This window comes from Nilaparvata lugens, chromosome 1, assembly GCF_014356525.2.
Source record: "Nilaparvata lugens isolate BPH chromosome 1, ASM1435652v1, whole genome shotgun sequence".
In the NCBI taxonomy this organism is placed as follows: Eukaryota; Metazoa; Arthropoda; class Insecta; order Hemiptera; family Delphacidae; genus Nilaparvata; species Nilaparvata lugens.
In genome coordinates this window covers 4,895,069-5,033,254 of record NC_052504.1, presented here as the reverse complement: position 1 = coordinate 5,033,254, position 138,186 = coordinate 4,895,069, and the positions used below count along the sequence as shown (strand labels likewise).

General features: G+C 35.2%; 3 protein-coding genes across 3 annotated transcripts in view; all 3 read right to left on the bottom strand.

The window, feature by feature from the left end:
* Positions 1-19,879: 19,879 nt before the first annotated feature.
* On the bottom strand, positions 19,880-79,813 carry LOC111045848 (protein bowel). The gene is made up of 3 exons (XM_039428566.1): positions 79,612-79,813; positions 66,542-67,217; positions 19,880-22,897 (listed from the first exon to the last, which is right to left on the bottom strand). Exons 2-3 carry the CDS (start codon positions 67,213-67,215, stop codon positions 21,691-21,693), a joined length of 1,881 nt encoding a protein of 626 aa, XP_039284500.1. The 5' UTR covers positions 67,216-67,217; positions 79,612-79,813; the 3' UTR covers positions 19,880-21,690.
* Positions 79,814-116,671: 36,858 nt separating this feature from the next.
* LOC111050207 (gastrula zinc finger protein XlCGF57.1) lies at positions 116,672-134,301 on the bottom strand. Its single transcript, XM_039428582.1, has 5 exons — positions 134,198-134,301; positions 126,981-129,266; positions 123,713-123,840; positions 120,074-120,319; positions 116,672-117,065 (listed from the first exon to the last, which is right to left on the bottom strand). Exon 2 carries the CDS (start codon positions 129,181-129,183, stop codon positions 127,600-127,602), a length of 1,584 nt encoding a protein of 527 aa, XP_039284516.1. The 5' UTR covers positions 129,184-129,266; positions 134,198-134,301; the 3' UTR covers positions 116,672-117,065; positions 120,074-120,319; positions 123,713-123,840; positions 126,981-127,599.
* A 3,191-nt stretch (positions 134,302-137,492) lies between these two features.
* LOC111050202 (biotin--protein ligase) overlaps positions 137,493-138,186 on the bottom strand; it is a 12,258-nt gene continuing 11,564 nt past the window's right edge. The window contains exon 6 of the mRNA XM_022336480.2: positions 137,493-138,186. This exon is cut by the window's right edge and continues 735 nt beyond it. The gene's annotated coding sequence lies outside the window, so the exon portion shown is untranslated.

Here is a 138,186-nt window from a genome sequence, read left to right as displayed (position 1 = left end):
GGTGTGTGTAACACTACTGCACGTATTTGCATTTGAATCATCAAATTAATAGTCGCCCACATTAAACTGACCAACAAAACAGCACAACTACATATCCAATCCGACTTTAAAAGACACTTCCAGTCGTGAATTTGAATAAATATTCAATCGTACTCAACTCCTGAGTGGATTCTTTACTTTGGAATGGTATGAATGTGCCAATGCAAATGGAGATCTGACATACAGAGCTGTTTATTTACAAACCACTGGGGGAAAGACAAGTTCTTGCTTAAAATCAAAATACTTTAACTGTTCTTCCTTGAAGTGTACGCTATCTTGATCACCAGCAAATCCAATTGCGTTTCAACGTTTCATTATAAATGTCTATCACTCATTGAATCAACATGTCAAAATTCTATAAAGTTTAATATTGAATGTGAAAATTGAATAACATTTTACATCTAATCCCGTTAAGAGCGTAATGCGCGACTTTGTCGCTCGCGCAAAACAGTTATCATGCGACGCGAAGCGGAGCGTGATAATTTTGCAAGAGTGATAAAGAAGCATTACGCGCGAATTACATACAAAATTTTTTCTACAACTGCCCAAACCTGTTAAATTACTTATATAGGCGGAGTTACAATTACCGACTTTTTAGGTTAAGATCTGACTTTTTGGCGAGCTGCTTACAATCAGCTTATTAGGGAGCGTAAAGAAACTCTTCTGCGCATGCGCGAATGATTTGGGAGCGTAAAGTAAATCTACTGCGCATGCGTGGATGGTTAGCGAACAAAAAAGTAGATTTTCCTCAGAAATAAGCTGTTTTACGAGGAGAATTGAGTGTGTAAATTCTTTCTTTACGCGCAGTTGTAGAAAAAAATCATTCTTACTATTTTGAATCAATATTAAAGCGAATTTATTATAGCAAATGGAATCTAATGCTGAATATTGATAATGTACAGGTAACAGCAAAGGCTTTAGTAAGACCCCTTTGATATCGAAATGACGGATGTGTCTCACTTCCGAAATCATAACTTCGAGAAAAGTCGCATTGGAATATTTCCAAATAGCCTTTTATCACAGATTTAAGCCTATGTTTATCTACTCTTTGGTATTATGCACATTCTTGTTCATTGGAATATGCAAAGAATGTATATGAAGTATTATTGAAGTGTATATAAAGAATTATCACAGATTTAAGCCTATGTTTTTTAACTCTTTGGTATTAAACATTTCATATACAGTACGGTAGTACATTAAATTAGAAGAAAATTTATTAATTCGAAATCATACAATCATCGGGGGAATCGAACTTGTTACGGAATTCGCGCTAAAGAAAGGATTGGTTTTTGATGATAAATTAAGTTATAAAACTCCACAAAATCAATTCCTATTCCTTTTATTGCTTGGTTCATTGATTGACAGCTACTTCACATTCAGTCTAGAGCTTGAAGGGATTAATGGACACATCAAAAAGAAACAGAGGAGAAGAGCAGTTAAATAAGTATCGAGTGAACGTTTATTTAAAGAAAGCAAACTTTTAGGTCCGACTATTTGAACCCATGCTTCGAATTGATTTGAAATTATCACAATACTGCTAAAATGTCATTCACCTGGATACTTCAATTATCTGAACTGTATGCTCATCTATTTTATGCTTCTCCGTTTCTGAATCACTCATAGAAATAGTGTGAGCCAAAAAGTAGGCTCTCTCAAATTAAATTCTAATGAACATGCAGCAGATGTGTGATTTCAACTTGTGCTTGAATGATATATTGTGTGCACTGAAGATTTATGGTTGGACATGCATTATGCTCAAAAGAGAGAGAGAGAGAGAGATGAATAGACATGAGTGAAATTGTAGTTGGAAATAGAAGCAATAGAAGTGTAGAATGAGAAATAGAGTAAAAGTGAGAGAAAGAAACAAGATGGAGAGAGAAAAGTATAGAAGTTGGTGCTTAGTAAAGAGTGTCAGAGAGACTGCAGTTAAATTTGAAGAGGTAGTGAGAGAGATCTACTTTCAGAGAGATCTCTGTTCAAAGTTGTCTTGAATAGAAGATGTACCGACCGATAGTCAATTAGTTAATGCTTGGGGCTATGAGAATTAATTTTTCCTCGGCTCTGTTTCAGTTGAAACCATCTGAACCAATACTATTTCAGTTAGTTCAGTTTGAGAATTGGAGATAGATGAAAGATAATATTGTAGATTTTTACTGATAGAACATTCAACATTTAAATAATTCTGAATACAAAAATATAGTTTAGTAAAAAGTACTAGTTTCATCAATAAATAAAGAAGTATATCGTAGAATGCTGAATGCCCTTTCTTCATCCGCTAATTGTCAACAGTTGAAACCTTCTGAACCAATCCTATTTCAGTTAGTTCAGTTTAAGAATTGAAGATAGATGAAAGATAATATTGTAGATTTTTACTGATAGATCATTCAAAATTTAAATAATTCTGAATACAAAAATATAGTTTAGTAAAAAGTAATAGTTTCATCAATAAATAAAGAAGTATATCGTAGAATGTTGAATGCTCTTTCTTCATCCGCTAATTGTCAAAATATTTCTCATTCATATTCAAAGGTGCTCCTTTTAGTTTGTGAGCAAATTTTTCTAGCTGAGTCTACAATAAAACCAAGATAAACTATGCCTCCAAGGTTAACTGCTTCGTTTAAACTTGGTTTTCGCCTCAAATTCACATACATCTGAAGCCCAAAGATTATTTGTGAGCTCAGAGGACTAATGATTCAAAGATTTCAAGATTACCGCCTTCAAAAATTTCAATGGCAATTCAAATGTGAAGTGCTCCTTGAGAAGTGTACCTCTATCCTCTATGAAATATCTCATGAATTGAATATGAAAATCTTGGAGATTCTAGAAACGTCATCAACTGTGAACTCTGCTTACTGTGAACCTTTGTTGATTAGTTGGAAATATTCTTTGTTGATTTGACAACAATTGTATTTTTTTATATTATTGGTCAGAAAGGATGGAATATTGATTATGTTTATTCAAATCAATCTAAAAACAAAGAAGAAAAACAATTATGATTCATCTATATTTCACTATCCATGACTAACTGATCGTTAATAATTAGTTTTTGAACTATTTTTGATTACACTACAGTCTTCAGTGTTGAAAATAGATTTAGAAATCCGAATGCGCTCCACATGTGAGTACTAACTTTTAATAACTATTATTCCAAAAATCAGATTGAAGTGTCGTCAAACATAGTTCAAAACCGAATTATATATTCCTATAGATATCCATTACATATTCCCATCGTCAATTGAATAGGAAGGAATATAGCTGGATGAAAATTAATAGGGAGAGATAAGGAAATCAACAATAATCTCCAGGTCTAATCTATAAATCTACGAATTTCGGGAGATCACACAGACATAACTTGAGAAGTTCACCCATAATCTCTAAATGATCCAATTATTATTCTACTCTATAATGATCCAATTATACTCTATTATTTATTCTGAATAGTAGAATAATAATATTGATTATTCTATTATTTTATCATTTAATTGATGATGAATGATAATCCTAAACTGCTCATGAACTCAACAGAGTACTACATAGTTCCACTGGGAGCATCATCCCATTCAATATACAATACTGAATCAAATCCTCCAATATAATACTGTATTTATCAATCTTCAGGCACCAAGATCCAAGACTTGAGACGGTATATTATTTATTTATTGATTTACCCAACTATTCAGTATTGCACAACTTATGAAAAAGTATCACAGGCTTAAGAAAGAATTGAAACGATTTCAATGCATAGATCGCATCAATGTAATAGCATATCCAATACTGAATACTGAATAGAATACTTGATATATTCTTTAATATTTTCCAAGCGTCAAGTCCCAAGTTTTGGGAAGGTGTACTACAGTGAGCTCCATGTAATCATGTAATGAGGCATGTATGAGGTCCATACTGTGACGGCAGTATTTTGATGAACATTGGTGTTGCTATCCTTGTCTATCATTCGACAAAACAGATTGCGCTTTTTTTCTATAGCTCCGCAACTTTACCAAATTTGTTTTTAACATTGTGGAAATATAACTTATCAAGGCAGAAAATCGGCAACGCTGTTCGCCCATCTTTATCTACTGCCATTACAACGTGAACCTCACTATAGTCAAATCACATCGATATTTATTTTTTTTCCGTCCTTATAGATTCTATTCAAATTCAAATTTATTGATTCTCAAAAAAATATACAACACTTTCAAGACAAAAAAAAAAAATATATATATAAGAATCTACACCTGCAAAGAAACCCTGTGCGCAGGTGTGAGTTGCAATATAAATGTTTTTCAAAAATATTTAACAAAAATGATCCAAAACAAATCTCTTGAAAAAAAATACAGAATAAAAACTAGTACTTAATAATAAAGAGGATACTAAAAATAAAGGAACGGAAGGAGAAAAGACGGAAAAGGCCAAGAAGATAGAAGAAGACGAAGAATGAAGAAGAAGAGAAAGGTAAGAGGTAGGTAAGTCAACTGCAACCATGGAGTAGACGAAAATTAGTTTATTTAAAACAATTTTTCCTCGATTTTATATGCTATTATCCATCTATGTCTGATCTAACCTAAGCCTTCGGTTTATGTTTGGATATAGTATTGGCATATCCAATATTGAATCAAATACTCAATATATTCTGCAATATTTTCCATGCAAGTCCCAAGATTTGAGGTGTGCTACTCAGATCGCATCGATGTGATAATGGCATATCCAGTATTGAATCAAATACTCCAATATTTTCCAGGCGCCAAGACCCAAGACTTACTACTCAAGAAAGCATATACTTCTCAGATCGAATCGATGCAACAGCAGCACAAAAACACCCACAAATTTATTCATGAAAACAGCGATGCACTTGATTAAAAGCGAGGAGACCTGAAATGCAAAAAGTGTAACTCTTTGCTGTTCAACAACACTGCAGCTTTTATGCATGTACTGGGTGTATGCAGTGTATTCCTGCAACAAGCATGATCTTGTATGTCTCACAAGATCACGTATAATCGTGATTGGCTGAGACTGCACACACAGGTTACAGGTAGAGCAAGTTGGCTTTGCTTGACATAGGTAGGTACAGAGTGGCAGAGTGGCAGAGTGGCTTTTTGTGGAGTGGTCTGAGAGCTGAGCTCTTGAGAAGACAACGCAAGAGGTTTTCTTAGATCCAACTTTATACTGTCAGAATTGGTTGAATGGGCAGCATTGTTGTTGTATCATATGAAATGAATGCAACTAGTACGATGGAGATGATGTTGACTATGACGATTATGGTGTATGGAGTGGCGGGGGAAGGGAGCTTCAGATCGAATCTTGGCTTTAATTAAGCAGAGCCTGATTCAAGCCGTAAATCAGGACAAGTCGGTTAATTAACTTTTCAAGCATACAACAGGTTTCTTCTCGCTCACTCCATATCTCTCACTCTTACTCCACAACTGAAACACCCCCTTTTTTGTCCCTCAATATTTCTCTCTCTCTTTCCCTCGCTTGCCCGTCGTCTTATCTTCTTTTCAACTTAACCACCACTGATTCCTCACTCCCTCTCCTTCTTCCTCTTTCAATCTACCTCCTACTCCTTCTCTAATCCTCAACATAATATCTCTCATCTCTCTCACATGACCAGCTCCGATCACATAAGCCTTTTCCCTGCAGCTAATAGCCCGATTTCTGTCTTCTTGCATGGAACTCGCTCATCTTTGAACTCCGTCCATGAAGACCTGGAAAATTAATATTCTCTTTTTATATGCTCTACACACACAATGCAGGTCCGATGCTTTGAGTTGCTCTCGGGAAGGAACTAGCATCGCAGCAACGGATTAACTTAATGGTTGATGCTATGAACAATCTAAGCAACTGTTGAGATTTTATCGAAGCTTATGTGAACTTGAATTTTGTTATTGTGGTCAGTTTACTAGAACTTTCCAAATTATATATTTATTGTAAGTTGACTCGAATCATACGAATCCACAGAGATCTATTACTGCCACATAAGAGAATGCACGATTTTTTGCTCTTTTCAAATGGCATCAATTTATTGTTTATAGACTTCATCGTATTGGAATTCTATTCGAAATTGACTTGGCTTTATTTTGTGAGGAGAAGAAGTAGGGGGAAGAGTAGAAGAAGAAGAAGAAGAAGAAGAAGAAGAAGAAGAAGAAGAAGAGAAGAAGAGAAGAAGAAGAAGAAGAAGAGAAGAAGAAGAAGAAGAAGAAGAAGAAGAAGAAGAAGAAGAAGAAGAGAAGAAGAAGAAGAAGAAGAGAAGAAGAAGAAGAAGAAGAAGAAGAAGAAGAAGAAGAAGAAGAAGAAGAAGAAGAAGAGAAGAAGAAGAAGAAGAAGAAAGAAGAAGAGAAGAAGAAGAAGAAGAAGAAGAAGAAGAAGAGAAGAAGAGAAGAAGAAGAAGAAGAGAGAAGAAGAAGAAGAAGAAGAAGAAGAAGAAGAAGAAGAAGAAGAAGAAGAAGAAGAAGAAGAAGAAGAAGAAGAAGAAGAAGAAGAAGAAGAGAAGAAGAAGAAGAAGGATAAATAAGAGGAGGAGAGCGGAAAGAAGAAGATGTAAAAGAAAGGAGCGGATGATTGACAGATGGTTCCAATTTACTTAGAATACATTCTAGGTTGTGTAAAGTTACCTAGAATACATCCTAGGTATCTTGAATGGTTCTATCAAGATTTGCCATAGAGAATAGATAGCATAATATATTCCATATAAGATATCCCATGGCATAGGGCGTTTATGTCCCAAATTTCACTGTTAACTCACGCCGATAGTCCTAGTATTTTTACTAAAGCTATATGTGACGCCAGTAGTCTCTCATACTGTGCCGTTATTATACTCTCACATGGCCAAAACAGTAATAATAGTCAGTAGTCGACTGGAATCTGGTTGAGTTGACAAAAATCATCAGCTTGAAATTTAGAAAATAAAAGACCTACAGCATGAAATATAGTCTTATGCTATCTTTCATCCATGACATTTCTTACATTGATCTGGAATTGTTCCTTTTCTTCGGCTGCAACCACGCAATGAGAAGTTATATTTGCAAACTTCTTTTGTCATCCGCACGAAAGTAGTCTGATGGAAATTGGAACAGATGAGTTTCCCCTCAACCCTCGCACAAATAGAATCGCCAATTTGTTGGGTATATTAAAAAAATACACCAATCGCCAATTTGTCAGGTGTATTAAAAAACTATTAATCAATTCTCATTTATGACCAGCTGTAGACAACGTTGATCAACTTTTATTTGGCAACGTTGCACTCATCTGTTCCAATTTCAATCACATTATTTTCGTGTGATTGACTACAAGACCCCTTCAAAAAAGCTTATAAGATCCTTGAAATGTACTGATTTCGAGATCTGAATCCTGTCAAGTATTTTCTATATCTTTGTATTGTTTGCGTTGATCCAATGGAAAAGGACAGTCGTGAACTACTACTAGACCGAATTAACTTGGTCTATACAGTTGAACAGAGATAGAATTAGCATGGTATATGCAGTTGAACAAAGACCGACTCAACATTTAGCTATTCAGCCAAAGAGAGACAGAATTAGCTTGATCTATGCAGTTAAACAGAGACCGTTGAGTGATTCGTGAGAAGGCTCGTCAGCTACCTGCCTCATAGAAGCTTATCATTAAGCAGATTTGGTAGCATTACAGGAGACCTTCTCCTACTTGAAGGGATGATTCTGAAGTCACGACTTTGCCCTATCGCTTCCGCCCTCGTCTGGTTAGCCCTTTTTCTACCGAACTGAAAACAGATTCTTGGTTATTAATTTCAATCAGTAGGCCCAGATGGTATGAAGAAAGCTAGTGGTTGCAGGTTCTGGAGCAGCCTGTATGGATATTTTGTATTGTATGAAGAAAATCTATTGTGAAAATTGTCATGAATGACTGAGTACTTTTGTGAAAGTGAGAAAAAAGTTGCTCTTTCATTTTGTGTTGTAAGAAGTGGAATTAGTAGTCAAAATTGTTATGAATAATTGTGTACTTTTGTAAAAGTAAAAAATAACTTTTGTTCTTTCAACAATGTATGTGCTGATGTATATCATTACAATTGTGTGTACTGTATGGAAAATACATAGTCTAAGAGTATCCTGTGGATTGCGTGTTGTGTTGAATAGGAGGTTTCACATTTTTATATTCCTATTATATTAAGCGAGCAATTTCTGTATTTATATAACTGGTTATTTTTACACTGATTATTTTTATATCTGGTTATTTATGTTTAACGGATCTCGAAAACGGCTGTAGCGATTTTCACGAAATTTGGAACATAGTAGGTTTATGATATATAAAGATTCGATTGCACTAGGTCTCATCCTTGGGAAAACTCGTTGAGTGACATTAAAAGGATAATTCATCCTTGGCTGAAACAGCTCTGTGGATAGTAAAAAAGTGAGTGAGCGAGTATGTGAAAAATCAAAATATCGCATCCCCGAAATTCATAAGATGACATATAGCCAGCTGTGAAATATGAACACGATCATTTTAGAGAATTGTGTTCTGTTTATCAATAAATAAAAATAACGAGCGAAGCTCGGTGCCCCAATTTTGTTTATTTATTCATTCTCACGCAATAATACGCAATTAGTTCAATTGATTGGGAAAGGGTAATCAGGCTCAGCCCAAAACTGTCTCTCTCTCCCAAATCTTGATATAAATAGTTCCAAAATATAGATAAATTTAGTTCAATTTCCCTCGTAGTAGATTGTGCTCAATAGGCTACATGTTTCCTCTGTCTACTTGTAACGATTGACTATTGAACCAACAATAATTTTTTTTTGTAATTTACATGATATTATGTAAATGTATATCAGCTCAATTTCTATTATATTTCCAATGTCAGGGGTTTTAGATAATTCGATGTTTTTTTATTACATATAGCCTACTGTTGAATGAAAATTGGATAAGAAATAGGTCTTGATTTATCAATGAAAAGGCATCAGTACTTTTCAGCCCAGATAATAGAAATAAGTATTAACTTTTAGTATAATAGATTTTAATGAATTTTTCTGACACAATAAAGGAATAATGTAGGAAAATGCCGTTTTTTGTTTGATTACTCAAATAATACCAAATTTATGGAATTATGAGGATCGAAAACAAATATTGAGATGCTGTTTTATTAGTAATGAGTTATTGTCAATCTTGAAATGATAGATGAGATACAGAAAATGTTACAGGATTTACTAAAAACCTTATGACAAAATGTAAACCTTAAACAAAACCTTACGACAAAGCCTTAAGTCAAAATGTGGAGTTGCGACTAAATGACTCCGTTAGTGCAGAAGGATACCGTAAAACGTAAATTCATTTTAAAAGTTTCCTCTAAAGATACTGTAAAGTGTGAAGAAAGGCATTGAGTGGAGGGGCAGGACAAAGGTATGAGTGGAACTTGAAGAACAGGCGATAACGAAATTATCTAAAACGGAGAACACGTCAGAGATTTAACATTCTTTTAGGAGAAAATAAGACGAAATGAAGCTCGTCAAAGTGGTAGAGTGAGAGAGAAAAATATGTTCCATTTCCAGCACACTAAATACCATGGCAAGCGCTCACAAAATGTGACTGAGACAGAATATAGAGTAGAAGAGTGTCTGCTACATTTTTATCAATATGTGGAGTGAGAAAGAGCCGAAAAATTGAGAAAGAAAGCTGAAACGAGATGAAAGGATAGCAACAACCTGTTTTTCAACCTGTTCAATTTGAATGCCCCAAGCTCCGGTTGCTCATTTTATGGAAATGTCAGTTTTATATAGCGACTCCAAGTTTTATATCAGTCATTAGACAGTAGTCTAATAGCCACCTACATAACTCCGACAAAATTTAATATGCACGATTTAAATATAAATTGAATTTATGCATCATTGCAAAATATTCACTGCATGTCATCTTGAAACATTTTATATCATTCTTGTGCACTTCTGTTTGGCTATGTTCTAGATTTAGAATACTAAAGGTTTAAGTGTACTTAGATCCGTAGCACTTGAAGTACACCAGTGATAAATGCGCCGTAATAAAACTCTTGATGATTGAAGTTGATCTCCGTTTGATCTCACCGAAATGAATTACTCATTTTCTAAATCAATACATATTAAGTAGATGTACTCTGATTCACAACAATTGAACGGATAATACAGTTCGATAGATTATTTGGGTAACGTCAATATTGGGACCAAAAATTATTTTAAGTTTGATAAATTAATATTTTGATTATCTATTTAGTTTTTCATTTGAAATCAGCTTCATAATCATTAATGCTGATACATTAATTCATCCGTTTATTAATACAACTAGCTGGTAAAACGTACTCCACAAGGCTCTAACATAGAGAAACAATAGCGTAAGTAGATATCCCCTGGGTTAGGGAATTTATGTCGCAACTTTTACTGTTATCTCAAGCCGATTACTGTCGATTATTGTCAATTTTTACTGTTTTGTTGGGGTGATTTGAGAGACTAACAGCGTCACACAGCTGCATAGGAAAGAACTACGTGAACTATCGGCTTGGGATAACAGTAACAGTTGCGACATAAACGCCCTATACCATGGGATATCTACTTATGCTATCGTTTCTCTATGGCTCTAATTAGGAACTTGATAAACTGAAAACTTGTATAAAGCTACATTTACACCAAAGTTAATAACAAAATGTTGATAACTTAATCCTTATAGATTCTATTAGATTGACGTCAAATTTAGAACAAATTACATCTTTTTCAGAAGAGATAAAATATAAGATGATTATATATTCATAAATTATATCTTCTCTCTGATATAACTATGTTTCAATAAATCTCCAGAAAAATGTCAAATTTATAACAAGAGAGTTTCAACTCAGTAGATGCTGCCATCTATAGGCAGAATTAGGAGATACATCGTTGACCAATCAGAAGAGAGTACAGAGTAGGCGGAGCTTGGAGTTGTGTGCAAATAATAGCAAAACAGAATAAAAGCATCTCAATAAAAGGATCTGCTACATTATCATGAACAAGTATTCAATTTTTTGAAATATTGATATTCAGAGTCTGAATCTTTCTAATCAACTTGGCAAAAATAAAAAAAAGTTCACCATGAAGATGATCAGTAATTATATCCAAAATAATTCTCATGATTGCAATCTTGTGGCAGAATGTGAGACCATCACTAATAACACTAATTCCTTTTATCAAATATTTATTTATTTCATACTCCATGCGTCTCAATTGGATCTCCAGCATCACTCCCTTTTTACTTTCCTTGCCCTATTATCATAGGCAAGGAAAGTGTTGCTTTCCAAAAAAAATTAAGGTACCCAAATTTCTAAATTTCTATAAGTTTCAAGGTCCCCTGAGTCCAAAAAAGTGGTTTTTGTCTGTATGTGTGTGTGTGTGTGTCTGTATGAGTTTATGTGTGTCTGTGTACACGATATCTCATCTCCCAATTAACGGAATGACTTGAAATTTGGAACTTAAGGTCCTTACACTATAAGGATCCGACACTAAGAATTTCGATCAAATGCGATTCAATATGGCGGCTAAAATGGCGAAAATGTTGTCTAAAACAGGGTATTTCGCGAATTTCTCAAAAACGGCGTTAACGATTTCGATCAAATTCATACCTAGAATAGTCATTGATAAGCTCTATCAACTACCAGAGTCCCATATCTGTAAAAATTCCAGGAGCTCCGTCCCATCTATGCAAAGTTTGATTTTAGGTTCTTAATTATCAGGCTTCCGATACAATTCAAAAAAAATATTTCTAAAGACTGAGCATGAAAATCTCTACAATTAATGTCCAGTAACATTTTCACCTAAAATTGAAAATAAGCTCAAAATTCGAGAAAATGTGATTATTCAATAATTGCAAACTGTTGGCAACTGTTGATTCTATTAAATCATTCACTATGAAGAGATAGCAGACCTCGTGTTTCTCCAGCGTTATTGTCCTGTCAACAGGTGGCTGAGATCTTTGAATGCTTTGAAGCTCTTGAGATGCGCGTGAACACTAGCGTCAGGTGATCAATTATCATAACGGCAAGGAAAGTTATGAGAGTGCGTCAAACAAAATTTTTTTTTTGTTTCTTTAATCGCTAATTAGATTTTCAAGTGAGCTACTGCATATATTTATTTCAAATAGAACAGTCTACTCCATAAATTGAAATTGATTGAGAAGTTGACAATAATAAAGATCACAAAACCAACATTTTTCTAACGGAATCGGATCAGCTGGTGGTTTAAACTCGAAACCCTGAATGTAACAAAGTCCTCCAATGCTCGTATTCTCAATAGCTGTTCAACCCAAGTGTAACATTATTCAGGATTAAACCTATTGCAATTATGGCCGCATTTACTAACTTGTAAAATTCAGATTTTCGAGTTTAAACCACTAGCTTATCCAATTCCACTTTGATGGAACACGGCCCTTAATCAATGTTTGTGGAATTGGCAACTTCCCTATTCATTTCAAATTATGAAGATGCTTCACAAATCACATCTCTAAGGAATCAATCATTCTTCTAGATAGAATGCGTGAAACCTATCAATCACATTCAGCATTCTACAGCTTCTGCTGTTGATTCAGTTGAAGCAGTTCGACACTGAAAATATGGAGGGAACTTACGTGGCAACCGCTCGTACTTTTTCCACGTAACAGTTATTCCTGAAAAATGTAGCAGGTTGGCTCTTGCCTGTCGTTCCAATTTTATTTATCCGTTCCGACGTTCCAAAGTTATTTATCGTGTGGGAACAGGCGATTTGCTATAGTGAGGTCCACGTTATGATGGCAGTATTTGATCAACATTGCAGTTACTATCCTTGTCTATCATTCGACAAAGCAGATAGCGATATCCTTTTCTAGCTCAGCAACGGTGTCAAATCATTAATTAAAACTGTAGAAAAATAAAGTTTTTATCTCAATTTTTATGAAAATTGATTAGTGAATCATTAAAAAATACATATTTTCACGAATGATATGAATTTGATCATTTTTAACAAGCATGAACAGTAAATATCACATCAGGTACACCGACATTAGCTATCTTCTATAGAAGTCAGTGGCAAGGCAGGGAATTGGCAACGCTGTACTCCTATCTTTTCCCACTGCCATTATAACGTGAACCTTACTACAGTTGGTCAGGGGGGGGGGTGAGTGCATCGTGTGCTGCCATCCCTTTGCAAATCATCGGTGAAGAGTCTGCAGACAGTCTGCTCACCGCGAGAGAAGCCGCCAGTAACGTCGGCAGATCTTTGAAGATGATCGCATGCTGCGGGTGCAGGGAACTAAGGGCTTCCAGTGAGGATGCTCTTCGTCATGGGAGGGGGCCTCAGTTCATCACAGTTTCATTTCATCACGACATAACCTGAAAGGTTCTGTCAGAGAAAACTAAGGCTCAACTCACACCTACGCGACTCAGGTCGAGAAGAGACTCGACTCTAGTCGAGAGCATGTGTTTTCAAATGGTGACAATCGCGGAGACTAGAATCGACTGATCTGAGTGTCACCATTTGGAAACACATGCTCTCGACTAGAGTCGAGTCTCTTCTCGACCTAAGTCGCGTAAGTGTGAGTTGAGCCTTATACTTTTAGTTTAATAAAGTTTGTTTTATTGTATGGTTCTGTTTCATCAAAGTCTATAGAAATCTTTAAAGGTCTTCTTCAAGGATCTTGTTGTTCAATTATGTTTCAAAAGTAAAAGGGTAGGTTAGGGGTTAGGTATTTGCTTCTGAATATGATGGAAGTACAGTATTAGAATAATATAGTATCATAGATATAATTTGTGATGAACCAAATAGACTATATATTACGAATCAACTGAAATCCATGATGAAGTGAATGTCTTCCACCATCATTAGCTTATCGGGTCTGGCAGGTTGCAACCAGGAATATCTATTGAGTAGTTGTCATTTTCACAATGAAGACTGTCATGCACAGTCCAACGAATCTGGCTCACATTGTAAGTAACAGGCTGCTTGCTACAATTTTAGCGCATCTCAAATTTTTACTATTTTGATGCTTTATATCATAGAGAAAAGATAGCATAAGATACACAAGATATCTTATGCTATATTTTCTCTATGATTATATTCAGTGAATACATGAATCGCTAATGCCGTACATGTATAATTTCTGATGAGGGTACACATTTTGACCCTGTTGCGCAAAAGCCGATTAAATTTTAACCGTGTTTAATTCCACTAGAACCAATCAGAGAAGGCTTTTTTGAAAAAACGGCTTCTCTGATTGGTTCTAGTGGAATTAATAACGAATAAAATTTAACCGGGTTTTGTGCAACTGGTAAATTCCCAGTATGAGCCACTAATTGGCAACGGACTCTTGCAGCATTTTAATTTCGCACTACTCAAAATTGTGATATCATGATGCATTAATATTCAATATTTATTGAATTGTAATGTAAATGTTTTATTGTTGATGGAAATAAATTGAATTGAATTATTTTCAGTGTATAATGCAGTAGCCTATATGTATATTCCTCATGAGGGTAGCTTGTCATATCCAGTATAAACCTCAAGTGTAGAACCCTCAAGTATGCTCATAAGTGTGGCATGGACCACACTTATCATGCAGCGTTCCGATCATACTCATGTCCGATATTTCTGATATTTTTCTGTTTGGTGGAGGAGGGGTGGTGGTGTTGCAGATCACATGACAGACATTCAAGTTCTGTATTGCTTCTGTATTGAACCATGAAGTTAAATTATGATTATTTAATCAACAGAACTCTAATTATTCTTCCTCTTATTAAATTATAGTTTTAGTTTTGATGATTGAATAATCATAATTGAACGTATTGGTGAACTATATGGAAGCATACAGAACTAGAATTGAATTAATAGCGTGAATTGTACGTCTGTTGTCCATTTATAATACTTATTTCAATATTAGATCTTTGCAACAGACTCACTAAGAATATAATTATTTCCTAATGCGTTTTATACACTTTCGAAGATGAAGAAATTCGTTATTTGTATTGGAGTGTGATCCTTTATTGTGCCAAAAATAGAATTATTCGATTATATTTGAAACCCATCCAAATGAACATATTATTTATTTATTTAGGAATAGTATTATTTCCTAATGCGTTATATACAATTTCTACATTTTCGGAGATGAAGAAATTCGTTATTTGTATTGGATTGTGATCCTTTATTGTGCCAAAAATAGAATTATTCGATTATATTTGAAACCCATCCAAATGAACATATAATTTCTTTATTCATTCATACATTGGTAGTTACGATATCATTCTCAACTATGAATGATTGGGAAAGGAGCAACAGGCTTAAAGCCCAAAACTGTTCCTTTCCCAAATTTAGATAGAAATTGTCCAAAAATAGGTTATATTTATCACTTTATAATACAATACTAATCGGTATATTGAAACTCAATCTTCATCTATACACAATGACTATAAAGATTCATATAATTTTGAATGGTTTCGTCCTACGAAATGGAGTCTATATTATGATAAATTTTGGTCTTCAGCCAATGGGAGCCCAGAAGGCGTGGACTTCTACTATGCCTGAAACGTACTCGCATGTGATTGGTCGGCGGTCTGTCTCAGTGTAGGTGTCAACAGGCAATGCATTTACCAATAGGATTTGAAAGGTCGCCTCGTGAATAAGGTCTTCAATTATTATTACCTAGAATACTTGTATTATTTTATCCGAAATCCGATATGCTCCAAGGATATAAAAACCTCAAAACAGTTTTATAAATTTAAGTTTATTTCTACTAACAATGTATATCTTTACTATGTCAGGCACAGTAAGGCTGGTCACACACCGATTAGTCAAGACAAGACTAGTCACGTTTAGTCACAATACTTCACATAGTTGCTTATGGAGTCATGTCTAATTGCAATGACTAATCAGTGTGTATTGCGGCATAAGCAGCAATGTGAAGTATTGTGACTAAACGTGACTAGCCTTGTCTTGACTAATCGGTGTGTGACCAGCCTAACTGAGAGACATTTACCGCCATTAAAAACTTTCATTTCTCAATTTGGTTCTGTGATTTTGTCAGAATATTGAAAATTTTATTCAGCTGTCTAAAAACAGTAAAAAAAATTGATTACGAAGGAACCTTCAATGTATCTTTTGTGCAACTCAGTGAATCTAATTCCATATATTTTGATTAAAACCATTAAGGTTGAGCATTCACATGATGATTATCATTCGAGATACAGAGAGACTATCTTCAGTTGTTACGCCATTATAAATCTCAAATAAACACTACAGTATTCTTGTGCGAGTGAGTTTTGTTTCATATAAAACAAGATTCTAATATCTATATCTAGGAATGGCAGGTTGAGTCAAATAAATACTTGTTTCTATAATTGAAATTTATTGATCCATTTTAAACAAATTGTACATTGGATAAAAATTGCAAACAATATTTCATTCGTATCATAAAAACACAATAATATACTTTCTCATTCATACAACAAGTAATACAAAATTCGATTTGAACATCTTCAACACAATATTATAACAATTTCATAGTACATAGCTAAAGATTCAAGATATCAGCTATCTGAGTATTCTACATTAAACATTACAAAAATAATCTCAAGCACTCAGAAACATTTAAAATTTATAAAAATTGAAATTTACAATTAAAAATAGATAAACTATACAGACAAAGTTTCTAAATGATATTCAGTTTGAATCTTCTTATTTGTATTTTCAACGTAACAATCGTTATCAAACTCAATTGAAGATTATATTCTATTGGAAAGCACAATATTGATACTTATTCGAATTTCTATGAGTAAATTATGTATTGTCATACATTATATTTTTAAATACATGAGAAATTTACAGTCTTTAAAAATGAATAAGATACTGAGCGATTTAGATATATAAATATATTATAAAAATCATGTAATTCATAGTTACTAATAACATATTTCATATCTGGACCCTAGTGAGATTGGACTCTCTTACATTTTTACAAAAATATTGTAATAAGATACTGAGCGATTTGGGTATATAAATATATTATAAAAATCACGTAATTCACAGTTACTAACATATTGCATATCTGGACCCTAGTGAGATTGAACTCTTACATTTTTACAAAAATATTGTTCACTTTATGAGATTTATTTTCATTTTTTTTGCGCTAGAAGATCAGAGATCCAAGTATCTCAAAACAATATTGGAGAATATACAAGATTAGGCCTATTATGGATTTCCAATCTCCATAGGTGGAGTCCATAATGAAGTGAATAACAATAATGACATGAGAAAATATCTAGTCGTATTCATTTGAGGCCAAATTTACCTGTACATAGTACATACTAATATAAATATAATATTTTAAAGAGCAGGTATTATTTACAAAATGACAATAAAAACGTGGAGAGTTGATGATATAGGTGATAAAATATAAGCTACAAGTCATAACCATAGTAAATTATGAAATTTACGCAATTTAAAGTTTCAGAACAAACTCTACTACCGGCAAAGATAAATTGAAACAAAACGTGACTCCAGATGGTATTTTGTTACTCTCATTTCAGAACAGTATGATAATTTTGTTTCTAATTGATGATATCCTCAATTTTTCACAAAAAAACACTCCACTCACATGGGCTACTTTACAAATTGATAAAAACAAAATAAAAATCTTGAAGTATTTTTTTAAAAACTTCAAAATAGTTCAACAACTAGTTTCGACCCCAACTTAGGTCATTTTCAGTTGAAAATTATAATAGTTCAACAACTAGTTTGAAAATGACCTAAGTTAGGGTCGAAACTAACATATTTTCAGTTGAAAATTAAAATAGTTACACAACTAGTTTGAAAATGACCTAAGTTAGGGTCGAAACTAGTTGTTGAACTATTTTAAAGTTTTTAAAAAAATAAAGGGTACTTCAAGATTTTTATTTTGTTTTTTTTTTCAATTCACAAAAAACTATGCATATTAAACAGTTGCTGGAGATCGATATTTTCGCAAAATAGAGCGTAAAAGTATATGTGAAGCATTCAGAACTGGTTTGTTTACACGAAAGACTCCAGTGAGAATTGAAGTGGCTGGGTAGTCAGACTGACAGAAATGGCAAAGCTTTCACTGCCTCAAGCTACAAAATAATATGTAATAGTCTAGCACTTTGTTCTGTTCCAGTGTACTGATACCATACTTGGTAGACTTTGAGCGTTCAACTTTTCAATATAGCTACAAGAAGTGATAAGTCAAAATACATTTCACTTCAAAGAATAACATATTGATCCATAAATTGAAATTGTTTCTCTGGAGTAGTGAATTATCGCATAAACATGAAATTGGTTGGAAATGTAGTGAGTATGTTTTGTTACTCTCATTTCAGAACAGTATGATAATTTTGTTTCTAATTCATGATATCCTCAATATTTCACAAAAAAAACACTTCACTCATATATGAGCTACTTTACAAATTAATATGATACGTAGAAACAAAATAAAAATCTTGTAGTACCCTTTATTTTTTAAAAACTTTAGATTTAGTGACAGATACATGGTTTGGCGGTGGTGGTAATGCATAAGTTGAACGCGAATTTTCACTTCCAAGTGACTGATTTGCAGCCGGATAGCCAGATACATGGTTTGGCGGTGGTGGTAAGGCATAAGTCGAACGCGAAATCGCACTTCCAAGTGACTGATTTGCAGCTGGATAGCCGATAACTTGGTTTGGCGGTGGTGGTAAGGCATAAGTCGAACGCGAAATCGCACTTCCAAGTGACTGATTTGCAGCTGGATAGCCGATAACTTGGTTTGGCGGTGGTGGTAAGGCATAAGTCGAACGCGAAATCGCACTTCCAAGTGACTGATTTGCAGCTGGATAGCCGATAACTTGGTTTGGCGGTGGTGGTAAGGCATAAGTCGAACGCGAAATCGCACTTCCAAGTGACTGATTTGCAGCTGGATAGCCGATAACTTGGTTTGGCGGTGGTGGTAAGGCATAAGTCGAACGCGAAATCGCACTTCCAAGTGACTGATTTGCAGCTGGATAGCCGAATCTAAAATTGAAGAGTATTCTTACATTTTGAGTACTATTACAAACGATAATAATATTATTACTCACTTCATCTACTATCAGTAACTAAGACTGTATCGACTTTATCCACAGTATTTATTTTATTGATCTATTTAAGATGGAAAAGTGATAGAAATGTAAAGACACATTCAATCAAAAAATAGATGTACAACTATAAATTGCAATACATGTTCCATACAAATAAAACTAACAAACAGAAATATTGTGAATTGTTTTTGCAGGCGTACTAGTGGAGACACAGGGCTTGCAGTCACTATGCAAATCAGTCACTTGGAAGTGCGATTTCGCGTTCGACTTATGCCTTACCACCACCGCCAAACCAAGTTATCGGCTATCCAGCTGCAAATCAGTCACTTGGAAGTGCGATTTCGCGTTCGACTTATGCCTTACCACCACCACCAAACCAAGTTATCGGCTATCCAGCTGCAAATCAGTCACTTGGAAGTGCGATTTCGCGTTCGACTTATGCCTTACCACCACCGCCAAACCAAGTTATCGACTATCCAGCTGCAAATCAGTCACTTGGAAGTGCGATTTCGCATTCGACTTATGCCTTACCACCACCGCCAAACCAAGTTATTGGCTATCTAGCTGCAAATCAGTCACTTGGAAGTGCGATTTCGCGTTCGACTTATGCCTTACCACCACCGCCAAACCAAGTTATTGGCTATCCAGCTGCAAATCAGTCACTTGGAAGTGCGATTTCGCGTTCGACTTATGCCTTAACACCACCGCCAAACCATGTATCTGGCTATCCGGCTGCAAATCAGTCACTTGGAAGTGAAAATTCGCGTTCAACTTATGCCTTACCACCACCAGATTACTCCCATATTCTAGAATATTCGCAAGTGTTTGTTAGTTGTGATTTAATTAACAAATGAGCGTTGAAGTTTTTTCACCCTGATTAATCTCATATCTTTCTCCTTGTCTGACTCCAACATTCACATTCATCATACGGCCCTATTTCATTCTTCGGTTACATTAGACTCTGTTAGGTTTTGAGACTGGAGAAATTTCTATCTTATTCATGTAATGCTTCTTTCTTCTAATGGTTAACATAACAAAGGCCTATTCATTCGGCCTAGGAGCAGTAACCTCACCACAGGAATACTTCAGTTCCGTCTGAGATAAAATCTGAGCTCTATAGTATGCCTTACAAGACACTTGTCTTTGTGCTTATTCATCTGCTTACATGAACATTTTTATCTTTCGAATAATTGAAAACAATTTGAACAACAGAATATCAATTTATCTATAGTAATACAATTTGTGAATTAGGGGAGCCTATGAACATATGAAATATGAAATTGATGTTTCAGACAAGACAATCCAACATAGATTTACAGATAGAGAATTGTTTAATTATCATGACGATTTGGCAGTACTAGAGTTTGTTCAGAAAACTTCCATTTTTTCCAAAATAAAGACCATGGTCCAACACCATATAATCCAACACGGATTATATAATATGGTCCAACAGATAATAGTTATGATTGGTATACATAGAAAATTTATAATATTAATACTATTTGATTGTAATTTAGAGCATACACTCATCAATCACGACCAATACAAGAATAGAGTTCCACATTGCTCAATTTACATATCATCTACAACTAGACTTTACAAATTCAGAGTTCAAAGATATCAATCAAACTTTATAAATACAACTGCACAAATCTACAATACACTCAAGTTATAAACACTCACAAAACTCTCAGATCCATTCAAGAAACACTGACCAGCTTTTTAGTTTAAGATTAAAGCACTTGAAAAGTTGATCATATTGCAGTCAGAAATAGATCCGCTCTAAAAGTTGACTAAAACTAGAGTACTGTTCTCTCAACTAGGTGATCGCACCAAGGTTTTAAATTATTTAAATAATGATAGCGCTATCTTCATAATAAATAATTAGAAGCTAAGGAACTATCAGGTGGTCAGACAATTACGTGAGGTTTTCAGTTTCATAACTTATATAATAACTCAGTGAGCTATCATTATCGTATTCAATATAATACCAAGATCAACAATGATATTAAACAGGCTCCAATGATGCTTATAAAATTAATTTTGTTCAGAACTTGAAAACTGCATCCAAACATTTCGTCCACAAGAATACCGATGATTTTCGAAGACATTGTTAAAAGTTAAACAAATTTGGAAATCGAGAATTCTCGTTCTTCCTCATGTATTGCACAAAATCTACAATGATTGATTTATGAACATGAAGTATATTTAATGATGAACACACGATCATTGACTCAAGTTATCAAGTAAACAAGTATTTGGATGTTACACTTTTGAAATCTCAATCAAGGAGGAAATAGGGACGATGCAAGCACAGGTAGGAAATAAAATGCTATATGAGATCCGATGCACTATCTATCACAATAATCACTGGGATCACATCATATTGTGGATATGAGGGAAGAAAAGGTCGATAAATAGTTGCTCACTGTTTTTCCACTCTAATAGTACATAATAAATGGGAGCATCCAAACGAGTCTGAGGATGAATTATTCTACTCGTTGAATGTTGATTTTTTTCTCACTAAAAAATCACATATTATATAAAGGAAGCTCTTATTCATTCCTTGATGAATGAAATTCGTGAACATGATTGTATTGTTATTAACGACGCATGATCTCCTCTATACTGAATCCTTGCTTTTTGACAGGAGGGGGTTGAGGGGGCTGGACGGGAGGAACTGCAGGGGGAGGGGCAACAGGGGGTGGAACAGAGGACTGCTGCGAAGTTGACGGCGACTGGAGAGGTGTAGCAGGCTTCGGAGGTAAAGTTGTTTTCGTGATCGTCAGCGTCGAAGAGAATCTTCTAGGGGAGGACGATCGCAAAATGTCGGGAGGTTCCGGCAGACGGCGCCGGAATACACCAAGACCGAGAGCGGCTGCTTCCTGGTTGAGATGAGAGCCACTGGTTACGGTTGCCGAAGGCACGTGGAGGTCCCTGCGGACCTGGATCTGTGGAGGGTTGGAGGGCCGCATCGTATAGGAGGAGCTGGTGGAGGCGTCCTGGTGGTGACAGTGTGTCTTGTGGTTGGATGAGGGCGAAGGAGAGCGTTTCCGTTCCCGACTGGGGGATGACTGTCGTCGCACCATGGAGACGGGGGACGGAGAGTGCCTCCTGAACATCGGAATGGGAGACTGAGATTGACGTCTGAAGATGGGCACAGGGGAGATGGTTTGGCGGCGGTAGAGAGGGAGCGGCGAGGGAGACTGTCGCCGACTGTGGCCGGGTTGCGGGGAGGTTTCGCGTCTGTGGGGTGACGGGTGGTTACGGAAAAGGGAGACAGGTGACGGGGAGTGAGTCGTTCGACTTGGGGAGCGATGCGTCAGGGATCGACCCCTCGAGTGCACAGACCCTGGACTGGGTGACCTCCTCCTGAACGGGTTCGGGAACCCGGAATGCTCACTCCGTTCCAAAGAAGCCGCCCTGGAGTTGTTCTCATCGGACGACCTGCTCCCTGAGGGTGACGTCCCCGACATGTGCAGGTTCTCCGGCGCGTTGCCGATCGGCGACGAATCCGACAGCACGTCAGGCGGAACATCGCCGACCGCGTGCGTCAACGCATGACGACGCAGGTCGCAGTTGCGACGGAACACCTTGCCGCAACTGTTGCATTCGTAGGGCTTGTGGTCGGTGTGTGTGAGAAGATGCGTCTTCAGGTTGGATCGCTGATTGAAGCTGCGACTGCAGACGGGACATTTGTGCGGTGACTCCTCCAGGTGAAGGATCTTGTGGACTGCTAGCGTCCGAGATTGGCAGAATCCCTTGCCGCATTCTCCGCATTTGAACGGCTTCTCCTTTGAATGGATGTACCTGCAACAAGGCGAAAGAAAAACATTAGCAAACACAATTAATTTTGGAGAAAGAAATTGATTTTTCAACAAAATTTGAAAATAGAACATTGTAGAAGTTTGAAACGAACCCATCAACGAATTTTCCAGGATTAAATTGAGTTTTAATAAAATTGGGAGAAGATGTTTGGAATAAACGGATCCTTTCGGTAACTGCTCATATCCATTCTGATAACTACTCATTCCAACAAATTTTCTTGCGATTCAGATATGTAATAGATTCTTCCAGAACGAAGTAATAATTCATTTATTTATCTCTCAATGATACAGTACGATGGAGAATACAATATGTAACAATACAGAGAAAAAAATAATATTCCATACAAAATTCAAGTTTCAATATTCACGGGAACATAACAAACAACTGTCGATAAATGTCGGTCGAGAGAATCCCCATGCTAATCTGTCAGTCACCTACTAAACGAATTAGAAATCTTAGATTATTTCGAATCCCGTTCAGTGTCTAGATGCTACATCGAATATATTATTATTCTGAAGAATGACGAGCTGTTTAAGAACTGAATGATTACTCGAAGATAAAATTAGTTACTGCACAGTATTGAACAGCACTGCTTAGTACTACAGTACTGTTCAATAAAAACACTACGTCCAGTAGATTCACTATTTGACAATAATAATAACCTTGTTATTATAATTTTCAGGCGTTTTTCACTTCCCTGCAATCCGTAACATATACTTTTAAAGTAATTTGATGTAGTAGTGAACAACTAAAATCCTCACAAGCTATCAGAAGCGCTAGGGTACGGAAAACAGAGATTAGCGTTTCCGAAGCGGAGGAGAACAGTCAGGTCATGAGAAAACTCTTTGTATCCGTTTGCATCCCCTCAAAAGGTCAGCCATTGTTTGGCACTGCTAATATGGCACTTACGACCGTGTAAATCGACTATGAGAACGGGTGAACTATTATTTGGCCCTGAGTAATTGTATGTGCTTCCAATTTCTAGTTGCTTCACTCATGAAAACAGTGGAATCATCTAGTAGGCTGTGAAGAATAGCACAGTGCAGTTTGACTCTTGTTTCGCTTCTCAAAGGAAACAGTTCCATGTTGAATTATATCTAGTAGGCTGTGAAGAATAGCACAGTGCAGTTTGACGCTTGTCTCGCTTCTGGTAACATTTCCGCCGTGGATTTTTCACAACATGTTGCCTCTTGTTACCATTTACCCACGCGCTTGTTAAGTCGCTGTGTGCCGAAACACGGCACATCCTACCACTCAACGCCGGCTTATCGGAAACACTTGCAATAAACATAAGTAGCCAATTAGAGCTGCCAGCAGTGATGATAACAACTTATTTCTTGCACAATAACTCATTCAAAAATGCATAATATATTACTGAAGGTACTATACGAGTATTGGGATATTAGTTAATAGCACTAAAGCTATATCTGTGATCCTTTTTAGATGAGTATGTGAATATGAGGAAGCTTTTGAGAGATCAGTTCATAAGTAACAAATTATAGGGTCAGTTGTACGAAATGAATTCGACCTCCATAGAATGATTTAATTTCATCGATGTCAAATTCCTTCAATGATTCTCGATAAATTGGTTCCGATAGATGATAATATCGAGGACCGAGCTTTGCTCTGGAGTACAAAAACATAAAAAATTTATTACGAAAGAAGAAATTATAATAATATTTATAGTTCATACAGAAATGTTCTATCTAATCACAGTGGATTGAGATTAATTCCCAGAGGAATGCAAAAATTTCCCTCACAAAAGCTGGTTAAATTTTAATTTCACGTGAACCAAATCAGAGAAGACCATTTCAAAGAGATGGTTCCACAAGAACTAATCAGGATTAAAAATAGCCCGGCTTTTTTGCAACCGGCACTAAGTACCTGATTGAATAATTACAAAAGTTCAACAGCTGAGTCATAATTTTGACACAGTCCCACACACATGAACTCGCTCACTCACTTCTATCATCGACAGACGACGAAATAATTATTATCATCTGTTTTTCCAAGGATGGATAATAATTATCCTTTTAATGTCCTTCAGCGAGGATTCCCAGGGATGAGACCAGGGAAATCGAATTTTTATATTATAAACCCACTATGTTCTGAATTTCGTGAGAATCGTTAGAGCCGTTTTCGAGATCCGGTGAAATACAGACATATAAAGATCTAAACATGTAAACAGAAATTGCTCGTTCAATAGTAAAGGATAACTTCTCGGCCGTTGAATTTTTATTGGACTAAAAGGCTACAGGCAATGCAATAAGTTTTTTCATGCAATTCAAATTCATCAACGGGTTCGAATCCCGGCCTGGACAATATATTTTTATCGGGACACTCCCGTGTTTCGGATGAGCATGTTAAATCGTAGGTCTTGGCTGCCTGAAATCAATCGTTAGGTCACCTCAGAAGCCTTGAAATTGATCAGGCGTGACCTGAAAACTCTTGACATCAGACCTAAGCCAGTCAGGAATATTTACTGTCAATGACAGATATAACTTATTGGAAGTAACATGGATTGATAATGAAATACATACAGGGGTTTCCAATACCTTGAAGAAATTGTGAAGTTCTCTGCTCTTGACCCTTTTAGTGACACTCAAATATCAATGAACCGTTTAACACTAATTTAAAACTAATTTTTCAGTTAAAAAAAACACGGTTCTATATTGAAATACAGAGTGTAGGATTCCCAAGGATCTAGGAGCCGGAACTGCATTCAACTTTCCGCTACTTATCACATCTACGCCAGAATATTTCTATTGTTCTTGAGAAGTGGTGCAGAAACGCCGTTTCACCCTCTTCCACATGAAATTCTAACTTCTAAGTACTTTCAAAATAATAAACTCTCATAAATTATTTATCAATCGTTTACAAAACAAGACAATCAAATCAATTCTCTATACTCTCAAGTCTCAACTCAATTCAAATCCACATGAAATTGTAGCTTCTAAGTTCTATCAAAATGATATACTCTCACACGTTTACAAAAAATGTCAATCAAATCAATACTCTATACTCTCAAGTCTCATCTCAAATCAAATCCACATGGAATTGTAGCTTCTAAGTTCTATCAAAATGATATACTCTCACACGTTTACAAATTATTTATCAATCGTTTACAAAATAAGTCAATCAAATCAATACTCTAAAATCTCAAGTCTCAACTCAAATCAAATCTATAGATAAAAATTAACTCTCTATGTACAACAATTTTTCTAAGATTCAACTATGACTTCTAATTTATAGCTTCTAAATTAATTAGTCTCTTATTGGACTATTCTTACTTCATTAAAATGTTGTATCCCTCCACATAGCATCGATAATGATGCTCTCCAGATCTCCAGTCTGAGAGAAAAACTGATAAAGTGTTTTTGCAGCTTTGTAGAGCGAATTTTTATCAGTACTGAAGATTCTGTTTCAGTAATACGAGCCAATTTGCGTGTCGTGTATTTCAGCTGTCTTTTTAATGAGTCTCTCAATGTAGTGTAGCAAGAAGTGACGGCGGCCGGGTGGTTGGGGGGGGGAGAATTCATGCTATTGACGATGTTCCTATTTTATTTGCTTTTATTCTGCCAACCTCCAAAGCCGGTATCCTGAGGCAAGTCCTCGTCGTAACCACTATGAGAGCGATAGAGAGTGAGAGAGGGATTGCAGAGATGGCGAACCAGATAAAGAGAGCACACGATGTGGCGCCGAGAGCGCTCCCTGGAGAGTGAGAGCGAATCTAGAAGAGAACCTAGCAGAAGCATGGTCACGCAATGTCGGCAGGACATATTCAATTCCTTGGAATTATTCAATCCAACACACAGAGTGAGACCACCACATCACATTCAGAAAAGTTTTTCGTTCTAAAAAAACTAAAACCTTTCAAGGATTTTGATTTGAAGTATTTTTTCTAGATTGATTTACATAAATTACAAAATATTGTACAAATATTTCGTTCTTTGAAAGATTCAATGGATGTAATTATTAGGTTTTTCAACTAGGAGGAAGGAAAGCAGTTATAGATTAATGTAGCTAGACGAATCAAGTAAACGGATTAGTGGGAAGGTTATTCTTTGTTCCGGTTGATACAGCGAGAGATTGATTCTACTCGTATATGGTTCGGATGATCGTAATAGAGAGGTTTCATAGAGTTTTCGTTAGTTGTAGCACTATTCACAAATTACTCTTTTCGTTTCAGAAGAGTCATCGCTTGAGATATTCAAAGAACCAGTCAATAATGACTTTTCTAATAGTATTGATAGGCTATAGATTCTCGCAAAACCAAACTCCACTAAAAAAGACTCTTCGAGTTTGAGAAGATTCGTTTGAATTATTCAATAGGAGTTATGTCAGAATATTGTGAGCAGCGGAATAAGATTAATCTGTTGCGAAATTAACACATTTCGTTGTAATGGGGAAGAAAGTAAGATGTTTGCTTCAGACCTACAGGCAAGTTTCTAGTACAGATCTAACTGTTCAGTTAGTCTTTGGTTTGTTGATGGCTGAAATATAGGTGTAAGCTATCAATATGAATGTTTTGTGGAGTGATTAAATCAATGAACCATTGGTTGTTCCACTCATACTTATATTCTTGGATGACGTGGAATGATTAGCTTAGAACTGAAGAGAGAAGAGTTGAAATCTTAGCTCTTGTAATAAAAAAATAATACATTTATAACATGACATGATGACTTCATTTTTTGACGATAATGAAAACATTTGAGGAGTAGGTTATGTGTTATAACGCATAATTTTTTAAACAAAGAAGAGTTACTGTTTTTCAATTGAGTATATAATAATTCCATCCAAATGCAGGATTATTTCAGAAATTCAGTGAGCCAATCCGAAATAGATTAGAAGTTGGGGCTTCCTAATTGAGAACAATTGAAATTATCAAAAATAGATGTTCATACTCCAGTTTTGTTCATGAGTAACAATTAATTATATGTGTAAGGTGTAAGATATTCTGATTAATACAAAATCAATTATCTTTATTCATATATTTAAAGAATTTCCTCACAATCATTTTAATAATCTCTCTCTATCTATCTCTCACTCTCTCTCTCTCGTTATTTAAATTGACTAACATGTCATTTCTATAGAATTGGCACTCAATTCAAGTACAGAATCTGAGAAGAATTGGGAGCCAGGATTATACGTGTGTGGCGGTTGGTGACAGGCCAGGCTGGTAGAGGCAGAGGCAAAGGCCTTCAACCTCTTCAGCGCAGGCAAGACAGAAAGAGTTCTCGTTCTCGGTCTCGGCAGCCGCCGGCTTCATTTCTCCGCCACCTCCGCTCCACCTTCTGCTTCCCCTGGGTTTCAATTTCCCGGTCCGCCAGGAGCCAGACCGGTTTTCAGATGCGACGTTGCCAGGTTGACCGCCGCGAACGAGTTCCGTGGCGCGTCGCTCTCCTCCAGATCAAGGAGCAAAAAAGATGCAGCAGCGTCCAAGGACCGCGGAGGCTTCCTTGCCGCAACGGGTGCGCTGCTGAGTTATGGCCGACTAGCGACTCCTTGGTAACAGGTCTGTATCACTACGCCACCACTCCGAACGCGTGGGCTTCATACATGCCGCATATATCAACACACAATGCTAACACAATGCTAACCTGGCTCATTCTGTATACACAATCACAATACTACGAGAAGTTGCCTTCAAATGAAGTATCCCATAAACTTTCTGGAAATAGAGCGTCAGACTTCATTTACATCACTCTACGATACGGTACTTTTTAGCGTATGAAAATGAAAAATAAAATGGAAATACTCTCTATTAGGTGGAGTTAAGTCTTTCTTCTCCACCACTCAACCTTGACAGCCAAAAGACAAAGATAACGATAACTTATGACATGAAGAAAACAGAAACAGAACACATCACACATAATAAAAAAGTAAAAATTGAACAACCAATTCTCACGCACATATCACAGTCCAAAGATGAGATTATTATAACTGCAAATGTATATCTAAATCGGCAAGCCTCTCAAAATACTGGATGTGGATTGTATTTCAACGTTGTTCTTATTGAGATTCATATACTCGTTGCTATAAGGCACATGTGTTCATCTATAAATCAATAAAATAAAAACAAATCTAGATTATTCTGTACACAATTCAACAAAGTTTCATCTGATTTTACTTGAAAAGAACTGCCCATAATTTCTTTCTTGGGAAAGAGCGTCAGAATTCATTCACAGTTCTTCTACAGTGCTGGGTTGTCTGTTACGTTGTCTTGGTTGAGAATCCTCAACCATATTTGACCTTTCCAGGTACATCTACTAATGTTTGATGATTATAAAATGGGAAATACCATTCATACGTTTCAGTTGAACGCAAAGAAACCTAGCTGATACTGAACTCATTGACAATACTACGAAAACCTTCCTTCAAATGAACTGTCGTTAGACTTTCTTTAAATAAATCATTAAACTCATATTCATATCACCGTCATTTACAGAATTCGAAGTAGCCCTACAATGAGAGCGACAGTTCTGTACATATCGGCTATGACGTATACTAAATATATAGAACAAGTTCATACACATTGTTGATATTGGTGACAAGTGACAACGCATGAAGGGGCAGGTTAGACTTCACGCCACACCGCATTGAAGCTTGAAAGGAAGCCTACTGACTCTCTCATACCTTGTATTATTCCGTAGCCTATATCTTACTGGTACAGAGTACTTCTTCTTCTTATATATGCCGGCTCCGCGACGGAGATTGGCGATCATCAATGCAATTTGAATTCTATTGACTGCAGCTCGGAACAAAGATGTTGAGTCAATGTTGAACCACTCTCTCAGGTTCTTTAACCAGGATGTTTTCCTTCTTCCAGGCCGGCGTCTTCCTTCAATCTTGCCCTCCATTATCAACTGCAGGAATCTGTACTTCTCATTGCTCTTAATACAGTAAAGAACCTCCACTGTAGTCCCAATTCGTTCTAATACCTCAGAGTACTTACGTTGCACAAAACAAGGAAAGTATCAAGTATAATTTATATTATGAGTGAGTACAAGAATTAATTCATATTGAGCTCAGTTGTTTAGGACTAATGATTTATGAGATAATTGATGTATAATTTGAACTTCACAACTTTGAACATACACAATAATTGTAATTATTACGCTCCACATACGTTTATATTTTTTTCATGTACTCATCTTATGATTGAGAAAATCATTTCATAATGCCCGTCTAAAACAAGCAACATTCAGAGTCTCAATACTAGAGCGATTATTACTGACATATTGAACTTTTGATGATACTTCGATCAATAATCCTACAAGGATGTCATCCAGAGCAATAAATTGTGATGAAAGCCAACTTAGAGGATTTTATAGCCAACTTCTCATCAGGCATTATGTGCCTGTGTGTGTTATAGCCTACTTGCTAAATAAATACACACTATACAGGCATTGTATAGGTACACTTGTACTATACAGGTACAGTTTTGTTATAAAACAGAGAGTATTGCAAGGTTTTATTGTAGAGAAGACTTAACTACGCCTAATAAAGAGTAAAGTATTCTCTTTTCATTTTAGTTATTTTATAATAGGTTATTAGCTTTAATATTAAAAAAATGATTTGATGTACTAAAAAATAGGAGATTGTCATGATAATGGAAAATGAATAAACGAATTCATCCATAACAACACACAAAACATATTATTCGAAAATACACAATACCTTGAGACTCATATTTTTTATTCAATTAATTTCAAACCAATGGACAAACGACTTGGTTATGAACCTCTTGGTTCATAGAAATATGACTTGGTAAAGAAAATAACAGAACAAAAGTATCAATTACAGGGAATAAAATATAAGTGGTCCATGTGAGTTATTGTAGCGTTATCGAAGATTGATGCCTTTCAAAGCCTGCCCACGATCTGTATTCATACGTCTTCAGGAATTTGATTTTGTTTGTGTGTGGATGTTATTCTTTGACCACGGGAGGGTTGTTTTGAAAAGAGAAGGTTGCTGTGTTATTCGAAGGGTGAAGTCGAGACAGATTTATTCGGATTAGGGTAGGCCGGTGGGTGGGAGGGGGAGACTCAAGGGGGAAAAAGTGGGAAGCAGGTAGCTACCACGCCACGGACCAGAGTGGAATAATCTCAGCAACAGGTAAAGGATAATGAAGACCATTATTTAACAATGGGCAACAAAGTGGCTGTGAAAAAATTGTGAGGAAGATGAACACTATCATCCAGGCCAATAGGCACCACAACAACCCAGCTCCAAGCCACTGAAATGCTGCGTTTTTTGCTAGACCTTCTTCACTATCTCACCCATCACTGTCAGAATCATCATCGTCATCTGATGGTTTTCCTTCTCACAAAGCCATCCACTACTGTAGAGCTACCTCCCATTCTGTGAAAACTACTAGATATAACCAGTGCGTGAAGAATGGAAAGCAACAAAAAACTGTTTTTTCAATTAATACGGAATAATTCGAACTGAAGTGATAAAAACTTGGGAGTGTCCTTTTACTACGTAGATTGAAATAATTATAAAAAATGAAAGTATCAATGTCAGTTAAAATATGAAGAGTAGAGTAAAGAGTCAGTTTAGGGCTTTCGAGGAGGACAATCAATAGCTATGGTATGAGACTGTTGAATTGAAATCAATTCATTTATTCATTTATTCATTTATTACATTCCTTAATCACAACATCAAATTAATGATTGGGAGAGAATCAACAGGATAAACCCAAAACTGTTCCTCTCCCCAATTTTGATAAAAATAGTCCAAATGAGGTTGTGAAAACACTTTTATAAAGATCACAAAAATTTACAGTCCAAATATAAATTATACTAAAAAACTCACTAATTTTGATAAAAATAGTCCAAATGAGGTTATGAAAACACTTTTATAAAGATCACTAAAATTTACAGTCCAAATATACATTAAATTAAAACTTGTTTGTGTTCAACTAACCTTGCTGTAAATGTTAGTTGAGATATGAAGTGTATAGTTGTAGAGTATAGAGTAAGAGTCAGTTGAATTATGTCAGTTGTTTTGGGAGGCAATAAATAGGAGACTGTTGAATTGAAATCAATTAAAATGTTCTGTGCTCAATTAACCTCACATACTTTAGTATAAAATATTGAATTTCACAACTTTAAACCAAAATTCTCTCTTGATAACTACATCACTACTATTTAGATTAGACTCTTTCGCGGGAAAGATAATAGATTATATTATGAATTCTCTCCACAAGTGGGAAAGAGAGTACAGAGTAGAGGTTATGTTGGATCCATAATCACCCTCAATTCAATTATATCTTGATAAGTCATCTTATTTTCCTCTATTAATCCTCATTTCCCTCTAAATAAAGATACATAACTTCATTGACTGAGTACAGAGTATACTGTTACAATAAGCAACGTCTCCAACAAGGCTCTACATCATTATCAATTTACAATCAACGAATCAATTAAAAATCACAGCCGATGTCGATAATGTGCGATTTGAATACATAAGTGTCACCCACTTTTGAGGCAGAGTGAGAGAGAGACGACTTACAGTACAATTACACCTAATTATGAAGTACAGCAAGTGAGTGTGGAGGGCGTACTCATTGCAGTATACATTGGAACGTTATGTTCTACAATTACTAAAGTATGTGCTTGCTGGTAGATTGAGAGATAGCGGAGCTGGAGAGATTGTTGATGTGTGAGAGAGACAGAAACAGACGCTGTACGGTAGAAGTAAGAGGCCAATACATCGACAGTTCTTGCATTCAATGTAAATGAAGTCTGGTGAACAATGGACTGCTTCTGAAGTGAGAAGGTATCGCTGATGGTGGGTGAAGAGAGATAGAGAGTGAAAGGGAGAGAGAGAAAGAGAGAAAGAGTGAGAGAGTGGAAGCGCCAACTATCAGAAATGGTCCTGACTGCGTGTCACCGCCGACTGAATATATAATAGCGTCTAATGAGGCTTTCTTCGGCTTTGAAAGTCAATTGGAATGGGCGCAATATTTGAGCATTACAGATGAATTGCGATGGTATTTGGTTGGGATTTCAGCAGATTTTAACAGCGATTGTGGGAAGAGAGGATGATAAAATTCGGGAAACTGAGAATAAAATTTTTGTAGTGAGGGAGAGGAGATTTCTGGAAATCACAAGTAGGTGTAGCGAAAGGTAGATTTCTACAAATCACAGTTAGTTCTATAGTGAGGTCCACGTTATAATGGTAGTACAGAAAGATAGAATAACAGCGTTGCCGATTCTTAGCCTTGTCACCACTGCCTTTTATAGAAGGCATCAGATACGACATAACTGTTCATTCTTGGTTAATCAATTAATATCGGTGCACCAAACTTTGCTCGTTATTTATTTATTAATAAACAGAACACAATTCTTCAAAATGGTTGGGGAATGACTAACAGGCACAGCCCAAAACTTTTTCTTCCCCGAATTTTAATTTATACACTATAAATTGTCCAAAAATTAGATTAAGTTCCTTACACTTAAATTCGGTCCAATTTTCAGTCCAAATATTTGAAAAAAGAAAAGTTCTAATTTAGATTGTTTACAAACCAAATTGAATAACAAAATAACACTCACTAATCACTTAAATCTGTAAAATAATGATTAATTTTGAATATTATGATATACCATGTCATGTCAACAAATCAGATTATTTTGATTGAGTCTATTAAAATTTCTAGATTTCTCTCGAGATACGGTAAGCTGATTGATTACACAGCTTCTGTTATCGACAGACGACGAAATTATCATCCGTTTCTCCAAGAATGAATAATTATTATCCTTTTCATGTCCTTCAGCGAGTTTTCCCAAGGATGATTCCTAGTGCAATCGAATTTTTATATCATAAACCTACTATGTTCCAAATTTTGTGAGAATCGTTAGAGCCGTTTTCGAGATCCATTGGACATAAATAGCCAGATATAAAAATATATACAGAGTTTGCTCGCTTAATATAATAGGATATTTTATTCCTTGAAAAGATATATTTTGAATGTTACAATAATAAATTTAAAAAATTGAGATTGGATATTGTGTCGATTAACTATATTTCTACATTGTTTTAAAACGATCTGGCAACGTTGCAAAGGTGGAAATGGGTAGGGCTATCTGCTTTGTAGAATCATAGACAAGGATAGAAACATCAATGTTTAATATTAGCGTGGAATTCACTATAATGAGGAAGAGGTTTCTAGAAATCTAGTGATTTTGTTGATTGATAATGGAATTTCATCTTCTTGCAAATTGATTAGCATACAATATCTTATCGATGTGTGGGGAATAACCAACAACGAGAACTAGATAAACCGGATTTGAAAGTAAATGGGCTTTGCAAACATCAAGCCGCGTCCACACTATGTCGATCGACTCTGTCGACCCGGTCGATCGACAAAGTCGCTCGACACCTTCGACTGTGTCGATCGACAAAATTGCCTCAGTACATGTGGACGAGTCGATCGACAACCATCATAAATGTTCATACATAATCGAGTGTTTTAAGTGTTTTAGTGTTTTAAGTGTTTTAGTGTTTAGTGTTTTATCAAACATTAAACATTATCAAACATTAAACATTATCAAACGGTACATTTCAATAAAATTAGACGTTTGGGTATCACTCCAATTCATTTTCAATAAAAATCTAAGCACTTGAACAACAGTATATTCACTATTCACTAACTAGTATATTCACTAACAGTATATTCACAACAGTATATTCACTAATTCACAACAGTATATTCACTAATTCACAACAGTATATCACTATTCTATTTTTTTAAAACGGCAGTGACAAGATCGACACGTCCACACTGGTGCGTTCGACTCGACTTTCTTTGATCCGGACCGACCTGAATCGGGTTGCGTTCGACTCGACTCGACAGCGCTCAACAATGTCGAGCGACACGTCCACACTTGTTCGACATTGTCGATCGACTTTGTCGATCGGTGTCGATCGACATAGTGTGGACGCGGCTTCATGTTCGTTGGAAGCTTCAACTGTAGATGGATTTAGAATGTAGAAACGCCATTCATTTATTCAAACGAATTCATTTATTTGCACAAACAAAAATGGAAACGATGATTAAAAGAGAAACAGCTGATAAACCCGAAACTGTTTCTTGAATTGAATATTGAAATTATGTCTATGAATGCATTGATCTACTAATGATGAATTTTAAGGAAAGCAATACAGTATTGAATTCTACCACCTCAAGCTGACCAATAATAAAGTAATAGTTATGTTGTCATGGCGTCAACCTATAGGAGTTAACAAACCAGAATTCAACTGTATCAAATCTCAAGCTGTCCAATCACAGAGCAGCGATTTCTTCGTCATAGCAACAGCCAATAGGAGTTGATCAAGACACAACTCAACCAATCACAAGCTAACCAATGGGAAAGTAGCAATTTCGACGTCAAGCAATCAATTTGAGAATAATAGAGTTTAGTTCGTTCTTGGAGTTAGGGGAGTGATGCTATTTTAAATGTATCATGTGCGTGTACACTAATCATATGAAACTTTCTGATGATAAAATGTGACACAACTTCAGGAATTACTGCATAAGAGCAACTGAAAACTAATTGGAATCTTTTGATAGTTACACATTGACATTTACACTACAGAAAATGAGAAGACTTAATAATACCATAGATATCGAGGAAATGTTGGACACGTTCTCTCATTTGACAATTCGGAATCTAGATACTGAGAGGGATTTGTTATTTTTTCAGTAAGTTCAATAGCCTACTTTATTCCCCAGAGAATAAGTGGATAACTACGAGTGAATAAATCGTATTTTCGAAGAAAATCTAAACGATTCTAAAAAAAAAACAATAATATTGTATTATAGATTGAGGTTTCGAACCAAAGTGTAGAATCGATGCATTTCTTCTCTCATGGGAGGAATTAGTTGCGTGGAAATGTTTCTTGTGTGTGTATTAAAGAGAACAGGATGAAGGTAAAAAACTAGAATGAAGTCAAGTGGAAGTAGAAATCTTCAAAGGGAGATTACCTCTTCATAGCAAGGATTTGTTCTCAACTGAAATTATACTTTCAGGACTGAGTCCATACAATTCCCACAATTCAATGGCTTTCATAAGCAAAGAATGTCAAGGCACGGACCATAAATTAGAATTACACTCTAAAATATATGAAAGAACCGTACAAGGAATACTTGAATGCACTATATCAGACTATTAGCCGCATATGTAAAGACGGAATCAAAGCTACCTGCTCATTTGCATGTTTTATTCATATTTCAAGCTCTCTAATCCCACTTCTAACATTTTGATCCATGAATAAATTTTAGAAAATCTTTATTTACGGCTGGCTCAGCACTGCAAACTCACTTCCAATCCAGATAGGCTAGTAGAATGAATTATATTTAAATGCTGAGAAATTTCACGATCAAAACTTCGAAATTTGGTTTTTGCTAATCTCTAAGTAGTTTTGTTTGTATTCACTGCATATGAGGATAAAATTCAACCTCAAGATTCAATCCTATATACAGGGTGTCCCACGAAAGGTGTAGCAGTCGAAGACCATGGATTCTACATTGAATTTGCTACAAAAAATTTCCAGTAAAATTTTCTTATATCGACCTTAGTTTTCGAGATATATCGATTTTTCGATATTTTTGAAAAGTTTAGAAAACTATTGGTCAAAATCTAATTCCAATGACATAGTTGGAAAGAGGAGGAAATTTCCAATAAGATTCATATAATTTGTTCCTTTATTTCTCGTTTTTGAACCTCTTATGAGAATTCTAACTGTTCGAAATTTGGCTTTGAACTCGATGAATGTACTTTTTTCAACTTTAAATGCTCATAAAAAGTTCAAAAACGTGAAATAAAGGAACAAATTTTATGAATCTTATTGGAAATTTCATCCTCTTTCCAACCATGTCATTGGAATTCGATTTTGACCAATAGTTTTCTAGTTATTAACTTTTTCAAAAATATCGAAAAATCGATATATCTCGAAAACTAAGGTCGATATAAGAAAATTTTACTGGAGATTTTTTGTAGCAAATTCAATGTAAAATCCATGGTCTTCGGCTGTTACACCTTTCGTGGGACACCCTGTATACTTAATTCATTAAGTATTTAAATCATTTACTTAATTCATTATCATGGATTAATCTATTTCACTCTGTTTCGTAGAACCTGGGAACCTGAAGTGTGACAGTCTTCTCCAGCATGGGAAAGATGACAACTCCTTATTTTGATCAAGCGAGAAGCATTTTACTGTTAATATGATTGTGTTATTCTGTGACTTTAGAATTAGTTCTCACCATATCCCCCTAGAATTCTATAGTGAGGTGCACGTTATATCATAGTTCTCACCATATCCCCCTAGTGAGGTGCACGTTATAATGTCAGTGGAGCAAGATAAAAGAACAACGTTGCCGATTCTCTGTCTTGTCAATGCCTTCTATGGAAGGTAACTGATTCCGGCTTATTAATGTAATATTAACTGTTCATTCTCGTTTAAAATAATCAATTATATTTTAACAAGCAATAAATTATATTTTTCAATGCATGTATTTTTATAATCGAGATTAAATAATATTTTTTCAATTAACTATATTTCTACATTATTAAAAACCGATCTGGCAACAGAGGAAAGCGAGAAAGAGTTAGCGCTATCCGCTTTGTTGAATGATAGACAAGGACATAATTCATAATTCATTTATTGTATAAAATACTATAATCATAATACAATTATGACATTGGAGGAAAAACTAGGCTGAGCCTGTACTGTATTATTTCTCTCCAAAGATTTTGATAAAATGTTAATGTTGTCCAAAAGGTAAGGTTACGTAATCACACACTGCTTCGTTACTTGATTTTCGGTCAATATGATTTAAAATTTTGAATTTTGAAGGTTGATTTTATACTCTAAATGAATCACAGAATGTATCACAATAAATTAAAAACTTTAGAAATATTGCACTTATTTAAGAAAATTTAATACAAAATCAAAAACCTACTCGAGGAATACCATTACTAATACTAATACTAATTAGCAATACCATTGCTAATCAAACACTTCCATTATGACGTGGACCTCACTATAGTAAAGCGAAGATCTTGAACTTCCATCCTTCAGATCTCAGTAGTAATGTGATAATCCTCATTTATAGCTTTCGATTCTAATTGATCACTCAAGTCTAGGAATCCAGAGTGATATTTACTACAGATAACTACGCACATAGTCCAAATCCCAGACAAAACCCTCCTATGAGCTCGAGTAAACAAATGAAACATCTCTATTCTCTCGCGCTAAGCATTCACAAGTCATTGCGGTGTTAGCGCATTGTCAAGTAATTCATACTTCTGTTGAACGAAACTTAGTCATGGAGTTAGGCGCTTGAAACAATACTTCGTTTAAATATTTAGCATATGAATGTGTTCGCTCGCCTTGGCGCGACCACTCCTAATTTATGTTATTGTCTATAACTGCTTGTAGTTTTCCTGAAGCGGATTCCGTCATTTCGGAATCCGTATTCATGTTCAGATGTGTATTACTGATTCTACTGCGTTTTCCGAGATGACGGAATCCGAATTCATGTTGAGATGTGTATTACTGTCGAACCAACTGGCTGCGTGGTAGCCGGACTATGACAAACAATCACATTAATTGTGAGGATTCACAAGAAGGGAGAGAGGAGGTGAGGAGGACTAGTATGCTAATGCGGCTTCGGCTTCATGACGACGGGGGGTCTCTTGTCAGGTGTCCCAACGTTCAACGGGACACCAACTATTCAAGTCTTTTCAACTTCTCAACTGCTTTCCACATGAGCTGAGATATAATTCTCTCCAGAGACGAGATGTCAATGATAACTCGTCCTTAGCAGACTCCTCAATTACTGCTGCCACCTTCTTGTTCGTCACATTCAAGAAAAGAACGGATAAGCCTTGGTGGGCGAGTGTATCAAGTCTGGATTCGTCCCTCTCTCATATCACTCTGTTTCTCCTTTTTTCGCTCTCTTACCTTCTCTATTCCTCTTCCTCTAATCATTTTTTTGAAATCTATTTCTTGCTCTCCTTTTTTCTCTATTTCTCTTCCTCTAAAACTTCTCTCTCACTCTCTCTGGTAGAGAGTTAGTGGGGAGGATATTTTTAGTATTCTTTCCGAAGAATGGACATTGATATGTTCCAAAGCTCCGCCAATTTATGTAGATGCATAACAATATAATTATCTATAGTTATTATATTACAAATTACTTCTTCATATCATATACAGTTCAATAATTATCTTCTTAGTCTATATTATGTAAATTCATCTACAATTTTGCTGTATTGTAAGCTATTGTATATAAGTGTATAAGTCAGTATATATTGTAATCTACATAAATGAAGTACTCAATCAATCAATCAATCAATCTCTTGTATTGTCTTTCTTTGTTCTACTGATTGGTTTTCAGATAGCTGTGATATTCTATTGAAGAGTGCTTTTCCTTTCTATTGCAATTATTGACCGAACGTAGTGGGGTCTACGTTTCATCTCGGATTTTCTTTTGTCTATATGTATGTAACGCATTTACGGCCAAACGCGTAGATAGAATTCTATGAGATTTGGAAGGAATATTCCTTTTTCAACTGCGCGCCAATGTATACACAAGGTTTTTTGAAATTTTGCATTTGAAGTATAATAATGAAAAGAAACGGAATCCCTCCATACTCTGATATCACTATATTATATCATCTACTCTGAATATAGGATTAATTAGACTATAAAATTATTCATAATCAATCAGCTGGCAAGTGGATTATTCATTGCATGCATTACACAGATGTCTGGAAAACCCGTATCTATTTCTATATGGTTTCAATATTTTGTTTTATAGTCATGGTATTAATATGCGTGTCTAAGGTTTAACACTCGAGTAAAAATCATGTAAATTTGGAAAAAATTGTTAATCAAGTTAAAACTAAACCTATAAAGTTGGTTGAAATAGTGCTTTATTGGAGCCAAAATTTAAGCATTCTAGCTTGGAAAAAATTGTTTATCAAGTTAAAACTAAACCTATAAAGTTGGTTGAAATAGTGCTTTATTGGAGCCAAAATTTAAGCATTCTAGCTTGTTATCAGAATAATAATGAGTTGGCCTTCTACAAAATCACTATTTTTTTAAAACAATTGAATGACTAATAAAATTCTACTCCATTCCATTCTATTTGTTATTTTATCAAAAACCCATAGGCCTATGAAATATTCAAGGGAAAATCGAAATAATAAGTGGCCTACTGATCACCAAAAAAATTTGAATGGAATGTTTGTTTTCAAGTGGAAATTGCACCAAATTGAAGGTAAATTCTCAAAATTTTCCGGGGGAGAGCCCGGACTCCCCTTTGGTAGAGGGCCTTCACCCCACACCCCCTGGTGTCTCCCTCAAAGTTTAGGTGCTTTCTACTTCAATGTTATGATCCCCCCCGGAATTTTTTTCTGGCTTCACTGAGTAATATAATATTCATTTTGATAAAGACTGTAGTATAAAGTTGAAAAGAGAAAGTTTTGGGGACAAACTTGCTCATATGAGTATAATTATTGTACATGATTGAATAATTAAGTTATAGAGTTATAATTTGCTATGAAATTTGCACAATGCCAATAATGCGATAGCAATTTTAGCAAGCTCGGAGCACAAGTGCAATAACAGTCGTTGCATTCGGCAACATTGATCTCAGAAATCTATCAAAACGAACAATTGCAACGTCACTGCAAATCTAACAATAACACTAACCATGAAGAGCGCCGACCGCCTTTGTACGGACTTGATTGTAATTTGTTCCTGTATGGAAGGAGCAACGAACTTATCTGTTCAGGAAGAAGTGTAACAATAGTTTGAAAGGAACCGTTCCAATGGAAACTCCTCGAGATAATAAAAACAATACGTCAACGACAACAATGTCTGCAAGTTGCATTCAATATTGATTGCAACAGGGTTTGATCATGGATGAATTTATTGAAGAGGAGCCGCCAAGACACGGTCAATTCCCACCCATGTGTAGTTGTAGCCAGAGTGGGCACGGAACTGTTTGTGTTCTGATACAATGTATACTCATTATAAATAAAATATCGGGGCATAAAAAAATTATTACGAAAGAAGAAATTATGATAACATTCATACAGAAATGTTCTATCTCATCACAATAAATTGAGATTAATCCCTAGAGGAATGCAAAAATATCCCTCACAAAGGCCCAGTTGCACAAAGGCCGGTTGAATTTTAATCCTTATTAACTTCACGTGAACCAAATCAGAGAAGACCATTTCAAAAAGATGGATCTACTGGAATTAATAGCCCAGTCAATAAAGGTTTTTTCGATCCGAAAATTAAATAAAAGCTGAATCTTTTACCATCGATAGAACCCTTCCAGAGGGTCATTCTCCCAAAAGTCCCAAGAATTCCCCTAGGAGCTTTCCCCCCTAGCCCCCCTCAAAGTTGATAAATGCAGGTAATCACGGAAAATCAATTATCTCTCTACCCATTGATCGGAAACAGTTCTATTATATGCCATTCGATTTGTTACATTATGGACTACAATATTAGTTATATTCATTTTTCCAATAAAATTAAGAAAGGCCTAATCAGGATTGAAAATAACCCGGCTTTTTTGCAACCGGCACTAAGTACCTGATTGAATGATTACAAAAGTTCAACAGCTAAGTCATAATTTTGACACAGTCCCACACACATGAACTCGCTCACTCACTTCCATCACCAACAGACGACGAAATAATGATTATTATCAGCTGTTTTCCCAAGGATGAATGATAATTATCCTTTTAATGCCCTTCAGCGAGTTTTCCCAGGGATGAGACCCAGTGCAATCGAATCTTTATATTATATACCTACTATGTTCTGAATTTCGTGAGAATCGTTAGAGCCGTTTTCGAGATCCGGTGAAATACAAACATATAAACATCTAAACATCCAAGCATCTAACATCTAAACATATAAACAGAAGTTGCTCGTTTAATAGTATAGGATAACTTGGTAGTTAACTTGACTTAGTTTCTTTTATTTCATAAACGACTTAAATCTGGGAATAATTTTGCAATATTACAAGCTACTTTGGAAATGTCAAGTTTGATGCATACGCATACGTTGATTGATACGCATACGTTTGATTTGTTGCATACGCTGCAATGCATCATCTTTCGAATACATTTGAAAATTTTCCAAATTCAACTTCCGAGTTACTCCCATTATTTTCATTTATTCTCTATTCATTTATTAGTTCTCATTGTTCCACTATATAATGCTATGTCCAGAATAAATTCAAGGAGATACCCTGTTAGTATCGTCTTTCACTGTTTGGATCAACCAGGGTCAATTTAGTTGTAGGCTTAGACACTTTCATGAAAAAATCGTCGGGTGAGAGTGTTTGGGTTATCTAACTTCATTTCACATAGTTCCTCAAGAGAGTTCTGATAGGAGACTGAATTAGAAATCAGTGTGAAATGTTTCTTAAAAAACTATGACAACTTCTTTCAAGATAGCTTTTTTCTAGTTTGCAAAGCTTCAAAGTCATTTTCAATGATGGAAAAACTCAATTTTGGCAAAACTTGGAGTTAGCAAACAAACCGTAACTCTTGCGAAAAATCATATAGCATACAAATCATGGCCAATACATAACTGATCAAAGTCATTTACACATATAAGTATAAGTATAATGAATCTCAAATATAGATTTGATTGGATGTCGCCACACATTCATTACGTTCGTACCATACCATCAACAACTCAATTTCAATTTTTTTTCCACAACAACATTCTCCCTACATTTTGTCAACAAAACTTATTCTCATTCGTTTCAAGTGCCAAGGAATTCATGTCCCGTACTTCATAATACAGTGAGAACACTGGTGTTTCCATATCCTCATATTTTTACATATATAAAAACATACATTTTTATGTATGTATTTTAGTTTGAGTGCAGTAGCATATACTTGTATTTATTTTTGTAAAGTTTTTTTGTATCTTGTTTTTGGCAAATAAATTCATTCATTCATTCGTGAACATCTACCAAGTGGTTAATAATGAAACAGCGAAACTGAACCTAATCAACACAGAGGTATCTGTCAATTTACTTCGAGTACCGAACATCATTCATCTTCAAACCTAATTTGCCAGAGTGAGTCGACTCTTGGTAGATTAGTGCTATTAGTTAGCCAAGCCAGTATTCTCAAGTCAGATTCATTTTGAACGGTCAGTATTGATCGAATGGGACCCATTGAAGAGAGAAGAAACTACTAATGTTATATTTATAGGAAAAGCTGACAAAACAAAGTGAATCTCACTACAGCGCAAGTCCACGAGTCGCTTTGTGAACCAGTATAACTGAATTCCTGAATCCCAGAAGGAAATTTCGCACACAAAATGTATTTTCTCCTGGTTATTACAGCAATTGTTTTGTTCTTTGCAACATAGCCATTTCATTTTCTTGGTTTGTCTTTGATTAGAGCTCGCCAATAAACCCAGGTAGTTACAGTCTCAGTTGAACTACCTCAGTAATCTCCAGTAATTTTCAGTGGCTAGTCTCTGAAGCTCCCAGTAGCTAGAAATAAAGTGATGTACTTTCTTCTTCCATGAGAAATGGAGGACGGATATTATCATTAGTACTGTCTTCTTCGACAAATATCCTAGCATTTTACGATTTAAAAGCTCAATTTCCGCAGGAAAATTTGTGAGAGGAATACCTGAGTTGCAATCATGGAAAATGGAGTCTTTAAATTTCTGTGAATGGATTGCTCTAGTATTTTTGAGAAGCTTACTAAGTAGAAAATCAGTGTTTCGAAATTTGTGTGAGGAATACCTAGTTTGCAATCATGAAATATTATTTCTGTGAATATCTGTGAATGAATTGCTTTAGTATTTTTGAGAACCTTACAGAGTGAAGAAACAGTATTCCGAGCAGAGTTAAATGGAGACTAATCATTCAAATTAATTGATCACATAACTGATGAATGACTTAATAACTTTGCCTACTTTCAAAAAATATTAGAATAGACAGTAAAGTATCAAGTGGGGATGAAAATGATCTAAAAGAAAATTTTTTCAAATCGGAAGATGATCAGCTATGGAAATATTGATAATTATGCTATATAATTTCACTATGGTATACTACTTGTGAAAAGTGCAAGCTATTCAAGTTTTCAATAGAGTTACCAGACGTAAAATATTATTTGCTTTTGAACCAGATTGGAATGGGAGTTCATTCAACATTGGATCTAACATTGGAGTCTTCACTTCTAATATCGGGGCACCGAGAACGCTCGTTATTTTTATTTATTGATAAACAGAACACAATTCTCTGAAATGATCGTGTTTATATTTCACAACTGGCTATACGTCATCTTATGAATTTCGGGGAAGAGATATTTTGATTTTTCACATACTCACTCACTCGCTCACTCACTTTTTTACTATCCACAAGCGACAAAAGTCTCAGCTGTTTCAGCCAAGGATGAAACAGCTTATTATTTTAATGTCGTTCAGCGAGTTTTCCCAAGGATGAGACCTAGTATGGAGATACACCATACAACCTACGAGGCATAACGATAAACCAGCAAAGGGTACACTTAGATGTATGCAGGAAACAATTCAAATACAGAATGAATAAAATTATGCGTTTAGTTCCAATGAGAATAGTAGAGATGAGCTGCAAAAAATATCACACTAGAGAATTTGATGATTGGTTGAAAGCAAATACTATATTGTAATCCTTAAAACAGTAACCCTATCTAACAATATTTGCTTCAAACTAAAAAGTGAGCTGCCATCTTGAAGAATAAAAAAATTTAAATAAATGAATAACTGATTTTTATAAATTGAGCTGAATTTCAATCCGGGAAAAAAAATAAATACGAGAATAAATCATCTAAACTTCAGTGTATTTGCTGTTATCATATTGATTTACATTTGCTTCAATCTAGAAAATTTTATGAAAACAGGAAATATTATTTCATGATAGAAAATAAATACAGTATACAAAAACAAATAGAGTTTTAGGGTTTCTGCAGATCACCATCAGAAATAAAAATAAAATAAATGAGGGAAAATAATAAAGGGAGAGTATATCCCTACATTTTTACAATAAATTCCCCCTACAAGGTCGATTATTGTTATGTAATGTCTACTGCTTCACTATTGTTAAATATATATGTTGTTTTTAATGTAGAAGCTATATCATTGTGACTCAGGTTTATGCTACAAGAAGATTATCATTGTGATATGCCATTGTTACTTCTGGTTCTGTTTTTATAATTAATATACTCAAAAAATTTACGGTATTGTATTTTTCATCATTGTAAAAAATAAGCACAACTCGCACTCCGCGCTCAGATTTTTCTTTGCGGGTGCTATTTTTCCGTAAATTATTAGTTAATTTTTGTTTTGTAAAGTGTTTTAATGGAAATAAATTTTGATTTGATTTGATTTGATAGTGCAATCGAATTTGTATAACGCTAATATAAAACATGAATTTTTTCAATATCATAGAGGAAAGAAAGCATAGTGAGAAATAGAAGATATAACCTTTAGAAGAATATTTTATCTTTCATTGAGACGAATATAGCGAAGATACTAATTCTATTTTTTTTCTCTATCTCAATATGTTGTATGCAAGCATTCAATCAGAGAGAAAAGAGTTTAATATAATTATGTCTTCAAGATTCCTAGCTTGCTCCTCATACAACCCAAGGTACCTAGAATACAAGGTTCTATAGAATACTATTCTAGGTACAATCTTATGATACTAGGTACTAGTATCATATCCCAGGTACTATTCTAGGTACTAGTATCTTATTCTAGGTACTAGTATTTCATTCTGGGTACTATTCTAGGTATAGTATCTTATCCTAGGTACTATTCTAGGTACTAGTATCATATCCTAGTTACTATTGATACAATCTTATATCGATTCCTATGCCAAGCTTTTCAAAGTCAAGGTTTCTAGAGTCGTAGAATTCCCCACAGTAATATCCACTTCTAACTACCTGCATTCCTTGATTACATCAAAGCTCCCCCTTCCCCCAACAACCAACACTGCCAGCTTGAAGTGAGTCACACACTCGAATCCTCCCCTGGATTGGAAAGGTCTGTCTAAGTGGCCGGAATTATAAGCATGAAGATTACACAGAATGAATGAAGATAGGCGAGCTTTTATTTGAAAGATGAAATTTCAATGTTGATGATTGAAATAAACGACTGGCTAGCTGGCACCTGATGACCTCACCACAGACGAAGAAAGGCATTCCAGCACGCAACTCAGACCACAGAGGAGGAGCAGGAGGATGAGGAGGAGGATGATGAGGAGGAGGAAGAGGATGAGGATGATGCCTCCTCAAGTCCAAGAACAACGAGAAGTCTTCTTCTTCCTACTCCTCCTCATCATCCTGCTCCTCCTCCTCCTCTTCTTCTTTCTCTCTTCACAACCATCCATCTTGCCCCTTCTCATTACAGCTCTGTGGTGAGATACACTTCAGCATTGGTTAAATGGGCAGCAATGATAGAAGGTATGCTGACAGTTTAAACTGAATTTGAGTGTAGTTAGCTCGCGAACAGGTGATTGTGGGCTGGCATGTGAGTGTGTGTGCGTGCCGGCAATGGGTGGAAGAAATCCATCACGGCATTTTAAAGAATGTTCATTCATTACTTCTCTCGGCCATTCCTGGATAATCTCCTCGCAGCTATAGTGAGGTCCAGTGGAAAAAGATGGGAGAACGGTGTTGCCGATTGTCTGTCTTGCCACTGCCTTCTACAGAGAAAAAGATGATAGCTGATACAGGTATATAAATAAATGTATTGAAATGAAAGGAATAATTCACCTGTATGTGAATAAATAATAAAATATCTGATAAAATCACTTTACTTGTATCGGCTACTTTATTAAAATTAATAAAAACAGGAAGTACCCTTTTTATTAAAAACATTTTAATGTTTATTTAAACGTTTTAAATAAAAAGGGTACCTCATGTTTTTATTAAATATCTTATGTAATTTAACTGTCCATTCTTCATCATTATCATCATCGTCATTCAAGGATTAGGCTATGATGGCCTTTTCCGGCATCCATTTCTTCATCGGTCGTCCGACGCCTCTTCTCCCATCGGGTTTGTAGTGCCAAGCTTGAATTGGAAGTCTTTTTGCTGGCATACGAAGTAGATGGCTAGACCAGTCTTTTCTACTTTTCTTCAATATTTGCAATAAAGACTCTACATTCAGTTCGGTTCTTATTACGTCGTTTCTTAAGGTGCGTACAGATATACGCGCCGGGAACATGAGCAATTCACTTTTAATCAGCTGACTATATCTGTATTTTTACAGAAACGTTAAGATACAGATATAAAAAGCTGATTAGAAGTGAATTGCTCATGTTCGCGGCGCGTATATCTGTACGCACCTATATGTAATCCAACCTAGTGTAACCTTTGACTGCTCGAAGGGACCTCATTTCGGCTGCTTGAATACGGGACTCAGTTTTTACTTCCCTTGCCCTACAACTACCATAGGTAAGGAAAGTATTGCTTTTCAAAAAAAAATTAAGGTACCCTAATTTCAAGTTTTCTATAAGTTTCAAGGTCCCCTGAGTCCAAAAACATGATTTTTGGGTGTTGGTCTGTGTGTGTGTGTATGTGTGTGTGTGTGTATGTGTGTATGTGTGTATGTCTGTGAACACGATAACTCCATTCCTAATCAACCAATTGACTTGAAATTTTAAACTTAAGGTCCTTATACCATGAGGATCCGACAATAAGAAATTCAATAGAATTGAATTCAAAATGGCGGAAAAAATGGCGGATAATCACTAAAATACCATGTTATTCACGGTTTTCTCAAAAACGGCCCTAACGATTTTCTTCAAATTTATACCATGGATAGCTATTTATAAGCCCTATCAACTGACATGAGTCTCATTTCTGAGAAAATTGCAGGAGCTCCGTAATATTCTTGAGAAAAATGGCGGATAGTTACTAAAAAACCATGTTTCACGATTCTCTCAAAAATAAGTTCACCGATTTTTTTCAAATTCATACCGTGTATAGTTTTTTATCAGCTCCATCAACTGGCATGATTCTCCTTTCTGGGAAACTAATTGGGGGTCCTTCCCATCCTTGATAAATGGACTTAGAAACCTCCTTCTCGTGCATGAGGTAGGTAGGTAGCGCAGTTCATAAAAAGAACACATAGTCGAGATATTTCATCTGCAGAACAGCTGTTTTGACGACTTTAAAAACATGAGGACTAAAAAAATCATCGAGTTTCACAATTTACACAAAGGAAAAAGTACTCTGAAAACAATTATATATACACATATACAGAAGTCTGATCGTAGTTTCAAATATGAGCAAGGAAAGTTGTGTGAGTGTACCACATCAGATTTTTTTCATTGACACCCAGGCTTCGCTTCCATAAGCTATTATTGGTACAGCCATTAGTCTGTAGAACTTCATCTGAACTGTCCATTCTTTTTTCAATCAATTATATTTTATTCAAGAAAATATATTTAAATGATAAATTTTCATGATCAGGATAAAATATTTTGTTTATTAATTATATTCCTACATTGTTAAAATCCGATCTGGCAACGTTGCGGATCTACAAAAGGATAGCGCTATAGACTGTCGATTGATAGACTAGGATAGCAACACCAATGTCAGCACTTGTCTGGTTTGGCATAATCATTTACATACTCATTAATGCATCTTCTCCAACGTTAGAGGACAGACTACTAGCTTTGCATCTTCTCTATGCTATGTTTTATGTTCATTTGTTATATCTATGCTGTAGGTATTTGATTTGCCAATGCTTCTCAATTTGATGAATGTTTGGTATAACAATGGAAATGTCTCTTCTACTTTGTCATGTCTTCACTTACTACTGATTTATCCATACTCCGATCTCTGTGACAAGTCCTTGAACAAATCATATTCAATACTACAACAAAAAGAAAAATCTGGTGTGGTACACTCACACAACTTTCCTTGCACATTGAACTATAAGCCTCATTATCAAACGAGAATAATTTAGGGGAATAACATAATGACGATTGACGGCAACATATTTGCAACTACGATCAGACTACTGCTTATGTGTATATACAATTGTTTTCAGAGTACTTATTCCTTTATGTAAATTGTGAAATTCGATGATTTTTTTGAAATTCGTAAAACAGCTGTTCTACAGATGAAATATCTTGACTATGACTGTGTTCTTTTTATAAACTTCTCTACCTACCCACGGTAGGCTATATGGAAGAAGAAAAAGTAAAAACCGTGTACCTACCTACCTCATGCACGAGAAGGAGGTTACAAAGTCCATTTCTCAAGGATTGGGTGGACCCTTTATTACTACCCCAGGAAAAAGACTAATGTCAGTTGATAGAGCTAATAAATAACTATACAGGGTATGGATTTGAAAAAAATCGTTAGAGCCGTTTTTAAGAAAATCGTGAAAAACATGGTTTTTTAGTAACTGTCCTTTTTCTCAAGAATATTACGGAGCTCCTGCAATTTTCTCAGAAATGAGACTCATGTCAGTTGATAGGGCTTATAAATAGCTATCCATGGTATAAATTTGAAGAAAATCGTTAGAGCCGTTTTCGAGAAAACCGTGAAAAACATGGCTTTTTAGTCATTATCCGCCATTTTTCTCAAGAATATTACGGAGCTCCTGAAATTTTCCCAGAAATGAGACTCATGCCAGTTGATAGGGCTTATGAATAGCTATCCATGGTATAAATTTGAAGAAAATCGTTGGAGCCGTTTTCGAGAAATCCGTGAAAAACATGGTTTTTTAGTCATTATCCGTCATTTTTCTCAAGAATATTATGGAGCTCCTAAAATTTTCCCTGGAATGAGACTCATGCCAGTTGATAGGGCTTATAAATAGCTATCCATGGTATAAATTTGAAGAAAATCGTTAGAGCCATTTTCGAGAAAAACGTGAAAAACATGGTTTTTTAGTAATTATCCGCCATTTTTTCCGCCATCTTGGATTGAATTTTATTGAATTTCTTATTGTCGGGTCCTCATGGTATAAGGACCTTAAGTTTAAAATTTCAAGTCAATCGGTTAATTAGGAATGGAGTTATCGTGTTCACAGACATACACACATACACACACACACACACACACACATACACACACACAGACCAATACCCAAAAATCATGTTTTTGGACTCAGGGGACCTTGAAACGTATAGAAAACTTGAAATTGGGGTACCTTAATTTTTTTTGGAAAGCAATACTTTCCTTACCTATGGTAGTAGGGCAAGGAAAGTAAAAAACAATCTAATAAGGACACTATTTATGAAAGTAAGGGAAGTTCACTGGAAATTTCAGTTTGAACAAACATAAAATCATACCAAACAATTAGGCGTACATAGGGAAATTCTCTACCTAATAAATTCTTCTTTCTGGTGCTGTACGTTCTACGAACCCACAGCAAAAATATGCTAACAAGGCCTAATAATGCAGAGCTGTAAACTGGTTAAAGCAGCTAAGAATAGAATTTATTGTGAGTGACTGGAAAAAGAACTGAATATTTTTATTTTCAGGCTAGGCCTGAAACTGATATTTTATGTTTTGGAGACGAGGGTCTAAGATCTGATTATTATTTCATTTCCTGAAAAGAATTTCAAGGCTATACGGACTATACGATTGAATGAATGAAATACCAAACTTTGAAAACCCAAAGCTGGGTTTATTTGTTAATTGTTTGCTGATATGGAATGATGATAGAATTATCGTAATAATGCATTATTTGATAATGTTTAATAGCAGCTGATTGAACAAAAGCAATCAATTTTTCACTCAAGTCCATAATACAAGAATGACAATATCTTTTTGTGTAGTTGTTGAGAAGTTGATATTGTGGTAATTATTCATATTAAATAATAAAAGTACTGAGAAATTGTCAAAAACCAAAGATTTATTGATAAATTGGGCTCTGATAAACTGTTTATCAGAGATTTACAATGGTGTAAGAACCGAAACAGGTCTTCCCAAGTATCAATAAATCTGTGGTTTTTGACAATTTCTTAGTATTTTTATTTAAAATGACGATATCATTTATTTGTTTAGAGAGGATAAAATCGCAGCTTTTTATGTACTAATTGAATAATCTTTTATTCCTTGTTTAAAGTTACAAACGGTCGGTGAATCGATACATGAATAATCGTTATGTAATAATATCGCATCTTTCCAGATTCTAATTCAACAATCTTGTTTAAAGTCACAAACGTTTGGTGAAACGATGCGTTTCACACTTTACAAGTTCACCCACACATCCTACTCACACACAACCCACTTCATCGGTAATCACGTGTCTTGTAACCTTGTTCAACACACACAACTACTGTAATTACTCTGACATCTGCTAATGCCTTGTGGGTTGCCACAATCGACAATACAACCCAAGTTATATTTCACTCGAATGTAGAAAAGCAAGAATTACCTACAATTCATTTTCAGAGTCTTTGAGACAATTATGTTTCTCTCGAATGTGGAAATGCAAGAACTACCTACAATCCATTTTGAGAGTCTTGGAGACAGTTTTGTTTCACTCGAATTTAGAAATGCAATAATTACCTACAATCCAACTTGAGAGTCTTGGAGTCAGTTATGTTTGACTTGAATGTGGAAATGCAAGAATTACCAAAAATTAAATTGAGAGTCTTGGAGTCAGTTCGAATGTGGAAATGCAAGAATTACCTACAATCTAACTTGAGAGTCAGTTATGTTTCACTGGAATGTGGAAATGCAAGAATTATCTACTTGAGAGTCTTGGAGTCAACGAGTCAGTAATGTTTCACTTGAATGTGGAAATGCAAGAATTACCTACAATCCAACTTGAGAGTCTTGGAGTCAGTTCGAATGTGGAAATGCAAGAATTACCTACAATCCAACTTGAGAGTCTTGGAGTCAGTGTGAATGTAGAAATGAAAGAATTACCTAAAATCCATTTTGAGAGTCTTAGAGTCAGTTATGTTTCACTCGAATTTGGAAATGCAAGAATTACCTACAATCCAACTTGAGAGTCTTGGAGTCAGTGACGTTAAACTCAGATGTGGAAATGCAAGAATTACCTACAAATCAACTTGGTCTTGGAGTCAGTTATGCTTCACTCGAATGTGGAAATGCAGGAATTACCTACAATCCATTTTGAGGGTCTTGAAATCAGTTAAGTTTTACTCAAATGTGGAAAAACAAGAATTACCTACAATTATTCAAATTGTGAGTCTTGGAGTCAGTTATGTTTCTCTCGAATGCAAGAATTACAAGAATGCAAGAAATGCAAGAATTACCTACAATCCATTCGAGAGTTTTGGAGTAGGCTATGTATTGTCTCGAATGTGGAAATGCAAGAACTACCTACAATCCAACTTGAGAGAATTACCGAGCAGAAACTGCATGAAAGTTGAGAGTATTGTGAGAATTACAGGACAGAAACTGTAAGAAAGGAGTCTGAACAAAAGCGCGATAAATTGTGTGTAGCATTGTGTCACGTGCCAATGTATTTTTATTTTGGTCGGTTGTCTGTTGTGATTGTGAATGGCTGCAATCACCAGATCGGTGCGGTGCCTTTCGTTCTCGCGTGACAAACGGCGCATTGTGAACTCTGCAACTCTTTCCCTCTCGCGCCTTCTATTCCTTTCTCATTTTGCTGCGGCATTTTCATCGAGTTGCAGCAGACCTGCTTTGCCTGCGCTGCATTGCTGCACCCACAGTGCAACCACTTTGAATTACCCATTGTTCGGTTCGGTTGCAACCGTTGTTTATTTATTCATTTTTGTCAACACTCGTTCGTTGTTTGCTTTGTTCCGTGGACATGAGTGGAGCGACAGAAACTGAAAATTCTGTTGGGAATCGCCCCTTAGCGTTAGTACGAAGATTCTCATGCCTGTTAAGCCAGTTAAGATTGATTTTTGATCGTACGATATTTTGCCGTCCTTATAAATTCTATTGGATTAAGCAGCTGCGTTCAAACAGATGCTGTTTGTTACGTTCTGTTTAATCTTGTAGCATTCAATGCTCTCACATCAATCTATATATATATATATATATATATATATATATATATTATATATATATATATATATATATATAAAAGCGAAATGGCACTCACTGACTGACTGACTGACTGACCACTCACTCACTCCAAGAACTAAAAATCTACCGGACCAAAAACGTTCAAATTTGGTAGGTATGTTCAGTTGACCCTTTTGAGGCGCACTAAGAAGACTTTTGGCAATATTTTAACTCTAAGGGTGGTTTCTAAGGGTTTAAAGTTCGTCTTTTAGCATGTATATTCTTCTTATTCTCTTAATTATAATTGAAAAAAGGCCATACCATATGTTAATATAGAACTATAATCTAGAGAGAGTACCTCTTCGAAACAGTTGTTAACTGGTAACTGAATTAATAATTTTGTCAGGTTGGCATTGAGTTGACTTTGTTAGGTTGGCACCAAGTTGAAGATTAAAATGCATTTATCGCGGAAAAATTGATTGGGCACTGCTTCTTCAATCAGAGCTATTACTGGGAATATTATATTACTAGCCATCAGGCACGCTTCGCTCGCCATATCCGTTTAGCCAGACGTTTAGTCTGGACCCCCAACTGGATCGTCCTAACATCTGATAAAAATACTCAAACGAAAAATGCAGGCGAGCGAAGCGAGCCTGCTAATCTCATTCTTGGACGATCCAGTCGGGGGTCCAGGGGGCAGAGCCCCCTGGCTAGACGGCTATGGCGAGCGAAGCGAGCCTGACGGCTAGTGAACTATAAATATTAAAGGAAAATGTCACTTAGATCAATCAACAGTGATTTCTCTCAAATTATCAGGGGGTTCAGCCGATTAGAATAGATTCGAATCTAGATACTCTATATTGATGAGGAATCGTCAATCTGAATCTAGAACCCAATAAGAAAACCTTGTTGACGAAAGTTATTTAAGAGTGAAACAGTGAACAGTTTGACTATACTCCACCTAGTTGAAATTCAAACATTAAAGCGTAAAATAGGAAGCAGACAAAACTCCAATAGAGAGTTATTCTACTCCAATGAGAGCTCAACAAACTAAAGAGTCTCTGAGTAATCTTGAGAGAGTGTAGAACTACAGTCCAGAGAAAGCGGACGACAGGAACGGATTTTGTGGGCGAATTGAAAATAAAAAATGTTCGGCAGTCGAAGGCCGACCGAACTCCTGGAACGGAATATACACGCGCGATGGAGTCGGAGCCGCACCCGTTTATTAGTAGGCCTAATCCCAAGGACATTCAATGAATGGCCTGCCTGGCCCGGCTGCCGAGAGGTAGTTTTGTGGTGGACCATGTGATCTTCAGAGTCACTACAATCTGTCAGAATCCTTCATAGATAGCCTCAGGGCTTCTCATTTTATCAATACTGAACTTGAACTCACCATAACTATGTGATATTGAGTTTTGATTTGAACTGTCAGGGTTCCTCATATAATAAGGTCAATGCTTGCCTTCAAACAAATACTGACATTCAAAAGCTGATATTTATTTACTCAATAATTCAGAATTACTCAACTTACAGAAAAGTACCACAGGCTTATAAACCCAAAACGGTTCCAATTCTAATTTTTACAACAGTCTAAATGTAGCTAGACGTAATATGTCACTTCAACATTCTTCAAAATCACACACTTAATTTACAATCCATTAACACAAAAATCATTTTTAAATTAAAAGATACTTCTAAATTAAATTGAATTGCTATCACCATAGCTATGATGTGATCTTTAGATTTGATTGAAATGCTGACAGTATTCCATATAGTTAACGTCCATGCTTGCCATTCTACCAATACTGACATTCTAGAGTTGATATTACCATAACTATGTGATTTTGTGATAACTTGACTATTTCATGCCTTTGCTGGAAAATATTGTGAGGAAAAGTTGTTGAGATAGTATGAGAACTGGATAAGTTTTATGAATTTGTATTGGAAAAAGTAATAAGTAAGGCTAGGCGCACACCAGTTAGTCAAGACGAGACAAGACAAGACAAGACACGTTTAGTCACAATACTTCATATAGTTGCTTATGAAGACATTTCTAATTGCAATGACTAATCAGTGTGAATTGCGTCATAAGCAACATTGTGAAGTATTGTGACTAAACGAGTCTGATCATGTCTTGTCTTGTCTTGACTAACTGGTGTGTGCCTAACCTAACTCGACTATTTTATGCCTAGCACGTACTGTGCAGGAAATTATTGTAATGAAAAGTTTGTTGAGTTAGTATGAGAACTGGGTAAGTTTTATAAGAGTATGTATTGGAAGAAGTAATAAGTAAGGCTAGGCACACACCAGTTAGTCAAGACAAGACAAGACACGTTTAGTCACAATACTTCATATAGTTGGTTATAAAGACATTTCTAATTGCAATAACTAATCAGTGTGAGTTGCGTCATAAGCAACAATGTGAAGTATTGTGACTAAACGTGTCTGATCATGTCTTGTCTTGACTAACTGGTGTGCTCCTTGCCTTAGAGTAAAAACGAGTAATTAAGTAGTATGGAGTGATTCTCATAGTTGGAAAGGACAAATTAATTGATTATTGAGTGATGAAACGTTATATATTATACAGTGTGACCATATTGTAGTATAATAGATAATTCTTACAAAAGCATAAGAATCTAGGTTTAACCAATCTTCCAATTATCTATAATACACTAAAGTAAAGATTTGGCTTATACGGGATAGGAAATTCGCGAATGACACATCATCACGTCTGAACTACTCAACTGATTAACTTGAAATTTGGCATATAGATTCTTAATTCACCGAGGATGGTTATAAGCCTATTTTAAATTCTTCAAGATTTCAGTACGTCAAGTTTCCAGACTGTCAAGTTTTTAATTGGACCTTTGGACCCTTGCGGAGCCCGGATTACCTGCTAGTACATAATAAAGATGCTTCGTAGATTAACTCTTATTAGAATGCTTCGATTCTATCTAATCCTGCTTTCTAACTCTGCATGTTTTTGATTACCTTATTCCATGATGAATGGAAGGTTTAGCATTGTAGTGGAAGAATAATACATTAATAGAGAAGAAGACAATCTGTGAGTGAGATACACTTCAATAAACTTTCCAAGTGGTGTTTCAAGTGAAGAGTCTCTCATAATCATAAAATGGTTCCTTTCTCACTCGTTCGTCTATCCTTCCCTAAAACTCACAATCTCACTCTCTCTCTCTATCGTGTTCTTTTTGCCTTATCACGCGAGTTCACCATCTCTCTCCCACTTGAGCTTCCTTTGTCGGCGAACATCAAAAGTGCTAATGGAAGTAAACATTGCCATACCGTCCCTAATGAAATTTACACAGCAGCTAATGCATTGCAATTGGTTGAATTTGAAGTTATGTTTTGAAACGATGCGACTGAATAGAGGCAATTCCAAGTTATTGCTTTATCACAGATATTCCCGTCAGTGTTACTGCCATATGTCTAGTGGAAAAAGTGAGGATTCATCTTTCAGACATAGAGGTAAAAACAAGAAATTAAAAAAAGGATAAGAATGCAATAATAGTCAAGGAACAATGTGGGAATAATATCTAAAATCATGCTAACACACTTCCTTCAGGGTCTACAATATTTTTTTTTCAAATCAAAATTTTTTATTCACAATACAAACAGTTGAGGGTCCTGCCAAACCCAAAGGTTTTTCGGCGGTTTTTTTCCCAGTTACAGGAAAAAAATGAGTTACAAATTATATTAGTTTATGATATCCGTAGAACATAATCAAACAACTAAAAAAAATAGGTCAACTATCACTTTAATAATTTTTTTCATTGTATATGTTGTTAATCATCCCTATCATTTTGATGATGTACTTATTGTATGAATCAATAAATCCTGTTGTTCCTCTTCCAATCATTCATAATAGTTGAGAATGATATTGTATGAATCAATGTATAAATAAAGATATAGCTTTAAAAATAAAGCTATTGATATAGCTTTAGGTATTGTTCGAATTGTAATTACTCAGTTGAATATATCAAAACTCCAGCACTCATGAAAGAGATCCACGCAAGAAATGTAAATACATGATTAATACATCATCAATAATCTATAAACAATATATAAATGAATAGTGTTTGATATACGTAGAACATAATCAAACAACTAAAAAAAAATAGGATAACACATTGAAATAGATTAAATTATTGTATGAATTGTAATGAACCAGTAAAATTCATCAAAGCTCCAGCACTCATGGAAGAGATCTACGCAAGAAATGTGGAATACAATACTAAATGAGCCATGAATAATGCATTATCAATTCCTTGGATCTACGTATATCCTTAAATTTGTTCCTATAAACTAAAAAAAAGCAGACTTCGTATAAACTGAGGGGGAACCTGTTGTGCTTCCTGAAAATGATTATAATTCTACATGATTGGATAAATAATGTATGATGATTATCTCAACTCATAGATATCAATTCTCGATAAAATGAGTTATATGAGTATTTGGGGACTTAAAACTCAACAATAATAATAATATCGAGTGACCTGGCTGGCTCAGGTCTGGGTGTCAGAGTTTTCAGGTTGCAACTGATCAATTTCAGGGCCTCAACACTCAACAAAGCCTCCAGACTGTTTGATTTGAATTGTGTCTTGAAGCAAGTCATTTTGGGCAAATACATGTCATTTCTATTCGCATTTTATGTCTTGTCAGGATTGATGAATAAATATTGTGTCTATTCATTAAACAATTATTACTATAAGTGATTATGTCCTTATAATATGATCATGATCTAGAAATTAGGAACATGATCATGATCTTTAGAAATTAGGAAACAATATTGTAGGCTATTTGCTTCTTGGGATGTATTTGATTGTTTTTTTCAATAAATAATTTAAATTAAATATCTTTGGAAAATTCAAGTCTTCTTCTTATCTTCTCGTTTCCTTATTCTTATTCTCCTTCTCTTTCTCCACCTCCTCCTCCTCCTCTTCTTCTTCCTTCGTATTGTTCTCTCAACATTCACCAATTCCTTCGATATTCGATTACATATCACCTTCTGGTTGTTCTGGAACCAACTGAATCTAGTTTGTTGTAGCCAAAAATTGAACAGGATTTTTTCAACCTACCGCAAGACCGCAAGCTATCATAATCTATGTATCTGTCCTCTTCTTCACAATATTACATTTGATCTCTCTGTCCTTGTCTTCACAATATTACAATAATATCACTTTATGCTTGTCTTACAATGTTATAACTATTTCACTCTGTCTTTGTCTTCCAATATTATACTTGTTCACTCTCTCCTTGTCTTACAATTTTATACTTGTTCACTCTATCCTTGTCTTACTATATACCTGTTCTCGGTGAACGGAGTTTTTGGTTATTGCGAGATCTTGTTGCACAAAACTGCACTCCAAACCCGTGATCGAGCGGCTACTATAATTATTCAAATTTTAATTAAAGATGAACGATATTTCGGAGCACAAGATAACCTCTCACTGGACATGTTTTATCTTTATTTACCAAACATGCTGGAGGGCTCTGAACGCCTGACATTGTAGCTGTATACTAATCTCACAGCCGTAATGATCTATTTTTCGAAAAACGTTCAGCTATAATTCATTTTTATGATTCAGATAACATCTTCGGTAATGGAATGTTTATATGCACAGCTACGACTGCAGAAAGATGGATTCTGTGGACGTACGCACGCACAGGTCGAAATCGCTCCCAGCTCCGGTGGATGATCGGATGGGATGGAATTGGATAGGATGAAGTGGTCCTCAGTCCAGGGCGGGGATGGGATAAGGTGGTCCACAGTCCAGAGTAAAGCAGAACAGAAACAGACGCCAACATCTGATCAAGGCAAACCAGTGTCTACTACATACAGTTCTACCTTTTACGTGCTGGTTGTCTTTGGAGTTTAAAATGAATGCTCTCTTATCGATCTAACCAACATCTCTCACACACATACTCTCTCTCTCCCCCTTCATCTCCTCTCTCAGACCATCCGCGAATGATAGTGCAGATCTTGCAATAATTATGGTCGGTCCAGTCGGATCGAAATCAAAGCCTGCCAACTGTGATTTGATAAGTATCTTATCAAACAACATATCTTGACTCATCCAAAACTATTCCACATTTATTCAACCAAGTGACCCTGTAATTAACTAATCTATTCCAAACTTTTTGTGCGACTGGGAAAATCTTCAGTTCAGATTCTTGAAAAGTGGAAAGCAACAATTTGGAGGATCAACTTGATTGGTGGACCGAAAAACTGTATTTTTTGTCGGTTGAATGAGGTGTAGCAGTATCTATCACGAATAGCAATTTGAGAGGGATGTGTTGATTTTGTACATCAAGTATGTTTGGGAATGAGAATCCTTGATAACAGATAATAAGATGATTTGAAATCAAACGGTTAATTTCTGACATTGGCTTGGACCAATCAAACACGAGAATATTGTAAAGTGACTTGAATTTGTCAGCACTACTTAGAAAGCTAGAAAATTGTTGATCTAGTTTTAATTGCTGGACCATTATAAATCTCTAGTAGACTGAAAGCTGCGGAATAAGATATGTTAATAATTAAATTTCAAGTTTTTTTTGTGAAATGCATTATTTCAAGTTTGTGAAAGAGATTTACTAGCCTGAGAGAAAATGAAGAACCCATGGAGTAGACTGATAAAGAAATGAAGCCATATGATTGGAAGATGACTATCAAGGTTAAAGTCAGTCATTGGCCGAGACAAGACACGCCACCTGTAGGCGGAGCATTCAAACTACTGACATGAGATACAGCAACACCAACACACTAATAAAAAGCTAACCATGAGAATATAATGTGAAATGTAATAAGGAAAATGATTGGAATTTAAAAATAGCTGATGCATCAATGAAACTAATTAGATTCAAAAAGTAACTACGAAAAATAGGTGATAAATTGACAGATTAATTATCTGTAGACCAGTGTCTGGACGATTTTGTAGTGATTTATAGATTTTTTAGAGCATAGTCTCTTATACGACTATGATATGTCTTATACAATGAGCAGGTGGTTACGAGTTAGCCACAATATAATGTTGAAGATGAAAAATTGTTTAACTATGATTAACAAACTTGAAGTAATTTTTGAAACAAATTTAGAAGTACAGTAGCTGACAAGCAAGGAGGCAAATACGTGTTTGCTAGAGCAACATTTTTTAGCTAAGCACATTGTTTTTCTATCATAATAATTGTGTATAAAACTTTGGAAACATGATGATCGTCATGAAATTGACTAGAATATAGTAAATTATAACAAGTGTATGAAGTTCTTAGTGTACTGATTTGCAGAGCAATACCACAGAAGCTAGGTAGGCCTACATGTTGAGAATCTCTTAAAACGTGCAGATAAATGAAAGAAGCAAAACGTCTGTAGATGATTGTTCAAAGGAGCCAAAATAATAATGGCCATTACGTTGCGGAAATATTTTTAAATTACACAATTTTGTACATAAAGTTGTAATGTAATCATTTGTTTGGATCCACGGAAGGTAGGTACCGTACGTTTTGATATATTCTTGAAAATGCAAGTCAATGGTAGAAGCTTAAGAAAGATTGTTCAGAGAAGACAAACTATACGAAGGTGTGAGCAAACAACCTCCGAAAAGCACGTATGAACGTTCTGAATTGTTTACAGTGGAACAGCAAAAGCTTCGAGAGGCCTCTACGGATGACGTCGGTCCAAGTCGAAAAGGATTATTAGGAATAGGGGTGGAGGGAGGAGGGACTCAGCTTCTTGCCAGCCAGGTTCAAGAGTCAGCAGCAGCAACAAGGAGAGACTGTTCTGGAAGTGGTAGAGCGAGAGGGCAGATGTGAGAAGTGAAGCGGATCGTTTCGGGAGCAGGCAAGGATGCTGGCCAACCAACCCAGGTGGATAAATTTGTGAGCAGTGTGTATGTGTGTGTGTGCGGGTTCGTTCGCGTATGCGAGCAATCATAAGTAGTGGAGTGGAAGGGGAAACAGCATTCCACAACGTAAGGAACGAGAGCAAAAGGCTTGCCCGCGAGGTGAGCTGTCCTAGCTCTCTACAACTAAGTCCCCCAGCCACGCTTCTCTCGGTGAGAGAATAAAAAACCAAAGCCAGAGAGAAAAAGACAAAACGACCAGGAGGAAGCGAGACGGTTAAATACAAGCTCCATGTAGTTTCACCAGCAGGAATACCCCTCACGCTTGCTGCATCATATTAAAGTTGCTCCGATAAAATTTTCCCATGACATATTTATGGTAGATAACTAACCTGAAGCATGTTATCTGTCCGTGTAGTATTTATTTTTTCTTCGTTTTTCCTTTCTACCTTATGTACTTCGGCCAACCGCAATCTAAAGCAGCCCATTCTTTCTCGAACCTTCATAACTCTCGGGGCTTCGAACGAGCACCCCACCCAACTTAGGCTATCTCTCCCCGTGGTTATTGGCAGACTTGATCTCAATTATCAACAAAATTTGAAAAGAAAACAAATGACTGATGAGATTCCAAATTTGGACTGCATCTGTTCATCTCTACTGACGTCACAGGGTGCGTAAATATTGTAAAAATCATGCAGTGATTAAAAAGCAACACTTGAATTGCTTGAGAGACTCAATCACATGATGAATTCTAATACAATTATTAATATTCAGAGAGAATGGGATGTAGGGATATAAGGATGTAATATGTAAGGATGGGATGTCGACATGATCGACTATTTTGGTCTTATCAATCTGAGAGTTTAGCTCGATAGAAGCTATTTTCACAAAATTCTTATAAGTAGTTATCAATTGTGAAAAGATATTGTTCGGGTTGAGAATCTTCTGTTTACTTGTAAGACCAGGCTGATATAATTTACATTCTAGAAGTCGTGATCAATTTTCGAGACAGAATATTAAATTCTTGTGGAAACAAGTTTTTTGGCGCAAATCGAAGTAATGCAAAGATAATAACAGCATTGAATGTTTTGGATGAGTGATTCACCTGATTGTTGCTGGTGATTTTACAGAGGTAATTTTGGTCAATTCTGGTCGGACTTTATGCATTATATGAAAACAAAAAGTTGGAATAATCCTCTAAGCAAGTATATCAACAAAGGTGAGCCGTACAAAGGTAAAGGTTCCAGAAAGTCGGAAATATTGCACGAAACACTGGCTAACATACTGCGCACATACATTATAATCCAGAACATGACATTTGTAATTGAATAAAATGGAAACATTCTTTATTTGGTGGAGTGCTGAATAACGTCGTGTGCATGCTCTATTCACATCTAATTTATGTATGTGTTCAATTATTTGACGACTGTTGGAAGACATTAAGTCTCCACCCATCATATTTAGCATATCATCAAAGTCAACTACGCTGACTTCTTAATACGATAAAAATAGTGCAACTGATTGTTTATTACTGAATACTGTATTTGAAATGCACTCAGTTGAGATGTTACTATCTATCGAGTCAGCATCAATTCAATGGGAGGAATTGATAGTATTTACTAGAAATTCTGACAGTATGAAGTGAATCATCAACTTCGGCTGCTGAAGGAGAGATGGCACCCATCCAACAGCTGTAAATTTCGCGAGAATGAATATTTTATGCATCGTGTTGCTGAGTGTACCCTAACACACTGAATCCGCTCATAACTCACTGTTGATGGGAACCCACCGGATAACTGTTCTCCTCTATAACTGCCAGTCTGCTGTAGGTCTCTTATAAATCATTTAGTTGAGATGTAACATTAAAGTCATACAGGAGCTTGTTGTTAGACGATTTTATTTCAGACAAGGGGACTTCTATTCTACATGATGTGCTAACTAGATATCACAGAAGACAGACAACGACTTGTATCTATATGATGATTATGAATGAACTTGGTCTAACATATTATTTGAACTAGCATATTACAACATATTTGATGTGATACAGTACATTACTAAAAACTTCTAATCGTGTATGTGATGAGCAGGTGTTACCCGTGCTCCGCAAGGATATGTTAAAAGCACAAATGAATTGAATTTAGTTTCATAGTTCCATTCTGATATTAAAAGTATTAACAACGGTATTAATTTACAATGGGAAAAATTTTTGATCCAACGTGAATTTTGAATAAAAAATTTTCATCAATTATTATAATTTATTGATGAAAATAACATATCATATTCCTTGAGAGGGTAATAACATAGAGAAACGATAGCATAAGTAGATATCCCATGGTATAGGGCGTTTATGTCGCAACTTTTACTGTTATCCCAAGCCGATAGTTCACTTAGTTCTTTCCCATGCAGCTGTGTGACGCTGGTAGTCTCTCATATTGTGCTATTCATACACTCTCACCACAACAAAACAGTAAAAATTTACAATAATCGACAGTAATCGGCTTGAGATAACAGTAAAAGTTGCGACACAAATTCCCTATACCATGGGATATCTACTTAAGCTATTGTTTCTCTATGGTAATAATTATATTATTGATTCGAAACATCTGAGAAGGTATATTCTAGAGAAATTAATGCAAACTTGAAAATTATATCCACATTATAAATGAATCATCATTTTCGCATCATATTATATGAAACATGGTAAACTTCATCTTATTGTTTGAAATGGAACAATGATATAAACTTCTTTGGTAATGTAGATAACTTTTATAAGATCCACTTCTTTTACATTTATGAAAGGGCGGGTGAGAACTAAGCGGGAATTCCTAGCAGTAGCATAGAGTTCTCTGTCTAAATTGGTATAAATAGAATTTTCAGTCAAATTTCTACATGTCAAACAATGTTTTACAGTTGGATTTCGATAGAAATTGGAACTAATTTTGTAAAAAATTGAATCAGCACTTTGGGACACAAATAAATAAAGTCAATGATCAATCGAGTGAATTCAGTAGCTTGGGAATATTATTCATTGATAAGAAAATGGTGAGGAAATTGTTTACCAACTAAGAGCTTTCTGAGATTTCAAATGACTTCCACATTATTGACTTTGATATTGACGTTTGCTCAAGAGTGTTTACGTGAAAATAAATGGAGTTGAACGATCAGTCGACTCCATTAGTAAAGATGGCTTATCTTCATTCAACTATATCTTAACACTGCCATGTAAACAATCCAAAAATCACTATGTGGAATATTTTGAAATCATTCGTCATCAATTCAGTGAACTTGATACTTCCTTGTAGAAAACTATTTTTAACTATTCTCCCCAACTTGACTTTCATGGAGTTTCCTCAATATTCGAGATAAGCCTTATCAGTCAGTTGATGACTGCTCATCTCATACTCCAAGAAGTAATTCCATTTGAGATAGTTTTGGTTTATTTGTATGAATTTCAAATACTCTCGCCAAAGAATCAAAGGAGATCACAGGAATTTCATGGGCTGTATCCCACATTTGTAGATACTCGGCTCAATTCTCCACAAAGCACAAAACCTTAAGATGGATACTCTATCTTAACCCAATGCCCATAAAATAAAGTTTCCTTTAAGATGTGGTTCAAAATGAAAAACTTTCGCCTTTGATGTTTCAACGCGGTTCTTATTTTTTTGAAAGACTTGATGAGATCAATCCACTTATAGAGTCGAATGATTTATAGGAATTTCTATAAAGCTCTTCAATGGCTAGAATCTTCAAAGAAAGATTGTTAGTCAAGTTTACAATATGATGCAGAGACCGGCGTAAAAAATGATCGAATTATGATGAAAAATTGTCATGGCTAAGTAATATAGAGCATTAACCTTGCACCTTGCAGATTTTGTATCAAATCAACAATTCATATTTAGGAATAATATTAGCTCGTTGTAAAAATTTTAAGAGTTACTCTTACTATATCACTCATGTGTAATCAATATGACTCCAATATGGAGAGAAAATTGAAACCAAATAATTTATTCATCAAAAAACATGTATCATTACATCAACCTAACTTTTTCATAAAATGGTTACGCCGTAATTTACGGTAACGACTACCCGCAACACACCAAATACAGTATAGGATAAGTCAATCTACCTTCCAAGTTCAATCACATAAATAATACAATATAAGTCATGTGACTACGATAAAGCACAATTAATGAACAAAATTATATATATTTGAATGATTGTTTGATTTAGATCTCTTGGCTCTATTTTTTTTATAAGTTTATGATCTTAGACCAGAAACAGATATCCCAGATAAGTTATCTAGTCAACGGATGTGATTATGAACAGTAACCTCTTCGAATACAATACAATTCATCACGTAAATACGATGTAACTCACGTGAATACGATAAAACACATGACTCATGTAAATATGGAATCTCATGGTGAAAATAATCCTTTCATTTTGAGTCTCATCCCGGATCTACAACAACTTTTCTCTAATTTATTTTCGGCCACTTGAAGGAGATGAACAAGAGTGAGATGAGAAGAGTCCTCCCAAATCTTGTACAGCAGGGATTCCGAGAAAGATATTATTATATTAGTATATAATGGGTTGCGTGGGCTCAACTGAAGAAGATGCTGTAATTACTGGAACATGCCCTGTCGACTCGTCGTGAATCTCAACTCCAACTTCCTTCGATTCTTCTTCATTCTTCTCTCATATCGTTCATCATTCCATCTCAGTTCAACAGGACTGGTTTTGAGGTTAGCTTTTTAGAAGCCAATTAATGGCTTATATAAGATGTCTTCAATGAGAGCCTGCATAAGTGAGCAGGACAGTTCTGATCGCTGATGAAGTTCATTCAGATTAAATCAGTTTCAGTTGTTGGTATTGGCTACGTTTCGCGTAGTATCGTGATTATCAATGAATATAAAACTTGAATATGACACGTAGATTAAAAAATTGGTCCAAAACGACATAATTTTCCAGGAGTAAAAAACTTCACCATATAATACCACATTCTCAATTTCTTCTTCTTCTCGCCTTCAACTTCAACTTCAATACACTTGATCAATTTTCAAATTTTACAGTTTGAATCCAAGCCTATAAGCTAAGAGTCCACAACATGAATTATTCTCACATACTTGTCTCTGAGATTAAGGAAAGTTGTTCCTATTAGTCCAAAACCAACTTGATTTTTCAGGATTGAAATTTCACCATAGAATGTTAATCAATATCATTATCCTCATTTTCATAATTATTATTCTACGAAAATCCTGAATAAATGCTGTGAATCACACCGAAGACTTCTGCTACTGCAGACATTGACAACAGGGTTAACAGCTATCCAAATTTTTGGATAGTAGTTCTCATCGAATTTCCATCTAGCTGTTAACCCTGTTGTCAATGTCTGCAGTAGCAGAAGTCTTCGGGGTGATTTACAGCATTTATTCAGGATTTTCGTTTAATAATAATTATATATTAATTAGCATTTGAATGAATGCATTCTCTATTTAATTCCATCTGTATCCTCATTTTCATTTTTCTCACATTTTACTCATCTCAATCTCTTCTTCTTCTAATTTTCTTCTTCTTTTTTTGCCTATTGCAACCCCAATATCATCTATTCATTTTCTATGAATATGATTATATTTTCAATGTATCAATTCAATTGGAACAATTATCACGTTGATAATAGATCAAAATTCAGATACTGTTAGTTTCCAAAATAAATGAAGAATGCTGAATCTTACCTGTGATCTCTAAGATGGTCCTGTCGGCGGAAGGCCTTTCCACAGATGTCGCAGCTGTAGGGTCGCTCGTCGGTGTGCGTGCGTTCGTGGATCAGCAGGTTGTACGACTTGGTGAACTGCCGGTTGCAGAATTTGCAGATGAACTGCTTCTTGGGGCGGGAGGCGCGACCCGGCGCTCTCAGGAGACGCCGGTCCAGATGCGAGTGCAGACCGGCGCCGGGAGGGAACGGAGCGGATCCGGGAAACGGGAAGGGCCCGGGCGGGGAAGTGACGGGAGGGAACAGGGAGGAAGGTCCGTAGGAGGAGGGTGGGGGTCCAGGGAGGAGCATGGCTGCGGCTGCGGCAGCAACGCAAGCTGCTTCCTCGCGGAGTGCCAGCTCCTTGCGTTTGTCAGCCATCATAGCGGCCAACTCGTCGCCCGGCTGGTGGTAGCTTCTGCGACCGTCAACCGCCTCCCCGTAGAGGTGCAGCGGAGGCGGCACGGGGCGGCTGGGCACCACCGGCACGAACGCGGACGAAGAGGCGGCAGCCGCCGCTGATGACGCCTCCCGGTGCAACAGGTGGAAGGCGGCCATGCCCAACGACCGCCCCCGCGACCCCACCAGGCTACCGCCTCCGCCCGCGTCGCCGCCCCCGCCTCCCGCACTACCCGAAGCACTGCCGCCTGCCGGCATCACTGCAACAACACAAAAACAAACATTTATTATTGGATTAAAAAATAAACCTAAACAAACAATGACGTAGTCACCCACACTATTCCAATGGCAGGGAAAATCATATCAAGTTTCAATATAATTATTAGGTAGGTACTAATCATATTAACTTCAAGTAATTGATAAGTATTGAAAATTTTCATAAGAGCACAAGTTGTTTTTTTAGAGAGGTTGAAAGTTCAAATCAATTTGCAGCCAAATAGCTATTGTATAGTCTTTGGGATATACTGCTAGAAGTGTAGTGTAGGATATAGTTAAGTTCTGGTTTTGCAAACCAATAAAGATTTGAAAATCTCCACATTCTCTTCAGAGTCTACACTGTTCTTATCCTACCGAATCTTCCATTTCTTGTTTCAATGTTGTTTTCCTCCACATGCCTCATTATACTGTCTTTTGATTATTTTTTGATCCATGTCTATATTTTCTACAATCTATTTGATATCTCATGCAATACATATACTATTGTCCTGGATACTTCAGTTTTCAAGAAATTCTATGTATTATTTATTCTGTTGGATCGATCTTTGAACGTTCAATTTCAAATCCAATTTCATACCAACACCAAACAACTTTGGATTCAAAAACCCTCGAGCATTTACTAGTTCTCAGTTTTGATTACATAAACTAGTTACACTAGCAGCAATATTGGAAACTTATCCCACTCGAAACAAAAATGTAAGTGATATATGATTCAAATCGCAACCGCTTATTGCCGATTAACACGAATTCCAGCATTGCAGAGCACCCACAACATTGAGAGGAGAATGAGGAGGAGGAGGAAGAGGAGGAGGTGGAGGAGAAGAAGAGGTGATGATGAGGAGTAGGAGAAGTTGGAGGAGGAGGTACATACACACTGCATCATGTACTGAGATTGTGTAAGTTTGGCGATTGCCGCTGGCGTTTGGCGTTATTACGGCGCGATTGCGTTGCGTGCTACAGTGACCGACCACAGAGTGTAGAGCGGGTCACAACCGTGTGTAGATCGGGTCACTTTTAAGAGCACCGGCTGGGCAATGGTCAGTGGACTCACGCTTTCACCCGACTAATTTGGGTGGAGCCACAAGCCACAAGCGAGTGCATAATTCACGCACTGTCCCGACTGTAATCGGACCTTTCCGCAAATGCTGTGCGTTTGGCTGCAGTGGCTGTGAGGCGTCTATGATTTGATCTAGAAATCTACAATTGACCGAGCGAAGTGTGATCTAAGATTCAAGTCGACGGTTTTGCATTTATCTTTATTTATGTTTATGTTCCGCATTTACGGTGAAACGCAGCAACAGATTTTCATGAAATTTGACAGGTTTTTTCCTTTTTTTAATTTCGCGTCGACGTAAATACAAGGTTTTTGGAAATTTTGCATTTCAAGGATAATATAAAAGGAAAAGGAGCATCCTTCATATGTCAATATTAGAGTAAAAATCAGTCTATAGAATTTATTCATCATAAATCAGTTGTCGAGTGGATTATAAATTGCATGCAATGACACATGCAATTCATTATCTCAATGTAACTTATTGAAAACACAGCTGTTGTGTGGACTATCAATTGCATGCAGTGAAGCATGCGATTGATAACTTGAAGTAGCATAGTATTTTATCTGCTTTCAACTCGGTAAGCTTTTGATGATAGTATAGCAAGTAGTAGCTGTTTACATCACATTATTAGCATTGTCGATACAACCAAACCGATACCCCAAACAGCCATTAGTCGTTTATACACCGATATCTAGCCGACATGACAGGACAGGACAGAATTTACTCTGATCGAGAGTACTAGAGGAGAGTGTTTTTTCAACATTTCAGTAGGTCAAATTTTCAGTTTGTCAAGTTTTTAATAAGACCCTTGCGGAGCACGAGTTACCTGATAGTTATTTATATGTATTGCTTGAAGTTCGGAATACTGGCTGTGAGTCTTTGAATTCTGATCATTACTAAATTCAAATTTTCAAATTCTATAATAGTTTGATTCATACAAACATATACAATAACAAGTTTAAAAGTTAACAAAGTACTGCCAAAGAGAAAATATAGCATAAGAAGATATTCCATGGTATAGGTCGTTTATGTAATTTTAAGCCGATTATTGTCGACGTCGACTTCTATCTATTATTATAATTTTTTGGTCGGGTGAGAGTGTAAAATCGGCACAATGTAAGAGACTAACAGCGTCATATAGTTTCACAAAATTACTACTAACTAGAACTATCGGCTTGATTTAATGATGGAATTTGGAACATGAACACCCTATGATATCTTCTTATGCTATCATAGAACACTACAGCACTTCAACAGTATTAACTACTCTAACAATAATATAATAATGTCACTGTCCCTTTCATGTAAGCTATTTCTCACAAAGTATCTGTACTAACAGACGTAATGATTTAATTCTTTGACAGGCATACTGATTGGAGAGAGCATTAATTTCATCACCTAACGCCATCAATAATCCCACAAACACAGTCTTGTCACTTTTGGTTGGATAGAATTGCCAATTCACTCCCACAAAATGGAGTTCAAGACGTCATCGACCAATAGTATTGGAGGGCGTGAGCTAGAACAAAGCTAGTCGCTTGTGATTGGTGGAAGGCGGAAGGTTGAACATAGTTGGACGTAGTACTGTATTTATCCGGTAGATAGAAGTTGATTCGGTGGATTCATGTATGCTCTACTGAAATACTTGGTGCCGGTTGCACAAAAGCCGGTTAAATTTCAACCGTGATTAATTCCAAGAGAACCAATCAGAGAAGAGTTTTTCGAAAAAGAGGCTTCTCTGATTGGTTCTCATGAAATTAATCAGCATTAAAATTTAACCGGGTTCTGTGCAGCCGGTACTTAGACAAAGGTGCAGTGTAGTCTTACTGCAGTCTTCACATACTCAAATTAAGAATCATTGAATAAATTGAAGGAATCATTTTGAAAAAAGGCATGACTGTGCTAGAAATTAACAGATCAGTTTTCGTTACAAATTCGAGAAGGATTCAAGAATTAGTAGCAAGATTTTTGATTGAATTTCAATTTTGTTGAATTCAGTTAATTCTAATAATTTTGTGACCAATGAGAGTTGAATAATAAAGAGTTCTACCAATCACTAGTTAACCAATAAGAGAGCAAGAATTCAAGCAATCACAAGCCAACAAATGAGAAAGTAGCGATTGCGTCGTCATGATAACAGCCAATAAGAGTTGAGTAACAAGGAGAGTTGAACCAATCACAAGCTAACCAACAAAAGAGTAGCAGTTTTGTTACCTCCAAACAAAAATATTCCATTTCAATTATGAAGATTTTTGAGAAAAAAATCTATTTGGAAAATATATTTTCTTGGCCAATAGAAAATATTTTAGATTAGAAAATCGATCATTATTCTTAGCCTGTTGTTCCTTTCCCAATCATTCATAGTTGAGAATGATATTGTATCTATCAATGTATAAATGAATAAATAAATTATTAAGAAGAATCGTCAATATTGATAACAAATCAGATTTACTGAGATAACTCGAATCACAGATATCTACTACCATTGAAGACGGTGGAAACGAAAAAGGGGCAACAATTCTTTCATTTCAACTGACTTTATTACGTGAATTTCACTGTAGTAGATCAGCTACATCACTTGATCGCCGTTAGTGTAACCCACACTATTTGTAAGCTTTCAAAATCAATTCATGATATCACTTTATTTTGTCAATCCAAGTTAAAAAAAATTCAAATCATCATCTTCACCACAAGGATTAGGGTTTTACAAATAATCTGTTCCTCTACACATTTCTTTCTCGGCCTTCCCTTGTGACTTTTGAGCTTCTAGAGGAATTCATCTTCTATAATAAAGGAAATAATTGGCATTTACACGCATGGTATAGGAAAATCATGTTTGACGCATCATCACGTTCAGTGAATTTGAATTTTTTCATTTATACATTGATAGATACAATATCATTCTCAACTATGAATGATTATACAATATCACTAATATAACTATGAGTGAGATACAATATCATTCTCAATTATGAATGATTGGGAAAGGCTTAAAGCCTTTCAGGCTTCAAGGAAACAGGCTTAAAGCCCAAAACTGTTCCTTTCCCAAATTTGGATAGAAATTGTCCAAAAAAGTTATGTCTACACTTCATGAATTTTGTCCAATTTTGAGTCCAAAAAATTATATATATATATATATATATATATATAATATATATATATATATATATATATATTGCATAGAGATTCTTAATTAGGTTACTCGTGGCTGGAGCTCAAGGCTTCTTTCTCCAGTCACGCCAAAAATGTGTTTTAATGATTTTTTATATTTGTAAAAATATTTCTTGTATTTGAGAATAAATACATTATTCATTATTCAATTCACCGTGGATGGCTATATGTCTATTTTAAATTCTTCAAGATTTCAGTAGGTCAAGTTTTCAATTAGACCCTTCACGAGTTACCTGCTAGTCTACATTGTATTATAAATTTAAAAATGCTTCTCATATATAGAAGTTAGGATTCTCGGTTAGAGATGTATATTGTGTTTCATCCTTGAATAATCCTCAATTCATAAATTCAATAAATTGGAATTGGAAAGTTTTGGGCATGAGCCTGTTGTGCCTTTCCTCATGTTAAGTATTTGTACACAATGTGATAAATAAATAAATTCGATTTTCGAAAACATCTTACAGCCTCCCATTTTTTCCCTGCTTATTTTCTCAAAGACACAGCTCGTCGACAAGCCAGTACCAGCTCAACGAGTAGGAGTAGCACAGCAACGCATGAATGGAAACCCAGACAAGTACGTCGTAACGTCGTCTATTGTTGTCGGTCGGCAAGCACAGAATATAAACTACTGAATTTTTTCGTCCAAAGGTGAAGGCCTACTCGGAGAATTATAGTTGGGCGGTGATCGTGAGGGCACTGGGCGGGTTCCGCGTCAGATTCACTTCATACTGACAGTATTTCTAGTAAATTCAACCAATTCTGACGGTTTGAGGTGAGTCGAGAGGTAAGCCCGTTAGGTAGCGAGTAAGCGGTCCGATGTCGTGACGCGACTTGAGCCCTGCAGCCGACGCCCAGTGCAGTGCAGCCACCACAACCGGAGAAAGTTTGCACACTGCCAGTAGTGTAACAGTGACCAATGTGATCATTCCAATTGCTAAAATGTATCCAGTAATTCACCGTATCAACAATCTCTCGCAATTCAATCCCCTTTTTCGAGAGTTCTTTAACCTTTCAAAAAGGTATTTCAAACAATTGGGTAGAGATACATGAAGTCTGAGGTGTATGTGTAGAGCAGTGCTCAAGTAACTACCCAGCGGTTCCAATGCATTTGTTTCATGAATAATTATTGTTTAATAAGGTCAGGGTTTTGCCCTTGCTGGGTGGTGCCATGTAATTTTAATTTATTTGTAAAATAGCATAATATTATAATCTAGAATATTTCTTTTGTAAGTTTTTATTTTGTATTTTGTTTTTATGGGCAATAAAGATGTTTGAAAAAAATGAATAATCTAATTAACTTGAAAATGACCTATGGTCGAAACTAGTCGTTAAAATATTTTAAAGTTTTTAATAATATATAAAAGTAAAAGTTTAAAGTTTTAAATAGTATATTTATTATAATTATGATTTGTAATTGTCAATTGTCAATAATAAAGGGTACTACAAGTTTTTATATTGTTTTTATTAATTTGTACAGAAGTAGCCCATATAAGTGAAGTGTTTTTTTTTTTGAATAATCAATTATATGGTCAATTGTTTTAATACAAATTTTCATCAATTTCTGCTCGTGCGAGTTCTTATCATGAAAATGATTGTCTTCATAAAGAGCGAATTATTCAGGACGGTAGTGTTCTCTCTGCCACTCAATACTCATTTCTTAATGTTTGGGAGAGTGGACACAGGTGAGCCATCAACTATTTTCTCCCGAAATAGGACCAAGCCACATGAGGCGTTTTTTAGGTGTCTTTGCACTGGTGGCGGACTAGTCGGTAGGGCAGAAAGCTCTCTGTTTGGCTGATTATCAGCTGATTGGCTTGGCTTTCGGGAATCAGATGATAATCAGCCAATCGTAGAGCTTCCTGCCCTACCGACTCGTCCGCCGCCACTGCAGAAACACCTTTAAAAAAACGTCTCATGTGGATTGATCCTAATGCGGAAGAAAATAGTTGGTGGCGTTTTTTAAAAAAGTTTTTAACCAGATCACTCCCGTGTTATCGGATGGGCACGTTAAACTGTCGGTCCCGGCTGAAGTATGACAGTCGTAAGGCCCTTTGACGGCTTAAATTATATATTCAGGCGGTGGGACATTCCCGAAAGGGACTCCCCACCAACAAAAGCCATACGAATTTACTTTTTTATAGTTGGTGGCTTATCTGTGTCCTCTCTCCCAACCAGAAATGAGTTTTGAGTGGCAGAGAGAGCCCTAGCGTATAGTTGAGTGTGTAGTTGAGAAGTTGATATTGTGGTAATTATTCATATTGAATGAAAAAGACTAAGAAATTGTCAAAAAACCACAGATTTATTGATACTTAGAAAGACCGGTTTCGGTTATTACACTATTGTCTATTGTAAATTGTTTTAATACAAATTTTCATCAATTTTTGGTCTTTCTAAGTATCAATAAATCTGTGGTTTTTTGTCAATTTCTTAATCTTTCTCATTCTTTATGAAGACAATAATTTTGATGATAAGGACACGAGTGAAAATTGATGAAAATTTGAATTAAACCAATTGACCATATAATTGATTATTCAATTAATCAATAATTATTGATGAAACTAATGTATTAGAACCGATGGGTGGTTTTCACTTGAGCACTGACACATACACCTCAGACCTCATGTATCTGCATCCAATATTGTTCGTAATAGCTTTTTGAAAGGTTAATGAACTTAATGAAATTAACGTCCGCCGCCAGTGAAAAACGCTTCATGTGGCTTGGCTCTTAGTATGAAAAACATTCCCAAAGAATTAATTACAGCATTTAATTTTTATTTTCGTTTAATAATAATAATTCCCAAAGAAGGTTGGATTCACTCAATGCACAGGCCAAGAAATCTTCGTGTGAGAAACTTTAAATTTGAAAATTCAAATTCAAATTTATTGATTCTCAAAAAAATATACAACACTTTCAAGACAAAAATATATATATATATATAAGAATCTACACCTGCAAAGAACCCTGTGCGCAGGTGTGAGTTGCAATATAAATGTTTTTCAAAAATATTTAACAAATATTTGAGCAATTCAGGTTTAGCATTTAACAAATAATATGAAAATATTTGAGCATAGATTTGATCTTTCACACAGTAGGAACTAACTAGTTCAGTTTAGCAATGCAGAAATCGGAACAATCACTTTGACAAGAGTGAACAGGAAATATGAAGCGGTGACAAACAATAGAAGCACCCGTTGCTAAGCATTGAATATGGTAAAATCAAGTGATTGCGGTGTTGTGGCATAAGTTATAAGCCCGCTCAACACAATGCGCACCATTGTTAAGCCTACGTATTTAAGCGCAGTGCATTAATTACCGATAAGCCCGTCTACGAAGTCAATAAACTAACACCTGGGATTGATTGTCAAATGGTAGCCTTTATCGTTCTGCTATGCAAATATTCGCTGTGAACTGAATGTAATCGACCTGAATCACTCAGGCCAGGTGGGTGGGTTATGACTTTCGAACAATTGCATGCTTGCCCATTATTAGTAGATACCATAGCGTACACTATACCAGTACCGAATCTAGGTCAAATAGGCCGGGTTATTCAATTTGAAACAAATAGTACTCAAGTATGAGTTGAATATAGTAGTAAGGTTTTGGACTATCTCTCAGTAATAAATAAGGTGTAAGGCTACTATTAAGTAGAGCCTAGTAGAGAATAATTAGTACTTGGTTATAAGTACAACTTACATTTAAAGACTAGTAATAGTGGTGGTAATAATAATGGAGTCCTATAGTAGCCAAATGCTATTATATATTATTTATACGTAATAGTAAGAAATAAAGTCTCAGTAAAGTTGTACTCAGTAGAAGCATAGAGGAAAGAATACTCTTATATTAATAAATTTATCAGAGTAATATTTCATCTCTGGTAGAAGAATGAATAATGCAGACTCTAAGCTTCAATAACTGAGCTGATCTTGATGTTAATATTTCTACAGTAGGTATTGATTATGTATTACTTCGTTTATTAGGTGCATATTCGATTGATAGACGAAATTGTGCAAATGTTGAACTAATTTAATATGAATTTTTTTTATATGTTCCATGACATGCCGTGTATTCCACGATTGATTGGATTAGCGATTGCTTGATCATAAGCCCTTGAAAGTGTAGTACGGTATTCTCAACGTTAGTAGACAGTTTGTCTACTAACTTTGCGGTATCCCCATTTAAAACTATAACCTTTAAAAAATTTAGAGTCATTAAAAAAACTAAGAGGGTAGGTCTATCTCAGTACTTCTGTGATGACAAAGCCTATTCGTATGCAATTGATTTGGTTAAAACTTACCTGCGCTCAGGCTTATGCCTTAGCAGGTTTTTTTCCTGTATTGTATTAAGTGTATTATTTTGTATAAAATATTGCATAATAGTATGTTATTATTCAATTGTATTTTTGTCTTGAAAATGGAAATAAATTTGAGTCACGAAGATTATGCAATACTCATTCATAGATTGTTCAAGGATGGATTTCAATTATGAAAATTAAACATGCAGAGAACAGTAGTGGTTTTTCACACATGTGATGATATCATTTTGAAAGATGATGAATTCGTTTGTCTCTGAATGCGCATTATTTTGACATGTATCACAAGCGATTTGCATGCCTCAGACTATGCAATCAAAATGAAGAGACTGGCATTACATTCGTATTATTGAAATGAATTGAATTGCATTGATTATATACTGTGTTTGTATTATTGATCATCAGTTACCATGAGATTTTTACGATGATTTGAAACTCGTGATTGACTATTGTTCCATGACATTTTTTTTCATTTTTTTCATCCCACTGACCACCTATGAAAGGGGTATAAGGATTTGTCAATTACAATCTAAGTCTTCAATCTTTGCATTCTATAATGCAAAAAGAATTCATCACTGGAATAAGGACAAACCTGCAACAATTCCTGCACTCTTTACCCCCCTCTCATACATACCAGTTCGATGAATGTCATCTCTGAGGTTTTGTCTATATCTGGTATTGTATGAGTGGAACAACTCTCCTGTATTGAACCTATCCTTATTCCTATCAATAAAACAAAGAGCCTCTAAAATATATACACCTGGTAGTGGGAGACATGCCTAGACATGCCGTGTATTCCACAATGTCTGGACATGAATATTTTTTTGCAATCTAGTGATCTGTTAGCGTGCATTTGAATGATTTGCAAGGGCTTTCAATGAGAGTGCTATGTAACAGTAACTGTTGTAAATTTTGAATCGTATGTAATGTCAACCTGTTGTTAGAAGAGGGGTGAGGGGTGCTGTAAATTATCAATGAAAACATCACATTATTATTTTTATGAAAGGGTACGGGTGCACAATGATAATAATCTACTAAGCCGATTCATGTAAAATCATATCAAATCTTTGAGAAATAGTTTTTAGTGAATGTGAATTACTATTTTCAAACCTTGTACGATAAAGTAATTCTCAAATTATGTTCAAAACTCCAAGTCAAATTGAAGAACTTGGAAAATGTTTAAGAAGCACTAGAGGAAGACAATGAGAAAATCAAATTCAATATATTGTCAGGATACTTGAAATTGCATTTAAACCTGCCTGCAAAAGTTGTCTCTTCATGTATTTTCTAGTACATTGCATTGCAAGAGTTTGCTTCAAACTCCTAGGTTCTTGATTTGGGTTCAAATTGTTGTTCGTTACTAGTAAACTGTTCCTTTGAGAAAGAAAATGACACTCATGTGTCATTTCAGTTCTCATTCTCCAATCTGTGTACCAAACATTTTCTCATTTATGACCATGATATTATGATTTATGAGCTAGGAGCTCCAAATATGAAACTTTCATTCCACCAATATCCATTAACTTATTGGTAGTTAGTACGGTAGATCTATGAAGAAGCCTTATAGGCTTTGAGACTATTTTAATCTTCGTGTTGGATGGGGAGGGGGGTTATTAAAAGTATAATAACTGTTTTTATGAGTAAAATCTCATTAAACTTGTCATTCACTAGTAGTAATTGTTGATACTCTATAAGGAACTACCCAAGTATAAATATGTACAAGGCTTTTTCTCTTGGAGGGAGGTCTCATGTTCAGGAAGAATGGATAAGACCTGGAGATTAGAGATTTCCACTTAATTTTCCCTAGCATGCTTCCTGAGAGCATCAATATATGTTCTTAAGTTTTCCCACAAAGTAGAATCCTCCATATCAATTCCTAAAATCTTGAATATGATGGTAATAGCAAATAAAATTATGGGTAGGGGGCGGGTTATTAAAAGTATAATAACTGTTTTTATGAGTAAAATCTCATTAAACTTGTCATTCACTAGTAGTAATTGTTGATACTCTATAAGGAACTACCCAAGTATAAATATGTACAAGGCTTTTTGTCTTGGAGGGAGGTCTCATGCTCAGGAAGAATGGATAAGACCTGGAGATTAGAGATTTCCACTTAATTTTCCCTAGCATGCTTCCTGAGAGCATCAATATAAGTTCTTAAGTTTTCCCACAAAGTAGAATCCTCCATATCAAATCCTAAAATCTTGAATGTGATGGTAATAACAAATAAAATTATGGGTAAGAGAGGGGAGGAAACTATCTGAACGCTCTTGCATCCAACTTCAGAATTTGAAAACTTCAATTTCCATGGTGCGTAATCGCTTTCCACTGTATTTGAAAGTCTACCTACATTTTTTCACTGCAATAATATTAAGCTATATGATTTTGGACGATGTAGCAATAATTGCAAGAAGGAAAGATGTTCTGCAGGAAACGTATTTGTTGCTAGAAAGAGAGGCGGAAAAGATTGGGTAAATGAAAGTAAAACGAGGTATATGAAAATATCAAGCAGTCAAACAAGAAGAGTTCCACAAAACCTCAGAATTGGTCAGAAAATCTTTCAAGGTGTGAGGAACTTCAGCTACTTGGGGGTTGAATTGAATAACCAAAACAAGATGAGTTACAGCATAAAGCAAAGAGTATTGGCTGGAAATAAAGCATACTTCAGTAACTTAAAACTTTTGAAGAACAGGCTAATATGCAAAAATACAAAACTCAAAATATATGAAAGCCTGATTCGACCTGTTGTAACCTACGGCTGTGAATCTTGGACATTAACAAAAGAAGACAAGAACCATCTAGGCGTTTTTGAAAGGGAAATTCTGAGAAAGATTTATGGTCCAGTTAAAGAAGGAGTGGAATGGAGGAGAAGAACCAATTCAGAGCTCGAGGCATTGATAAAAGGCCAAAATTGTGTTAAATTTATAAAGGCGCAACGGCTTAGGTGGTTTGGACATATCTGTAGAATGAATTGAACATATCTGTAGAATGAATGAGAACAGAATGCCTAAAATAATATTCCATGAAGGAAGAGAGGAAGACCAAGAATGAGGTGGGAGGATAAAGTAAGAGACGATCTCCAAAAAATGGGATGTAGTCATGTAGAGGATGGAAACGAATGACAGAGAAGCGAGAAGAGTGGAGAGTTGTAGTGGAGGCGGCCAAAGCTCATATTGGGCTGTAGTGCTAAAAAAACTTTTTGTACAAGCTATGAATTTATGAGAAAAACTTATTTAGTAACTATAATAGTTTCAAGTACTCCACACTCTACGAAAAGAAGATCAATATTTTGAATGGCAATATGAAATTATTCACCACCTATACAATAACGAGTCATCTATTCTTATATTCTTATGTTAACATCGTCATCTATGATGATGATTTCTACTTCCATTTTTCCATATCAATTATATCCAACCCTCTCACACAGTAGTAATAATCTAAGGAGTCAAAAAATGTGGAATATTATGTACAACCACTTAATATAAAACGCATCATCAGGAATCTCTCAAAACAATTATAATTGTCTCATATTGAATATGAAAAAACTCTTTTTTGCAAATCTAGGTTTCACAATCATGATTACACTAATTAGACGTTTTTTTTTCAATTCCGGACGCGTTTCAGGGCACTGCCCCATCTTCATACACTGTATATAAACAAATATGTAAAACACCCTAACTATATTCTTGTAAATGCTTCTTCATTCATATATATTATTGACACTTCAGTTTCCAGTCACACAGAACCACTGAAGATACAGGATTGATATTACACATATATCTACACCACACTTATAAACTAAAATACTGTACAAGGAAAAACTGTAACTGAAAACTCACCGGAATTGTGCGTTTCACGATAATCCCAAACGTATCACGACATAAAGTACCGAACATTCCCACTAATAAAACTGTTTCCAACAATAGAAGGCACTTTTCCAACAACTAAGAATAAGGCACAGAACTGAACACACAGTAGAACAACTCGCACTACGCACAACGACTGACTACCAGAGACTGTGGCTGACTGTGCACTGTGTGACTGTGAGTTGGAGGGACTAGCTCAGTGGCGCTACCTACCGTCGCACTCTGCTACTAATGCTAGAAGCTGCTGCTGTGGTCCATTTGTCACTATGATCTGCCCCTGCCTATCTACCTACCAAGTCGCCCACCGGAACAGGCGCTGCTCAAATTCACTATAAACGGTCAGTAATTCTTAGATGAGTACGTCATCACTGTTTCCCATTCAACCAATGAATGCGGACAGTTTGGAGTCATTCTCATCGTAGGACCGTAGCTGACTTCTTCAGTCTCTACCAAATTGAACTGGCTGCTCTAATAGTACGACTATAGTGAGGTCCACGTTATAATGACAGTATTTGATCAACTTTATGATTTTTACAGTGTAGAAATATCAGATCGCTGCGCTGGTCAAAATAAGAACTAGATTGCTATTTTGTATTTCATATATTCATTAGCCAATCATTGTTTTATTTCATACATATCTGAGAAGAGTGATAACTCTGGAAGAATAGGATCAGTATAGTGAGGTTCACGTTATAATGACAGTATTTGATCAACTTTGGTTTTACTATCCTTGTCTATCATTCGACAAAGCCGGTGGTACTATCCTTTTATAGGTCCACAACGATGCCAATTATGATTTTTACAGTGTAGAAATATAATTAATTAATGCAGAGAATCGGCATCGCTATTTTTCTATCTTTATCCACTGCCATTATAACGTGGACCTCACTATAGGTTTACTCTACAGCTCAAAGTGTCAAACTACAATGGAAGATGAACTCCATCAATTGATGAATATCTATCTATGTTTGTAAAGTTCACTCATAAAAACTGCAATGGAAGATGAACTATATATAGTGAGGTTCACGTTATAATGGCAGTGGAGAAAGATAGGCGAACAACGTTGACGAACCTCTGTCTTGTCAATGCCTTCTATAAACGGTAGCTGATACAGATATATTGATGTAATATCAACTGTTCATTCTCGTTTAAAATTATCAATTATATTTTATTAAGCAAGAAATTATATTTCTCAATAATTTCATAATGAATTTTCATAATTACGATGAAATATTTTGTTAATTAATTAATAATTCTACATTGTTAAAAGACGATCTGGCAACAGAGCAAAGCGAGAAAGAGATAGCGATATCTGCTTTGTTGAATGATAGACAATGATAGCAATACCAATGCTAATCAAGCACTGTCACTATAGACGTGGTCTTCCAACATTGTATAATTGATACAAAATTTTTATTTCATCTCAAATTATAAGAATTATCGGAATTATATAAGGGATCGGAGAAGGTGGGAAAGGATCATGGACAATTTGTAAACTTTTTGTGTAGTTGAGAATGTAGTCTTTTTGTGTAGTCTCCAATATATTGTAAATTTTGTTATTTCAAGATGTTTTTCTAGTAACTGCCAACCGAAAATTACCTCAATTGAGAAGCTTTTGTTCATTTCATGAATGCCAATAAAGCTATTATTATTATTATTATTATTATTATATTATTATTATTATTATTATTATTATTATTATTATTATTATTATTATTATTATTTCTTGCTTGATAAAATATAATTGATTATTTCAAACTGGAATAAGCAGTTAATATTACATAAATAAACCTGTATCAGCTACCGTCTATAGAAGGCATTGACAAGACAGAGGTTCGGCAACGTTTTTCTCCTATCTTCCTCCACTGCCATTATAACGTGGACCTCACTTCAGGCCTACTCTACAGCTCGAAGTTTCCACTCATAAAAGCTGCAATGGAAGATGAACTACATCAACTGATGAATATCGATGTCTGTAAAGTTCACTCAAAGAAACTGCTATGAAAGAAAACTCCATCAACTGATGAATATCAATGACTGTTAAGTTCACTCATAAAAATTGCAATGGAAGATGAGCTCTACATGCTACATCAACTGATGAGTACCTAAATCAAATCAAATCAAATCAAATCAAATTGGTTTTATTATACATGATTTCAGGGTACAAATATTCATATCATAGTACAAAAACGTTACATCTTCTGCAACCAAACAATCATAAATAAAACTTACAGTTGAACTAAAAAATTAATCATTATAACTAAATCTAATTGCTATTATATCGTAACTACAGGAGATACAACATTTTATTTCAAAGAACTTCATGAAAACTCTCCACAAAGGCAGAGCCTGTGTGTGGAAGAGGGTCTTGGCGATGATTGGCTAACGTCGAACTGTCTCCATACTTGCATCTATCACATTCTTGGGTACCAGGTATTAATATCAGAGAAAATTTGAAGTTTTAAGGATTTTAGATATAAAAGATGTAAACATTTAGAGTTAAATTTGGACTATCATTACACGACATTGGCTTTATTTATACAATGAATGAATTATCACTTCTATATTTGTCCTCCCATTCTCCTTTAACCAGTCATTAACATTTTTTTTATAAATATATTTGGATTTACCTTCGGTATTACGTAGATTTTCAGGCAGATTTCTACACAGAGTGTGTGCTATATAATAAGTATTTGTAGTGGAATGAGTTTTGACTAGCCTTGGATCTTGGATTCCTATTGCTTCTGACGAACGATTTCGATAGCTGTGCTCAATTTTCTTAAACATATCTTTATGATTTTTGTACACGTATAACAATATATTTCTTACATTAATTTGCCTTGTACTTGAAGCATTGAATTATTCAAAAATTTCATCAGTAGGAGTGCGTATACGTTTTCTTAATGCTGTTTTAATAATAGATTTCTGTGTAACTTCCAAGGGTTTTAGTAATGTTTTATAGGCACCCCCATAAGCTAAAATTCCCACTTCGATAAGTGACTGGACATAAGAAAAATAAATATTTCGTAGCTCTTTTAGTGATAGAATTTTGTTTAATTGGTAAAAAATGTAAATAGCTTAGCGAATTTTACTTTTCAAGAATGCTATATGAGCCGACCAATTCAATTTCTCATCTATCATTACTCCTAAATATTTATAAGCTACTACACTTTCCTATTGATATCTGTAAAGTAGCCTATCTGAAGTAGTATCTGTAGAGTAGCCTATTGATATCTGCAAAGTTCACTAATAAAAACTGCAATGGAGGATGAACTACAACTGATGAGTATGAATGATTTCTAAGTTCAATTGATATTAGTTATTATCTATTTACTCAATGATACACAAAACACAATTCTCAAATGATTCTAAAATGATTGGGGAAGGACCAACAGGCACAGCTCAAAACTGTTCCTTTCCCGAATTTTGATTCATACACCAAGTCCAAAACTACATAATGGTAACATTTATCTGGAAAACTAAAGTCCTCTCTGCTTTTGAAAGAACTTTCATCCCTCCTAATTCCTCACCTCACTATCTTATTTCAAGTATGTTCTGAGGCTGAACATATGATAATTCAGTCCTATATAACTCACAGTAGTGTTGAATGCCCCAAATTATTCATTATTGGCAAGTTATTACTAGAAAAACAATTTTATCAATTTTAGTTAGGCCCCATAATAAACTACCCAATACACTCACTTGAATATATAATTTAAACATGTACTTAGATATATAATAATAAACTGTTATTATATATAATTATTCATTAATTAGCATTTGAGCAAATGCAACTTCCAATTTATTTCCATCTTTACCGTACCCTAAAAACAGTTATAGATTGAACACTGAAATCAGATATGTTATAGAATATTGTTTTACAGAGTAAGAAATACAACTTATTACCTTATTCTCATAGTATCATTCACTTACCGAAAATTTAAATAAATGTTTATTCATTTGAACGATTTGCCATTGTTTTTTCAAACAAACTCCACATTTGTGATCACTGTGAAAATAATAGGTCTCCATGGAGTTTTCGGCAAAACAAGGAAAACCAAGTGCTCAACTTTTTCTTATGCTAATTTTTCATCTCAAATGTCTGTCACGTACAACAATGCATGTTTTAAATTCCTGATCTCGCAACGTGTCTGCAATACACTGCTTCAACTTGGTTCCAGTTGCTTTTTGTTCCTTGGCGGCGGCTTTGTATAACATTCAGAGCATGCAGCAACGCGCACAAAGATTTCCAGATAAGTTTCACTAGCAGAGCATAGTAGGTACCTACTTGCGCAAATTCTTAAAACCAAGCATAGTTTGGAGTTTGTAGAGTCTGCGTTTCTTAGAAGTAGTTGATGGGAGTTGGGGAATACCTATTTCTAAATATCCGTATGTATGTTTGTTTTTGTTTTATTTGAAATTCATGTGCGTCGGTTTCTATCAATGGATAAAGGAGGAAATGATACCGTATCTCATGTTGAATCACAGCTTTCAGTGATCAGCATTGAGAGTTGAAACAAAATTATTCAAATTAATCTTTATTGTTAAAAGAATTTTACATTTACATGGACATCAGAAAAGAATGACTGTAATAGGTACCATAGACCAGATAATAGACACTATAGATTACATACAGGTTTAGTCAATACCAAAATTCAACATGGATATAAAAGAGGACATTTCACAAATAACAGAATAACATCAACAGAATAGAAGCTCTTATTTAACAGATATTTCTTAACCTCGAATTCAAATTTATTTCTTGTGTTCTAAGACATTTCATGACAAAATTATTCAAAGTGGAAATCTCAAGACATTATTATTATTATTATTATTATTATTATTATTATTCTCTTTTTCACGCAGTTGCGGATAGCTTATGCGAAGAGGGGCAAAATTTATGCAACCTCTTGGCATTATTTTCTATTATTGATAAAGTATTTTACCAAGTATGCTGGAGCGTTTGGCGTACTATGCGAGCTGTATCAAGCAGAACAGACTTCTGCATTTTCCCTACCAGAGTTTCTGAGACATCAATAACCTTACAGCTCTCCACTGTTGAATTAAGAATCAGACCATTCACAGATATTACGATTGGGATTATTCTAACATTCTTGAGCTCATACATATCTTTGAGCTCAAATGCTAGCTCTTGATACTTCCTCAATTTCTCACCTCTTGTTCTTTGACAATTTTCATCTGCTGGTATGGCTACATCATTTATCAAGGCTTCTTTTTGATTCATGTTCAGCATTAGGATATCAGGCTTCTTATGAATGACTTGCCTGTCAGTGATCATTTGAACATCCCAATAGATCTTAATCTGGTTTCTCTCAATAAATGCAGGAGGAGAGTAAGAATAGTATGGGGGCATTTCTTCAAAGAAGTCAAATTCCTGCTGCAATTTCAGGTGCACTATTTTTGCAACATTATTATGTCGCCTCTAATACTCTTTTGGTGCCAATATTGAGCAGCCTGAAACTATGTGCTGAATACTTTCTACTGCAGCATTACAAAGCCTGCATTTATCACTTATGCTCATATTATTATTATTATTATTATTATTATTATTATTATTATTATTATTATTATTATTATTATTATTATTATTATTATTATAAGAAGCCATGTCTACTCCTCACAATATAAAATACTCTATTATAAGAAATTCATTATAATTGTTTGTTAAGCGTGAAATGTATCTTGTGTGAGTCTCTGAAAAATATTTTCAACTGATGTGATCATTGAAAGTAATTGAAAATTAAAATAAAAAAACCCTGAAAGTAGGCTTCAACTACGGTATTACTTAAAATTTAAGAACACAATATATTTCATATACTTCAACTCTAAAACCCTTATTACTCGATATAAATCATCACTATAGTCATTCTCCTAATTTATGGTGTCTTGAGTTAGCTATGCCTTTCTCAACTATAAATAGTTTTATTTAAAATTCTCGAAGTGAACAAACCAGTATAATTATAATCATTATAAAGTTGCATCGTGGTCAGATGTATGATATTATATACTTCAATAAAATTTGGTATAGATAAAAAGCTCAGCCTTATCGAGATAGAAGCAAAATCAAACATTGATGTGTAATAAATAATCGCAGAGATTCATAATATCTTGAAGTCAATAAGATTACAAAACGTAAAACATGATAACATTCTTTTTCTACTTGAAATAAAAACACACTGACTGCTGTCAGCTTGAAAATGTGACGTGTGTGGTCACGAAACCATGGTCCTAATAAAACTGTAGAATTTGACAACATATGTATGTTTTTATTTCATAATGGAAAGGTTCTACCACATTGACAGTGACTCTGACGAGCTTTTCTACTTGTTTAAGGCTGTACAAAGGCTAAAAATAAACTTTATACTGATGATATTTTTCAAAGTTTTTCGATTTGTATATCATCAAGCTATCAAAATGAAAAAGTTTTTTCTGGAAAACATTTTCTTCCGATCATTGAGATATGAGCGTCTAAAGATTTAATTTCGGGACAGAACATTTCAAATTCGGTAAGAGATTAATCCATGAAATTTAGAGGATAAATTATTTATGGTATTTTTGATTGAATACAAAAATTTTCTGAAAATAAAAACGTTTAGAAAAGTTATTCAATTTACTAAAAATGACCAAAAATAACTTTTAGTTGAGTTAATTTTGGTCAATATTTGGTAAACTTCTCAAAAATTGATAATTTCAAAACATTTTGGTTTTATTCAATCAACAAGAATTTATCCTCTAGATGTCATAGATTTATCTCTTACCGAATATGGAATAATCTGTCCCAAAAATTTAATCTTTTGGAAAAAAATGTTTTCCTGAGAAAACTTCTCCATTTTGATAGCTTTATGATATACAAATCGAAAACTTTGAAAAATATCACTAGTAGAAAGTTCATTTTTAGCCTTTACACAGCCTTAATCAAAGCTAGTGACTTTGACTAACCCTTGATTATCCATTCTTATATCTCAAAAGTAGATTAATATTATTTATACTAGTCTACCAGCGAAGTCCTTAGCTATTTTCTATAAGAGATAATCAAGTACCGGTACACTACATTCTTTTTTCATCCACTACATTTGCTATATTTTTTCACAAATAGGTACAGACCTCCAACATTTTTTACTCCAGTAGCACTACATCAACTGAAAGGGTGTCAACTAATATTTTTTTGAAGAAATAATTGGCAGATCTAGAAAAAAATGAATAAATTTTGGAGAATATTTTTTGAAAAATGCGAACGTTTCTTACAGAAATTCTACCAATCAATTTTTATAACATAACTGGACTTAATTGGTTTTGAATTTCAATCATAAAAAATAACTCTTTTTTATCTCAATTTTGATACATTACCGGACTTCGCTGAGGTTTACAGTTTTAATCTCAAAAATGTAAAAGTGCTATATCAAATTCAACTGCAGTAGCCCAAGTGTAGTTGTGAAAAGCTACAGGAAGCAACTTACCAGAGCAGAAAACATGCTGCATGTTATGTTGTAGCAGCTCAACTCCCCTTTTCAAGTTGAAGCTCAAATTTCGTTGACAGCTTTGAGGGGCTACTTCAAAAACTTGATATGGCTTCCAAGTATACCGCGAATAGCACTGCTAGTAATGAGGTCACATTCAATCCACTTCAACTCAAGTGAAAACTGACTTCTGAAATAATTTGGGATAAAAATCATTGAAATAGAAATACCATCAAACATTCTCCATTGGTACTGTTGAAAATGTCTCAATAGTTTGAATTTCTTCAAAGTTTTTTTACACATTATGCGCATTTCAATATGATAAGTTTATTTTGAGGATGGAGTGTAAGAAGTAGAAGCTTGTTACTTGAAGAATTTTGAAAATTCCATTATAATGTATGATTCGAGATTTATATAGGTTATATCAATGTACCTAGAAAACATTATACAGAGTGGGTGAAAAGTCCGAGAACGGCTTAATAACTTTTCACTCACCCTGAAGAATGTATGTTTCTAGAATACACTATTGTAGGATATTATCTTATATTTTAAATAAGATTCTTGTTTATTTTATTTTCTACAACTTTATTTTTATTCGCCATTGTTCTTTGAGCCCATTTCGATGACTAAATGTTTATTTTGGTTAGTTTGTTACTTTAATTATAACATTTTAAACACGATCATGTTAAAATAATGTGTGGGATGGTAACTTTCAAAAAGAAATATTTCCTACATTATTGTATTCTAATCGAGATTCATGCAGGCCACATTTCCCTAATTTGGGTATACTAACCCTTCCATCTCTCTTCATTTATTCCAATTTAATTCACGTCAAGGAAAACTCAGAAAAATTTTCCATTCATGAAGATTACCATGCATATAATACCAGGAACAGTAGGAACATTGTAGCACCAGAAATAAGACTCACTAAAACTGTGAGAAGCCATACTTTCCAACAGTGTATATTGTATAATAAACTGCCTCAAACAAGCAGGAATCTGCCTCCAAACAAATTTAAGAAAATTGTATACAGTTATCTGAAAAATAATGCCTTTTACTCACTTGAGGAATACCTGAATACCTGAATTGAATGTACTTTATGTAATGTAGATATGCTTTATCTGTTCAATTTGTATCAATTTCTGTTCAATTTTGTGTAGCCTACTTTTTAAAAGTATGTATTATGACTTGCCTAATGCTATAATTGTAGACTGATGGTTAATAAAACGATCAATAAATCTTGAATGTAGGTACATTGGGTTAGATAATAGGGAAATATAGCATAAAGCTAAACCATCTTTTCTTTGTGGTTATATGCTGTCTATACTGTCAGTTGCATTATTCGATAATTGCATGGTTTCAAGATGATTTTTCATCCAGGTACATTTTAAACTCCCAATTTGAAAATATATTTGGAGTTTGACATATTTCAATTTTTGTTTTGACATTTTTATTCTCGTTTTTTACTAATTGCACATTTTCTAGCACCTGTACCTTAAATTCTATGATTCATCATTTATAATTTATATTTTATACAACCTAAAATTTTGTTTAAAGCGACAGTACAATGTTTACAAATCCCAGAAGTATGTAGTAGATTAGAAGTAATCTACTAAATTACCGGTATCAATAAGATTAGAATAACAGAAAATTCGAGAACCATTGATTGCTGTATTCATCATTTCAAAAGGCTGCAGATTAGGAGTTTTAATCCTCATCCAGCAATACAAAATATTTTGTTGAATTTATTCAAGAGCCTGTGTAATCCAGCAACTTAATCAACATAGGACTTAAACGTATTCAACAGGACTTTTCGAGTCTGACAGCTTTTCAGTAATAATATTAATAGGTATATTTCTTATATTATTATAATTAGTTAATGTAGGTCTAGGCTGCTTAATAAAAAACTATGAATTGTAAGGCATTTGACTCTTTGTTATTCTTAAAAAGATGCTCTTTCTCGTTCTGAATTATTGGAAGTGGTGTTCATTGAAAGTTTCAGCAATATTCTATTCTTATGAGCGATTTTGAGCATTTATGTTGTCGAAAGAGGTGGAACTTGACAATTTCATTCCATGAGAGATCATCTCTCATCTCCAAAGAAACCTCAAGACTGAATTGAAAGAATACGACGTTAATATTGTCAATACCACTATATTAATTGAAAAATTAATTCATATTACAGAACCAGGTTTCATGGTTACACCTACCACATCTTCAGCTGAACTAATGTGTTATTGTTGAAGGAACAGGAAATTCAATTTTAGGTTATGTGTTGGGGTTGTAAAAGGGAAGGAGAATGAAAAATGTTTGTGAGAATAGAAGGATTAAGGATGAAAATAAATTATGCTAATATTTTTAGAATGGGAAATCACATTGTAAATGAAATTCTAGTCATCTTAAAAAAATATATATATGTATATCATGAAACCTGGTTCTGTAGAAAGAATTGATTTTTGAATATAGAGGTATAATATATCAACGTCTTATTCTTTCAATTATGGAGAAATACCACAATATCTCATATCATACAATCAAATTATTAAACCTCAGGACGTTCTTGAAAAACATTTTTTTCAGAAACAGTGTTATTTTCCGCTTGTATGCTAATAGTTTTCCAAGTCAATTAACCTTAGCCTGGAACGAGTCTGGCTATTTCAAGCCCCGCTTGCTTCAACTTGAGTTGAAGAGTTTGATGGAGAAAGGGCACTAAGAACTTCAGGCCCTTTTTCCTTCAAAGTGCTTGATGGATTCGCCGTCATTTTCTCTAAATGTCTTTAAATTTTCATACATCCATGTTTTTTCTTAACGATGCGACGACGATTTTAAGAATGCAGTGTCAAGCGTTTGAGCGTGAATAGGTTCATCTTTGAGAGCGTTTTACTCAAATTACTGACTGCAGTGAACTGCTCTCTTATATCTATAATAATGCGTTGTGCGATTGTCATACCAGTTGCCACATGTCCTTATTCTTTTTGAAACTTTTATTTGTAAAAATTTGGGAGAAGACAGTTCTGGGCTATGCCTGTTGTCTTCTCCCAATCATAATATATTTATTATAATTATGATTTGTAATTGTCAATGACATAAATAAATAAATGAATAATGAATAAATGTTGTTTTGCATTAATATCGTCCACGCGAGAGTTTCACTTCAAACTGTCAGTATTCCTAATGGATAACATCAATGCTTCCCATTCAAACAATACTGACAGATCGATGCGAATCTCACTAAGACTCGACTACCTGGAGGTAAACTATATATTATACAAAAATTCCATGAACTCATACTGCCTACAAAATCTGCTAAATTTTTATAAGAATCTGGTAGATCAGAATAATTGATATAGAGTAGGCTTAATATTGTGACTAGTATTATAGACAAATAATCAAGGAATCTTAAACTTTATAGTGAGGTTCACGTTATAATGGCAGTGGCGAAAGATGGCAGAATAACGTTGCCGATATCCTCTGTTTTGTCAATGCCTTCTATAGACGGTAGCTGATACAGGTTTATAATAGTATATAGATACTATAGTGAGGTCCACGTTATAATGGCAGTAACGAAAGGTAGCAGAACAACGTTGCCGATATCCTCTGTCTTGTCAATGCCTTCCATAGACGGTAACTGATACAGGTTTATTGATGTAATATTAACTGTTCTTCTCGTTTAAAATAATCAATTATATTTTATTAAGCAAGAAATTATATTTTTAAATAATTTCATAACGAATTTTTATAATTAAGATGAAATATTTTGTTAATTAATTCTACATTGTTGAAAGACGATCTGGAAACAGAGCAAAGCGAAAAATAGATAGCGCTATCAGCTTTGTTGAATAATAATAATATCGAGTGACCTGGCTGGCTCAAGTCTAGTATCAGAGTTTTCAGGTCGCAACTGACCAATTTCAGGGCCTCTGACATGACTTAGCTTTGTTGACCATTGCTAATCAAACACTGCCATTATTTATTTATTTATTCGTGAATAAAATATTACAAATCATATAAAATAATATGATTGGGTAGGAACAACAGGCTTAGCCCAAAACTATTCCATTCCAAAATTTTGATAATGTTACATGTCCATAAAAATAGGTTATGTTTCTACTGTAAATAGTTGAAGCTCAATTTTCGTCCAAAAATAAATATAAGATGCAAATTTTAAATTTAGAAGAATTAAAACACCAAACGAAAGTAAAATATTACACTTAATTATCACTTCACATTAATTGATTAAGCTATTTTATAAAATTTTGAAGCCATAAATACACACAAATTATAATGTGGACCTCACTATAGGTTGATATATTGGCAAACTACAGCCTAAAGGTTCGAACCCACTAGAACGTATCAGACACGGACCGTGTCAGACCATGCCAGGCACGTAAAATAACAACTATGCCCACACACCGGATCAACAGCGGTCTATGCCAGTACATTACGCGTATGGTACGCGTAATGTACTGGCATAGACCGCTGTTGATCCGGTGTAGTGGGCATAGTTGTTATTTTACGTGCCTGGCATGGTCTGACACGGTCCGTGTCTGATACGTTCTAGTGGGTTCGAACCTTAAACCTTTTTGCAGTATTTACTTTACTGTTATCTTATAGTTTTAAGGTAAAACGTATGATCACATTGGATGCACGTATGTGAAAGTGAGAAGCAAAACCTGGAAAAAGGCAAGGGAACATTCACACTGAACGCGTTCACTTGCTGGAGGCGTTCAGTGTGAACCGCTACAGGCAAGTCACAACCACAACGGGTTTACATGGCTCTTGCCGGATTTTGTTTCTCACTGCGTGCGTGGTCATGCATGACGCGTGCACTTGCACATACGTGCAACCAGTGTGGTCATACCCTAAAAATTAGGTAACAGTCACACTCCCTCCTATCCAACCATAACCATCATGATTACAATATATTGCCGTCAGTCATTAGTATTACAATATCTTGGGGCATCCATAATATATATTAGTGTAATGTAATGACAACTTTCTAATAATTAATCTGGATTTACACAAATCAGTATCAGAATCCGTGTTAGTTTCAGTAAAAAATTTTCACAAATTCTGATAGGATTGATTATACAAACTAGCCTGGTCGTGTTGAGTGGGTAGTCCCACTGCACACACACACACACATCAATTTTTGTTCGTTCGAGAACGGCTTCTCGGCTAGATCGGGGATCCTACTACTGAAAAGTAGTATTTTCAATTTGAGTAGGATACCCAATCACTCCCACCGTAAAATTACCTTTTCCTCCACCTACTGTCAAAAGTACTTACTTTACTCCCTGAAACATAATACTAAAGTGTCACTTTTTCGCTCTCGGTACTAAAAAACAGAAAATCTCCCTAGGGAGTAAAAGTGACTCCATTTAAATAACATGGGAAGCATCTCTATTTTAAAAACGTACATTTGGAATAGGTCAGAAGGTCTAAGCTCAGATGAGAAAGCATAATAGAGGTGTCTGTCATTGAGTCAACTGAATTCAATACCACAACCAGAAATTTGATTAACTCATGAAATATATGTTTGTGTGATAATTATTATATTCTTAATATTAGTAGACAATAGAAATTTATACAATTTTAAAAATATTTTATTCTATTCAAAATACCAGCCAACAAATATTTTTGATCTGCAATTCAAATCTGAACCGCGTGATCTGGAGTCAGCCATTTTTGGTAGCTGCTCAGCTGATATAATTGTTACAAGTTTTGCCGATAGATAGCGCAATCGGCAGTGCCAATCAGACGACCGGTTTTTAGGTTTTAGATTTAGGTTATGTTGTTAGGAATCATTGTCACCAATACGTAAGTTATTAGAATGATTTTATTTGCAGTTTCTATAAAAAAATGTAGATGGAGGAAAAATGTTGTGTACATCACGAGCGAAAAATACTTTTTCTCCCTCAGGAAAATTGCTGCACTCGGCTTCGCCTCGGGCTTCAAACTTTTTCCCACAGGGAGAAAAAGTCATACTTTTCACTCTAGATATACAAATAACTATTGTGTATGAGATATTAAGCCGTTCTCGGACTTTTCACCCACTCCGTTTTGCTGTCCTTATGGATTCTATGATATTAAATGGAGCTTGACAAACATCATCTGTTTCCTCCAATAAAATTTATAAGGACGGCAAAATATCGTACGATAAAAATCGATGTGTGTGTAGCTAGCCTTAGAGCTCATGGGTAATATATTTACACAGGGACTCTGATACTGAAATGTGAGAATCTAGCTTCAAGAGTCAAAAACTGTGTAGGAATACTATATCAGAGACAAACGAATACCCTATTCTATTCTCTCTGACTATATACAACAATATCAAAAAAGTATAGATAGGTATTCTATTCTCTCTGACTAGGCTATATACAACAGTACCAATAAAGTATGGATCACCACATCACAACCACAATATGATACAGTATCACCACAATATGATACATAACACCATAATTTGATACAAAACTTCTAAACTAGAATAGACTAGTATCGCTGCCTTTTATTTTAAACCTTCATCTGTGATCATCATATAGATGGTAGTAGGCTAGAGTTATATTGCGTGCCTAAAAGCCCTCTTTTATTACAAGAGTGCAGTTCAACCAGATTGGAGAAACACTAAATTTCATACAAGGCAACGACTGTAAATAAATTTGAAGAATATGCTGCTAAATTGAAAATAAATTTGATAGAAATTATGTTCAAGCGGGTTTAGCTACTAACGAGAGATGGTGCGTGTTCAAAAGCTGCGTGTATTAATTTGGAGCGTGAAGCGTCTCTGCCGGACTTGTTCGATGAGTCGTAAAGCTGGCAAAGAGTGACAAGAACAAAAAAGAAGTGATCTTCTCTTCTGTTATTAACATTCTGCCATGGCGAGTTTCACTTCAAACTGTCAACATTTCATACAATCACCATCAATGCTTCCGATTCAACCAGTTCTGACAGTTTCAAGTGAAAAGTTGCTGCCAAGATTCAGAGACTTGAAACCAGTTTCAGTGTCGCGTGATCCGCAACTTGAGACCTCCTGTAAGTTGTTCCCCCCCACCCACCCCCTTCTCAGATCTCTGCAACTGCAGACTGCAGGCCGTGCGTGCGTCTGGTCTAGTGGTAACAAACCGCTTTTATGCAGAGTCTGCTACCATAAACAAAATACTTTGTTATGACAAGAAAGTCGATACCACAACTGCAGGCGAAAATTATTATTGAAGCTTCAAACGCTACTATATAGGCCTACTGCATACTGGGATATTGTAATCCCACTACACTTGGAAGTATCTAAATACCATCATAGAGTGAAAAAACTGTACAAAGAATCAGAGTAAAGATGAAGTAGCTTGTATAAGGCCCTGTACACATGACGACGTTTAACGCTCGGTTGTCAAACGCGCGTTTGACACATACATAGAAACAATGGGATCGTACACATGGACTCAGTCGAACGCGCGCTTTTGTAGTGAATAGGTGATCTGAGCCCTGATTAACTCGGATTTTTCTGGTATTTATGAGTAATTAATTTGTTAATTACATTGAAACGTTACTTTTTTATACAACTACTTTAACATTACCTTTTCCTCCACTTCCTGTCTAAAGTGCTTACTTTACTCCCTGGAACATAATACTAAAGTGTCACTTTTTCGCTCTCGGGAGGAAAAAACAGGAAAACTCCCTAGAGCGTAAAAGTGACTCAATTTAAATAACATGGGAAGCATCTCTATTTTAAAAACGTACATTTGAAATAGGTTACAAGGTCTAAGCTCAGATGAGGAAACATACAGAGTAGTCATTAAGGTACGTACAGGTATACGCGCCGCGAACAAGAGCAATTCACTTTTAATCAGCTGACTATATCTGTATTTTTACAGAAACGATAAGATACAGATATAAAAAGCTTGGCATCAGCTGATTAGAAGTGAATTGCTCATGTTCGCGGCGCGTAAATCTGTACGCACCTTTAAACAAACTAAATTCAATAACTCAACCAGACATTTGATCAATATTTATGAAATTTATGTTTGTATGCTAAAATTACTAAAAACTTCATATCACTATATTAAAAAAATGTATAATTTTTTTTATTCCATGTTATTCCAATTCCAAAAAACGAATATTCCTCATTAACTAATCAAATTTGTAATTGGAACTTCATCATAACTGTAGTTGTGGCGGCCATTGTTGTTACAACTTTTGCCGACAGATCTGTTTCTGTTTACTTTTTAGATTATGTTGTAACACATTGTTTGGTCACGTACGTTTTTAAAAATAATTTTATTTGCAGTTTTTATAAAAATGTAGGTGGAGGAAAAATGTTGTATATATCATGAGTGAAAAATGTTATTTCTCCGTCAGGAAAGTTGTTGCCCTCGGCTTCGCCTTGGGCTTCAAACCTTTCCCTCAGGGGGAAAAAACAGTACTTTTCACTCTAGATATACAAATAACTATTTTTTAATCATTACTTCGTAAATTAGGCTAATTTTTTCCAAAAGGTTTTGATAAAAAATATTTTTGACATTTTTTATATCTGAATGTAAGTATATATTATAAATAATATTGTAATATAATACCTTTGTTACGACGAGTAACATTTCTGGTAAAAATTGCATCCCTCACAACATATTCACAATATAATATGTCATCAGTAACTAAAGATAATAGTTCATCAAATATACTTATACTCATACGGAAGTAGTTGAAAAACTTGTTGGGCTATTCCCTTAATTTTGGATATAGCGTCCATGGTTAACCGGTCATCTACTATAGGATGAACCCACCATTGCCTTTGTCTTCTTCCCTAGCCTTGTATCTTCGGTACAATAACCACAAACAGGTAAGCTCCTCTAACTCCATGTGTTTACACTAAGTACGCAGGTCCAACTGCCGGATGCCTGCTACCAGTAAATGCGCCGTAAACCTAGCGCCGCAGTGCAGGATGGTTTCTTACAGCTTGGCGTTGTTGTCATTCGAGATGGGTGTCTGGCTTGGAAGTGTTTCGGCCGCATTGCAGGATGACTGTTAACGGTTGCCGGAAGATCAACAGCTGGATTTTTTTTCGTTATTTTTTGTGATAGAGAAATTCTGATTGCAGATTCGTTCTCAGCGACCCCAAGTTTAGCCTTAACCTAGCTCCGCAGTGCAGGCTGGATGCTTGTCTGACTCGGACTAGGCGCTGAGACAGCAAGTAATAGCAGCGCTTAGTCCAGGCGCTGGCTTACATTGAGCATACATGAGAGAGGCAGAGAATTTGACTTCGGATTATTGTTAGGGGGTCTTTAGTGAATATGAAACTCGATGTCGTCACGTCCCAGGGTGGTCGACAGCTTGGGGGGGAGGGGGGTAAGTTGTAAAAAAATAAAATATCTCGAAAAATGTATTTTTTTATTATGGACTTTTTGTTATTTCTCGAATATTCAAGTCATTAGCCGACTTAGAGGAAAATGCTCCCTATAAACGATGTAGGCCGTTTCTTCCTGAATCCAATGATATATATAGTTTGGGGGTTACGATCATAGATGCGGCAGTGGGAGGGGGATAAGTAGCTCTGTTACACTGCGGCGCGGTCCTCCCCCATGATTATTGCGCGTAATGGCCTGTCTATCGTATCGCTCCTACTAGTCTATGCATGCAAATTATGTATTTCAGGAACGCTATCTTATGTATTTTTGGTCGCTGAACACGATTTTTCAACTCTCAAGCCTTAATAATTGATAATTCTCATCATAATATACAAATTATGGTCAAAATTACAAACTTCATCTCATTATCATTATTTATGATTACATTGTAATGATCAACCATCTTGTTAGGAATCCTATATGTGTTTCTCAGTCGATAAAAAACTGACATTCCATTAAGAGAGAATAATTACTCGATTTAGTTCAATGATCACTTTGGAATTGCGAAAGTCAAGTAATGGAGTAAGTTAAACATATAGGCTACCCCATATAGAGCACCGTGTAACAGGAGTAAAATATTTTCTTAATATAAATTTACAGTTGAAGCACAAATAATGCCAATTACTCCCATGTGATATGACTAAATATTTGATTACAAAGGAAATACAAATCTAAAGCTGCGTTTACACCAAAGATATTAACGAGATGTTAATAACTCAATCTTTATAAATTCTATAAGATTGAACATAACTTATCATGATGGACATATGTGTTTGCCAAGTTCCGTTAAATCTAATAGAATCTATAAAGATCAAGTTATTAACATTTTGTTAATAACTTTGGTGTAAACGCAGCTTTATCAACTGATTTCTGTAACTTATATCTACGAATAGATACTTTTCATCTGGCTGAGTTTGACTGATTGTCTTGGGGTGGTACTTGAATGAAAGTGGAATGGGAGATATCTTTGTTGAATTTGAAATATTTGGAGAGAATACTGTTGGAAATCTATTGAGGGGAGATCAGTAAAATTAAGGTGTGAGAGCAAGCAATCATTTCAACGAAACAACTACAAGGACTCATGAACGGTTCAAATATGAGAGATTGTCACAATGTAAAATCAATGACTACTTGAAATTTATGACTGATTATTGTAACATAGTTTAAATGATCTTAAATTGTATTCATGCTCATAAGGAAGGACTCTGGTATTGCACATAGAAACTGTACGAGAAAAGATCCCATACTTTTTTCATTCAATCACACAAACTATGTTATGGAGTCTGTGTTATATCTAGAAAATATAAAAAAAATACCCATAGAAGTAGAAAATAATTTCCAATAAGCAAACATTAACTCTATGCAGTCAATACATTGACTCTGTGTCAAATGAAAATTTAATAAATGCTTTGGACCGATCATGCTTTGGAGCAAACCCTCATTCGATCATCCAAAACTGAGTGATTGGAATAGTTCTTCAAAGGCTTTCCCAAAATGGCTGCTACTATATAAATAAATCTTCCATCAAAGATATTCTGTTCAAGTATGTTGACATCATTATGGCTATCATTATGGAGATTGTGAAGAAAGTCATTGAATGAAGTAAAACAAGAATAATGAGAGATGATAATGATTTCCAGAAGCATAACCTTCTCAAGAGAACATAACATTTTTCTTCAAGACTCTGATGGACAACAGAATCTACATAATGTTATCAATGGTCTGGAAGCAATTGAAGAAGTGTGTGATTCTCTTTTGAACGTATAGAATGAAATAGTTATTCGGTCTCCAACGATTGTTATCTGAACATAGTTGTGGCAAATTGTAAAAGTGTATTCTCACCTATAAAAAGAAACAGAGCTCGTTCATTCTCCACGATGCAATCAAACAAAAATCCTAGTCTTAGTTAATTCTAGAACAAAAATATCATTCTGATCTCTGTATTTTTACTAGGTAGCTGTTTGAAGATAATTCAGTATTGAAGTTTCAGTGCAGCATGCATTTCTACAATAACCGCAATCTCTGTCAACATCTGATGGATATTTGAAAAAAAATCTCTTAATCTCACTTGGCCCATGAAATTGTAAGTGAAACTAGTTGTGGATTTGACTAAATCCCTAAATATCGTTGACAAATTCGCATAATGATGACATGGCTCTCCTGAATTCAACTCCTACTTCACTTTTCAAAACTTCAATACGCTGCAAGATTATGGAAACTTTGTGATGAGAAGAGTTATGAAAATTCTCAATAAAGATGGAGTGATATAGGTGGACATAGCTTTCCATGTCTATGGTCTAAAATCAAATAAAGGTAATGAACATTTTAGATGCAGCAGAGTAAAAGAATCACTCAATAATATGCTCTCCAAACCATCGAGACTTGATTTCTAAATCTGTGGCAGAGATTTATTAATGTGACATGCAAGAATCTATAAAGGAATAATCAATACGTTAGCTACGTGCAGGAATACATACATTGTGGATAAAATTACAAATCATATAAAATGTTTGGGAAAGAATAAAAGGCATGGCCCAAAACTATTCGAATCCCAAATTTTGATACTGAATAACTTGTTACCATTTCAAAACAGTCTGAACGGGAATACCATAATGGATGAATCAATCAAAAGTTAGTGAAATATCATTATAATAATACTGATAGAAATAATATGAATGAATATTTAAATTTTCATTTCATTTTGATTTGACACATATTATATCTATTATTATATTGGATATAATTTCTCAAAAGTTCACTACAAACTGAAGATTCACGAAAGATTAACATTTTCATACTAAACATAATCATTATGATAATGAATGAATGATGAATTCCATTTCCACCATGAAGAACTAAGAAATTCCACAAATATTTCTTGGAAATTAACTGACCACTATATCAAGTAAGCGTGGCCAGTGTGCAATTAATAATATAATTTAGCCTGCAGCGCATCACAATAAATTAATTTGAGATAAAAACAATAGAACATGGGAACATATGAATATTATCATTATTCTATCCTAATATATTTCTTGAAACCCAAGTTTCGTTCATTTCAAACAGTCATTTCTTAGTTTCCTTGCAGAATGAGATGAAGTTTGAAATTTTGACCATAATTAGTAAATTATGATGAGAATTATCAATTATTGAGACTTGAGAGTTAAAAAATCGTGTTCAGCGACCAAAAATACATAAGATAGCGTTCCTGAAATACATAATTTGAATGCATAGACTAGTAGGAGCGATGCGATAGACAGGCCATTACGCGCATTAATCATGAGGGAGGACCGCGCCGCAGCGTAACAGTGCTACTTATCCCCCTCCCACCGCCGCATCTATGATCGTAACCCCAAACTATATATATCATTGGATTCAGGAAGAAACGGCCTACAACGTTTATTGAGAGCATTTTCCTCTAAGTCGGCTAATGACTTGAATATTCGAGAAATAACAAAAAGTCCATAATAAAAAAATACATTTTTCGAGATATTTTATTTTTTTACTGAAAAACTATGCGGTTTATCGCAAAAATGTACAGGACCACATTGAAAGCCAGTTATGTGTACAAAATTTTGAGAAAAAAATAAAAGCTGTACTATGAATACTAACTGCAGGACAGGCGATTTTATAAGCGCGCGTTTTTCACAACTTACCCCCCTCCCCACCAAGCTGTCGACCACCCTGGGACGTGACGACATCGAGTTTCATATACACTAAAGACCCCCTAACAATAATCCGAAGTCAAATTCTCTGCCTCTCTCATGTATGCTCAATGTAAGCCAGCGCCTGGACTAGCTGGTGGGAATGCGAGCGGCCGCAGTAAAATCTTCCACCCAGCAATGGTCGGCATAGTTCCGCCTGGTGGACAGACGAAAGATCAATCCAGTCGGTTATTTGATCCCTCCAGCCAGGCTCAGCCAAGCAGCCGAGACAATAGAACAATGGAGTGACGGTTTTATTCACGTTCATCAGCAGTTTTCTTTCTCACTATTTTTATTTTTGTGTGTCAATAATAACTCCAGTCACCAGTAAAAAGTTTCCAGAAACGTGGTGTACTACCATATTAATGACTTTTCATGATGATTTTATTTATTTAAAAATATTGTTGACTATTATTTGCTGTCTCAGCGCCTAGTCTGATTCAGCCAAGCAACCAGCCTGCACTGCGGAGCTAGGTTTAACGCCCTCATGTGTACGGTATAACAATTTGCCAACGCGCGTTAAACGCCGCCATGTGTACAGGGCCTAAATGAACAATCTTTTGCATCTGGTACCATCTACAAGACAGTATATGATCTGAGTACTTGTTGAAGAACTATATCAACGAAATTCTCTACTGAGACTACGATCAAAGATTATAGAATGTAACATTCTATGAATTAAAGCCAGCCTGTTTAATTTTGACGGGCAATTCTATTTGCAAAATACTCACGTTTTAAATTCATTCAGTCGTATGGTTTTAATGCCAACATCAACCTTGAAATTTTTAGGGAATATAAATCAGGTCTTAGACCCTCGACTTCAACATAAAATATCAGTTTTCAGGCATATCCTGAAAATGAAAATATTCCGTTTTAAATATCATAATACATAGAATACCCATGTGTCGTTACATAATAATCAGTTATATTGTCGAATATAATATTATACTGGAATAACTTCAAGGAATGCACACCAGTAAATGATAAGGATTTGAAAAAATAGGATACTTTTGGAAAATATCACTCATTTTATTTAAAATTGAAACAAATTCAAAGTGTGAAAATAGAATCTTTTTTCAAACAAAAATCTTAGGTTAAACAGTGTTCAGAAATTCAAATTGTATCGGAAAAATATGAGTGTCATTTTGTTTGTTACAGCATAACAATTGTAATAAAATATTATTAGACAAAGTAAACGAATTTTTTAAACAATACCGTATTTGAATAGAATTGAACCTTTCATTAGATAATAAATATTTAAAAATAATAATAATGAAAACAAAAACCTGACTCTCTCTTACAAAAATATAATCATGATTGTGTATCAAAATATATAATATTAATATCTTGACATTATTCACATACTATTTCAACTATACTGAAATATATTAGGATCTTTCAGTAGTGTAATAGATCTTAGTATTCATAAGTGTAAATTCTGTTCAATCAATTTCATCTGTAAATTTAATCTATTTATCCATTTGATCTATACATCCAACTTGTAAAATACCAATAAAAATAAAATACCAATCACAATAAAATTCAGTACTGAAAAATCCAATATTATTGAGATGATTCATAGTTTTATTTCATGAGTTATAATGAATGTAATCATAAAACAATTCAGTAAATAAGTAGCCTAGTACATGACGTGTGTGCATGTGTAACAATGAACTAACCACATTTCGAACATTTGCAAATTCAACATGTTAGAGATCTATAGTGAGGTCCACGTTATAATGACAGTATTTGATCAACTTTGGTTTTGCTATCCTAGTCTATCATTCGACAAAGCCGGTGGTACTATCCTTTTCTAGGTCCACAACGATGCCAATTATGTTTTTGACAGTGTAGAAATATAATTAATTAATACAGAGAATCGGCATCGCTATTCTTCTATCTTTATCCATTGCCATTATAACGTGGACCTCACTATAGTCCTAACAGTTAGTGTTTTCTCTTGTTAAAGTATAATTATAATGTTCACAAGCAAAGTAATAAATAATAAATTTTGACAGATTTTATTGCGCTGAATTTTACAGAAGCAATTTACTGAATCCAGTCTTGAAAATAAGAGCAAATTTGTTCTATAATTAAAAATCTAACGCTTGAATGAAACAGTAAGACTCATTAAAATCATACATTGCTACTAATTGGGCTACTATTGTAGTATACTGTTATAAGTTCAATATTATAGAAAATAACTAGTAAGATTTCTTAAATTACCTATGTACTATAGTAAAATTGTTTAAAATATTACAAGAACCTGTTATTTTCTCTAATATCGAACAACCTTGTTTTTGAGTAACAAGGATCCTGGTTACAACAACCTTAAATAGGAATATTTTCAAGGGAGTTTACTTGCAGTGACAAAGATTTGAGCAGAATGTAGCAATGTATAAAAGTTGTAATGAATGAATTAATAATGAAATTTATTGCCAAATACAATAAATATTTTTACAAATAAAAAGAATCATTAAAATGCAATAGTTGACTGGAAAAAGAAGCTCCAGCCACGAGTTCTAAAAATAAGAAATAGATTTTTTAATCTAATAACAGCAGTACAAATGAAACAATTCTGTTGATGGATGATACTCTATTGATGTTAATTTTTATCAATAATCCAAGTAAGCTTACATGTAAGAAGGTACCTCAGATATCAAGTGAGGTGGTAGCTAGTGGTGGCCTATAGGTCTATGGGCCCTTCTTCAGGAAAACGCAAAATTGATTCGCCATGTTTCCATTTAAAAGTGTACCAAATCTTGGTTTAATATTTCATTTTTTGAAGTTGGCAGCACTTCATTTGTAATACAATGCATGCCAGCAGCTGAGGAGGGCAGAGTGCCAAGCCGGGTTATGTTTGTTTGTCGTATATTAGTGGTTTGAGGTTAGATTCACATAAAATCAAGTGATAAAGAATGAATAGTCCACAAGTTATACTTGATAATAATGTTGAAAAGGGTGCAAAAAAGAAGATTGTGCAAGAAGATGAGTTGCAACAAACAGTAGCAAAAACTCGAAGACAAAGTGGTTAATACTATGTTTCCAAGTTCACAAAACTTCCTGTGGAGGGTAAGACATTTTTGAAAGTTACTAGCTGTTGCCTGCAGAAATGCTTTGTAGCCCAGTCAACAAAGTGATATAGAGGGAAAAGTTTGGAAGACAATTTTTGACCCCGCAGTTCTGTTTAGGGTAGTGAGGAGGTAAAAATATCAAAAGTCCCCACTTTTGCTAGTCCCCTGTGCTAAGGGGGTGGAGGTGGTTTAAAGGTACAATTTTTTGGTTTCTCGCATATAACTCGAAAATTATGCATTTTACAGACATAACTATTCTATAAGAAATTAAAGCTTACATAATTTCCTACAATAGGATCGAAAGCTGTTATTCTAACGATTTTACACTTTAAAGAGCGTATATCTCGAAAACTGTTGGAGATATCACAAATCACCACAGAACAAATATTGTAGAGAGCTTATCAAGCTTAATTTCTGAAAAGTTAGTCATGTCGGTTGAACGCATTTTTCTCAAGATATGAACGTGTAATCAAAACATTGAAAAATGCAACTTTTAAACCACCCTCATCCCTTTAGCACAAGGGGTAGGGATGGGGACTTTTGATATGTTCACCCCCTAACTGGTCCCAACAAAGCTGCAAAGTCAAAAATTGTGTTCAAAACATTCTCTCCAAATTCCTCTGTTGATTGGTCTATTTTTGCATAACTGAAGATATCACACTCAACACTGAAGCTGCTGCAACTGTCGTGGGAATGTGCGTAAACTTGTGAAATTATACATTAAATTGAAGAGAATTTAATGCTCTATGAGCTCATGATTAGCATGTGTTTCTCCCATCGATATTCAAAACGTTATAAGAGCAAAAATAGCAAAACATTGAAGGAAAATGAGTTTTTTAAAAAATGTCACATCTTTTAGAGCGGATATCTCGAACAGTGAAAGAGATACAGAAAAAGTTGTAAGATCAATATTGTAGGAAATTATGTAAGCTTTAATTTCTTATAGAATGAATAGTCATGTCTGTAAAATGCATAACTTTCGAGTTATATGCGAGAAACCAAAAAATGGTACCTTTGAACCACCCCCACCCCGTTAGCACAGGGGGTAGGGGTGGGGACTTTCAATATGATTACCTCCTTACTACCCTAAACAGAACTGCGGGGTCAAAAATTGTCTTTCATACTTTTCCCTCTATACCCTTTTTTGAGCATTCATTGCCTGGAGTATTGGACAAATTTCTGACAAAGATCCACATAGACTTCTTCTTCTTCTTCTTGTGACATTACAGCTCGAAGTGAGCTTAAGCCTCTCGCACTAGAGCCCTCCACACATCACGGTCACATGCCTTTCGTCTTCATGCCACAACTCCCATCCTCCAGAGATCATCCTTCACTTCATCTCTCCATCGATTGCATGGCCTCCCTTGTCGTCTTCTACCCTCCATCCGGGCCTTATAAATTTCTTTTGGCATTCGATGGTCCGCCATTCTCTTTACATGAACAGCCCAGCGCAATATTTGTGATTTGATGAATCGTACCACATCCCCACCCTTTAGAATTTCATTTAGTTCATCATTTGACCGTCTCCTCCAGACTCCATTATCATTGATGCCTCCATATATGTGCCTTAATATCTTCCTTTCGAAAACTCTCAGTTTGGAGGCAACTGCAGTTAAATTCCAGGTTTCTGAGCCATATGTAATTATTGGAATTATCTCAATATAGTATTTTCTGACTTAGACTATTTTTCTGCATTCATTGCAAGTGGCTGCTGCAGTTTGGAATGCCTCCGAAAATTCGCTGTTGAATAAATTCAACAGTACAGGAATGAATGTTATGAATTGTATGTATATGAATCAAATTTCAATAAGTTAGATCTAGCTATCGCAGGTCAACTCAGAGCTCTTTGCAGGACAGAAAATAGGATTTCACATGGGAATAAAACGACAGAAAAAGAACGTCAACATTGAAAAAAAAATTTCAAGTCAAAAGTTATCTTGTTTGTCAAAAGGTGTTCTTATTTTTCATTGCATAACAAAGTAGCTTTTCAAAAGATTATTAAAATTGTACAAGAACAATGGCTTAGTTAGTGTACTTCACGGTAATGTCAAGAGAGTTCCTAAGCATACATGCTCAAGAGAAACTGTTAAAGACGTGAAATTTATTAGAAATAATGCTGATTGAATGTTTGTCGAGTATCCAATTGCAAGTCTCCTCTTGTGAAATTACTACCTTCCAAAAGACACTAAAATCGCGGTTTTCCAGAAGTACAAATCAGTGTGCACTGTGTCCAATAAACAGCCAGTGTCAACATCAACCTTTCGAAAAATTTGGCTGACGCTTTGCCCTGACATAATCATACAGAAACCAAATTGATCTTTGTGTTACGTGTCAAAAAACTACACTTCTCAGAGGAAACTTACTCTAGCTTCTGCAGAACAGAAACTTGAACTGATCAGTAAAAGTCTAAAGCATTTGAAAACAGTACAGAGGGAGGATCATATTACCAAAATATAGTTGGGGAGTGTACTGATCTAGTTGAAAAGCATAATTTTCCCCCCAAACCACGAGCTGCTTGCTCTTATTTGCACTACTCAGTGCACATGCTTATTAGTACTTATGGTCAGTGCTCTACTCTTTCGATTTTGCACAGCAGGTGAACTTACCTCACGATCCTCTGCAGCCAGGCCCAATTTAATTTTTAACGCCTTATAAGGTGGGACTATTTGGTGTCATGAATGACTGCTTGAAAGAGCAGGCCAACTTTCTTATTCCAGAATCAGTCAATGTGACAAAAGGGTCTAATGTAATAGTAAGTATGCTCAATTACTTTTTTGAAAATCATAGCCTTGGAGAAACCCATTTGAAGCTGCAAGCCGATAATTGTGTGGGTCAAAACAAAAACAACATCGTTACTTGTTATCTGGCCTGGAATGTAGCTCAAAATCCGAACAAATCTATTGAACTGCCATTCTTACCACTGGGTCACACTAAATTCTCTTGCGATTAGGCATTTGGCCTATTCAAACAAAGATTCAGGAAGTGCAAAAGCAGCCGTTTGAGTGATGTAGGTGGAGTTCTTTCAGAATCAGCACCACAGTCAAAAACAAACTTTGCTATAGAAACGGGATCAGAAAATGGACACATTCATGTGCCAGTATTTGATTGGCAGGAGTATTTTAGAAATCATAAGTGGCGTAAGGTTTCTAGAATAGCCTCATATGCCTATTTCAGATTCACTTCTGAATGGAATGGGCAAGTACATTGTTCAACTCAGTGTGATGGGACTGAAATATTATCCACACTCTTTCAGAAGCCCCTCAATGTGACGACTTTCCTATTCAATTATTTCCAGAGGGCTTGTCAAAACAAAGAAAGAAATATCTTTTTGAAAGTATTCGCCAGTGAAACAAAAGATTTGTTATGTCCTAAGCCATTCTCCCAAAATGAAAATAACAGTCACAAGCTGAAACATCAACTTACATATTAAGATATGTAACTTAGTATATTGAATGAAAGATAGCATTCTTTATTGGTAATTCAAAATTACTTTTTCATTTATTGATTATGAGTTAAGACTCTATTTGTCCATTATATTATACTATTATCCTTAATGAGTAAGATTTGTTATGTTACCGGTATCTCAGTTCTTAGCAGTGGAATTGACTATTTTTATTAATTTCTCCAGTAATGATTGTATCCCTCTGAACAATTAGTTAATTATTTTCATGTGTTTGAGCGCAAGTAGTTGAAATATTCGTTGATAACAAATTTACTAATCTTTTACATATTTTTTCATCCATTTCTTAAATGACTAGAAAATTACATACTACAAATTAAAATTTGAGTGATTCATAATCATTTTTCACATGAAAGTCTGTAAGCTATTAAAAATTGTAATTAAAATTGAAAATGTTTGATAAGTTTTTAAATCATTTATGATTTGAATTTCAATTGTAATTAAATTTTTTGTTCGGATGGAGGGGAATTTGTAATGTTACACATTTCAAAATAGACGCTCAAAATAGATTATGATTCAAAATAGGCGCTCATACCCATTATTGATAATAAATTATAATTGAATAAATCTGTTTCAAATTAAGAAATAATGTTTCTGTTTAAATTTAGAAATAATATTATTATTATATAATCTTTTATGAACCTAAGAGGAACAGACATGGATTTTAGAGGTTATGGCAAGGAGAAAAAATATGTTTGATTTTGAGATGTACATGTTGTGGACTTTTGCTTGGAGAATAAATCTGTTTCAAACAAAGATAATATATGGTGAGTTTTCTTTTATGTATTTAGTGATGTGATGTGTGTTGTGACAGATGAAAAAGGACACAGTGCACATTATAATCTGTTTGTTTTATTATAACTGTAGTAATTCCTTTGTCTGCTTTTGTGATAATGGCATCCTCATTCTTCAATTTGTTTGAAATGGATTCCACCAGTTCCATATCTTCTTTGGATCTTTCAAAAATTGTTCTACTCATATTATTTCCTTTTTCAATTGCATTTATGAAATTTGTTCTTAATACGTTCTGATCCTCTCTTTCTTTCTTTCTAATAGACGTTTCCACTTCCATCAGTTGTTCTTTCATGACATACACTTTGTTATCTAAATTTATATTATATTTTAATGCTTTTGATAATAAATTATTCTCTTTTTCAGTGAAGCCTATATTTGTAAGGTTCTTCACTTTATCATATGATTTATATTCTCCAATTTCATTGTAGTAGTTATTATCATGTTGTGATAAAATATTTTAAAAAAGGGTACTGAGATTTTTATTTTCTTTATATTTAGATGGAGTCAGATTTTGGTGGAAATCAGAAACTGTTCTACAAAATCCTGAAAAGTATGAGAACTGAGAAACCTTGTCCTCTGAAGTATATAACAAGTACGGAAGGAACCCTACTGACTGAAGATGAAGAAAATATGAGTAGATGGAGAGAGTACTTTTGTGAGCTGTTGGAGGGGGGAGTGAGAGGTACCCCTGATCACTCACAGGTAGAGGAGTACCCAGAAGTTATGCTGGTGGAAGAGGATATAAGGCAGGAAGAGATGAGGGCAGCAATTAACAAAATGAAGGTTGGAAAAGCAGCTGGGCATGATGAGATTACACCTGAGATGATCAAGTACATGGGGGTGTATGGAGAGAAGCTACTGCTGAGGATGCTGAGGCTTGCCTAGAAGTACAAGAAGATTCCAAAAGATTGGGAGTTGGGAATAATAATACCCATTTTTAAAAATGGTGATAATAGAGTGTGAAAACCATAGAGGCATCGCACTTCTCAGTGTTCCAGGGAAGATCTACTCTCGTATCTTGCAGAATCGGCTACAGGAACAAGTGAAACATCAACTGGATGAGGCACAATGTGGGTTCCAACCTCAAAGAAGTACACAGGATTTGATCTTCATGCTCAGACAAGTTATAGGGAAAAACTTGGAGTATGGGAATGAAATGTACCTAGCATTCATAGACTTGGTCAAAACATTCGATATGGTACCATGGGCTGGTTTGTGGGAGGAGCTAGAAGGCAGAGAGGTATTAAGAAATCTCATGGAAGGCATAAAAAGTTACTATAAGAATTGCAGAGGTTGTGTAAGGTTGGGAAACTTAGTGTCGGGGGAATTCAGGATGAGGATGGGTTTGAGACAGGGAGATGTCCTCTCTCCCTATCTGTTCAATGTGCTATTAGATGGCGTTATGAAGACCTGCAACCAGAGGCAAAGGAAGTTTCGTGTGGGTAGTTGGCCAATGGAAAGAGTAATTGCATCAGAGCTTGCTTTTGCTGATGATCTCGTCCTCCTGGCTAAGTCTGAAGAGAGTCTTAGTAACAACTTACAAATGTGGCAGGAGGAGCTGCTGAAAAAGAACATGCAAATGAATCTGGATAAGACAAAAGTGATGCATGTAGCAAAAGATCAGAGGCAGTTGGAGATATTCATCGGGGAAAGACAGTTGGAGCAAGTAGAGTCCTTCATGTACTTGGGAGCTACTATTGCTTGTGATGGAAGAATGAAAAACGGAAACGGCAGGAAGGTTGTACTGGGCATTATCTAGATCTAGAAAGTTCCTCAGCGGAAGGGAGGTGAGCCAGGCTACCAAATTAGGGGTTTTCAGATCTACATATGTTCCAATCCTAACCTACTCTTGCGAAACATGGACGCTCTCTGGAAGAAGCCAGTCAGCTGCAGGCCCAAGAGATGAGGTAGTTGAGGAGGGTACCGGGGAGAACAAGAAGGGATAGGATAAGGAACCAAAACATCAGAGACAGCCTGAATTACTAATCTCTGTAGCAAACGATTGAAGCCACACAGTTGAGGTGGCTGGGACATGTGATGAGGATGCCAACTGACAGACTGCCAAGGAGGGTATGGGAGTGCGAGGTTGTGGGTGCTAGGGGGAGAGGAAGACCAAAGAAGAGATGGGAGGATGGTGTTCGAAAGATGGCGGGAGAGAGGCATGGAGTGGAGAGAAGTGAGAAAGAAGGTGCAGGAAAGAGAAAGATGGAGGGCTCTCATAAACCTCAACACTTAACGGTAAAAGAGGATTGACTAAGTAAGAAATATATTTATTATGCCATTCATTGTTTTATTTCATACATATCTGGAAAGAGTGATAACTTTGGAGGAATAGGATCACTAGATATACCGTCCTGTCAATACCAATACCTCACTACTGAGACTGATGAAGGCAACAACAAAAAAGTTTACCTATTCAAATTCAAAGACATCTAGATGCTAGTCATACTAATCACCATATTTGCATCGTCCTAGCTACCACTCTATATCATCTACTCGAGATTGAAACTGCGAGAAGATCTGCAACCCTGGGAGGAAGAGGCTATTGGAAAACTCATACCTTTGGCACAGTGGTTGGGGGCTTGCAATTCATGTATGAATCCGGTGTTTTATGCATTCTCCAGCCGGAAAATCCGTTCTGGATTCAAAGCTATCCTCGCATCACGGTCATGTTCTACATGTCTCTGCTTCAGCTTCAATGAGATGAATATGTGTAGCAATTATATGGACTGTAACAACAGCATCATACATGGTGGAGAACAGTGAGAAATTTGAAACAAGAGGATTACTAGAGATATCTTCCTGTCTATAGAAATACCTCACTACTGAAGCTGATTTAGGAAACAACAAAAAGTTGATACTTTGGTCAGATCACTGCGCTGGCCAAAATATATTTATTATGCCATTCATTGTTTTATTTCATACATATCTGGAAAAAGTGATAACTTTGGAGAAATAAGATAGATAATATATATTATATATATCACTAGATATATATTATATCTTCCTGTCAATACCAATACCTAATTATTGAGACTGATGAAGACAAAAACAAAAAAGTTTACCTATTCAAATTCAAAGACATCAAGATGCTAGTCATTGTAATCACCATATTTGCATCGTCCTGGCTAACACTCTATATCATCTACTCGAGATTGAAACTGGGAGAAGATCTGCAACACTGGGGGGAAGAGGCTATTGTTAAACTCATACCTTTGGCACAGTGGTTGGGGGCTTGCAATTCATGTATGAATCCGGTGTTTTATGCATTCTCCAGCAGGAAAATCTGATCTGAATTCAAAGGTAACCTGGGAGAAGATCTGCAACTCTGGAGGGAAGAGGCTATTGTCAAACTCATACTCTGACTGGAGTCTACCTACTTTTCCAAATGTTATTGAGTTTTTAAATAGAATGTTCTTTATTTTTGCTTCAGTTACTGATGCCATTATGACGAGGAATTACAAGAGGAAGTCAGGGTCGAGAAAATATGCAGACTACACAGCAGAGACATTGGAGAAGTGCTTAAAGGACATAAAAGTGGTGCAAGAACTCAACGAGTGGTGCAAGCCAGTATTACAACATACCAAGGAGTACAATAGTAAATAAACTTAAATCCTAAAGGTGCGTACAGACTTTCGTTCCGCTCCAAGAATGAACGTCACTCCAGCAGAGCGATTGATGATCGACCGGCGAGCAACAATGGTTCGACCGGGGAACGCGAGAAGATCTACCATCTTCCGTAACGTTCATGATCGGTGCGAGTAGAGAGCGGAGGCGGAGCGATTGCTGTGCGATGGTGGTACGTGGGCGGTACGAGGGAGGAGCGTGCTCGGTGCGGGTTGGAAGCACGAGTATGTGTACGCAGCTTATGGGTTACAAACAAAAAAACATGGTCATCCAACTGTCTTCACTCCAGATGAGGAAAAATCTTTCGAGGCTCATGTAGAGAAGGTAGCTGAGTTTGGATTCCCAATGAATGACCTTGATTTGAGATATACCATCAAATGCTTTCTAGATAGGCAGGGTCGTACTGTGAGTAGCTTCAAGAATAACTTCCCAGGTCCTGATTGGGCAGCTTCATTTAGGAAACGTCACCCTCAGTTAACAGTGCGTACAGCAAATAATATTGAACGAGTAAGAGCATCTGTTGATGAAAAAGTGATCAAAGATTTTTTTTGGAAACTTGAAAGAAGTCCTTTGTGATGTTCCTAAAGAGAATATTTGGAACTACAACGAAACCAACTTACGTGACGACCCTGGATCAAGCAAGGTAATTTGTAAAAGAGGACAGAAGTATGTAGAGCGCATTATGGAGTCCACACCTGTACCTCCATTATGTTTTGTGGGAATGGGTCTGGGGAGATGTTGCCACCCTATGTAGTTTATAAGTCTGAGCATTTGTGGTCAACATGGACTGAAGGTGGCCCTGCAGGTTGCAGATATAACAGAACAAAAAGTGGCTGGTTTGACATGGCCATTTTTGAAGATTGGTTTATGACCACTCTTCTCCCTAGATTGAAAAAGTTGTCTGGTGTAAAAGTTGTAATTGGTGACAATTTAAGCTCTCATATAAGTTTAGAAGTCTTGAGAGCTTGTGAGGAACACAACATACGTTTTGTTTGTCTACCACCAAACTCAACACATCTGACCCAACCATTGGATGTGGCCTACTATGGCCCAATGAAAGTTGACATTCCATTCATTGTCAGTGGAAATATTTTACGATGAACCCCTAGAAAGAAATGGACCAAACCTTACAGAGTTTCTAACGTACTAGACATAATTGTTTTGAGGAAATATTATTAATTTCTCTTTTTCTCATGTTAAAACCTTATAGCTTTGTAAATATAACAAACTGTAAATCTATCTAAATTCATAGCTATTTTATGATATAAAATAGTTTCACTTCCCAAGCTGCAACTTCTACACTGCACTTCTACAACTGCACATCAATCTAAATAATAATAGTAATGTAAATTCATTGTCAATGGAAATATTTTAGGATGATCCCCTAGAAAGAAATGGACCAAACCTCACAGAGTTTCTAACGTACTAGACATAATTGTTTTGAGGAAATATTAATTTCTCTTTTTCTCATGTTAAAACCTTATAGCTTTGTAAATAAAAAAAAAACTGTAAATCTATCTAAATTCATAGCTATTTTATGATATAAAATATTTTCACTTCCTAAGCTGCAACTTCTACACTGCACTTCTACAACTGCACAACCATCTAAATAATAATAGTAATGTGGATTCATTGAAATAATTAAAAACAACAAGAACAATCCGCAAAACTCTGACAAATACAACACTGATAATCATACAGCGTTCGTCACCCTCACTTACCACAACAATAAAACTTACAAAATAGCAGCATCATTCAAGAAAATAAAATACAAGGTTGCATACAGAACAAAAAACTCACTGAAAAAACTCTTTTACCCACACAACACCTCTCAAAATCAATACAATAGACCAGGAATTTATAAGCTAAATTGTAAAGATTGCAGCAAATTCTATATAGGTAAAACAGCTAGAAATTTCAATACAAGATTCAAAGAACACACAAGAGCCATTACCCATCCGTCCTCCCATTCCACCTTTGCAGAACACATTATCTCCACTGACCACACACACCCTGACATAGACAACAACCTCGAAATACTCCACTATTCCCACAAAAACAGAAAATTAAATGTACTAGAACAGTTTGAAATATACAAACACACCAAACAACAGCCAAACAATATTCTAAATGACCAAATCAACTTTTCCTCCCACACCCGGTTTGACAAACTCATTTAAATCCTCCTCCATTAACCACCAAAACTCCCCTCCACCCCCACCAAATTTCTCCCTCATAACCTTAAACACTTCAGTTTCTGTTTGGCTTGAAAATGTGCGATACCAGCACGAAACGGACGTCACCACATCAAAGAAGGTGACTGTTTTTTCACTTTAAAGTTTTACAAAATTTAATAGTAATATTTTACGGTTGTTTCAAGTTCTATATAACCTAGTACTTACTCTTAAGCCCGGTTGCACAAAATCCGGTTGAATTTTAATCATGCCTTTTTTCGATAAGTCTCCTTGTGAAATTAATCACGATTAAAATTTAACAGGCATTTGTGCAACCGGCAATTAATCAAGCTTTAGGTAATAACAAACTAAATTCGAGTTGAAATATATATTTTATTCAGAAAGCCTCACCGACTAATGGCTCTTATTTAAATATCATAACATGATTATCGAACAGTGGGCCACGGTACAGTGTGCCACAGTCAGCTGAGTGGCTCACTGTTCTAGACTGTGGCTCACTGTTCCAAAATTCAAGATTCTCCAGAATTCAAGTGGTGAAATTACTTCAAAACTTGATTCTTCAGAATGGAATTTACTTATTGAACACATTCAATCTGTTCCACACAAGAAAAGCCACTACTGCCAGGGAAAATCAAATCTGAACTATTTCGATAATCCAAGTTTAAATGTAAAGATCTTATATGACATGTTTACAAAGTATTATAAAGAACAAACTGATAAATTGCTGTCAATGAAATATAAAACATATTTTAAATTTTTTTAGCAACATTGCAACTTCAGCTTTCGTCGGCCCAAGACAGATGTCTGTGACTTTTGCATTGAATGCCAGACAAAGTTGAATGAAAATCCTGAAGATGCCTGCAAGTTGAATTTTTTGGTTCCTAAGAAAAAAGTTGATGCCTATGGGAAAATGAAGAAAGAAATATTAGAGAAGTGTAAAATGGATCCCACTACATTAGTTTTGGAGTTTGATTATGCTCAGAATTTCCGCATTCCAAAGCTCAATGCAACAAGCCAGTTTTATAAGAGACTTCTTTATCTCTAAACTCGTTTATACTGTAGCATGCTAAATCGATCCATGGATATCTATTGAAATGTGTATTGGCCCAAACACCTATTGATATCAATACATTTTTTTATTTATCTCTATTGATCACTTCCACTAGAGAGAGCAAAATAACATTGTGGAATGATGTCCAAAATGATGTGGGAATGTCCCTTTACACTCAAGAAAGTGAAGACTTTTGAGAAGGCCATGTAGGGGGGAACAGGAACTTCATCATAAGAGATGAAGATGACAATAGTTGAGTGGTCGATGATAATCACAATATTATCACTAGATTCAATGCACCTCACAGTGGCACAGATCACTACCTCCGTAAACAAAGGTAGGAGCCCTACCTGTGCTGACGTCACACGAACGCACTACGGCTTTGTTTACGGAGGTAGTGCACAGATGAGCTACTTGGTAATATGGATACCAGAAAACTGTGTCATCATGCAAATCATGTGTGATGATGATTGGACCTCTAATAAAGAGGTCCTTCAAGAATTTCATGTTAATCAATATTTTGAGTAGTTTGGATTTATCAACTCAATAAACTATTAAACTTTCTTACATCTTGTGCTAAATGTTTTCAATTAGCATTAGTGTTTTGAGATTTTTGTTAGATGCACTTTTCCAAACATTCAATAGAAGCTGAACATGGAATCCCAGCAAATACCAATTAAATTTGAACAAAAATAAATTTAAATTTAGCATCAACTAGTGAGATTTTTATACAGTATGATTTTCTTGCCAAATTTGCAACCATTCAAAAGCAATACTGCAACATTACACTGCATTTATGTAGGGTATTATACTTGACAAAAGCTATAAGTTGATCTGGTCATCATGCTCCACCATGCATCATGAATCTCAAGGAACACACGACGATTCTGATACATGTGACTGTTTGGAAGAAGATTGTGGACTTCATATTTATATAATTAGCCATATCCAGATTCCAATAGTTATAGTGTGTTCAATTTTTTGGTCTCAAAGTTTATTTAAAGTTTGGACTTTTTAAATTGTTTGTAATGGATTTAATTCATATTAGAAGTATTTTTTAATTAAAAATACGCGTTTCATGTTGAATTGGATTGTAAAAGTGGAGTATAACTCGAAAATGTGACATAACCTAAATGAGTGACAAACCTAGCTAAATTTGAACTGTTGTAACCTAAATGAGTGACATAACCTAGGTAAATTTGAAAACTGTTGTAACAACAAGGATACGATTATTACAATGGAACAAATTTGCTCATTAGCTTCAAGAATGGATATTAGATGTTTAGAGAGATGACATTTTTAAAAAGGTGATCAGAAACTTCAACCGATAAAAACCGACAGAAATGAAGAAAATTTCTTGAGTGGTAATACAACCAACACTTTGATATTCAACCCTACCAATTCAAAGTATTAAATATTTGAATATATTAGGAGCCCATTACACGACCAAATATTTTATTAAAGATCTTAGAACAATTTTCAACACAGATTTGATCTATTGAATCCATTGGACTATCAAATGTTTTATAAAAGTTTTTATGAAAGCTTAAGGTTTGAAGAATAATTCATGGGCACTCTCTCAGCAATGAACCAATGAACAATTTCCCCTGAATAAATCAATATGGAACGTATCGTTCTATAACTTTTCGATTACAAACTTTTCCAACATTTACATTAAATTGTTTTTTTTTTTAAATAAAGTAATTGAAAAAGTTGTAAAATTATACGCTGTAATAATACTATAAGCTACTAGTTATTGTGTTTCAGTTTATTGAAAATGCTAGATTTCTAGCCTTACTGGTGCATTGATATGTAACTTCTGCTATGAATATTGAATTTAAAATTATTTATATCATTTCAGTAATCACATATGCTGATAAGATAATTATGGAACTGTTATAATTGAAATTATGTAAATACTAATAATTGCAAAATACTTAATTCCACAATCAAATTAATATCTTTGATAAAAAATCTTGATATCTTTTATAAAAAATATTGATTGTGCAATGGACCCCTGAGTTCACAAAGTGAACCTATCAAACAATCAATCAAATCGATTGAATTTTTGAAGCTGGGGAGATCTTAAATCTCTGGATCGTTCATAAAAATATTGATCGTGCAATGGACCTCTGAGTTCACAAAATTAGCCTACAAATCAATCAATCGAATCGATTGAATTTTTGAAGCTTGCACAACAGCTGGTTAAATTTCAACCGTGATTAATTCCACGAGAACCAATCAGAGAAACCGTCTTTTCAAAAATGCCTTCTCTGGTTCTTGTGAAATTAATCACGGTTAAAATTTAACCGGCTGTTGAGCAACCGGGCCTAAGACTAATAGGCTACAAGTGTAAAACACTAGTATACATTATTTTACTCTAAACGAAATAGACCTTAGGCTCCTGCATCTCCAGATTTGGGCACCTTGTCTTGTCCTGAAACTGCAAATCCAACTCCAATGAATGCTCCGATCCAACTCCAATGAATGCTCCAATCCAACTCCAATGAATGCTCCAATCCAACTCCAATGAATGCTCCAATCCAACTCCAATGAATGCTCCAATCCAACTCCAATGAATGCTCTCCAATGACTCATCCAATCCATCTCCAATGACGTTTGGCTGCAATCGTCTATTATACTCCCTAGAAAAAGTATAATACAATATTAAATGAACAATTTTTAAAATAAAAGAGGGAAAACAAATACTAATCAAATCATGGAAAAATGGTCTATAAAAGTGCCTAACCTAATGATGTTAATGAATGATACCTGATCAAAGTCACCTGCTATGGAATCAGAGAACTACAATAAAATAGTCTAGTCAAACAAATTTGACTAGAGGGCAAAATTTATTATAGCAAATTTATTATAAGATGAGGTCCTGCAATAGCTTAATCCTACAGTGGTAGATCTTAATTTTTCGCCCCACTTGGATGTAATGAGCTGGTTTACGTGCGTCATATGGAGGCCGAAAGTGATTGTTTTCTGGCCAGGCCGGTAAAATTTTTACGGCCCTAGGGTTGTAAAATAACCTTGAAGTCAGCTGATTCTGATTTGATGTGAATGTGTTTACAAAATAGTTTATGAAACGGAATAAGTTTATGCTTCTAGAATTGAATAAAGTATTTTGCAATAAGATACTATCATTTTATTTGGATGAATGAAATACAAATGAGATATTATAAACTATTCAAATTCAATTTTCAGAGTATAATAGAATCTAACCTCAAACCTCCTAGTACTGCGTTTATCACGGAACATAGTGGATAAATGGAATCATTTTATGCTTCTAGAATTCAATAAAGTATTCTGCAATAATATACTATCATTCTATTTGGATGAATAAAATACAGATAAGATATATATTATTATAAACTATTCAAATAATTCGATTTTCAGAGTAGGATAGAACTTCTAACCTAAACTTCCATTGACATTCAGATTGCCAAATTTCAAGTGTGCTAAAACAGCTGATCAAAAACTTTTCATTATTTGTGTATCATTCAATAATTAAAACATTTATAATAATATCATCTTATTGTCATTTGGAAGAATAAAAAGTTTAAACTCAACCTCTTACATAATTGAACATAATCGTTTAGGTTATTTAGACAAATCAGAATAAAAAATAAAAATACTTGGACAATTTCCTGATATTCAGATTACCTCAGATTTGCTAGAGCTATGACCTTCCTTATAAGTGCTTATAATAGACAATAAATTATTTTCATATATATATTGTTTATTTTTCTGTGTGGCGAAAAATAACGTTCTCACCATGGGCAAAAATGTTTTTCCGGCTCTCAATCTTTTCTAGTCCTCGGCCTACGGCCTCGGACTTGAAAACCGATTTCGAGCCAGAAAAGTCTCATTTTCGGCCCTAGGTGCGAAATATACTATTACAGAATGAATATTTCAGATTATTTTATGTGTAATTCCTAACTAAATATCAGTTATAGAATTCGGAAAAAATCAGGCTTGGAACATGGATCAATTATTATTATTATTAATTATAATTATTATATATCGTGGGCATATAAAGAAAATTCACTAAATCCATAAAAATAAATTTTTCGGGAAATCAATTTCTAATTTCTTAAGGTGCGTACAGACTTTCGCTCTGCTCCGCAATCGAACGTCACTCAAGCAGATCGATTGATGATCGACCGGGGAGCAAGAGTGGAACGCGAGAAGAGCTAACATCTCCCGTAACGTTCATGATCGGAGCGAGTGCGGAGCGTATATCTGTACGCACCTTAACATCAATCATAATTTCCTTATAGTGATTTTTCACAAAATAATTTCATACTGCAAGAAATTAAATATTCTTCATTTGTTTGATAATTAATATTATTCAACATTCATAGTTTAAAGAATTAATTAATAACAAATAGAAAGTCAAAGTTTGGAAAAATTGGACTTGTGCATTTTCCTTGTACGCCCACGGGCCCACGATATAAATAAAAGTGAAGTGGCACTGATTCATTCATTCACTCACTTACTAATTCATTCATAATCAACAGAACTAAAAATCGACAGGACCAAATATGTTCAAATTTATAGATGGAAATAAATTAGGAATGGCATTTTTTAAAATGCTAATTAATGAATAATTATCATTAAACGAAAATCATAATTCAATGGTAAAAATCTCCCTGAAGACTTCAGCTACTGCAAATATTGACAACAGGGTTAACAGCTAGAGCTAAAGTTATCAATATTTGCAGTAGCAGAAGTCTTCGGGGTGATTTACAGCATTTAAGTAGGATTTTCCTTTAATGATAATTATGTTCAAATTTGGCAGATTTCTTCAGTTGGCCATCTAGTAGACGGATCTGAGAACGGATCTGAAAAACATATAAGAACGGATTTGAAACAATTTACAAAGATACGCCCGTTTTCACATTTTACAAGAATCAATTGAAAGAATATGTTCAAATTTGGTACAGAAGTTCAGCTAGGGTCTAGAAATTTTGTCTTGAGAGATCTTCAAAATTACGCCACAGATATGCCCAATATAGGCGCTTTTACAGCGTTTTCCAAGCGTTCCCTCTCTTTTTCTCAAGTTTCTCATTGAAATTTCAATGAATTTTTCACTTTCAAATTACAAAGAACTATTGGACTCAAATACAATAATTCTTATAATATCCTAACCAAGTCTCTAATTGAGAAATAACTGAATATTTATTGATTCTGATACAAATAAATATTTTTGCAACCCTGCACTAAATTTACGATTTGTAAATGAGAAGTATTTCTTTGTATTCTTTCATTGCTATATTTTTGAGCCATAGCATTTGATAAATTTGGCTAATAACTTAATATCTTTGTTGTGTTTTTTCTTGTAATATTGTACTGTTGTTCATGAGAAAACAATAAATTATATTCTATTCTTGAAAAATAAAGATATATAATTCACAGAAAACTGGTGATTAAATAGAGCTTGAAAGTCTCTTTTGACTTTTTGATGGAAGGAGAAAAGCTCAAATGAAAAAAAGCAAAGTGAGCTTGCTGATCCTATTACTGGATGATCCATCCGGGGGTCCAGGCGACGGAGCCACTTGACTAGACGGATATGGAGAGAGAAAGCGAGCCTGCCGGCTTATATTTATATAGTAACAAATAATATAAGTAATGAGAAATTACTCACTTGCTAATTCTGGATCCACATGATGGAAGGTTCAACTTTTCGAGTGCAATGCCAAGTATTTAATCTGCATTCAGGAGTCCATATTTCACTTTACAAATTGCCAATTGGTTATCCAAGTATTTTGTGTAGATCAGGTTTCTATACTTGGCATTTTTGTTGAAATGTTCAGCCCAGAGTTCAGCTGCAGGAGTTTGTCCAAATTTCAGCCAATCGGGATTTTTGTCGTTATACATTTTCCATATTCATCTACAAAATAAAAAATGGGTAAAACAGATTTTACAAGTTTGAAGGGAATAATCTTGATAATGAGACAGATTAATTAGTTTTAAGTTAAGAAGCATTTGAGAAATATTACTGTAAATGTGATTGACCAGCCGCTCAATATACCAACAGATACTTGAACCACAGAAACAGCGATTCACATTTTAATCATTTGAATTGAAACCATAAAATTTAAATTGAATATTAATTTTAATAATGACTCAATTATTAATGATAAAGATTTCAATAATTGAATACCGCAGCTTATCCTGGATAATTTTTACTTAAAAAAAGTAGTGTGCCTATCTTTTGATTTTTTGTGGAAATATATAAATAAGCTGATGGTTTCGACCCATTCCGAGTTGTGATATATCAACACACTTTTTCACACGACATGCAGTCAAATATTCAAGTAAATAAATCAGATTCTTTTACTCACTGACTGTAGTACTTTCGACCGTCTCGCGATCATTTTCAACAGTGCCGAACGGAAATGTTTCGTTGGTTAGGAAGAAACCATCAAAACATTCATCTTTGTACTTCCTAACCAACAAAACATTTCCGGTCGGCACTGTTGAAAATGATCGCGAGACGGCCGAAGTAGCCAGTTAGTGAGTAAAGGAATCTGATTATTTACTTAAATATGTGACTGCATGTCGTGTGAAATACGTAGAAGCAATTGTGATATATTAAGCGTTTTTAACTTTATTTATAGTATATTATTAGTTCTCAGATTTGATGTGCTGCTCTAATTAATAGACATTTCAAGCCTAACTAAAATATTAATAAGGATCTGATGCATATATTGGTTGGTATTCATGTTCATATTCATTAGCAATCTTTACAAATGACACAGCTGTCTTAGCAGTTGGAAAAACTAATGAGGAAGCTACAAGTAAAGCACGAGAAGCCATCAAGAAATTAGTAAAACATACTAGAAATCGGCTGACTAAGCTGAATGAAAGCAAGTCCACACGTGTATTAACAAATAGGCATTATGGGTATGTCCATAGCCACCCTCTTATACAAGGTCCCAGCCTACGATATTGCAACGTCGCAGTGTAGGCCTAGAATATAATACATGATTGATGAAAAATATTTAAAAAATCCCAGCTGATCTTTTTCACCAATCATGTATTAGATTCTAGGCATACACTGCGACGTTACAATATAGTAGGCCAGGGCCTTTTATTAGAGGTGGCTATGGTATGTCCCAATAAAAATGAACAACATAGAGGTGCCATTTGCAAATGAAGCCAAGTATCTAGGAATGCCACTCGAGATGGATGACAACTGCAATGGAAGTCAAACGCTACTATTGTACAGGCAGATACTTCGGCCTGTGTGATTGTATCAAGCATCAAGCTGTGGGGCTATTCAAGGAAAAGTAACATAAACACCATCCAGAAATTCCAGAACAAGGTATTGAGGAATGCTGTCAATGCTCCATATGTTGTCAGAGACTCGGGCCTCCACAGGGACCTGCAGTTGGAAGCAGTCGATGTCATGATCACAAAGGCTGCCAGAATCCATGAAGAAACTCTACAGAGCGGAACATTCAAGCTCTACACCTTATGCATTGACAACTCTACAACTTTCAACTGAAAAGGAAGAAGCCTACAGATCTCGTATAAATGTAACAGCTAAGTCAAAATGCGAAAAGTGATACTGAAAGTAACAGTGCATGGGCATTGCTCAATTGGAGCTGTGAAGAAGAGACAGACTTCTTCAGTGTCAAACTTCAACCTATTAATTTAAGCCAGAATTGAACTGTTTATTAACCAAAGTGTTAGGTTGCAGTTGAATTGCATTTAAAAAGAAAAAAGATCAAGTCACTTATGAAACTGTAACTTTTCAGGAATCCCAAAAAGAAAGGATAATTTTAAATACTACCAATGAAACAAATGCCTGTGTAATCAAATCGATTAAAATAAACTATGACCATTTGAATAAGTTAGAAAATTCACAAAATGGTTCACACTTTTTACCTGAATAAAAAACACTGAAATTCTTTTGAGCTAATTTTGAGCTTGATTTTTCGAATTATCATTATCAATTTATAATCTACACTTGATATGAAAATTGGCATTCTTATTAATTTGTTGTTACCATACCATGATCGACAGAACTTATTATTATTATTAGCACTTATTGTAATTGTCATTCTTCCTAAAGAAATAATGTTTGCTCTACCATTTTTCATCATTTATGTCAACATCATCACTTAAAAACAGTTTCAACATGTGAATAGCACAGATGAAACTTGAGAAAATATAATGAACGTAATGAATATGAAATACAAATTATACATGAAACAAAACTTCAAAGCATTAGTTCCATTTATGATAGATGTTCATTAAACCGTTGTTCATTAGATTGGGAGTCATGAGCTTGGTATTTTTATGTTTAATTGTCTGCTTTTTGTAAAGTCAAATCTACATTTATTCTCAACTCATGACAACATTCATTCTTATAAAACGAGGAATAAATCGAATCTGAGGAATGAAAACTGCTCTTACAAATCCAGCCATACGAGTTTTAAGGCCTTTTCAATAAAGTTTTATAACCATTTACCACTAAATGTTCGAGGTTTGACGCTCAGGGAATTTAAACTGAGAATTAAGAATTTTTTTATAAAAAATTGTTTTTATAGTGTGGATGAATATTTCAATGTTAACATGGAGTCTATCTAGATTATTAGGTAATTGCTATTGTTGTATGATCTCTAATATAGTTTGTAATATTGACGTGGCCGATACAAATTATAAAGTGTTTGTCTGTGGCAATAAATTGATTTGATTTGATAATATCCAACAGCATTACCAACTTCATGGTATCATGCTTCAATGACTTGAAAATTTTATTTTTCATGTGCTACTTAATTCGAACAATTTTCATGTGTAACGTTCATGAATACCACCCTCAAAGAGATCTATCCTTTGGTAAACAGAAGAGAAACTACAAAGATCAAAAAGTTGAGACCTAAACATAATTATGATAAGGGATAGGGTGTACCAAGATGTTTGACTCCTCGCTGAAAAAACATAAATTGAACCAAGAAAGGTAATTATGAATAATTCAAATTAATAATAAAATTCCTATAATACTTTCAATTACCTTCATACAGAATCAAGTCGACAATGATTTGTAAAATTCTTTAGAGGATGGTGAATCGAATTAATTGTAAATCTTATCAATAAATAATGAGGGTTGAACTCGCTACATTTTTAGAATATTCATGATTAGGGTTGTTCAAAACTTCTCACAACCTATAACAAAATGTGGCCCCTGCTAAACAAAACACTGCTAGGATATCCCTAACTTCAAGCTTTACCGGTGAGAAATGTAAACTGTATTATTTGCTGTTTCTGCTTTTACCTATTTTTCAGTTGTAAATGTTCTAGTCGAGTGTTGTCTTCAATGGATTTTCTACGCAACATCTATCTACCAGTACAAAGATACGCCCCAGTCAGTCAAAAGCGCAAGTAGATTTTAGTTTGAGTTATCTGAAATAAAAAGGAATTTATTAGAAGAAAGTTGATTTCATAATGACATTAATCCAGTAGTAAAACTAAAAGCAAGTAACGTTTTATTCTATGTATTCAGTAATTTTGGGGATGTTCAATATGACAAAGACTATAGTATGAAACACAATACTAATGATTCTAAAACAGAAGTATAATACAGATTGAAATTACTGAGATATTGCAATTATTCAAATGCTAATGAACTAATTATTATTATTAAACGAAAATCCCCAATTAAATGCTGTAATTCACCCCGAAGACTTCTGCTACTGCAAATATTGATAACAGGGTAAACAGTTAGATGAAAATTCGATGAGCGCTACTATTCAAATATCCTGAGATTGTCAGTTTGTCGTGAGGGTAAGCATTCATGACCGGCAATTAGGAGGTACTGGGTTCGATTCCCGGGCTGACAAATAATTTTTTAATAGTAGCGCTCATCGAATTTCCATCTAGCTGTTTACCCTGTTGTCAATATTTGCAGTAGCAGAAGTCTTCGGGGTGAATTAAAGCATTTAATTTGGATTTTTGTTTAATAATAATAAGAAGTATAATATATAAAACTACATCAACACAGTTAAATACTTGAGAGTTGTTAAAATTGCAATTTTGATTATTCCATACTCAGTTAACTCAAACAATGGTCCAAGAAATATACAGGCCCGGTTGCACAACAGCCGGGTTAAATTTCAACCGTGATTAATTCCACGAGAACCAATCAGAGAATGCGTTTATGAAGAGACGGCTTCTCTGATTGGTTCTCGTGGAATTAATCACGGGTAAAACTTAACCGGCTGTTGTGCAACCTGCACATAGAAATACTTATTATTCTGTCAAAATTACGTGGATAATCTTCATCAGAGTATAAAAATCTCGGCAACAAAATAATAAGTTTGGATCGGTCTTGAACCCGCCAACTTACATTCACGAGCCGCATATGTTACCAATTTCGCCCCGAAATCACATGGAGAAAACTTTGTTTAGTGGGTTCTTGTAATTGCATAAACTTTAAATAAATTTGTTTCAATTATTAAATAGAAATTAGTTGATTAATAGAAATGTAATTAAGCCTACGTCCATCCTCTGTAAATTGAGAACATTTATGTAAAATCTGGTGTGGCGCACTCACACAACTTTCCTTGCCGTTATGAAAATTGATCACCTGACGCTAGTGTTCCCGCGCATCACAAGTCTACTATTCAAAGATTTGAGCCAGCTGGTGACAGGGCAATAACGCTGGAGACACACATGAGGTCTGCTATCTCTTCATAGTGAATGATTTAATAGAATCAACAATAATTTGCAATTAAATAATCACATTTTCTCGAATTTGAAGCTTATTTTCAATTTTAGGTGAAAATGTTACTGAACATTAATTGTAGAGATGTTCATGCTCAATCTACTCCACTTGATTTTTTTTGTTTCAATTGTATCTGAAGCCTGATAATTGGGATTCTATCTGCATTGCTGGGGCGGAGCTCCTGAAATTTTTACAGATATGGGACTTGTGGCAGTTGATAGAGCTTATCGATGACTATTTTAGGTATGAATTTGATCAAAATCGTTGGAGCCGTTTCCGAGAAAATCACGAAAAACCCTGTTTTTGACAACATTTTCGCCATTTTAGCCGCCATCTTGAATTGCATTTGATCGAAATTGTTCTTGTCGGATCCTTATAGTGAAAGGACCTTAAGTTCCAAATTTCAAGTCATTCCGTTATCGTGTACACAGACGCACATACACTCATACAACCAGTTTTTTGGACTCAGGGGACCTTGAAACGTATAGAAATTTAGAAATTGGGGTACCTTAATTTTTTTCGGAAAGCAATACTTTCCTTACCTATGGTAATAGGGCAAGGAAAGTAAAAATTGCAAGTTATCAGTTCAGATAATGTTGCTGGTGAGAGATGATGTGGCATCTATTCATAATGAAAACACTGGGATGTTGTCAAAAATATCACTAGTTTATAATATAAATAAAGTGTAAACATAACCTTTTTGGACAATTTCTATCTAAATTTAGGGAAAGAGCAGTTTTGGGCTTCAAGCCTGTTGTTCCTTTCTCAATCATTCATATTGAGAATGATAGTGTATGTTTCAATGTATGAATAAATAAATTATAATTATAATCCCAGTGTTTTCATTAATCAGTTCATTAGTGAAGATGCGTCAATAGTGTATTCCCTATCCGGTACAAGGATAAGACAACAATTTTTTACTTTCCTTGCCCTATTACCATAGGTAAGGAAAATTATTGCTTTCCGAAAAAATTAAGGTACCCCAATTTCTAAATTTCTATACGTTTCAAGGTCCCCTGAGTCCAAAAAACTGGTTTTTGGGTATTGGTCTGTATGTGTGTGTGTGTGTGTGTGTGTGTGTGTGTGTGTGTGTGTGTGTGTGTGTGTGTGTGTGTGTGTGTGTGTATGAGTGTATGTGCGTCTGTGTACACGATATCTCATCTCCCAATTAACGGAATGACTTGAAATTTGGAACTTAAGGTCCTTTCACTATAAGGATCCGACACGAACAATTTCGATCAAGTGCAATTCAAGATGGCGGCTAAAATGGCGAAAATGTTGTCAAAAACAGGGTTTTTCGTGATTTTCTCGGGTCCAACGATTATGATCAAATTCATACTTAAAATAGTCATCAATAAGCTCTATCAACTGCCACAAGTCCCATATCTGTAAAAATTTCAGGAGCTCCGCCCCATCAATGCAGATAGATTCCCAATTATCAGGCTTCAGATACAATTGAAACAAAAAAAATCAAGTGGAGTAGATTGAGCATGAAAATCTCTACAATTAATGTTCAGTAACATTTTCACCTAAAATTGAAAATAAGCTTTAAATTCGAGAAAATGTGATTATTCAATTGCAAATTATTGTTGATTCTATTAAATCATTCACTATGAAGAGATAGCAGACCTCATGTGTGTCTCCAGCGTTATTGCCCTGTCACCAGCTGGCTCAAATATTTGAATAGTAGACTTGTGATGCGCGGGAAAACTAGCGTCAGTGATCAATTTTCATAACGGCAAGGAAAGTTGTGTGAGTGCGCCACACCAGATTTTTCAATAATAAGAAGTTTCAGATGTATGAGTAATTGGATACTTACAGATTCAACCAGGGTTATCTACGTCGCGGTTGATATTGATCCGCATCAACAATCCCCCCCCTCGTAGATCAGTCGCCTGCATCTCCTTTAATAGCACCAAGTCTCTTCATTCTCCAAGTCAGTAGTCTTGATATGTATAGTTCCACTTCTTGCTCAAAGGTAACCCCCACATGAGCTAGTTCCACATCTTGCTGAAAACATGATGCCTACATGAGCTCCAGTCCAGTCTTGTGCGTGGGTAATGATGAGAGATGAATGGACATACAGCTTCAGGTGGATTCCGAACGGCCAGGAAGCGATTTTTAGACTCATTAGGAATCGGCTCTGTAAGTGATCACCCTTCCAAAGGTAGTATGAATCTCAACTTATCTATTCGATAGCTTATAAGCGCGACCCCAGAGACAACCACTTTGCTTTAGCCTAGGCTGGGTGTTCCACTAGGTCAGTATTGAAGAACTCACCACTTTGGCTTTAGCTCTGAAATTCATCAGCGTTATCAATTCAATATGGGAATCTTCATAAAGAGCGTTTTATCTTTTATAACTCTTCCTCTGTGCAAGGTCTTCTAATATAGCCTACTTTTCCAAATATTCCACAGCAAACCTTATCAGTGAAACACTCATAGTGTGTGTATTCTTCTGATATGGGATTTCAAATTTCCCAAATTAGCAAAGTCTTTAGCACAATTTCCACATTTGAAAGGCCTTTCTCCCGTATGAGTTCTCAGATGAATTTTCAAACTGCTCGTCTGTGTGAAACCTTTTCCACAGATTTCACAAATATGGGGCTTCTCGCCTGTATGTGTTCTCAAATGAACAACCAGACTAGTCTGGAAGGAAAACTCCTTCGAGCAAAAGTTACACTTGTATGGTTTATCGCCGGTGTGGATTCTCATATGAATATTCAAGCTTCCAAGTTGAGTGAACTGCACCCCACATACTTCGCATACATAAGGCTTAGGCCTATTTCCTGTATGAGTTCTCATATGCGATTTCAAATTACTCAGATTAGCAAAATCTTTGGTGCAATTCCCACATTTGTAGGGTCTTTCACCCGTATGGGTTCTCAAGTGAATTTTCAAACTGCTCGTCTGTGTGAAACCTTTTCCACAGATTTCACAAATATGGGGCTTCTCGCCAGTATGTGTTCTCAAATGAACAACTAGACCATTCAGGAAGGTAAACTCCTTCAAGCAGAAGTTACACTTGTATGGTTTATCGCCGGTGTGGAGTCTCATATGATTATTCAAGCTTCCAAGTTGAGTGAACTGCAACCCACATACTTCACATACATGAGGCTTACTTCCTGTATGAGTTGTCAGATGTTTTTTTAAACTTCCCAAATTATTAAAGTCTTTAGTACAATCTTTACATTTGTAAGGCCTTTCTCCCGTATGAGTTCTCAGATGGATTTTCAAACTGCTCGTCTGTGTGAAACGTTTTTCACAGAATTCACATATATGGGGCTTCTCGCCAGTATGTGTTCTCAAATGAACAACCAGACCATTCTGGAAGGTGAACTCCTTCGAGCAGAAGTCACACTTGTATGGTTTATCGCCGGTGTGGAGTCTCATATGATTATTCAAGCTATCACGTCGAGAGAACTTCACCCCGCATTCTTCACATACATAAGGCTTTGGCTTACTTCCTGTATGAGTTCTCAGATGCGATTTCAAATTACTGAGATTAGCAAAGTCTTTAGCACAATCTGCGCATTTGAAAGGCCTTTCTCCCGTATGAGTTCTTAGATGAATTTTCAAACTGCCTGACTGAGTAAAGCCTTTACTGCAGGTTTCACATTTGTAAGGTTTCTCGCCCGTGTGTACCCTCTCATGTACAACTAGATGTGATTGACGATTAAAAATATTATCACAAAATCTACAGTCAAATGATTTTTTTGCATTCTTCTTCTTTTTTTTGTAACCTTTCTTAGCATTATTTTTCTGCTTTAAGACTATTGACTTCGGGGGCTGTTCATCCAACTCTGGAATTGATTCTTCTTTTATCATTATCAACTCAAAATTTTCTTCCCCTTTTTCAATTTCATTTGCAGCTTCAACTACTGCCGCTTCTTTTCTGTGTTCATTATTACTTCTGAATTCCTCATTCTCATATTCCTGATGGAATTCTTCATCACTTATCATTAATTCATTTTCTTCCATATCTAATACTTCTTCCTTTATTTTCATATGCCCTGCTTCCATTGTCTCTTTTTTCACTCAAACTAACAAACTTTTAACACAAAAACTTCCCCGTTATCTCCTGGTTGCTTTTCCTTCTTGACAATCTGAAAACGAAAAACAATAAGACATGTATAGTGTAGTGCATAATAGAGTATTCATTTTTATTTAACACAATACAGCACCCACTGTAAGTTTAATTAACGTAAAAATATAGTGTTATTAATATAGAAGTTATTTTTGTCAAATTACACATAGGCTAGGCTATTTTATTTCAAAATTATGATATTAAAACCTTACAATTTGACTGATAATTATAGAAAATTTCTATTATACTTGTTATATGTTTTATATAAACACAACAATTTTCGAGCACTTATGCCTTTTTCAAGTGTGAACATTTTTGTGACTTGGTTGGTTAAATGGTCCTTGGTTGCCTTACTGAAAGCATCTTCCCAGGTAATCCTAAATCTTCAATCTTCATTTGTAGGACCATTAACCAGCCAGATGAGCTGGGTAGGTCATCACGTCAATATACAATTTCACAAAAAAGTTTTTGACAACACTGTCACGTCAAAAAAAATAAAGCATAATGGCATGGATTGCTAAACACGGTGATGGCCGCTAACCGCAGGTAGACTCCTGAAAAAATTCACTCAAGGAGTAGTATGGTCTGGCACGCAGCCAGGACTTGAGTCTCCTCTTAAACTCACTGTCACTCAAATGACGCACAGATGGAGGTAGCATATTAAACATTTTTATAGCAATATTCGGATAACAGTTTTGAGCCTTACTTAGCCTACATCTTAAAGTAGTTTGTTTTTGAATTTCTGATTGTTGAATGTAAAATGTTCCTATAAGTGCGGCATTGCTGATGCAATTGAATATTGAAATGTTGTCTTAATACTCCTTTGCTTAATCTGTCTCGGAATCTTATAGAATTAACAATGCTCTGAGTTATCAAAGGTTTAATTTTTCTGTTTTTAGCTGTTACTGATTTGGTCCGTGTATTGCTTTCCATGGCTCATTTGACAACGCTAATAAAAGTATCAGTAGAATAATCAACATCATCCCTTAGATCAGTTACACAGTCCCAATCAGTCGACAACAAGGCAGCACCAACGGCATTCCAATCAGTGCGGTAACCCTGTAAGTTGGTGGATCTCCCCCGTGAATATGTCTGATATGATAAACCATATGTTTTCGTTGTCATTGATTCATTCATAAATATCAAATGTTGTTGATCCGTTACTAGTAGAAAGTCATGTTCAATTTTATTTGATTAAAGCTCTACAAATGAAGAGTTTACTTATTTCAATTTAATCAAATAAAATGCCGACAAAGAAAAAGACAAAAACGATTGAAAACCGTAACTACGAAGAAGATAAGATGGAATCACATAAACGAAGAAAACAAAAACGAGCATATTAGAGATGCTCTTGTTTCAGGGTTATGTTCTATTGAAATTAAAGAGAAACTTTTTCAACAAGGAGATTTGAGTCTACAAGAAACCGTTTCCCAAGCACGTGTTCTTGAATCCGCAAAAACATATGCCGACTCCTTTAAAAGTACTTGTTATACAAACTCTGTTGAAGAAAATAAAAACATAAGCTTGAGTGAATCTTTCTCAGATGTTAATGCTGTAACCCAAAATCGACAGGCAATTGTAGAGAAATCCGTTCAATGCCAACGTTGCGGATATAAAAAACACTCAAATTCTCAAGAATGTCCTGCAATAGGAAAGACTTGTCATAAATGTTCCCGAATTGGACACTTTTCCCATGTGTGTAAAAGTAAAACGCACAAAGAAAAACTAACTACGTCAACTATTACTGCAGCTGGTATAGCCAGTAATCTTTCTAAAGCTACAATTATTGTTTCGGTGAATGGAATAAATACACCAGCTCTTATTGATACCGGAAGTGTTGCCAGTTTTATTGATAAAAAATTTGCAAAAACAAATAAATTTAAAACTGCATCAGATTCTTGTTTTATAAGATTTGCATCTGTTCAACATAACACCGCTACAAAAGCATGTGTTTATAGCAATATTGTGTACAAAGGAAATGAATACAACAATATTAAACTCTTGGTATTAAAAGAATGCTGTTGCAATGTGATACTTGGTCACGATTTTTTGATGAATCACTCTACAATAAGTTTAGCATTCAATGGTAATAAACAGCCTCTTGTAATAGATAATAATTCTACAACCACACCACCCTTGAAAGATTGCCTCTTGGTGAAGGCCATGATAAAACCATGTTCCCTTTTCAATGACTTGACTCCCGATTGCCACCCAATAACTACCCGATCCAGAAGACACCCACAAGATGACTATGAATTCATGAAGAATGAGGTCAATCGCCTCCTTACAGAAGGAATAATTGAGGAAAGCCAGTCCAGTTGGCGTGCCCAGCCTTTCATTGTAACCAATGGACAGAAGAAACGAATGGTCATAGACTATTCACAGACTATTAATAAATTCACAAATTTAGACGCATACCCTCTCCCATTGATCGAAGACCTTGTAAACACAATTGCCAAGTACAACATTTTTAGTACTGTAGATTTCAAGTCAGCTTACCATCAAATACCGATTCTTGAGAATGAACGACATTACACTGCCTTTGAAGTAGGCCGAAAACTTTATCAGTTCAAACGAATACCATTCGGAGTAACCAATGGAGTAGCTGCCTTCCAACGTACAATAAACGGACTTATAGAAAGAGAGAATTTGAACGACTGCTTTGCCTATTTGGATGATGTTGTCATTTGCGGTTCAGATCAAGAAGAACATGACAGAAATCTTAAGAAATTTCAACAAGTAATTGAATTGTATGGCTTGACTATAAATGAAGAAAAATGTAAATTTTCAAAAAAATCATTGAAGTTCCTTGGGTATGAGATAAAACATGGAGAAATTAAACCTGACCCAGAACGCCTTGCACCACTCATGAACTTTCCACCCCCAAGAAATGCTAAAGAAATGAAACGACTCATGGGATTACTGGCTCATTACTCCCGATGGATTAAAAACTTTTCTCAAAAGATTCACCCCCTTGTCCACATACAGAAATTCCCTCTATCTCAAGATCTGATGGAAACTTTGGAATTGTTGAAAAATGAAATTGCTTCCGCGGTACTGCTCTTTGTTGATGAAAATGTACCATTCATAATTGAGACAGATGCATCAGATTTTGCAATTGGTGCAACATTAACACAAAATTCTCGACCAGTAGCCTTTTTCTCACGAACTTTGTCCCAAAGTGAAACCAGGCATTCAGCTGTTGAGAAAGAAGCCTATGCCATTGTGGAGTCTATAAGAAAATGGAGACACTATTTACTACGAAAACAATTCACTTTGATCACTGACCAAAAATCAGTCACATTCATGTTTGGCACTCAACACAATAGAAAAATAAAAAATGAAAAGATACAAAGGTGGCGCCTAGAATATTATCTGAATACAAATTCAACATAGTCTACAGACCTGGAAAAGAAAATGCACCAGCTGATGCACTCTCTCGTATATGTATTACAGCTGGTTGTTCAACATTGAACTCAGCTTTGGCAAAATACCATGATGAACTTTGTCACCCTGGTGTAACTCGTTTCTACCACTGGCTCAGAATGAAAAATCTCCCCTATACTGTAGATGATGTAAGGAAAATTTGCTCCAATTGTGCAATTTGCTCTGAAATAAAACCACAGTATATGAAGACAAAAGGAAATCTCATAAAGGCAACAAAACCTTTTGAACGAATTAATATGGACTTTAAAGGACCCGTACAATCAAAAACAAGAAATAAATACCTACTGGTGATGGTTGATGAGTACTCAAGATTCCCTTTTGTATTTCCTTGTCCAGACATGACTGCGAGAACAGTCATAAATTGCCTGGTCTCATTAATATCAATGTTTGGCCTTCCAAGCTATATTCACACAGACAGAGGAACATCCTTCATGTCAACTGAGTTGAAGAGCTTTCTTGGCTCAAAAGGGATAGCAACTAGTAGATCAACGCCTTACAATCCGAGAGGGTATGGTCAAGTAGAGCGATATAATGGAATTATATGGAAAGCAATAACACTAGCTCTAAGATCACGAGGACTTGATTCAAATCGATGGGAGGAAGTGTTGCCTGATGCACTTCACTCTATTCGATCTCTTTTGTGTACTACAACAAATTGCACCCCTCATGAACGAATGTTCCTACACATGAGATCCTCAACAAATGGACAGTCACTACCATCTTGGCTAATGAGCCCAGGAACAGTTTGGCTGAAGAAAATGAACCGAAATTTAAAGCAAGATTCATCAGTAGAAGAAGTTGAATTGATTGAGGCAAACCCAGAGTATGCTCATATTCGTCGCCCTGATGGACAAGAGTCCACTGTGTCGCTCCGTCATCTTGCCCCTAAGATAACACGAAAATCTAGCCGGGTAGAATGATATGATAAACCATATGTTTTCGTTGTCATTGATTCATTCATAAATATCAAATGTTGTTGATCCGTTACTAGTAGAAAGTCATGTTCAATTTTATTTGATTAAAGCTCTACAAATGAAGAGTTTACTTATTTCAATGTCCAAGATCGTTGGGCGCTCCAGAACTAAGTAGATAGTGATCAGTAACTGATGATTCTATGATAGCAGATTTTATTTGAAGGTTTTTGTCATTTTTTAGGAAGAAATGGTCTAGACAGGAATTTCCCACGGGACGTGTTACCCTGTTGATTAAATTTATAAATCCCAATTCATGCATCATATCAACGTAAAAGATTTTTGATCACTTTTTGCTTTAAACGCTCAACTTTAAGACGAAACTGGAAATTTACAATCAGCAAAAGTTGCAGTAAAATAAATATAGTAGAAGATAATAAGATATTAGAGACCTCGAGCCAACAAGATAATACTAACATGACAATGACACTCAAACAAACTTGGTCTTGGTTTAGGCCCTTATGGTTATGCGGGTCAAGATTTTTAAAACTTTTTAAACAAGCATTACGTTGCGTGAATCAAAACAACTTACTACTTTTTATGCAATTTCACATTCACTGTGAAGTCTCCTCAAATTTCAAAGAATTTATAGAACAAGTAGGAAAGTGTACAGGATCAATAACGCAACGATGCAAGTGCAACAAATTTGTGAAAGAAAAAATAAGAATGACGGCCGGCGGGATGGATTGTTACAATGCATGATGGGGAATGTTTGGTTGGTATCGTTAGCGATATCTTGTTAGCATAATCTGACTGGACGCAGCAAAGGTGAAAAATTGGCATTACTCGAATGAATAGTAGACGTTGATAGACAGTTATTCGAAAAAAGTGGAACAAGTGAGAATTGGTAAAATTTTATCAATTGCATGTTGAAATTTGTTTAAAACTGGAATAATATTGGACGATTGCTACTAATTATATTTTGAAATATAAGAAAGAATAATATCATCGAGATCACCTAATCTATCTCCATGATCTACTATTAACCTGACCTAAAATACTGCTCACAAATTCAACTCTCTTACCAAATTTCAATATTTTTCTTTGATCAATGAAAAAAGAATTTTCAAATATATCAAATGAATAAAAAGAATAGATTTTTATTTAGCCATCCACACTGCAATGTGACTAAGCCAAGTCCCATCAAGATCAGTGGAATAGACCCACTTGTCTGTTTACAACGTAAATTGAAGCAAATATGAGCCAAGTAGAATAAAGGGAAGCAGTGGCATAATAGTAGCCATCCATACTCTTGTACTTGTTGTCGTATGTACACACTTAGCAAGAATGAAGCTGGCATGAGATGAGATTACATTGAAGATTACTTTTCAAACCATACTCTATGCAGATGACACAAGTCTCGTCTCAATCCATGCTGAACTTCACATGCTGCAGCAGATTGAGGCTGAAGCTTTCAGTATGGTGGCTGATTGGTTTTCTGATGAATGCTGAAAAGACTCAAAGGATTGTCTGTGGTCTGAAAGGTGGTATCAGAAATGATGTGGCTGCAGTGAACCTTCTTGGCATGTATTTGGACCCCAAATTGGATTGACAGGTAGGCCTACACATGAGTAATGTCTGTACTAAGCTGTCTTGCATTATCCATGCTCTACAGAGATTAATAAATACAATTTCGTTCAATGAATTAATATAGCTGTTTATACTTGACCTTGTTCCAATGGCATTTATATAATATTGTTTCAAATTATGGGGACATGCTCCTTCAGTAAATGAAAAATACTTTTGTGCCAAAAACGTGCTACCGTATAAGAGCTATCCTAGGTGAATCTTCCAGGAAGACATGTTGTCTTTTATTTGTCAAGTTGAAACTGTTAATATTGAGCATAGTCTGTATAATCTATCAGCCTCAATAAATGTCAAGAGAAACTTGTTACAACTCGATGAGAGAGGTGTACTTCACAGATTTAATGTTGGAACTAGTCATGATGTTATTTTTCCTAGATGCAGTCTTAGAAAGACCTGGAGCTCTTCAATGACATTGTCAAATCTAAAGCCTCACCACTGAACCTTCTCAAGTTCTTTAGTTGATATATTCAGCAAAGAAAGGTAAAAAGTGAATTCGTATGGCTTTTGTTGGTGGGGAGTCCCTTGCAGGAAGGTCCCACCGCCTGAATATAATATAATAAGAATGGTAGGAGTCATACTTCTACCTACTGTACTTTTTTCTTGAGTACAATCTTCTTTTTGACCCTTTGAACATTTTATAGAATAACTTGCATTCTTTATTTTCAATCATCTTATTTTTCAGGGAGGGGCAGGCTCCCCGAAGCACCGTCTATGCAAGTCCTATGCATAGCTCTGTGTGCTAGTATGCTTTCGAATGCATTTCATGATGGTAAAATTTAACGGCGTAGAATCGATTGGTTCACATTTGTATCGTAAATTTTTTATAGACGGAATTTGGTGAAAGAGGCTTTTGGTTTTCTTCTTACTTTGAATATATTTCATAGATATAATTCTATCTCTGATATGACAATTTTGATCATTTCTACCGAAATTCGACATGAATATAAATTGTATTCGATGTATGAGGTATCAATAGTTTTTTATCGATATCGTTGATATCGAACTAACATATTATCGAACGCACTCGTCCGACATCGATTTAAATCGATATGGAACTTTTTATATATAAATGTTTCAAAAAGAATGACCCAATTTTAAACAGTTATATTTATTTTAAAAAATGGTGCACACAAACTAATTTTACATCAAATACTCACAGAAGCATCAAGTTTATGATGATGTATTATAAGTGTTCTATGTGCCCTCCTTTTGAGGCTCGAACGACATCTAGACGGTAGCCAAATTCATCCCAGACTGTTCGCAAGATATCTTCTCGGACTGTAGCTATACTGCATCAGTTATCCTGGTTTTTAGCTCCTCTATATCAAGTGCTAAGGGAGGAACATAAACACAATTTTTAACGTATCCCCACGGGAAAAAATCACATGTTGTTATGTCAGGGGGCCGTGCAGGCCAGGAATGCATAACCAAGTCTTGCGGTCCTGTGCGCCCTACCAACGTTGAGGCAAGTTGGTGTTGAGGAAAGGGCGAACATCCTTTTGCCAGTGTGGTGGTGCTCCATCTTGTTGAAAGATAAAGTTGCCCAAGTCAGCAATTTCTTGACGAAATAGCCAATTTCATATAATTGCCTAATCATTGACATCTTGCGAACAGTCTGGGATGAATTTGGCTGCCGTCTAGATGTCGTTCGAGCCTCAAAAGGAGGGCATATAGAACACTTATAATACATCATCATAAACTTGATACTTCTGTTAATAATTTGATGTAAAATGGATTTGTGTGCACCATTTTTTTACATAAATATAACTTTTTAAAATTGGGTCTTTCTTTTTGAAACACCCGGTACCTATTAAAAAGTTTTATATGAAACTAATTAAATATTCATTATTAATATAATACAATAAAAATAATTTATTATTCAAATCAAGAGGGGAAGTTTGCAAGACAATTTTTGACATTGCAGTTCTGTTTAGGGTAGTTAAGGAGGTAAACATATCTCAAGTCCCCACCCCTATCACTGTGCTAAGGAGGTGGGGGTGATTCAAAGTACCATTTTTTGGAATCTCACATAATATATCTCTAAAAGTATGCGTCTACACTGAACAGAACTGCGGGTCGAAAATTGTCTTCAAAATTTCTCTTTCCATACCCTTTTTTGAGCACTCATTGCCTGGACTAAAATTATATTGTAGAATTAATTTATTCAGTTAATCTAGGATTCAATCTTTGCAGTTCTTATTTGAGCTATGAGTTATGATAATAGTAGAAAATAAAACAAAATAATATGAGATTTGTATTTTATTGAAAACAACACGATTATAAAACCTGATCCCATCAAATTGAGACAACAGTATTTCTAAAATTATCCAAGCAATGGAAAACATATTAAGATTTATAAGTCATAAATTGAGCAAATATAATGAGGAATTTCTTTGGATCTGAAAAATTACACCATCCATCCTAACACCATGGAAATATACGTACAGGTACTTGAGAGTATAAAAGCCACCACAATTACAGCCTACCTGAATAAGATCTTTGGAACTGTGCTTAAATAAAGTATGAGCTATAGTGAAAATCTACTTGAGAATTTAGAGATACCGTATTTCTACTTGAGAACATTGGAGGTATTTGAGCTTCAAAATAATAGAATAGAGGAAATGTAGCATGAGATATTCCATTTTTCCTCCATATGATAGTAGGAACCTACCTACAACATGATAAGATGGAGCATTACCCTTTCATTTTATTTTAATAAAAATTAATAAGATGGAATGGATTGATGAAAAGAGTAGGACATGGTAACATGAGTTTCAATTATTATCAACAGCATACTACTCATTTCAACAGAATGAGACTAGTCTAAAATAATTATAAGAATATTGGAAATGAAAGTATTCATTTCTACAACACTTGAACAATTATTATAATAGTATGGTTACGTAATACGTAAATACTTTCTCCCATCTAGAT

Bases quoted from the DNA above. Each gene is read 5' to 3' on its own strand.
- LOC111045848 (XM_039428566.1), bottom strand. From the start codon at position 67,215: ATGCCGGCAGGCGGCAGTGCTTCGGGTAGTGCGGGAGGCGGGGGCGGC. The intron at 22,898-66,541 runs GTAAGATTCAGC...GCCTTGTTGCAG, and splicing joins GACCATCTTAGAGATCACAG to GTACATCCATTCAAAGGAGA.
- LOC111050207 (XM_039428582.1), bottom strand. From the start codon at position 129,183: ATGGAAGCAGGGCATATGAAAATAAAGGAAGAAGTATTAGATATGGAA.